This window comes from Galleria mellonella, unplaced genomic scaffold (genome assembly GCF_026898425.1).
Source record: "Galleria mellonella isolate WM207_F2 unplaced genomic scaffold, CSIRO_AGI_GalMel_v1 utg537, whole genome shotgun sequence".
Classification (NCBI taxonomy): Eukaryota; Metazoa; Arthropoda; class Insecta; order Lepidoptera; family Pyralidae; genus Galleria; species Galleria mellonella.
This window is the reverse complement of record NW_026442112.1, coordinates 496,568-640,746: the sequence shown is the minus strand read 5'-3', so window position 1 is coordinate 640,746 and position 144,179 is coordinate 496,568. Positions and strand designations below refer to the sequence as shown.

The 144,179-nt window shown below is 31.2% G+C and overlaps 3 protein-coding genes across 4 annotated transcripts in view; 1 reads left to right on the top strand and 2 right to left on the bottom strand.

Annotated features, from left to right (window-relative positions):
- The window catches only part of LOC128201524 (uncharacterized), a 20,123-nt gene extending 18,088 nt beyond the window's left edge, over positions 1–2,035 (bottom strand). The window contains exon 1 of one of the 2 annotated variants that reach the window (XM_052898754.1): positions 1,659–2,035. In XM_052898754.1, the coding sequence (XP_052754714.1) occupies positions 1,659–1,663 (5 nt within the window). In that variant the 5' untranslated portion in view covers positions 1,664–2,035. The remainder of the gene's footprint in view (positions 1–1,658) is intronic. The other variant, XM_052898753.1, reaches the window with a different exon arrangement.
- Positions 2,036–44,628: 42,593 nt separating this feature from the next.
- LOC128201519 (uncharacterized) lies at positions 44,629–46,991 on the top strand. Its single transcript, XM_052898728.1, has 2 exons — positions 44,629–44,854; positions 45,253–46,991. The coding sequence occupies exons 1-2, from the start codon at positions 44,629–44,631 to the stop codon at positions 46,989–46,991; spliced, it is 1,965 nt and encodes a 654-aa protein (XP_052754688.1).
- Positions 46,992–50,810: 3,819 nt separating this feature from the next.
- On the bottom strand, positions 50,811–142,934 carry LOC113512497 (uncharacterized). Its single transcript, XM_052898742.1, has 7 exons — positions 142,694–142,934; positions 109,482–109,687; positions 81,460–81,598; positions 77,313–77,446; positions 61,371–61,490; positions 60,291–60,435; positions 50,811–55,206 (listed from the first exon to the last, which is right to left on the bottom strand). The coding sequence occupies exons 1-7, from the start codon at positions 142,764–142,766 to the stop codon at positions 55,121–55,123; spliced, it is 903 nt and encodes a 300-aa protein (XP_052754702.1). The 5' UTR covers positions 142,767–142,934; the 3' UTR covers positions 50,811–55,120.
- Positions 142,935–144,179: the final 1,245 nt, after the last annotated feature.

Sequence of the window (144,179 nt, the reverse complement as noted above, 5' to 3'; positions counted from 1 at the left end):
GATGTTATAAAAGGAATGCTGCTGCCCATTCCTTCACCATAAACTCCCTGAGTAGCATCTTACGATACCCACGGGAGTGGCCCATTCTATGCTGGAGCCTACACAGCGCATTTAATTAGTAGTGCTATTTACAGTTATTGTTAGCATTAAAATTACCTGAAGAGGAAGAAAGTGTTGTATGAATTTTTTTTCTATCTGTCTATATGTTTGTTTCGTCATCACAGCAGAAACAACTGTATCAATTTGAATGCGGTTTTCGCAGTTGCGTTTCAGAAGACCTTATTTAAAATATGGTGTATGTTTTATCTAGATATGCCATATAGAAGTGATTACCTACTTTGAAAATCTATGCGTACGTAAGTTTAACGTACGTAAACCGTTTTGAAAATACTGTCTTTAAATCTGCTTTTATTAATTTTGAAAACTTGGTAAGTTTTTAAATTAAAATTTATAAAAAACTTATATTTGGAACATACATTATATGGGTGTGAAACATGGACAATGACGCAAAAGATGTTTGAGACATTCGAATTGTGGATATGGAAGAGAATGTAAAGGATAAGCTGGACAGAAAAACTAACGAATGAGGAAGTCCTAAAAAGAGTAAACGAGAAAAAAACATTAATTAAAATAATAGAGAATAGAAGAGACAAAATGCTGGGCCACCTTATACGACATGACGATTTTTAAGAGCACAGTAGAAGGAAAAATAGAAGGCAAAAGAGGAAGAGGAAGACCAAGAAATAACTACATGGGACAGATAAAAAGAAACACTAGATGTAATGTTGTATAGGGAGGTTAAGGATATGGCCTGGGATAGAACTGGCTGGAAGAAGATGCATGAATTTGTTGCACTGACAAGAGGAAATTTTTAAATGAAAAGATAAGGTAAGTTTTTGTAATTTTTAAGCAGTAACATGGTATTAAATTTAGCTAGAAATTGAATTTAATTACAGCACGCGAAATATATAGTTTCGTTATCTGTTAATTCATATATGTTAGCATCTATATGTAGTTATGTTATAATATTTTAATTTTTAAACATACGATAAGTTGCATTTTATAGGTAGACAATTTTTTTTTGTAAAATTCCCTATAAAGGCGCAATTTTAATATAACGTTTCGTAGTTTCGAATCATTACAAATAGTTGTTACAGGGTGCAAGCAATATTTTTACTTAATTCACTTTTGTTAGCTTATTTATCTTTAAAAAATATGTTACTACTGAGAATTTAATTTCAAACAACTTATTTAATAGAATAAACTTACTATCTGTAAGCAAAAACAAGCACTAAACATATAATTGAATGAAAAAAATTATAATTTATTTTACCATAATACAAAATTACGAATAACACCTATATTTCCTATTGAATTTTAGAATTAAATGATATTTTTTCTCTGATGAATTAATATTTATTTTAAGAGCATTTTCATTTTTTTTATAGATATTAGAAGATTCAACGTTTTCCTCATACACCCACAAACATAAATTTAAAGTAAAAAGACAAATTACAATAATCAAGTTAATGCCCATGATTTACGCTAACTGCGTGCGTATTGTTCGCTCAAGCATCAATCTTTTTCTGCAATAAGCGTGAAAACCGGAATAAAGCTAATTGAAAAAGTTTGACAAAGGAAAAAGAAAAAAGAAAAACCTCATTTTTTCCCAGGTAAGTATCAAAGATCACAGAGAGCATCCCTTAAGGAATGTTACACATCCATCAAAAGAATATTAACACAAATTCACTGACTCACTTGTATCCCATTTTTTGAAAGAATTTATCACGAAGAAATTAAAAAAAAAACACTGCCTTTAACTAATAAAAAAAAATATCTATTGGGTTACGTGGTTTGCTGACGGAATTGAATTTGGAATTGGCGCCTTTCTTTAAGCAAACATCTCGCCTACCGACCGTTTGATATTATCTTACTACGTGCAGAAGGCTTAGCGTGTTACCCACTCCAAAGACTTTGCGTACCTTTCAAATTCGTTTGTATTGTAATGCAGCGTGCAGACTGCGGTTAGAGGAAAGTGGTCGTTTCGTACCTCCACAACGAGTTTGTTATTTCATTTCCTCGAAAGATTATAGACGTAGATGGTTACTATTCTTGTTTGTGTTTGTCAGTGCATAATACTGTGGCGCAATTGAGAATTGCGACCTCTTGTACAATACGTTATATAATTTTTATTATAAGAGACCCGTACCTACATTTCATCAACTAGTTTATCTTAATACAAACCATTACTATTTATTTTTAAAACTTCTAAATGGAATCCGATATGCGATATTTGGTCAATTTGTAGGTATTGATAAGTCTTTTTGCAAACAATAGACGTTAATTATTTTTTTAGAAATATTTTTTTTTTATTATCGTGATCACGGCCAGTGACTTCATTTTTATCATTATTACCTTTTATTGTACATCTGACAAATCGTTATTAATCTATTTTCCCATCTTAGCATAATGAAATTATTCTAAAGATGATTACTTTTTAACCAAAATTATATTTCATTGTATATTTGAATACCTACGTCTATTTCAAGTCAAGATATTATATTATAGTCATCATTATTCGCTTTACATTTAGTCTGGAAGTATAAGTACCATTAATATTACAAATCTTAACGACCTGATTTTGAAAATTACTACTTACTTCATACTTTTAGTAATTCTTTATACTGTGCTTTTAGTTTAATTAATTTTGCATACATAGAAAATAAATTAAATAATGATAAATTAAATAAGTAATAAGCTATGATAACTAAATTATGTGCTATCTAAATTTAACACCTAAGTCTTTTGGAATGGCAACTTGAAAGGTTACCATAGGTGTCACAGTCTATTACTGTGAAGTCCATTTCGTTTGCCATTTTCAGTGTTTTGTTTTAATGGGTGAGAATGAGATGGTGACCCTGGCTGCCTATCGGTATACGCTGGCAGGTTACCATATATATATAGGTGAGGAGAAAAAAAGCAGGTCAGTTGGTCCATCGTGACGAATTCCACAAGAACCACAACGAAATAAGACTATTACTAACAATCCCTTTCCCCCGTTTCCAATTACGTATTTAAAAAATCTACATCCTTACTAATAATGTGAATGTTAAACTGAATTTATTTGTTTGTTACCTTTTAGCGTCTTAACGATTTAATCAATTACTATGAAATTTAGTACACACGTAGGCATGAAAAAGGTTTTAATATAATTTTTTATCCCGGTCAGTGTACATAAGAGTATCCTGGTCACGCGGACGAAGTCGCGGTTAAAAACTAGTAAGAAGTAACGGGGCATTGCTACTATATCTTTGTACCTCTATTAGGTTGCGAAGAAGAAAAAAAAAATAGGTTTTATAAAAGTGTAGAGGCTCAGTCTACTACATACTCGTAAAGTATATTTATTTCTGCAATGTCGCTAGGTTACCGAATTTTCCTCGAATTTTCCTTCTATCGCATTATTGTGTTGTGCTTTGTTCCCTTAGTTACTTCTTATAGACTGACCCTGAAAGGAAGAGGTGACATATTGACATATATACCTACATTATTCAATAGTTTACGTCAGGTCTTCGCAATTGGACTTTTCTACCATTTATGTAATTTCATTCATTTTTTAATTTATTGGTTTTTTTTTGCTCTTGATACATCTTAGTTGTATCGATCACATAATATGTGTATAACTAATACAAATATCTTACTAATATAATGAAATTATAACGAAATAATGTCTATAGTTAGGAGATATTTAAAAAAAAAATATGAAGGGTTTTAATAAAACAATAGGGTTTCTATGGGGGGAAGGAACTGTTAGTAATGGGGAAGCTAGTCTCCATTGCTATCAATATACTCTATCAGGTTAACCTCCACGCAGTTCCCCCTTGAAGCCATTGTGACTAATTTATCGTTGAATTCGTCACGATGGGCTAACTGGCCGGCATTTTCATACTCAACAATCCTCCCTCACTGTATATCGCAGGCGCAGGCGGAGATCACTATTTCATTATCATTCATAAAAAAATGGAGTATCTATTACCCTTATTAAGACCACCCCCCATTATTTTTTTAAATGATTAAAAAAAAACAATCATCATCATCATATCAGTCATTAACTATCCGTTGCTGAACACAGGCCTCCACTAAAAGGCGGGTTAATTACGAGTAAAATATATATATTCTTTTAATTTTGTCTACGTATGTTTGTTCCAGTATCGCACAAAAACTAATGCGTAAAATTAAACGCGATTTTAACACTTATACTCCTGAAAGTGTAACTTATAAATTGGTGTAAATGTTATTTTGATATGCCACCTAGATTATTGGTTTTCCTGCTTTTTAAATCTATGCATACAAAGAAATGAACTAAAAGCCAATCTTTAATAAAGACTAAATAATTTTATGTGATCGACACTATTTATACATTGACTAGTTTTGACCCTCAACCTTGTCCGTGTGACCAGGATATGCTCACTGGCTGGGATAAAAAACACACGGAGGGAGACTTTGTACAAAAGTCTATTGCTTGGGTACCTCTGCCCCATTCGTGTTTCTACCGTGAAGCAGTTGTGTTTGCATAGCTGTGTTTCGGTTTGAAAGGTGTGATATGGCGTGAATTTACTGGGTACAGAGGAATAACACCTGAGTCCTCAGGAATGGCAACGCATGGGGGGTATCATGGGCGAAACAGTATACTCCGTTATGTCCATGGTACTGCCCATGTCTATAGGCGATGGTTACCACTTTCCATCAGGTGGGCCGTCAGCTTGTTTGCTATTCTAAGTTGTATAAAAAAAAGTAGCCTATATCCATCTCCATCCCATTTAGTACGTGTATAATAATTTCATAGTGATTATTTAAGGCATTATAAAGTGACAAACAAACGAATTTACTTTCACATTTAATATATTAGTAAAGATTTACTTCTCAAATGATTATCGATCTAACGTTACAGATAATGTCATATAAAATTAAGAGCCCCCGGGAAAGACCTGCATGTATGAGATGAGTTATGCAAATGCATAAAGCAAGAGATATATTTAAGACCGTCAGTACTCGGATTTCTCTGTCTACCCTACAAGGACTTGTATAATAAATATATAATTATGAATTGATGTAAAAGAGAAAGTTTATTCTCTTACAAAGTAGAAGTCAAAATAATAACTTAAATAGGCTTATATAATACTTCTATTCATGATTTTTTTGTAGTTGCGCAGAATTGTTATCTATTGAGAAGATTCCTAATTAACATTATAAAGCTAAAAGCGAGTTTGTTTATTTGTTATAGTTTAACCAATCGTTATAATGTTTGCTACATACTATTTAGGACGGAGAAGAACATATTATGCATCCAAATCACGCGAATGAAGTCATGGGTAATAATAGATGAATTTACTATCGATTACTACGAAGTAGGTAGGTGACCTGTTCATATCCGACAAGCATAGTGTTCAACTCAAATGGTTATCTGGGTTAAATTTCATGCTTGTTAAATCATTGAGACTAAGACAGATATCATGAGAATAGCCTTATACTTACACCATTGATTTAATGGTGGACCGAACAATTTTACATTTTAGTACATTATTATAGATTTTTATCGCATGTAATTTAAACTGGGTTAACAATTCATTACGAATACATTTTAACATAAATTTAAAATTGATCTATTCAAGTCCTTTAAATTACTTAGTCCTTTTTTTAATTGCGAGTTTGACACCCGTACAGCTTCTGCTCATGAGCATAAATGAATGAATGAACGAAAACTCTTTATTGTTCCCTTCAAAGAATAATACAGATTATAAAGATAAACAATATGTACACAAACAAAATGATTACTTATTTACATAAACCTAATCACATAAAAGCGAGATAAAGATGCAACAATGGACGATAGTGATATGAATGGGTGATCTCTTCCAGGCAACTTTAGAATGAAGAGGAATAATTAAAATTGTGTTTCTTCATAATTGAGTATCCTCATAATGTATTTGTCTCGAAGTTTTCTGTGTATTATGGTATATATCTATGTATTGATAAAAAAAAAATTATAGTATTTCTGTCAATTATTATCAAACGCTTACAGTATATTATAAACTTTGTTTAGTTTAGGACTAGACAACGCTGTATAATATGCCCAGCGATATTTATTTATTTATTATTTTTTAATACATGAAAATGTTAGTATGTTAATTTACATGTGATGCACGATAGATGAAGTTAAAGTCGGGTCATTGGACCATACGTAACGAATTAAGTAATATTATTATTAAAGTTTGTTAATAACATTTATTTTTAATAGAATGCAAATTATAAATTTATAATAGTCAGTTATATGAATCAGAACCAAATATTTAACCTCAATACCTAGTAAAGAGATCACGAATTCACCAATAACACAGTTATGACATAACAAGCAAATTATTAACAAGCTTATTAAAGAGCTCCGTTTATCATTTCTCTTTACGTATTTTCCATTCTCTGAGTATTTATGGTACAAATATGAAAAAATTCATTAAAAACGGATAAAACATTTTAATTAAAATCGTGCAAACATAGAAACTTTATAGCAGTATTTATTTATTCCTTTTTTCCTGAGAACTGAGATATTAGACTTTTAAATATAATACTTAGTCATGATATATTACTTACTAACTTTTACCCGCGACTTTATCCGCGTGATTGAGTGATCCGAGTGATTTTGTTTACTAACCAGGATAAAAAGTAGCCTATAGACTGCAGTAGTAGCATAGTGACTGATTAAGCTGTAAATGTAGTAAAACTGATCTATCTGTCTAGAAGTGATCTATTCAATTAATTTTCTTATTTTTGAAATCCAGGCACACGAAGTAACAGACAAAATGTTAGTTTTTAAGAATAATAACTCTTTAATTCGGATGAAAATCCATGTTAGAAAATATGTTAGTAAAATAGTTTTTAATATTTGTATTTTATACCTAACCGTCGTTTCTTCGACAGTTGATCTTTGAGACTAGTTTAAACACTAACAGATAAATATATTACATAATTGCATGGTAGGGGAAACATTCAATACTGGATATGCTAGTAGTAACCAGGAAGAGACAAAGGATATGCTAATATCATACAAATGTTTACATAATATAAGATTTTGTTCCGCAAAAAAAAATCTGCGTAAAGAACTTTTTGGTAACAAAATTAGTACAGTATTCAATGCAAATAGGATTCATCAAAATTGATGCAGAATTGTCATAATTAGTACTACTTACAAGGTACATTGGAGGGAAAGGAATTAAAAGTAATATGGACTACCAGTCCCATAGCTAACAATAGGAAATATCAGATCAATCTCCCCGTGCTCGCTTGAAACCATCATGCTGAATTCCAGATGTATTCGTTATGATGGACTAACTGACCTGCTTTTTTATTCTCATTTATCATCCCTCACTGGTGCCCCGCCAGCCTATACAGTAAGTACAGGCGGGGTTACCATTACATTATCATTCATAAAAAAATATAAGGTACATAATTATACCGCCAATATGAGCAAAAGGTAACAGTTTATAATTAACAAATAATAGATAACAGCTATATTTACAATAAAGTTTATTTATGTTCTAAATAGTTTTTTATTAATTGATTGACCGAGATAAAAAGTATAATTCATCTTTTTCCGTTCCATATAAAACTTGTACGAATAAATTTTGTGACAACTAGTTGAGATATTAAAACAAAAAGAAGTATCAAACAAATAAACAAAGATATTGTCACGTTTATAATATTATTAGTGATCCGACCCAATTTCGTACTAGTAGATAGAATTTTCAAAAATAATATTTATTTTTATTTGGAAAATCAACGAAGTTCTCACAAGTAAATAGAACATATTTAAATAATCAAGATAAAAAGTAGCCTTATCTTTCTCCATCCCATATAGTAAGCGTATACCAAACTTTAAATTATTTACTATAAGTTAACAAAAAAAAATTCACTTTCATGTTTATACTATTAGTAAGAATCATCATCCACTGCTGAACATAGGCCTCCCCCATAGACTGCGATAAGGAACGGTCTTAAGTCACCTGCATCCACTGCAATGTATTTGAGGCTGTCACTCTGTCTAGTGGGATCGTCCTACACTGCGTTTTACGGAGTTACCATCCGAGGACGTTTATTTAAAGATTAGTAAGGACCTTAACTGTCTACCGTTGAACATAAGCCTCCTCCTATCGGGGTGTTTTGCCTGTAGTTGCCACGCTATACAGGCACATTGACAACCGCAGTTAAGCTTTGCAGATGTTTTAAGAGGGACACTGCTTCCGATCCCTTGCTCTCCCTTCGTTGCCTTATACAACACCTGCGGTAAAGGAAGGGATGACTTATTCTATGCCGGGCCTACACAGAAAGAAGATGAAAAGATTAGTAAGGATAATAAGATTAATAAAGATAACGTTATTTTTTTATTATTATAATATTTTAGCCGTTAACTATCCACTGCTGTACATAAACCTTCCCTATAAGGGGAATTTCGCCAGTAATTGCCACGCTTGACAGGCGGGTTGGTAACCGCAGTTAGGCTTTTAGAGATGTTTTAAGAGGGGCGTTGCTGCCCATCCCTCGTCCTTAACATTATAATTAAAGGTAAACTATGATAACTTACCTAAATGGTCGTGTTAATTCATGTTTCTTATAAAACATTATCAACGAGTAACATATTACTCGCTGATAATATAATATAGGTGAAACGATTTTTTAAATCGATCAAATAGTTTTTGAGGTTGTCTATTATAAACGAACAACCAAATCTTTTCTATATATAATATATATATATAGAAAAGATTTGGGTATAGATAAAGGATTAAATACCCCGCTTCAGAGAAGAATATTCTCAATTCAATACTTTAGACTAAAAAGGAAAGCGCGCACTCAAAGATTATCATCATCATGATCATGCAAATAAAGTCGCGGGCACAAGAACTGACATAACAACATAATGACGTGATGACTCAGAATTTATTACACTTGCGAATAATGTTACATAATATATGACATAAATACCGAGATCTAATGTTCTACTTGCTTGACCGACATTATCATAAAATTCCATTTTATGCATATTAATGTGAAGACAAATTTGTTACGGTATATCTAGTAACTTTTTTATTTTTATTTTTTACTTTTATTTATAAAGTAATTAACAGTATACTACAGTATAATTATGAGAACAGTTTTACATAGATGTTTAAATTTTGTAACAATATAAATCACTAAAATACTTATTAATTTACTTACATTTATATTTTATTATTATAAAGTTACATAATGCAAATATTATGAACATTAAAAAAAAATACAATGATAAAAAACCAAAGGCTTCAGACAGAAAATTTAGGCCAAAAAACAGAAATATATCAAGAACACAATCATACTTTAACGAAATAACTACCATTTTAAGTTAGGAGTAATTTAGCTGCAAGAAAAACAGCCGTTCAAGACTAAGGGTTCCGAATAGTATCAAAACTAGTCGAGCTTTCTTGACCAAATTACACGCAAGTTAAACCGGTAGTTATTACATTAAAATACAGGGTGTCCCGTAAGTAGTTGACCAATGGGTTATGGGGGGTAGTGAGAGTGTATTATTCCCTAACAAAAATACTAAAATTTATAGTCTAAGGTCTTGTAGTTATTAAGTTGTGCTTTATCTAATGCTTTGTTATCAAAATGTGGTAAAAATATCATCCATGTAAGCTAAATATTAATTTTATCATATATTTTTTTTATTATATTGTTGTTTTTTGTTCAAGGTAGTTTAGTAAATACATAAGTCTTCCTATCCCCCATAATGCGTTGGTTCACTACTTACGGGACACCTTGTATAATGTGGACTTATATATATATATATATATATATATATATATATATATATATATATATATATATATATACTATGCAACTATATTATGCAACTTAGAAACAACATACTATGCAACTATATTATGCAACTTAGAATGACTAACAAGCTGACGGCTCATCTAATAAAAAGTGGTAACCGCCTGTAAACATGAACTGTGGATATAACAGAGTAAACTGTGTCGCTCGTGATATCTTTCATGCTTTCTTATACCTAAGATGTTTTGCAATGGTTTTCTTCATGTATTTTATTTTGACAGACAGAATGAAAAATTTATTGAAACTGTCACAGAAACACACTCTAAATGAAATCAACAAAGCGAAACATTTAATCAACAATAGATTTTTAATTTGTACTACTATTGGGCATCTGGAAAGGAAAGGAAGGGCTTGCCCATTCGATGCCGGGGCACACACGGCAATTGTACTTTATATACATATATTAGCTAATTCTAAAAACGTTGTTTTGCCTCATACAGCTACTTATCGTGACCTGATGTACTTGGTAACCCAGGTATATTTTTTTACTGTATAAAAATTATTCTATCTTTCAGGTTGGAGCAAAGATTTATAAAATTTTATTAAAATCGGTTGAACGGTTTCCAAGATTAACGTGAAAAATGTCATAATACGAGATTTTTATATATTATCAGATAGCCACAGCCATAGATTTTTTGATCACACAACGTGTAAAGGTTTTCATTTAGTCTATGATTTTGTAACGTTACACAATAACTTTACTAATCCTGAACTGATTAGCATTATTATTTTTGCATTAAATTATATTTATTCTCTATACTAATTTTGTAAAAAAATACTTTCATATTAATTTTCAACTGACCTCAAAAAGAAAGAGATACTCAATTTGATTGTATTTTTTTTACCTCAAACCTCAGTTAAAATTCGGTTTCGAAAATACTTTTTTCATCTAAAAGGATAAACTTAAAGATAGAAATTTTATCAAAATCGGTTCAATGGTTTAATTTTTAAATCGATGTAACTGGTTTTGCCACAATTGAAGTCGTGTTTTTATGAAATTAAAATATACAATTCTGTGCTTTAAATACAAATATATCCAATCTAATATATTTAAAAATATCTTTCTGTTATTATTACAGGTATGCATAGTTTACGATTAGAGTCACTTGTTTTTCGGGGTAAAATGTATTTGTTGTATTCTATTAGTATCTATAGTATTGTACACTACAATACATAATTATTATTTATCTACACTACACTATACTACGTATACTACGTGTCTAGACAATGTTTATGAACTATTATATTAACAGATTATTAAAGAACTATCCATAAAACATATGTTATTTTCCGTCTTTTATGTTCTGTTAGGTGAGTCTTCTAAGCCAATTTGCCATTATTTAAAAAAGAATATGATTTATGATGATTTATTCCTATATTCAGACCCTTAAACTGTAAACGTAAATTTGTAAAATATGAAAAAATATACACGTATTCTCTGATGAAGCGTAATGGCGGATCCAAAGGAAAGAAGCGGAAACAATTCAACGAATACAAAACAAAAATAATGTGAAAATATATTGTAACTTTTGAAAATATTCGAGATATTTGGCAAAGGAAATAAAAATATTTTTATTAAGTTTTTCCGCACAATAATTTTAGGTTACCGAAGAGATATTATCAATTCGGAGCCTTTTATTTATATTTGAAAATAAACTAAATATGTAACTTGAAAAATTTCCTTTCCTATATTGGTCCAATGGGATTCAAACTCACATCTATCTGCTACCTGTATTAAGTTTGTTCTGATCACAAATAACAAAAATAAAACCAAAAAGTACAGTAACATTTTAGACAGTTTCCGTGTGGTCCTGACATACTCCTTCCTTTCCCATGAGTGTCGTAAGAGGCAACTAAAGGATTTCACTAGTCGAAAGAGATGAGCAGCAGCATCCCTCTTAAAATGTCACCAAGGCCTAACTGCGGTTGCCAATATTGCTGCTAAGCAAGGCAACTACGAGTAAAACTTCCAAGAGGAAGGACATTATATACAGTTGTCGTGTGATCTTGACATATCCCTTCCTTTCCAATGGGTCTTGTAAGAGGCGACTAAGGTATTTTGCTGATCAAGGTATGAGCAGCAGCGTCCTTCTTAAAATATCACCAAAGCCCAACTACGGTTACCTATTTGCTTGCCAAGCGTGGCAACTACTGACAAAACCCCGCAAGGGGGAGACCTATGTACAGTAGTGGCAGTTAATGACATATAATTTTCTATGATAAAGATAAAATATGTCATTATAGACAGTTATAGACAGAATTATGCATGCTTTGTAACTTCTTTGATTTGCCTCGATAAAAAGTAGCCTATGCCCTTCTTTATACCAAAATCTTTATAACAAAATCGGTATATATATATATATATATATATATATATATATATATATATATATATATATATATATATATATATATATATATATATATATATATATATATATATTTTACATGACAATACACCCTTTCACATTTATAATATTAATTAGGATTTCATATCTATATTTGTTGGATAATTTATCATAACTTTAATGTAAATGTTATAAATATGAAAGTATTATTATATTATTTGTTACTTTTTAGCTCATTAACAACTAAACTAACTGGCGTGAAATATAATAAAATGAAGAAAATCCTTATAGCAAGGTATGTAGGGAACTCAGAATACAAATTCATTTTAACATGCCTCATCGTATACAGCACACTCAGATGAAAAATGTCTTAATTTGATCTTTGATAAGACTTTGGACAAAATATGTTGGTATTCGTAATGAAAAGCTGTATTAATATTACAGAATAACGAATATTGTGTTTAATTCCGGTTAAGGTTAGATTTTTTTTCGCAGTAAAACTATATAGTAGCTATATAGATCAACTAATGAAACCAATTCAGCTGCGTAACATTCAGAAAACTACTACATCTTCTTATCCAAAATCACTTAGAGTTTAAAGACAAAGGTCTATCTATAATCACGTGTTGCCAGTGGTGACCTATAGGTCCTATAGGATATAGTTTGTTTTAGTCCTATAGGACTAAAACAAACTCCTAAATGGATTGACATATGCAGAAGTTGCTCAGAGAACCATTGAGAGTGTTATGCTCAGAGTTTCTTTGCGTGATATAATCCGAAATGACCAAAACGGCCTATGTAGTCAGAAGTAAAAGCAAGTTAAAGTGGCATTGGGGTGAGTATGTAGCTCGAAAAACCGACAACCGATGAGAAAGAGAAGTTTTTGAATGGCGACTACGTACAAACAAACGCTGTGCAGGACAACCCACTACTAGATGAAACGACAACCTCAAATGCATTGCTAGGAGTCAGTGAATGCAGGAAACTCGGGACTGTTCCTTATGACAGAATGACAGAGAGATGAAGCCTATGTATGTTCTATAGTAGGCAATTAACGGCTGATATGATAATGATGATAAAGTGTAATATATGAGTACGACGTAGATTAGAACTAAAACTTTATACCTTATTACTTTTAAAGGTACCAAACATTTTTTTTTAAAATATAGGATATATTATTTAAAATTTATATCTTTTAAAATAACAAATTTACAATAAAAATTATGGTTCTTATTATAAAAACCCATTAATCGGTTATTAAGTTATAATAGAGTCTAGACTATTGTTAATACGAGTATAGAATTGTAAAAAACAACTTAAAATAATAAATATTCTACCAGTGAAAATGAATATTTTCTTCAACAAATATGAAGTAAAAAAACTGTAATAAAATTAAAGGCACGTTAAAACATTACATCTTACAATGTAAATCAAATAGTCTTAAAACGTTGAAACTTTTAGCATACCATACATATTATTCCGTTCTTGTAGGTTTACTTCAGTTTTTATATGACACATATTAAAAAGAAAAAGGTGATGTCCGACTATATGGTACGAGTCACAGTTCTATTTTAAAGTCAAATAATTTAAAAAAGAATAATATATTTATTTGATTGTTCCATAATATTGCATTTAATTCGATACATATGTAAAGCGTAACTACGTTAAAATTTACATTTTTGTGGTTTTCGTTTTTCTTAATTTATGTTATATCCAGGAGCTAATTCCACTTCAAAACGCAAAAAGAATTAGAACTCGTTTTGTTCATACTCCCGCGAAATCAGCTTCCAGTTTGTTTATCTCGCTCATCATATAAGTTATTATATTTTTTTCTCTTTTATTTTACCAATCTATATAATTTATTATTTATATATTCAAACAGATCTCTTTCGATTCTTCCACATTCATAAATCTATTCATACAAGCTCTCCGATTGTAAGTATTTTTAATATAGTATATTTAATATATTTTTAAATATTAAACTTTCACGTTATTTACACATAGTTTAAATAAACAATCGGGGCTTAATATGATCAAAAATCTTTGCAGGTAAATTGTATCTACTAGTTTTTCATCGCATTAATTCCCGATTGTATTTAAAAAAAATTAATATGTTCATTTTTCAGCATGTCTTATACTATTTTATTATTATTAATAATCCCTTCACAAACAATTTGTCAAACTATAATTATATCTCGCATATCCTATGATATTATTAGGTTGTGTGAGGGTAATGTCCTTTGATTCTTCCAACTTGCTCTTGTTAGGTGCGAGGAGCAATTGCTTTGTAAGGGATGTTGTTAGGTAGTTATTTCTTGGTGATACATTGTCATCGAAATTCTGAGTATGTAACAAATGCCGAATCAACATTTTCCCTTAATAAGTAGGACTGTTGTTGTCATTAAGTGTAATACCGTGGTATTTATCTATCTTCACGTGAAGTCCTTATGAGGTTTGTCAGATAGAATATAATAGTATCTAGGTATACAAGTATTCACCAATCTTTAATTCAATATCTAATAAGCTCAGATTATATAGATAGAGCATCGAGCCTTAAAAATGGGTCAACTTTTTGATAACTAATTTTCCAATTAGCTAACTCGGTTTTTTATTAATGTTCTATATACTTACGCACACAATGTATCTAGACATATCTATATTTAATTGTTTAATAAATTAAATGACTTTATGCCCATTAAAAAGGAATTTATAAGACAAAATAAATGTAGAAGTTATAAAGAAATCATTCCTAACTATTTATCACACAAATTTCTATAAAAAGTTGACCCGCTTTTCTCTAAGCATTTGTATGGAGTTACTCTATCTATATAATCTAAGCTAATAAGATAATAATATTACTAACTGTATTAATATAATAAAATTCTAACTAGACTATATTTGTATATGGGGAATAAAAAAAAATAACATGGTCATAATGTGCAGTAGTTCTCCATTGTATATATTATATAATTTGTGAGTTAGTATGGATACGTCTGTAATTGTTTATCTACAAAAATATTCAATATTTTCAGTGCATTTCTGCTTTGTCAAAGGTTAACTGGGAGAGAATGCTATATAAAATGCAATATTAAACTTGCCATTTATACTGGACAGTTTTTGTAATGTAGTCAATAAAATATATATATAAAAAAAAAGAAATTAGAGGTCTTAATAAGAACAATATAGGCCAAAACAATAATTTTAGAACCTTCGCCTGTTCACACTATCTAGAATAGCAAACAAGCTGCCGGCCCACCTAATGGAAAGTGGTATCTGTCGCCTAGGTATATATACATACATATATATGTCTCACTATTGCTTATTTAAAATATTGTTTTATATGTAAATTTTGTAAATACTTATTGTTTTGATTTCTGTTTTACACTACTACTGCCCACTCATTACTTTCTACGCCACTGTGTTAGGTTGACTGGAAGAGGTATTTATTAAATAAGTTCATCTTTGCTAACATTGTTTTCATTTGTTATTGTTATTGCATATTTTTGTGCAATAAAGAATATTTATACAAGGACGTAACTTAAAAACTAATATATGTTTAAAGAGACCACTTGTAAATAGCATATAAGGATAAATTCTTATATGACATCTCGAAGTGATTTTGATTGGTCTTCTTATTTATAAAATCTACGCATACGCAGTAGCGAGCAAAAAGCTAGTAAAGGATAAATAAAATAATAACAATTAAATATCAATAATGACTAAATTATTAAATAATAATAATAATAATATTTTTTTCTACAAGATAATAATTATTTGAATTAACTGAGAATGATAAAATACGAACTTAACATATTCTTGATCATATTATTCTAATAGTATTGTAAGATGACAATTAGTAAAGATGTTACCAAATCAACTGAACGGATTTGTATAAAATATAGTGTATACATATATGAACTTATACGTAGAATCTGATTATCATGTCATTATCACCATAATTTTTACCCTTCATTGATAAATTTTTTGGTATAAGCTTGCTTCGACCTCTTATTCTCTATTTTAACCTATTTTGGGTAATTTAAGTTCACTTGTATCCCGCTACTTTCATGAGGTCATAATTTTACCTCATTTATGGTTAACATCCTTAATTTTTGACATAAGTAGGCACTGGAATTTATGGATAATTTATTCCTTATTTAGCTAAACTAAATATGTTAATAAATTTCGATTTACTATTCAAGTTATAAGTGAACGTGAAAATGCAATTACTAGGAAATTATATTTAGTGGTTTTCCGTCCATTAAAATATTCTGGAGATATTACCATAAGAATAAATATTAAACTAGAACAAATAGTTCTGTGAATTAAATAATAATAACTATAATCTATTCCCTCTAAGGGAATGAGAATGTAACAAAGTTTTGTTGAATTTATCATAGAAACACTCTCTTAATGAAATTAGTAACAAATGCAAAGATTCAATCAATAGATTTTTTATTTGTTCTAATTAAAAAGATTATCCTTTGGTTTGCCGACAGCCCGTGTCTTATTAAGTACCTAGTAGCAAAATCAGCCAGAGTATGCAAACGACAAATACAGCAGTGAATCATACGTCGTGCTCACACACATATATGTCAAATAATATAAAATTATTTGTTAACTTTCGTGTGGAAAAATGGTATAGTTTGCCGGTATTGCCATATTTACAAAGGATTGTATAAAACTGTCACTTCTACCCGGTCTATTTATTCTTATAATATTACATTAAACCAGACAATGAACATCTGGAGGCGTACTCTGGAATATCGTAATTTATCCAAAAAAAAGTATGCTCGTTGTCTGTGTAAATAGCGATAAAAATACAATGGCTATTTCAGTAAAATCAGCCAGGTGTGTATTGTTTTTTATCGGTGATACTTGTTTTTCTGTTTGCCCGCAGCGGATATTGAATTATTTATTTTTACTTTTCAAATAAATAGTTTTGAATAAAAAAATGTTTAAATCAATTCATTGCATTGAGAGTTCGATATTATAGACAAAGATAAAGGACTCAAACTTGTTTCACTCCTCTTTATGCGTCGCAAGTTTGTTTTCTTTCAAATAAAAAATAAATAAATCAGTATATCCGTGTGGAATCTACGAGTATGTTACAATAACAACAAAGGCTGACAGTATTTTTTTTATAACACAGATGACAAACTAGGGGGTTGCGCGGGTTATCTGATGGTATATGACTACTGCTGCCCGTGAGCACTCGAAATACCAGAGGCATTGCAATTATGCTGCCGGCCTTTTAAAAAGGAATATGTTCTTTTCTTGAAGGTTGTGATTTCGTATCGGTTCGAAAATACTACTACTGGAAGTTAATTCCAAAGCGTGGTTGTGTGTGAAAGAAAGTACCTTCAAAAACGCAAGGTGGAGAATCACCACTCATGGTTCGAATGTTTTTTCTTATTTGTCTGCAAAGAAAATATTAATATAATCATCACAAAATTAATATATGACCAACGAGAGATGTACCCTATTGATTTTAAAAGTAGTATTAAAAATCTGTACAGAATTAGTGAAGATATTATTCGACATAAATACATTATACATACAAAAAATACAAATGAATTAAAAACTTGCTCTTTAGAAGTCACTTAAAAGCCAAAAATAAAGTATTTTTTCAGCACTCAAAGTTTTGAAAGAGAGCAACATTACTTTGATTGGATAAAATATTTATATAAACTTCTTGTTCTTCTTGAAAATAGAAAGATATGGTCTGAGTACGAACAAGAAGTTTATCTAAATATTATTTATGTAATAGCGATCCGACCTGACTTCGCAAGGGTATTCTTATAGAATTTTGGAAAATAATATATATATGTTACTTATATTGTTACTTTCTACAGATGAGAGAATTTAAAAATAACTTTAGTAGTTATTGACTTTATTCATTACAATCAAAGAATTAAATCTTTCCTCTCTATAATTATAATATAGAAATGTAGATATTGTCGGTAAATACTTTCTATGTAGCCTTTATATTTATTAGTTTAGTTGTTTGATTCCATTATATTACTACTAGTTTTTACCCGCAATTTCCTTCACGTGATCCGGATATTTTAACAATTAGTAGCATGATTCAATTATAATCCTAAATAGTAAGTGTATATAAAATTTCATAACGATTGGTTGAGCCATTAAGAAGCCAAAAGGTAACAAACAAATTCACAATCACGTTTACATTACATAGTAGCTAGAATTAATCCAGAGGATAAATAATACTACAACTAGAAAGATTAGATGTGTTAATTGTTGATACGTTTTGACTGAGATTCTTAGATAAATATTAGAATAATAGTTCTAACTAGCACAGTTCTAGGAAATAGGAAAATATTTTAAAACTAATTTAATTATATTATATATTGTATACAGATTATTTTATGTGTAAAGTCCTCGGCATGTACCTAAATTTAATTTTCCCTCGACCGGTTTTTTTCATAGCAAAAATCTAAATATTCAAACATATGTGCAAACTTTTATATTTTGACAACGTATGTTTTAAACACGAATAACGAAAAAAAAAGGGTATTTTCAATACTAACTCGATGGGTTCAGCTATCATATTAATGGAAACTCAATATTTTTTTTGTGTTTTCACTGATAAAACACAAACAATCCCTAAAGGGATTGCACTGCCGTATATCGTAAAGTTATCCAACTTTTGTTTCATTTTGTTAATATACTCAGTCATTCATATGTTTCTGAAAAAAACTATTCGTATATAAAATTTACACCTTTTATAACCAATTCTTATTGATTCTATTTCATTAATAGTGATAGTGGAGTCGATTCAGAGGCGCCATTTATGTCTCTAAACGTATTAATTTGATAATTCCACAATTTTTTTTCTAATTTTATTATAATTTTTACTTTAGTCTATTAGAAATTTAGTTCATAGTTAATTTTAAACTTTCGCATTGTTTACACATATTTTAAATATACAATCGGAACTTAACGCAATGTATGTAAAAGCCTTTACAGATAAATAGTACCTACATACCTGCTTCTACACCACGACGTGATGCAATCCACGTCAAAACATACTATTAACTTGTAAAGGCTTTCAAGACCCGATTGTGGATTTAATTCATTCCATTTAGTTCATATTACTCCTTATAATGAAGACTTTGTTGTCATATTTATGCTGTGCGTAAATTTAAAATTTTAGAGATAGGTTTAGAGAATAACGCTTCAGAATCGAATTCGTTATGTTGAGTATGTAAAAAAATTAAACTATACCTACTGTAAACTTACCTTTAACTTTCTTTATAACATATTGCATAAGCATGAAACTTACATTTAAAATATGTTGTAGTCCAATAAAAAAATAAATATTTAAAAATAAAAATAAAAAAGAAATATACATAAATAAATAAACAGAAAAATGCTAAGTTCCAGATAACCATTATCGTATTATACAGCTACAGAGCTGCTTATTGTATGATGCGTCGAACTGTCAAGGTCATGGTAAAAAAGATGCTGTTGATTTCAACGTCATTCAGCAATGACTGCATATTTTAATAATCTTTTCACATATAGTTTTAATAATTATATGCAATTTGCAGGTATCTAATCGTAATAAATGTAAAGATGAATATTAGTGTCTACCTTATAAAATATTACCCAATTCTCCTCTCATTCGCAATTCCGTTAGACAATATAACCTTCCTAATCGTTTTGCGAATACAAATCATTCCACATACAGGCCAACGGGTCGTCTTCCTTCGGGTATTATGTTAATAAAGTAATCTATACATTTATAATGTATATGATGAAATTATTATGTAGATGCGTGTAAAATTGTTTCCTATATAATATTACATTGATATAAAAAATAACCAAGATCTATATTACCCTCGCATATATGAAATTGTCCCGTATTTAATAACAAAAAATAGTTATAGTAGAACATTAAAAAATACATATCGTAAATATAAAAATGTGCTTATAATTATATTTTTTAACATATTGTATAAATACTTTAATACGTTGGAGTACAAACGACACTGGATATGAAGAAATGAGTGCAAAATTGCACTCTATTTTCACTGACGTGATTTTTTTCTCAAATTCTGTATCTAGAGTTTTTTATTTATCGATGTAATATTCCTGTAGATTTTACGCCGACGAGGCGGTTATCTTATTTGCAATTTAAATGTTAGTCAGTGAGAGTTGTATAACTTTTTAATGTTCGAGGGTCGTAGGTATGTACGTAATGGATAAGTATACTGTTTAAGGAAATCTTAATTTGTTACCTCTTACGTAGTTGAACTACCTATTCATTATTAAGCAGCAAATATTTCACTAAGTTATATATAGAATTGAATGCAAATAATATTATAGAATCCGAAGTTGTGTCGAATAGATCTCTGTTATCTACTTAATATTATATCTATTAGTCATCAATATTCTGTATTTGGTACAATTTCTTGGTAAAACTAATGAAGGCATTAATTAATTGCAAAGTTCCTATGTTTATTACTATTATTAGTAAATACACTTAAATAATTGAGTTACAAATCAATATCATCATATCAACCGTTATCTGTCCACTGCTACACATAGCCCTCCCCCGTAGACTGCCATAGGAAACGGTCCTGAACCACCTGCATCCACTAATTTCCTGCAACAAGTTACAGTACAAAAAGTACATACATTTTTTTACAGCTTTTCTTTATTTACTCTTATTACTTTATTTTTTTATAACTTTTCTTTATTTACTCGGAAAGTCGGATATTATTTTTAAGACTGATTATTGTTGAATTATTTACAATGGATCAACTGACTTGCTTCGTCCTCACCTATCATCTTCCACGGGTACCCCAGCCAGTGTATAATAGCGCAGAAGAGGTTACAATTCCATTATCTTTCATTAAAAAAGCTTCAATTAATAGACAAGACAACCATTCTAAAAAAATCAACTGTATTTCTAATTCAAACTCAAACATCTTTACGAACTTCCACATTTATTTCGTAAAGGAAGCAGGATGAAAGAAAACTGTAATGGTGAAGCAACTACATTATGTTAGACAAACGAAAAAAAAACTTGTTTTGATGTCATTTGGAGCAGAAAAGCCTCACTATCAATAGCACGAGTACCTGCTCCTCGTTTAGTAAAGCAAAAACTCTCAATAACATGACATAATATAAATAATATCAAAGATACGTAAACATCCGCATGGATAAATATTCACTGGTTCTATAAATGATGTTGGTCCAAGGACATACTACATACATACATACTAGTAGTGCAGTAATTCGTATTCTGTTTATATTGATATCGATTTCTTCCTTATGTTACTAATATAATAAAATTGTAACTGGACAGTATCTGTGCATGGATGATATTTAAAAAAATATATATGTAAGAGGTTTTTATAGCAGCAGTAAAGCAAAATCATTTTTTTTTTTATGAATTTTGTCTATGTCTCTGTTTATCTGATTATCAAATTAAAGTATTTCAAAAAGTGTAACTTAAACACAGATGTATGTTTTATTTTGATGTACCATCTAGAAGTGGTTATCAATAGTAAAGAGATTTTGTGGCCTGCCAGTTCCACCTCCACGTAATACCCCTGGTAAATATTTTTGTTAATTATTGTTATTTCTTCATGGTGGTACATTTGATCTGACTTCATCCTCACATATTATCTCTCTCTGATACTCCACTAGAATACTAAATAAAAACCAGGTGCGGTTGGCAATATATTACCATTCTATTTTAATATAATAACTACCGGTTTAACTTACAAAAAATTAGGTTCAGAAAGCTCGACTAGATTCGGGACCTTTAGTCGTGAGCGACTGTGTCGCGAACATGAACCTAAATAATATCGAATGATCCCGAAGCTAAACGAAATTTCTCGATAATTACACATAAATTAAACTACTAGTTTTTACATTAAAATATAATGTGTACTTAAGAAACTTAACAATATTTCCATTTGATAGCAAAACCATATAAAAGACTCTGTATCAAATGTCCCCATGGTAAATTTAGTTTTATTTGTTGTAAATATTATATGTAAACACTGTATAAAATACAATTAAATATTTTGTTCGTAAACTATTCAAATTTATTGGGTGATATGAAAGAACCTTTATAGGTGTCACAAAAATTCAACGTACTTAATATAACAAGCACCTGAGCCCAATAATTATGAGCTTGTAACTTTAAATCTCATAACATTTATTAGGTATTAATGTGATTTGGAAGTTTAGACATTTGTTACTTAATAAGGCCTAAAATGGTTACACACTTTGAACGAATATTTGGTACACAGATGGGTTTTTCGAAGAAAAATATAATTTATCTTCACCGTTTCTTTTTATCGATAATGTTTTTTTTTCCTTTTTTTTTTCTTTTCTTCCATTGATAAAAGAAGGAAAGCATATTAAGAAGGAAAGTATATTATCCTTCGATAGAGAGTTCTCCTAAAAAAAACAAATTTGTGAATCAAATCATTCAAATAAAAAAATAACAATTGCGTTCAATTAATTTTTTTTTTATATTTTTTTTTTTGCGCTAGTTTAATGGTAACAATTCGATACCGGTTGCATCGCACGGCTTGAAGGTCGTTTTAACACGCGAGAGAGTGCTGTCGCCTCGCACCTGAGCGCAAATATGTTCGAATAGATGAAAAAAAAAAGCAATATGGCGTTGGCGCGAAAAGTGATCAAGGAATGTTAGCAGCATACGCTCTGTTTCGTGTATTTATTTTATAATAAACGACATCTAAGTGAAATTTATAGTTTGCTACGACTTAATTTTGTGTGCAATTTGCTAGATTTTCTTATAAAACTAAGTTTCTTATAATGAAAAAACTATTATGTGTTATGGACATGTGAGGTATCACGCCATCCTGATTCAATACAAGTTTTTGTGCATACTCCGGAGCCCGAGAGGATCCTTACCCGCTCCGTTAAGAAAGACAGCAGCTCAAGAAGGCAAGTGAACCAGCTCATCAAAAAGGTAGGACTAATTTATGTTGTTACAAATGGCATACCAATCTTACCAATCTAGGAAATCTCTGCCGACCCTGGACTTTCAGTTTTTCGCCCATACAATATTTGCCAATAATGTGGACTACCAGTTCCATTGCTAGCAATATACCCTATCAGGTCGACCTACATGTGGTTTCCCCTGGAAACCATCATACTGAATCCCAGGTGTATTCATCATTATGGGTTAACTGACCAGCCTTTTCATTCTCACTCGTCATCCCTCACTGGTGCCCCACCAATGTATGCCGTTAGCGCGGGCGAGATTGCCATTCCGTTATCATCCATAAAAAAGAAAAGCCTAGTGAGCTTAAAACTGTTTGTTTTAAAACAAAATTTATTCATAACCAGAATAACAATAGCGCTACATTGTGTGATCTGAAAAACAAGTTCTTATAGGGTATCTATGAAATTTCGCGTCATTTATAGCTACGTTCAATTCAATTTTTTCCAGAACAATATAGATTTGTGTCCTAATCAATTTTAAAGTAATATATAAAATAAAATATATTTAAAATACATCTTTTTTTCAACAACTTTCAGGACTCATCCTATTGAATTGCCACCAAAATAAATATAAACTCAACACAATACCTACCTACCTTCCTTTGTACTTCTTGAGTAATTTTCTGAGAAGCTAGATTTTTTGTGTCACAGTTGGAAGCTCTTTGAAATGATTAAAATATATCGTCTAATTTCAAATTAAAATTCGATACCTAATCATAGGATTAGGTATCGAATAAATAGATATTAATTACAAATATATAGTTATTTGTAAATTGTACGCTGTTGTATGTTACTATATTTAATGCATACAATTTATTTATTAATTCATTTATTACACATGTACGACATTGGGTAATACTCTAAAGATTTTATACATATGTAACTACAGTCATATATAATACATTTTTTTTATGGGTGTAAATGGAATGGTAATCCCGCCTGCGCTAACAGGATACGCTGGTGGAGCACCAGTGACGGGTGATCGATGAGAATGAAGACAGGCCAGTTAGCCCATCATGACGAATTCATCAGGAATTAACTATGATAGTTTCGAGGGGGAACCGCGAGGAGGTCGACCTGGTTGGGTATGTTGCTAGCAATGGGATTCTCAGTCTCCATTACTAACAATCCCTTTCCCCTTATATATAATACATTACAATTTGCTTTTTTTTATATGATTCGGAATGGCAAACAACCTGACGGCCCACCTGATGGAAAGTGGTAACCGTCGCCTATAGACATGAGCAGTACCATGGACATAACAGAGTATACTGTTTCACCCATGATACCCCCCATGCGTTGCCATTCCTGAGGACTTAGGTGTTATTCCTCTGTACCCTGTAAATTCACGCCATATCCCACACTTCAAACCGAAACACAGCTATGCAAACACAACTGCTTTACGGTTGAAACACAAATGGGACAGAGGTACCCAAGCAAACGACTTTTGTACAAAGTCTCCTTTGCTACAGTAAACTAGTAATATCATATAGTTTTATTATAGTTATCACCATCATTATCATATCGAATTTAACTGTACATTGTTGAACATAAGCCTCCCCTTTGGGATTTTTTTCAAGTAGTTGCCATGTTTAGTAGGCGGATTTTCAACCGCAGTTAAATTTAAGAGGGACGCCGCTGCCCATCCCTCGCCCTCCCTTAGTCGGCTCTTATGACACGCACGGTATACAAACATGTGTATATATGTAAATTTTATCTATTTATTAAAAATATTATTACTATTATATATTATTATCACAAATAATAAGATGAGATCGCTTTATACCTTAATGTATATATTTTATTCTGTTAAATTGTGCTTCTATATTTCACTTGAAATTTCTGATTGCCATTGTATATTTTGATGTTTTTGGTTCAACGAGTAGTTAAATAAATAAACAAACAAATAATAAATTTCCCACACACTTTGTTTATGTTTAATGTAGCCAAATAATTTATTGTAAATTAATATTGCACGATAGTATGATCCAGATTTATAAATTTTTAATTTTGCTTCAGGAAGTATAATGTTTTTAACATGGCGAAGGTTTATTTGGTAAGTGTTTACAGACAAAAATATTACAGTAGTTTTTAGTATCTATCTTAGAAGACAATAAAATACATTGTGCTTATCAATAAGTACTTAATGTTATACCACCTTTTTCTTTGATATTTATTTTAGTGCCAAAACTGTTAAACTAGAATACGTAAACATAGTATAAGTATCTTCATAAGTTTCCATTATGTTCTCAGATAATCTTGAAAAAGTTAGCTCGAGCGTAATACGAAACTGTTGGCAACACTGAACAATTCGATAACTTTCTTCTTACGATAAATAAAATATAATTATGTCCCAATTCGTAGTTATCTTTTTTTACTTAGCATTTTTTCTATATTTTATTCTAAATAATCTTTCTTAGTATACTAAAATTAGATTAAGTGAGGATTGGATTAATTTTGAGAAGCAAAAATAAGTCTTTGTCTTCATAATCAATTCTTACCTACACCTCCCTGGCGCGGTATATTCTTTCCACTATATATGGTTCTGGTAATCCATAATTGGAATTCTATTCTTCTTATTGTCCAGAATATTAATTCAATATAGACACCAATATAAAAAAAAAAAACTAACCGACGAACTGACAAATCGTTTATTGTGTGTATAAACTTATAATATTGTATAGAGTACATTTATTTCCAACAGAAGTAAGCGACCATTCTTCCAAGCTTTATTTTTCCATTATCATTTGTATCTTAAATTAATCCTATAGCTGTTTAAAATATCTTACTCAGAATTACTGGTTATTATTAAAAAAAAATCTTAAATTAAAAACAAAAGGCAACATGGAAATAACAGATTGTTCTATACTTATTTTTACTACCAACCAGGAAAATAACTCTTTTGCGTTTTTCGAAAACCAATTTATACTTACTCACTTTTCTATTATTATGAAGGTACCTAATATTAGTTATATTATCTTAATGAAAAAGTAGATACAGTATAATTTACTTCACCAAAGGCAAAAAAGTCGAAATGTCCAGATGAGGTCACAGTAACATTTATAAGAACGAACTGCATTATATCAGTAAAGAAGACGAAATTCAACGCATTTTAACATTTCCCCTTACTCCAACGCGTACTAGAGGGAGATAAAAATGTATATCCGTTCGACTAGAGCTCGAACGAATTTTGTTGTCATGGTATTCTGTATTGTTTGCTCATAGTTCAGACTATTACCACAGCTCAAATTACTTTGGTCTCGTCCCTGCAACGGAAGCTTGGGACTAGACGGCGCCAGTTTTGTGACTCAACTTTGCCGAATCACAAAACAGCTGCTTTATCGCTTTTCAGCTGAGTCACTATAATATATCATAAATTCGATATATTTTTCATGATGATGCCTAATTTACAAAAATAAATATACTTAATTTGTAAATACTGTATTCTAAAATGAGTTGTTATGTAGATATTTTATAAGGTAAATTAAATTCCAAATTATTTAGTTTCTTTTTGTTTTCTCATAATTCCGTCAATTTTAAACGGATTAGAAATTTTACTTACAGATTAGTCTCATAGAAATTTTATAAATATCGATTTGGTAGTTTAGTTTTTAAATCAAAATAACTGGTTTTGCCACAATTAATTTTTTTTTTATATATATGGAACATGATCTTATTATAAAAAAACGTTTATCACTGAAAATTTTGCCAAATACTAGTTTTAAAAAAAGACAAAAACAACAAAAGATTCTTTTTAACTAAACTAACATAAAAGGCACACATTTTTTTTTCTCCTTTATTTCTTTGAGGAAAAAGGTTTCACTAGTAAAGTACTTGTCCTTTAAAAAATAATAAGAAAAAACTAATGATATTGATTTTGCTCTATGGCATATATATATAATATTCACTCTTATTTTATCTTTGCAATCTTGCAGTTTGTATACTTCTGTGCTCTGGTTTGAAAGCAATGTTAAGGTTCTGACATTTCTGTCTACTATTATTTCAAATATTCATGCCATAATAGATTTTGTTATATATAAAAAAAAACCGACTTCAATCTTAGCGAAACTAGTTATTTTAATGGAAAAACCAAACTACTAAACCAATTTTGATGAAAATTGGAACCAATCTGAAAGTACATCCCTTCAAATAAAAAAAAGACTCAACTTGGTTTACAAATAAGGAAGTTAATAGATAAAAAACTTAAAAATACAAAAGAATTGAGAAACTCTTCCTTTTTATAAAGCCAGTTGATAAAGTAATTGTCTTTCTTCGTCCACAAAACTAATTCATATATGGTTGAGGTCACATAAGAAAAAATTGTAACAAAGAATAATCTATTTATGTATCCGTTAATTGACAGAGACTAACCGTTTTAATCTACGAGTACAACTAAACGCTTGTACTTGTGTCATTGTACAACAAATGCCATAAAACATATTAACTCGCATCACAGTATAAATAACAGCGTTACTAATCCATCAAGTATGCTCAATCCCTTCCCTTCTCTCGATCTGACCTCGTTCCACCTGTGTAACTCAAATTAGTCCAAAAAACGCATTGCGTCTGTCACGTACATACCTTGATGCGTGTAGAGACGTTACCTGTTTACGTAGTAATGAAAATCATGTATCGAGGCTAAAGGAATTGTTAGTAATGGGGTGTAATAAACTCATTACTAACAATATACTCTATGAGATCGACCTCCACGCGATCTCTCCTGGAAATTATGGTGTTCATTTCTTTAGAACTTCGCTACGAGGGAGTAACTTATTTATATTCGTACACACTGGTACTCACTGGACTTTATAAGGTCGATCTCCACGCAGTCTCTCCTAGAAATCATAACGTTTAATTCTTTAACTTCGCTATGATGGGGTAACTGATTTATATTCGTCCTCGCTGGTGCTTGTACCCTATGAGATCGACCTCCACCCGATATCTCCTAAAAATCAAGGTGTTTAATTTTTTATGACTTCGCCACGGTGGGGAAACTGATTTATATTCATCCTCACTGGTGCTTATACCCTATGAGGACAATCTCCACGCGGTCTCTCCTGGAAATCATGGTGTTTAATTCGTTATCACTCGGTTTTTTTAATGAGTGAAAATGGCATAGGAACTCTGCTTGCGCTATCGGTATACATCGGGGTACCAGTGAGAGGTGATAGGTGAGGATAAAAAGGCAGGTCAGTTAGTTCATCGTGACGAATACAATGATAAATTAGTTACGATAGTTTCACATGTAAGCCGGCCTGATAGGGTATATTAATAGCAATAGGGAACTAATCTCCCCATTACTAACAATCCCTATATTCATTCTCATTGGTGTTCAGTTATAGCGCATACCGATAACACTGTGGGATTGCTATTAAAAAAAAATATCATCCATTAAGAAAAAGATGTTCACGGATCATGCTATTTTTGTATGATGTATGAAAGATGTGCCTGCAGATTGTTGGTAATAATAAATTTAAAAGAAACTTACTCAGTTTCACGAGTATCGCTGGAGTTGTTATACCTCCCAGTTGCTCCTTGTGTAAAGGCTTTTGTAAACTGACTGAGTGACAGGAGATAACGGTTTGCGCTTACAAAATCCATTCTCCTTTTAAGCTAGTGAAAATATATTATAAATATATTTAAGAATAACACTCCGTCTTTAGTGAAAATAGCTTCAAAGAAATACATTTTTAATCAGGTAACGACTGAGTAAGTACGCTGAACTGATCCAAATAGGACCATTGTTTATAAATAAAACTGTATCTTTGTTATATTTACTCTACTACTAGAAAATGAGGTAATGTTTTTCATGTATATGTACGTTAGTATATCTTAGTTTTTTTTTTAATGGATTATCATAGAATAGTATCTCCGCCTGTGCTAACGGTGTACGCTGGCAGAGCATCAGTGGGGGATGATAGGTGAGAATGAAAAGGCAGGTTAGCTAGCCCACCGTAACGAATACACCTGGAAATCTGCACGATGGTTTCCAGGGAGGGGGTACGTAGAGATCAACCTGACAGGGTATGTTGCTAGCAATATGACTGATAGTCCGTATTACTAACAATCTTTTTCCTCCAGTATATCTTTGTTGTAATTTTAGTTTAAATTACTTAATGGGTATTTATAAAAGAAGTGTCTTTACAACAGTCTTAAAGATAATGTTCTACTAGCAAAAACCCTTTGTTAAAAATCATCTAGTGCAAACTATATTGCGATTCCACTATAAATGGTTTATAGATTCTACGTTACAGTGGGAATATATAATTTTAATAGTAATTTTAATCTTTAAATATAAATAACTATAAATCTAATTAATTAGTCATATCATCCTCATCATCATCATATATATATATATATATGGATGTCGTAAGAGGCAATGAAGAGAATTTAATGATCGAGGGATGGTCAGCAGCATCTTTCTTAAAACATCACCAAAGCCTAACTGTGGTTACTAATCCGCCTGCGAAGCGTTGCAACTACTGGCAAAATTCCTCATTTAACGGAGGTGTTTGTTCAGCACTGAACAATAGAAGGCTGATATGATGAATTACTTGTATAATACCACACAATCACACCAATCGCTTTATACTCAAATTAGAATAAATACCCTTTAAAATAATAATATCTCAGATATTAAAATTTATTCAAATAATTCTAAATATTTAAACTTATATTCTACGTAAATAATTTCTATACTCATTTCATTAAATCTATTATTTTAATTTCAGTAAAGTACCTTTCGTATCTTAGTTCAATAAGAATCCATCAAAACTTATTTAATTAAAATAGTTTTTGTTTTTTGTGATATTAAGATAGTAAAATTATTTACTTGTTTATTATAAATAAGCCCAGTAAATATCATGATAAGTACTGTAAATACTGTCACTATTAGCTTAATTTTATTATCTTTAGCTTAAAATGTTAATTAAGAAGAGTCCGAATAATTCTGGTACGTAGAAAATTCATTAATATTCCCAAAGTGCCGTCTTAATGTCGCTACTTACAAGACATCGACTATCGTTTGTGAACCATTTCTAAATAGTTCATCAAGATAAAACAAGTTAATCAAGAACACTACTGTGAAAACGGCATTCTATCTAGTATTAGAGTTCTTGCGAGATGCAGGAACAATAAATTAATACACGAAAGCAAAGCCACGGGGAATATCTATATTTTATAAAGTAACTGAAATATATCGTCATAATCGTAGAATACTGACGGATCTAATATAAATAAATAATATAAATATGTAATATTTGTCAGATCCGTCTGTATTCTACGACTATGACGATATGTGGGAATAGAAATAGAGACGGCTCGAAGTTTGTTTGCGCGATAGACTCCGAAACGAGGATATTCACAAAAGAACCAAAGTAACCGTTATAGCCCGAAAGATAAGCAACCTGAAGTGGCAATGGGCTGGTCACATAGCTCTAATAATCCATAACCGATAGGGTAGAAATATTCTTGAGTGCCGACCCCGTAAGGGCAAACGCAGTGTAGGACGACTCTCCGCTAGATGGATTGACGATCTCAAATGCATTGCAGGGAGTCAGTGGATACAGGTGGCTCAGAACTGCTCCTTATGGCAGTCCATGGGGGAGACCTATAACCAGCAGTGAACAAATAATGGCTGAAATTATAATAATAAATGATGAACTACTAATATTGATAAAAGAACATTATTTTCATTACATAATGATTTATTATAGATTAGATACAAGATAAAGTAACAATTGTACCATACATTGTACTGCAAACAATATATATGCATCTTGAAGGATATGAAATAAACAATTACTATTATTATTATTTTTATCCTATTAATATTCTAAATACAAAAGTTTGTAACGATAGATGCATGTATATTTGTAACTCTTTCATGAAAAACTAGTCAACAGTTTTGAATGAAAATTGGTACACGGTTACGTTACGAGTATATTCTAACTTAGCACATATGACTTTATATAGTAATTCATGCAGGTAAAACCACAGAATATAGCTAATAGAATCATAAATCCTCATTTATGCCAATATATAAAATAAATAAAATTAAAATAGCACCTAAAACTAACATAATTAAAAATATAATAAAATTCTTCTTTGGTATATTATTATATCTTCTACAGCAATTAGACTTTTTATAAATTTCAAAATGAGATATTACATTAAAATAATACGTCATATAAATCACACCAATTTCTCGGTCCTCAGGCTGGATTTTTTTAAGAATCTTTCTTTGGCCGGTTTTGCATAAGTAGGGAGTAAAAATACACAGCGAAAAGTTGGAAGCGCTACTCAAAATACCTAGACCATTACTCTAAGGACAATACTTTTTAATATATTAGTATGTCTCCTTATTTAGCATTGTACTAGGAAGCCAATCAAATTAATTTAATTAGGTAGTCGATTTATTCCTACATTATAACATTATTATTAAGTAGTTTTTCTACGTTATTATTCTTTCCTGAGTTATTGTATATGACGTGAAATGAGGAAACCGTACTTAATTTTCGTGATCTCCGTTTTTCATTTAGGACATATCTGATTTTTTGAGATTATGACATTTTTTATAGAAATTCAACTTAACTCGATTTTTGTATGACTTAGAAATAAATTGACTGATTACCTGATAAATAATATAATAATAATAGACACTTTATTGCTCACATAAATATGTATACAAGGAGTATTTATACAGAATGTGAATATAAAAAAGACGGCCTTATCGCAAAAAAAAAACAATCTCTTACAGACAACCTGGCATAAATAGTAAATAAAAGTAACCATGATTTATGGACATGACCAACTTCATGAATTTTATAAAGTACACTGTGTCACAAATGGTAGCCCTTATGCGTTATCATGCCTGAAAACTTAAGAAAGATGTTATGTGAGGCATACCTCCCGTTTTACTGTTATGCCAAGATCATCCACAGCAAAACACATGTGTGAAATACAAGCCGTAAACGGTTTTTGTATTATGCCTACAAACAAGATACAAAATAGATACGGTATTCTATTATTTCTTTTCGACTCTCCTTCATGATTATAGTTTTCTTTTACAATATACAATAGTTGCCAATCTTCTTGATTTCTTTTGTCGCCCACAACAACCTTGCAAGTACCTGTTTGATAAATGAAACATAAGTAACAAAACGCTACACATAGGTACAGACGACTTTCTGCACAGTTAATAATAAAGTCAAAATAACCGAAAAAAAAAAACATTAACTATCTGATGCCTGCGACTTTGTCCGCATGGCATTTATTATTCCTGTTTAGTATGTATCGATGTATGTACATACCTATTCATTGTGTCTTACAATACTGGACCAAAATCTACAAATGACGTGTCGTTGTCACTCCTTGCCTTAGGTTAAAATGACATTACTTAATAAGGTTGTGTATTAAGATGACTCATTACAGTTTTTAACTATTCCACGGTAACTCCGTTGACCAAAGATATAAGGTTCCACCATGCAAAATTTCATTTAAATCAGACCAACAGTTTCTTAGATTAGCCCATGCAGATGAATAGACAGAAAAACAAAAATTTTAAACAAATCTGAGTATACTTTATTTTCCTTCTAATATCCCCTTGACTCGGTTTTTAGCGTTTTTTTTTTCCTATGTACAGACATTCCACCTGTACGATTTTATTATATATATATATATATATATAGAGGATATTGATATTATAGAATGATAGATATTTGTGTAGCTTTATTGAAAATAACAATATTTACATAAATATGATTCTTTGTGTTGACTGTGACCTGATATAAATACATCTGAAGATGATGTATCAAAACTGTTTATCAAAACAAATAAAAAAGTACTATCATATAAGTCCAAGTAAGTCATAAGATTCATATATAGACGTTTTTACTAATATTATAAATGCAAAAGTCTGTTTGCTTGTTTATTTTTGTCACATAATTATTATACCTCTATATTATAAAAGAGAAAACAAGTTTGTTCGTTACCTAGCTTATTATGTGTTAGCACATTAATGGCTTAAACAATCGTCATAAAATTTGGCATATATACTATGTGAGATGAAGAAAGACATAGACTACTATTTTTTCAGTCAATCGACATACACCGGTCACCTGGAAGAAAAAGCGGGTAAATACTACTAATATCATGTATTACAGATATCAATAATAAACAGGGAAGAAGGGGATGTTTTAATAAAATAAAGTAGATGGTTATAAGGATAGACGCAGAAATAAAAAGAGACATTGATTATGTGATAGATGATATAATCAGATAGAGAGTGAATACTGATAGATTACTGCAAATCAAAATTAATGAAAGAGAAATATTACGTAGATACTAAATAGAAGTTGTTGATGTTATTTTTATCCTATCATCCTGTTAATTTTTTTAAATAAGCAATTGTACATTAGAAAAGTCTACATACATATGATTACAAATTCAAACAGATCAACACTGAAACAGTAATTGGAAATAAATCGTTTCGAATTGCCACTTGTAAGCACTCAGTATTATACAACTAGTCGTATATTGTCTTATTAATGAAGAGTACTCCGTATTTATATAGGGTTCCTTAATGTCAAACATAAAATGGTATGGCGATGGGAATTGTTATTAAAGTTGCCCCATTGCTAGTAATATTTCCACTTAAAACGATTTCGAATTCACAATAACATGAACTAGTCTAATTTTAACCTCACTATACCCTACAGTTAATCATTATGATTTTCCCTTAGATTATATAGAGTGTCTCCATAGAAATAGATCGAGAAAAACAAGTCAACTTTTTCAGGCAATTTGCGTGATAAATAGTTATAAGTGATTCCTTTATAAATTCTATATTTATTTTGTCTTATAATTTCTACATCTTTTTAATGTGTAAACATTAATTTTATTTATGAAATAATACGTCAAGATACATTTTATGCGTAATTATATAGAACACTGATAAAAAAAACTAGTCAGCTAATTGTCAAATTAACTGACAACCCGATTTTAAGGCTCAAGACTCTATATAATTTAAGGATTTTTTATTTTTACTTTTATAATTTTCCCTCATCTGTTCTTTATATACACTACTACTGCACACTAATTTAAAAAACGATACTTATTTAACTTTATAGATACATATGTATATAAAATTGTAAGTAGGGTAAAGAAGTATAAACTAAAAAGATTCCACATCGCGTCTTTTTCCTCAATAAAGGGCATTAAATGTTATGATACTGCACTATTAATTAATTAGAGATTGTTAGTTACATAACAGTTTGATATCATACTACAAATATAAAAGTGTGTCCTTTGACGTGAAAATATACATATTATTAATATAATAAAAAATTGTGTCCCACAAAAAGAACCGACTTCAATTGTGACAAAAAGTTATTTTAATTTAAAAACTAAACTATTAAATCGATTTAGAAAAAAAAATATTGGGACCAATCTGTAAGAATATCCTTTCAAATAAAAAAAAATTAATCGGTATAGAACTGGCGGAGTTATAAGGTAACAAAAAATACAACCGAATTGAGAACCTCCTCCTTTTTGAAGTCGGCTGAAAAAAAGATAATATGTTTCTTAGATATAGATACACTTCAAATATGTTGTAAAGAGATCGCCTCACAATATATACTTTTTTAATGGCTGAAAAACATAAACCATATTATACATCTAATTCAAATTATAATTACAATTAGGTATCGAATTTAAAAAACCTTCCAGAGTACGGCGAATCTTTGAAATAACTAAGGAACCCTGTTATTATGTATCCAATATACTTGTCCCTGTTTTTACAATACTGTAGCAAAAACATACAAGTAGTGATTGATTATTTTTATTTATATCATTCGACAACGGCCAGAGCGACATCTCTTAAATTTGAAATTTTTATTGGAAAATAAGTAGGTAGCATAAAATCTGACTAATTGCTAGTTGAATTTCACGTTACCTGAAATTATAAAAATTTATAAGATTTTTAATTATTATAGATATTTTGCATTTTCCTCCTACAATATTTTTTTTGTAACAGTTTTGTATTATTTTAATGTTTATTACAATATCCAATATACTCGGATAATAAATTATTAATCTTAGATTATATATGTAGATGTATGTATTATACAAGCTTTTCGCTAAAAAGAGATCAACTTTTTTATCGATGTGTGCATAAATAGGATTACCTATATACCTAGTACATTTATTACCCAATATATGGGAGAAATTATATTGTATGGTTAAATTAAAATATGCAAAATTCTTTTAACAACCGAACAAGATTAAACAATGCATAATGATGCGTAATGATATTTATCTTTACTGAATACATTGATTGATGTGTAAATATAAACTTAAAATATTTGTTATCTTTTTTAAAAATTAAATATTATATTGCGACCATTTTAATTAATGTACGTATATTAATTTCCAAGCAATACGTACATATGTACATCTGTACTATAATAAAAAAATATAGTCCAAAATTGAAATTTAAGAACTCTACGTAATCTGAGAAGATTTTATTTCAATTACCAGTAATATTAAAAGAAAAACACATTATGTTTTAATTAAAAAACAAATTGTAAGCCAAACGTCAAATTTGCTGACAAAATTTTTGCACATTTAATTAATTATTTTACTTTCAAAGGGAAACATACAATACCTGAGACATATAAAATAGTATACACATTTTTGACACCACTTCGTTAGTCAGACCACTTGTATAGTTTTATTTCATGTTTTCCTTCTCTTGCACTGTTGTTGTGTGTTATTCTCTTAGCCACCTCTTATGACACCCTGGGGATGGAAAACGGATAGTAACACAATGTATTCTTACTCTATTTTCACACAGATGACTATTACATATTTCTTTTAATATATATTATTACTTTGATTAAAATTACTGAATTCTGTAATTCGAGATTTTTATTATAGTATATTAATATTGCAGGCAATCATAAATCATAGAAATCCGCTTAATATCTTGAGAAAGCATATCTATCTATGTTGAAATAAATTCTAATAAACGAATTAGTTCCTGAAAATTGTAATTAAATTTTATACTTAATGAAACTTTAGAACTGAAAAGGGTGGCATTTATTAGAAATATATTTAAGTACCAGCACATTACAAATGCCGTTGAAACGTGGTTTTAGTTGCATCTCCACAACTGTATTTCGAACCCTGGCGTCTATTTTAACAAATGGGAATTTGTGCCGCTACATTATCCCTTTTCACATCTTAAAAGGGTGGACAACTCGCGGCTCAAAGAGAATCCACGCTAGAAATACGGGCGTAGAGTTGCAAAATAGACTTTTTATCTTTATTTTTGATTATGGATATCAGATTGTAACAGTGTAAGTTATCTGGGGGCTGGTTATCATCCCCTTGTATATTCAAACACCCCACCGTCGCATTGCGGGAGCATTCGGGGGTGGGCTATAAGCCGACTTATAAATTGCTTTAATTTAATATATCGTAACAGCGAAGCGGGCTCCCCGCATCGGTAACATTTTTCTTTTTAAGAGGGGCTTTGGCATCGAGTCATAAATATGTTGATGTTTACGACCTATGTGCTTGTTGCATATAGAACAAACGTTTATAGACATTCTGTGGCTTCTAAACACATAACGGTTAATGAAGTGTTTCTTGTGTTATCTATTTATATACAAGAAGAAAGTGGCTGATATACGGTATGGCAATACAGAGTCAAACATTGATGAAAATATGGTAAAATTTTAAGCACGTGGTTGACAATGATTACCACATTTTATGGATTTTTAAATGAGATACTAAAATATGAATACCAGCTTGAAATATGTTACTATAGTTGTCACTTTGCAAGCTTGCCGTTGAGTCGATCGACGGTAGATTGTTTGCAAATGTTGAAATGTGACATGTCATTAATTTATTAATATATAAGAAAGATGGGCGAGGAATGGGCAGCAGCGTCCCTCTTTAAACATCTTCAAAGCCTAATTGCGATTGCCAATCCGCCTGCGAAGCGTGGCAACTACTGGCAAAACTCTCCTTATAGAGAAGACTTATGTTTAGCAGTGGACAGTTAAAGGCCGATATGATGATGATATAAGAAAGAGTGATCGAGGGAGCGAGGTTCATTTTCTTTGTTAGAATTATGGGATGTTTTTCTTTAAAGAAACTACATCTATGATTTTCGTCCATACATTAACTCCACATATCAACTCCTTAAGTTAAGAATAATAACGATATTTTTATTTACTCACAAAATAGATATATAAATCAATTTTAAAAAATATATACTTTTTATAAGTTATAATATCTATAATATGATATTATTATAACTATTGATATCGTCATTTTATTTATTATTAACCATACATGTTATTTAACCATAAATAACTGTTTTTAACATTATTATTCAATTTTTAAAATCATACATTTCATCTCTTTTCTAACGCTCAACTAATTGCCAAGTTTTAAGTTTAAAAGTTCTGTAGAAGTTTCATTAATTTTTGACTATAACAAACTTCAATCTCGTATATTTTGTTATCTATAATGGGAAGAAACTTGTATTTTAGAAGCTCAGTTAAGTTTATTCTAATAATTTTACTAATAAAATAAGTATAACATGTTCTACCGTTAAGATTAGATCCTATAATAACAAGGATTGTTTGAAGAAAATTATACAAGGCTATGTTCATTGTACTATTACGGGTACTTGTTTGTTTGAATTGACCGCCATATTATCTTAACTTCCAGATGAAAAAATAGTAGACATATAGACAATACCATATTTTTAAACAGTGATTACCATAAATATATTCAAAAATGATCAGCTACCCGGTGATATTTAAAAACAAAATTTATTCGTACCATTGTACGTTAATCCTAATAATAATTTTATTAATTCGGTATCAGTATTCATTGATACACTGACTGATTCTGTGAGTTATGTGTTGTTTATGAGAGAGATTCACTTGCATAATCCTAAAGCAATTGCTATGTTTTCCCTATTTGTAGGCTCTCTGAAAATCATCGCAGTTAATTGCTGAATTTGGCATAATGGATCAATGATCTAATTTTATCCTCATCTGTCCATTCCTGTCACCCGAATAATAGATCAGGTGGAGTTACTGTTCCATTATTTCATAATTCTTATCCATGATCATTCATAAATAAAAAAAAACCTTTAACTGCTAAACGTAAATCCCCCCGATACCTACTTCAACCAAAATCGATCTGCATCCATTATTTATGGATATTGTTGTGGTTATCACTGTATCAGGTCACCCCTTACTGCAATGTGCATACGAAAACCGTTCTTCTATGTAATTATTGCTAATAATACAAATGTAAACAAAGTGTTGCGAAATTTGTCGTACATACTCGTATTATATTATTAATTTGATACAAAAAAGAGTTTAGCTACTTTTCAACCGACTGCAAAAAGAAACAGATTCTTAATTCCTTTATATTTTTGATTTGTAAATTCTTTTTTTATCTGAAAGGATAAAAAAAGAATTTTATTTTGATACTAACACAATTTTCCTACAGAAATTTTATCAAAATCGAATCAGCAGTTTAGTTTTTAAATCAAAATAATTAGTATTGCCACAATTGAAGTTTTTTTTTTGTGGAACACCATTTAAGTACTGATTTTTTATACACTATGAAATAATCATAAACACAAACTATTTAAAATAACCATTATAATGAAAGATTGTGTCCCACAAACTGAAAACGACTTCAATTATGTAAACATCTGTTATTTTGGTCCAAAATTTAAACGATTAAGATAAAAATTTTATGGGACAAATCTGTAAGTATATCTTTTCAGATAAAGATTTAATTAAATCGATTTAGGACTGACGGAGTAACAAATATAATAAAAAAATACAACCTAACTGAGAACTTCCTTCTTTTTGGAGCCGATTGAAAATACTATAGGAAAATGGAACAATATTGATTTAATTTTACTTTATTATTATACCTATTCACTTGTGCTTTGTCATGCGGCGGTTATTATAATCAAGAACATAATCATGTAAACGTCTATATTTAGTGGGTTATTTGAACAAACATCTACTATGCCAATCGACCAATATTGGGCTCATAAAATGGACTCACATAATATATTGTATACGAGATTAGGCTAACTGATCTTGTTGATTCAAGTTGGATTACTCTTTGTAATCGAAATTTATTACATCCAGAATATACTTTTTCTAGTGTATTAGGTATAGTGCTTATTTCTAGAGATAAGTGGATTTTGCTCTTAACCTAAGGTCCCGCCGCTGAGTTCTGTAACAATGAGACTTTTTAATGAACCTTGTTTTAATGAATAATGAGCGAAATTATAATAGAACTAGCGATTGCCCCGGTTTCGCACAGGTAGATTAATAAAAAGATGAATTAGTGTTTTATATTAACTTTCTATAGATTAAAAAATTTTTAAAAACGTTTTTTGATAGTTTTTTGGTAGTTTTTTGAGTTTATAAACAAACAAACATATGATAAATCAAATTTAGTGATACACGAATATGTAACATTATAAAATGAATTTATACAACAATTTCTTGTTTGTTGGTACTACTGCTATGTTTGCTAATTAAAAGGTATTATGAATTCTTAAATTTTAATAGACAATTATGTACACATTATAGAAACAGAATGTACTTATATATAATTACTAGTTTTACCCGCGACTTTGTCTATGTGACCGATATATGTTTACTGACTAGCATAAAAAATAACCTATGTCTTTCTCCAGCCTACATTATAGTGTGTATATACTAAATTTCATAGTAATTTCTTAGACTCTTAAGACTCTAAGAGATTTGGTACATCTACAAGCAAATAAACTGACTTTCACATTTATATGTACATATATATTGGTAAAAATGCAACCATGTGGTACCGGCATATAATTCCTTTCTCACAGGTATCATAAGAGACAACTAAGGGAACGTAATAGTTGAGGGCAAGGCAGCAGTGCCTCTCTTTAAAACATCACCAAAGCCTATCTGTGCTTACCAACTTACCCGCCAAGCGTGGCAACTACCAATAAAATTCTATAATAGAGGGAGACCTATGTTCGATAGTGAATATTTAACGGTTGATATCATCACCATATCATTGTTAGTAAGAATATTAATATCAGTTTATTCCTTTTTAAAAGGCGGCAGCACACATGCATTGCAATTGTGGGTGATCGTGGGTGGCGGTAGTCACTTACCATCAGGTGAACCACATGCTCGTTTGTTCCCTGTGTTGATAAAAAAAAGCTGATCTGGCATATTTAAATTTGCCATAAAAATAAAAAAAATTAAACAAAAGACAATATATAAATGACTATCTTATTTCGTATAACTCTTAAACATAACATAGACCTTTTATGAGTATCTTACATTTATCTATGTTATCAGTATACTTAATAAATTCAATCATCTAGTCTCTCAATTTCATACATTATTTACTGTAGGTATTTCTTCCATGTTTAACTCAATATAAAAAAAATTTCTTTTATCAACGTGAAGATTTTTAATATTTATTAGAGGACTAGCTAACACGCTAAACATTGTTTTGCCCATTACCGCTGTTTACCAAGTCAATTTTTTCTTATCGAGTTACGAATAAAAACAGTCCTATTCAATTAAAATTGGTGAGTGGTTTCGGAAATTGTCGTGAACGAACTTCGTGACACGGGATTTTTATTACATACTAAGACCCGCTTTGTCTCGTGGCTTTGCTCGTGCTTGTATGTTGTTATTATTGTTATATAATGAACTTTTCTCAAGAAATGAACTATTAAACGCAAAAAGAATTTTTCAAGTACTAATGATAATTTCAGAGATTATCGCAATCAAATAATGAATCTCTTCGACTTTATTATATTAGTATAGATTAACAAAGCCTTATGTAAAGATTCAGCCGTAAAATTTATAATTTAATTTAAGACCAACAATTGCATTTTAAATCTATATATGTGATCTGATGAGTAAGGTAAGGTAAGACAAATTTTCGATGCAAAATATATAAAATTAGTACCTTAATAAAGATATGTAAAATTCATAATACTGCATTTGGAATTAAAAAAATTAAAAAAAGTGAAGCATACTGATTTTTTAATTATTTATGTCGATTTTAGTCACGTTTTAAATTTGGGGATACCCGACTATTTTCGAACTCAATTAGAGCTCTATTCATGAGCGCCGTTTACAACTGTGTCACGAGTAGCACTGCGCAACTAGCGCGCTGTTTGTTTAAAACGTGAGTGAGTAAATCCAACATAAATAATTACAGTACAAACATTTGTGTTCATGATTACATTTGTCTGTATTGATGCCCGCATAATATATTTATAAACATAAATAGCATTTAAGTTTTTTTAGTTGCTTGCAATAGACAATTGATGGAAAAAATAAATACTATATATAATATTTACCTTAGTACAAGCTCTGATTACTTTGAGACTATATATCAATCACTGTATCACATATGAAAGAGTATATATATATTGTATATATATATATATATATATATATATATATATATATCGTTTGTCTTTTCGTATCGCTTTCTTAATCATATCACACATAACCAAGAGATTGAGACATTGCACTGCTGGTCGGTTCAAGGTATAGGTAACCTGGATCTGAGGGTAAGTTCGATGATACTGGGAAGCCTAAAGCCAGAACCGAATCCTGCTAACCACAAAGTTTCAGTTCAACATTATCCTCTTGTGTTTCTTATGTTAACTACCACCATTGTATTAAATTTCATACAGTCCACTAATAACTGTGACGATTAATTTCATTTTTTGTAAGATCTTATTTTAAACGGTTAACATTAGGTCGATCTTTGGATAATTTAGTGTAATTTCGAGTTTAAAAAACTAATTTTCGTAATTCTTTCGCATTATTAATTTTTTGTAAAAATAAGTGGGTACTTTTACATCATATTAGCAATCAGGATTTCTTCCATTTTGACGACATATTGCGTTTCGTTGTATTAATTTAATGAAACGTTTTGTTCCATCATTTTGAAGGAAATAACTTTTTGCAAAATAATAAAAACATTATTCATTGAATATAAATAAATATTTTCATTGTTAATATTGATAATTTAAAAATCGTAATTCTTTATCTAAAATATTTAAATTGATTTTGCGCTAATAAAACTTATCGTTTCAGAACGTATCTTAAAAGTGACTGTCAATGTAAAAATTGATTGTCATATTTTGTTTTCGTAATTTGGTTGTCAATTTCGTTTGTTTTGATTTTGTTGTTTGTTATTTTCCAAGTTATTTCATTTTATTTGGATATTGCGTTGTAATTAAAAAATAGTTATTTTGTTAAACAATGGAAACACACACACACACACACACACACACACACACACAGAGAGAGAGAGAGAGAGAGAGAGAGAGAGAGAGAGAGAGAGAGAGAGAGTGATACATCCAGTGAATTAAAATTGTCATTTCGTTTTGAGCAAATAGTAAAATCCACACACACATTTATATCGTCTATGGTAGTAGTAATATGAAATTACCCAGAATTATTATAAAACCCTTTGACATATTGAAAATTGGGTCTCTTTTATTCAGTTGTTCGACTCACTAATTCACTCTAAAGAGATAGCACCAGTAGAAAAACTTCATTACTTATTGTCAAATGTTCAAGGTGAAGCTTTAGATTTAATTAAAAATTATCCCCTTTGTGATGAAAACTATTTGTTAGCATATAACACCTGAAAATATGAACAAAAAAAGAGTCATCGCTACTGTCTTTTATGAAAGATTATATAAATGATCAAAGTTAAAAAACAGTTTGTCGCTTTAAAGATTTATCTTTCATTTACCTGATAGTGTTATTTAATTTGTTGTGGATAAATTGATGCAGTAACAAGTTTGAGTTACAACTGTGATGTTGATATACAGAGAATTAACTTCATAGAAAAAAGATTTTTCAAACACATCAAAGTCAAATATTATTACTAGAAAACAATTAGGTCAAAACCATCGCTTATTGTGCCTTCGGTTAACTGTATTGCTTGTTCTTCTTCCAGTCATAGTGTGGAGAAGTGTTCAAAATTCAATAGCTTGTCACCCTTTGAAAGATTCTCTTTAATAAAAGAAAATAAACTGTGTATTGGATGTTTTCGGCGTAAAGAATTGTAGAACATTTATTTGTTCTAAGTATTATCATTTACTTCATTTTGACAAAGGTGATAATACATTTCACAGCAGTTACCACCACCTTGGCTGTATTGGGCATTCAAGTTTTGTTTTCAACTGTATCAAATTAAATAAATGTATTCGTATTCTTTTGGATACGACACACACCTGTGCAAGTATTATGTTATTGTAAACACACTCGAAAATTATTCCATCAAATGGTGATGTCACTTGTAAATTTTCATTTGAAGCTTTTGTTTTGCTGTTAATCACAAATTGTGTCTCGAATAAACATATTCTGGATTTGGATCTTGCTGATCCTTCGTTCCACATACCTGGACCTATTGATATGTTAGTTAGTGTTAACATTTTGACATCAGCACTTCAAGAAGGCCTTGTCAAAGGCAATGTAGGTCAGCCCATTGCTGTTAGGTATTCTATTGTATAATTTTAAATTAAGATTGTCTTTTATTGGTCTTTGGACAGCAATATTAATCGTTTTTGGGAATTAGTATTGATCCCCCCAAATCTGACATAAAATCGGCTATATGAACCCATATTGTCGTAGTCCGTTGGTAGTACCATTAACTTTCGTTGACCCTCAGGTTTTGTAATTCTCGTAAAATTGCTCTCAAGGTTTTTAAATTTGGAGAGGAAATTTAAAACAAACCCTCTATTTCGACTGCTTATGTCAAATTCATGGATGACTATTTTCAAATTGGTCACATGGAGGAAGTTGAACCACCTTCATCGAATGATGGTAATTTTTATTACATTCCGCATCATGGAGTGATGCGGCCTGACCGCCTACGATGCAAGCCATGGAGAAATGATTCTTTATTACCGGGCAAAAAAGAACATTTTTGACTTGTTAGTCAGATTTCGTTGGCAATAACTGCAGACATCAAGCAGATGTATCGTCAATTTCTTGTTCATCTTCGAGACTGTGATTATCAACGCATTTTGTGGCGTCCTTCTCCTAATGATCCTGTTATTTTCGATTACTCACAGTGACTTATATCCTGTGCCCCATATCAGGCTCTTTGGTGCATTGCTGGTTGGCAAAGGAATTTTCGTCTCTTGCTTCAAGTGCAGTATTAGCTAGAGATACTTATGTTGATGACGTCGTATCAGGCGCCGATTCTGTAGAGAATGCTCTGCAAATTGTAATCTTCACTTGCGTAAATGGACTTCAAACTGTCCAAATTTCTAGAAAAGGTGTCAGATTCCGACTTGTACTCGGAGCAACTTCGTGATTTTGAAGATGTTCGTGATGTTTCGGTTAAAATATTGGGTCTTTCATGGTTTTCTGGGGATGATCTAAAAAGATCATTTAAGACATCTTCCAGTGATACTCGTTGTACCAAGCGATCCATTCTGTCGGACATCGCAAGAATCTTCGACCCATTGGGTTTGTTAGCACCAGTGGTATTTCTGGCAAAATATTTGATACAACTTTTGTGGTTATCGGGTGTCGATTGGGATAGTGATGCTTCACTATCAGTCAAGAGTGGTCTAAATTTAAATCATTGTCGTCGTTAAGTTCGTTTTCCATTCCTCGCAGAATGGTCGAGTCTTTCGAGTCATTACAACTCCATGGGTTCTGTGATGCCTCGAAAGAGGTTATACAGTCATATATTGTCGTGTCGTTAAGAATGATGGTTCTGTCGTCGTGCGCTTGTGTTGTGCAAAATCATAGCTCCTCTACGTAAGTGCTCAATTCCACGTTTGGAATACAGTACTTAATTTGCTCATTTGTCGATGCTTTAAAAGAGTTTTATCCCTTTAGTAATATTTATGCTTGGTCAGATTCAACTGTCGCTCTGACTTGGATTCGTGCTTGTCCATCTAAATGGAAAACTTTCGTGGCTAATAGAGTGGTAAATATTCAGGAGAAAGTCCCTCCGCAAAATTGGCATCACGTTTCTGTGTTTGAAAATCCAGCGGATTGTGGTTCTCGCGGCTTACTTCCTGTTGATTTAGTCCAGAATACGTTATGGTGGGCGGGAAACCCTGAAGTGTCGTGGCCACATTCAGAGATGTCGTTCGATCAAGCCGCTGCTGATGAACAAAAGATTTATAGTCTTTTCACAGCCTCTAATATGTCGTTTATAGATGATTTATTAAATAGATTCTCGTCGTTACAGCGCGCCTTGCGTATTTTGGCTTATTGTTTTAGATATATTCATAATTTGCAAAACCCTATGCTGAAAAATAATTGTAATTTGTCGGGTGCAGAGATAAATCAAGCGTTTCGTTTTCTAGTGAGGCATGTTCAAGCGTTGTTTTGCATCAGAATTTTGTATTTATCGAAGGAAGAATCGTCGCTTTCCATTTCCAAACCCATTCGAAAGTTGTCTCCATTCTTGGATGAACATGGTCTTTTGAGGGTGGGCGGTCGGCTTTCCATAACTTATGATGTCAAACATCCAATTTTATTGCCTCGTAATCATAGATTAACAACACTCATTATCAAAGAGTATCATCATCGGTTTATGCACCCTGGTATGCAAACTTTGAAAAACTTATTATCTCAAGAGTTTTGGATATTGTCTTCGAAGAGAGCTATTCATGCAGTAATATCCTCGTGTGTAAAATGCTTTCGTGCTCATCCTAGAGTTGCAGCGCCACCTATCATGGGTAATTTACCAGCGTGTCGTATCAATCAAATAAAGCCATTTTCGGTTTCGGCAGTCGACTATGCTGGTCCTTTCGATATTAGTTTGGGTCGTGGTCGTGGTACACGTACATTTAAATCGTACGTATGTGTTTTTGTATGCACTTTGCACCTTGAACTCGTGTCTGAGTTAACTACGGAAGCATACCTAGCAGCTTTAAGGCGCTTTATCGCTCGGCGCGGTCGTTGCTCTCGGTTGATTTCGGATCAAGGTAGAAATTTTATCGGTGCAGCAAATGTATTGCATGACTTGCTGCAAAATGCTACGCATGTAGAACAAATTGAATTTGTCTTTAATCCACCAGGTAGTCCGCATTTTTCCGGTTTAGCAGAAGCTGGTGTGAAGTCAATAAAGACTCATTTGTCTCGTGTAATAGGTATACAACGTCTTACTTTCGAAGAGTTTTATACCGTCTTAGCTCAAATAGAGGCCATGTTAAACTCAAGACCTCTATCGCCTATCAGTTCGGATCCCAATGACTTTTCGGTGTTGACTCCTGGTCATTTTCTCACCATGGAACCTCTCACTATATTACCTGAAAGTAATCTAGTTGATATAAAATTGGGACCGTTGCAGCGTTGGAAATTGCTACAAAAAATCCATCAGGATTTCTGGCGCAAGTGGCATTTAGAGTACTTGCATACCTTGCAGTCGCGTCTCAAATGGTACAACAAACAACAGGAGATTGATGTCGGCACTCTTGTTCTCATTGTCAATGAGCAATGCAGTCCAATGAAATGGAGGATTGGTCGAGTAGTCAAACTTCACCGTGGTACTGATGGAGTTTGTAGAGTCGTTACCATTCGAACCAATTCTGGTGAATGTAAGAGGCCAGTCGTTAAACTGTGCCCTCTACCGTTATCAAATTAAAGACCTTTGTTAACTTTTTGTCGTTTAACTTGTCGTTATTTATCGTTAAATTAATTGTGTCGTTTGAAAAGAAACCTATTGCTAATGTGTAATTAGGAAAATATGTTGTATTTTGGTGGGCGGAATGTTAAGAATTGTAGCTTAAATAAATTTCGCCTGGCAACATTTTCGCACAATAAAAAAAAAAAAAAAGTCTGTCGGTTGTTATCGAATGTGTCGGTAGAACGTACGTTCGTTGTCGTCGTTCTCGTTTAAAAAATATTATCGCACGCGTGCATATATTGCCGCGAATATCGTTTCTTTTCGTATCGCTTTCTTAATCATATCACAAATAACCAAGAGGCTGATTGAGAGGAGGGCATTGCACTTGGTCGGTTCAAGGCGGTGGATAGGTAACCTGGATCTGAGGGTAAGTTCGAACGAGCCAGAAGTACTGGGAAGCCTAAAGCCAGAACCGAATCCTGCAACCACAAAGTTTCAGGTCAGTGGTCTCCACTTTCATATATATATATATATATATATATATATATATATATATATATATATATATATATATATATCGATAGATGACGCCCACGGTAGAAGTAATGATATTTGAAAGTTTTGTTAACTGAAAGTTTTCCTTCTGTGATGTACTAAATTACATTAGGTCCTCATAGCAGAAATACATGAATTCTAATCCATTAGATCGAGCTGCCAGAAGGTATTTCAATCTATTATTTAAAATGTTACTGTGTGTAATATTTTAAATAATACATTTTAATGTATACCCCCACACACACACACAGAGAGAGAGAGAGAGAAAGAGAGAGAGAGAAAGAGAGAGAGAGACCCACACACACATTAATATGAATAAACGACATCTACTTATCTTTATCATTACAGAAGAAAATAAATGAAAAAAACGTACATGTTTCACATATAAATGATGTTAAAAAGTAGCTAATTTTCTTTCATTATGTTGAATAAGACTTCGTAGTGATTCTCAGAGAGAAAAGATTTAATTTCCGGAGAAAAAAATCATGTCCTTCGTTTCGGTGCTTTATTTTGTATTATATTGGGAGGAATTTCACAAGATTCAATTTACTGTATCAATGTACGAAACGACAATGAGTATTATGTTATTGTAAATGGAAAATATTATTACTTTCTCTGTTAATCACAAATTGTGTGAATAAAATTTATTTTTAGGCTATTGTATAATTTAAATTAAGATCTTATATTGCCATGTAGTCCCGACATAAAATAGGCTACCCCTTCCGTTCCCGTGGGTGTCGTAAAAGGCGACTAAGGGAATTAATGGTTAAGGGATGGGCAGCAACGTCCCTCTTAAAACGTCAATAAGTCTTAGCTGCGTTTGCCAACCCGCCCGCCAACCATGGAGAATACTGGCAAAACTCCCCAATAAGACGAGGCCTATGTTCAGCAGTGGACATTTAACAGTTGATATGATATGGTACTGAAATAAGCTGAAAAAGTAGATTAATACAATCTTACTACTATTGTAAATGTGAAAGTTTCTGAGGTTATTTGGATAGAATGTATGTTTGTTATTCTATGTTAAAACTATTTTGAAAATTAACAGATTTGAAGAATATGGAGAATGGGTATATTATATCCCTTCTTAACATATAGGATACATTATTTATTATACAGATTCACACGGACGAAGTTGCAACATACATATGATATAGTACCTTTCAGATGAAAAGGGTATTATTAGAGTTACGAGGGAACAAATATAAAAAATACAACCAAATTGAAAACCTCCTCCTTTTTTGAAGTCGATTAAAAAAATCCAAAGGAAAATTATATATTTTTCGGATGAACGTCGGAAAGTTCAACCACTATTTATAATTAAACTTTACATCTGCTCTAAGCCACCATATTCATAGCTTTTAGATCTAGTTATAATTAGTGAATCCCTCTATTTGTTACGGGTAAGCCGGTAGAAAGTTCTAGCAATTTTGAGTTAAAGCATAGACAGATTAAACGATAATTAGTAGTAGGTAGCTACTACGCAGGTGCCATTTATGGCTAAAGTTCCATGACCGCAGAGAAAACAGCCGGTGCCGCGTCCGCTGAACACGGTGTGATCTTCAATTCTTTTACAGAACGTTTGTCTATATAAATATATATGTTTAATAAATATAATACAATTACAATTAAATAATTAAATCGTAATAATAAAAAACAAAACGTAAACAAGCCTGTTAAAAATCATTTTTAAGAACAAGTATAATAATAATAAAAACAAGTAAATAAAATCTTGTACAAAAATCACTAGAGGGAGATCTAATAATCTACCTTAAGATGACTCGGTTAGAGGTAAAACACGTGTCGCAAAACGTCTGCGAACAAAATGAGAATCGGAGATTGATGGTAGTAATAGTGGTAGTCAGTCTTCAAATGTTCATAGTTACACACATACTAATTATAGCGGAATTAAAAAAAAATAATTCTAATCAAATAACCACAGGGAGAGTTTGTACAAAATTTAATTGGCATGAGTGGCTCAGTTCACTTGTATTTCTACTATGCAGCTACTACGTTGGCACAGTTTGCTATGTCTTTTTTTTAAAAGTGAGATATGATAGTGAAATTATAAGATACGGATTTATAACGACTTTATTTTTAAGAATAATAACACACAAGTAAATGACTCCGTGTACCCAATGACTTCTGTGGTACCATCAGTTTGTGTGCGACTGCCAACATTTAAAATTGACTACTATTATTACAAGTAGAAGTTCTACAACCTTCCATATGGTCATCAATCTCCGACAGATATTCAATCTACGCACATATTGCGACACGTGTTTCTCTAAACGTAGTTATAGAAACGCGAATGAAATAGAACTAGATAGCCATACATGTGACTTTATAAACTGATTCCTCTAATTAGTCATATCCAGCATTTTATATCTATTTTCAATGTTACCATTGGGTAAAAGAGAATATTAGTTGTTTGGTCTAACAGCCACATTACTACACCTTATCAAGTCGACCTCGCGGTTCCCTTTAAAAATTATCGTGGTTAATTATTGTTGAAGTCATCACGATAGGCTAACTGACCTGCTTCATCCTCGTCTATCATCCCTCACTAATGCCCCGCCGGTGTATTGATATAGCGCAGGTGGGGTCACCATTTTATTTTCACCCACAAAAAAAAATACCATTTCTGCTCAGCAACCAACTATCACGTGTACACAATGAAATCTAAATTATAAAAATCTCATTATAAGAATGTTTTACCAGAAAAACTCAATATTTTCTTCAAAGAAATAAAAAGAAAAAAGAAATAAATATTGGTCGAAAAATGACAGGAAACAACTAAGGAAGAACCTTTCATAAGCATTTCATAGTCGTATTTTTAATAATTATATATTTCCTAAAAATACTGATATTAATATTCTTTTTTTTATTTATAAATAAAAAATTAAGGTATTTGTTCCACAAAAAAATATTGAAATTTCAAATCGATAGTATGCATACGTAGTTTCTGATTTATTGTTGAAAATTTAATATGGAGTTGGCTAAAATACCACATAATATATGCACAAAAAAAGACAGTCGAAATGAACCCACCCCTTGTATTAAAAATTGATTGGGCAATTCATTTATAAATAAAATTTAAACAATATCACAACTAATTCAGAAATAAAACTATAGAATAATAATAAACAGTGCGGTTTATTTCGCTTTTACAACTTTGTCAACTCATTTTAAACTGTAACATTGAAGGGTGGTGGTGAAGAGGGGGTCACAATTACTAGTATAACGTCACCCGCCAGTAACAGGAAGTCAATAAAACGAAGATTACTTTTCGTGTATTCCATTTAATGAAATACATAAATTCGGGTTGGCACAACTACACAGTATCAACAGTGGAAATATAAGGAAGAAATATTTCTCAGTCATAGAAAAACTACGAATTTGGTTCTACATAGAGCAACAAAACAATAAAACACAGGCCACCACGAGGATACTTAAAGAATAAGATATTATAAGATAATATTACATAAAGGCTGTTTTTATGGGCATACCCATGAGACTAGGAAAATTACCGTTTCGTTTCATCTTCAATTCTCCATTGTACCATAACTTTATTAACCTATCGAAATAATGAAATAAAAATATAATTATGTTCTTAAAAATAAATATTTAAAGTCAGTTTTACAAGTTCCGGGTAATTAATATTATAATATTTCTACATTCTTCATAATTCAACTAATCAAGCGCTGTCAATTCATTAGGATGTTAACAGTAATCAGTAATTTACAAGTATGAAAAAAATTGTTTAATTTATACCTTCATTTTTATTATTTGTATAAGATAGCGGTAGATAATATTTCGACTAATTAGAATTTTTTTTCGCACCTTGGTAAGTAGACATAGAAGCATTTTAAATACTTTCTTAATTTATATCAATATAATTGAGTAACATATAAATTGTATACATTAATTTACGAAACGTTTTTATTTTTTACATTTTTCTGTTGAGTTACTTTCATTTCTTCTATAGATAAAATCATCGTAAAGTAAAATATCAATTAGCTTAATTTATTACCTTAAGAATATAAGTACATTTCAAGATTACCTTTCGATAAGTAAGTATCAAACTGAAAAGGAATAAATAAATCTGGGTACACCCACAGATATGTTACAGAATTGGGAATTTTTGATCTTATTAATTACATTTATATATTATACGCATATCTACAAATTACATTAAAATTATATAAGAATACTCGTATAATATACTAATAACATAAAAGTATTGAAGTCAAAGCCTTAATAATTTATATATAGACATTTTTTTTCTTTTGTACAATAACATCATATAATTTAATCGTAACTCCTTTAAGAACTTATAACAGATCTTTTTATAGACAAAACTTATAAATTTGATACCAGAGAATCCAATTTAGAGGTTCGATACTTTATATTATATACATCACAACACTAAATATAAAAGAAATTCTTTTATGACAGTTGATATCGGAGTTTCGCGTATCCAACAATAAACTTTCACGTTCAATTTGGATGATGTTTATAGTATAATGAATATACAATTATAGACATATATATTTAAAATTATTGGAGATTTTATATATTTTTTTTTTTACTCAATTTAATGGACGGTGTCGTAAAGACATTTATGTAAAATCAACAATATCAAAAAAATCCGGCGGGCAGGTTTTTGATCACAACTTAATTATACCTAACTTCATGTTCGAGATTAGATTTTTCTTTATAATCTCGTCATAAGAAATACACGGATACATCTTTTGTTTCTGATAGTGTTTCACCACACTTTTTTTTTATCAAATTATCAAATCAATTGAATAGACCTTCAAAATAAAATCAAAGATTTTCCACGACTTTTTGAATACTATCTTCGTGAGATACATACGAGTATATGCTTTCAAAGTGTCATAAAATAGAATATTTCTCTGTGTACAGCTACTCTATCGACATTCCTTTGTCATATTCGTGTCACTTAAATGGATCATTTGTAAATGACAGAATGAGGGTATTCGAATTCAGTCATAAAACCACAACAAGAAGATAGAGAGGAAGTCTGTCGTTTTTTGCAAGGAATGATTTTAAAAGAATGAATGCCTATGAAGATGACAGCTAAAATTCTAACAATAAACTATAGTTACCTAGTTCTCTATAACTTTTTTTTTAACAGTATCCTTCCATTAAGCACAACAAACTATATAACTCTCTCATCATATTTTTCTTATCATAATACAATTTCATACAATATCATATACAATATGTGTCCATGACATTATAGTATAGTTTTCAATATAAAATACATCCATAAATTATTCTGCTTTACAAATACCAACTGATTTTGAAACTAATTTCAGTATTTAATAAGCCGCGCTTACTATTTTGACGTATATCACTATTGGGTCCCGAAGAAAATTGTATTGTATTTAAAACTTGATTACACAACAAAGACCTCATGCTCAATTATATTTTATTTCATAATAAAACAAACAGAATTAATCAGTAAATCTAGGCTCAAAAAGGTGATGTTTTTGTCAATGTATAAATCATTTGGGAAACATACTCATATCTGTTACACCAAAGCATGTATTTTATATACCAAAACCCTCTATTTCATTCATTATCTCGTATGTAAATAATAAGAGAAAACGTATTTATTTAAAGGTACTAAAATAACACCGTCATCTGACTAAATAAAAAAGCTGTCTTCTTTTATAAATAATCCATTAGCGATGCCTTAATTGTTAATGTTATCTCATAAGCTACTTAAGTTATTATTTCGATAATTGATGAGACTGTATCTGATTACTCGATCATATTGAAGCAAATGAAAAGACAAAATACAGAAATATCATAAAATAAGTTAATTTTAAAATTGCGCGTTGTTTACTCATATTTTAAATTTATGATTAGAACTTAACGAGTACCTACATATCTAATAATTCCCGATGGTAAATTTAAAATATTATTGACTATGTACTTTACAATTTACTACACAATAGATAATGTTAATCGGGTAAAGACACTACTAATTAAGTAAATTGATCAATTTAATTTATGTGAAAAGACATTGATATCTAAATCGATCGTGAATTAAATCATTATTTTTGTGAACAGTTTAAAAAAAGGCAAGAAATAAGACGAGCGGCTCACAAACAACACACATAGATACTCTTGAACCAACCCAGTAAAGCGGTAAATACTGTTAAACTATAGAACAATAGAACACTTTAAAATAAAGCAGCCTTTATAATGAGAACAATGGTGTAGGCATTTAGGTACTTTTTGTGTTTGTTTATTCTAAAATTATATAAAGGATTATTACGTTGATTTAATTCTATCAAACAAATGTGCTATTCTCATGCATTGGCATTGTATTCGTAAGGTAAAATTTCCAACATTGATCGCCGAAGCTAAGAAAGTTTGAAACAAACATAATTTTCTTCTTCAGAGTTTCCATAATATTAAAAGTTCATTAGATAAAAACATTTTGTCAGCAAAATCTATACTTATAATAAATCTGTAGAAAGGTCAATATATTGGAAATATAATTCATGTACAGAATTCAGGGAGTGATTAGTGATCGATAATGATGCCAAAAATGCAATCAGTAAAATTTTTGTCTGTCTGTCTGTATGTTCATTATAGAAACAAAAACTATTCGACGGATTTTAACGACACTTGCTATAATTATTCTTCATGCTCCTAGGCAGGTTATAGTATACTTTTCAACACGTTACGATCAATAGGAGTAGAGCAGTGAAGGGAAATGTTGGGAAAACGGAAGAAGTTACTCCATTTTTAAGCTTCCGTCGCATGTGCAGGCTTAATGGCCACTTTTTAAAATGTCCACCCGTGCGAAGCCGGGACGGGCCGCTAGTGTATAAATAAAAATATAAAGTAATTAAAGTGTATTATATACTCGATGAAAAATTGAGTATTCAAAATACATTCAAATTATTTGGAATATAATGGATAGATATTTAATCAAAATCAATTAGATATTGGTAATATTATAGGATCAATGAAGTTTTACGTTAATTTATTACCAGGAATTATTTGTCTATAGGAAACTTTTAAAAATAAAAAATTTGAAACTTTCTTAATCTTTTGAAATAATTAAAAAATCTACTAGATAATGAATCATATTGTATGTAATATGCTGAATATTAACATAACATCCAATAAATAATCTATTATTGAAGTTAACATAAATAAAAAAATGCTCATATGCAGTGACTCCTGATCTTTACTTGACTTGCACATGGAAAAATGTGTGATTTGTTATATACATAATAATATGACAAACAAACAGTAACAATAATCTATAAGTAAACACATTATAACAAATATGGCTTATAATTGAAAAATATTATTAAATTATAGTTTATCAAATATAAAAAATATTTTTTTCCACTATGTCTAGCTGGATTATTGACCCAAATTAATTAAAAACAATTTAAATTTAGAATATACCCAACCTAATGTGCTTACCTCGCAAATGTGTTTTTTTGTTTTGTTACGCGATGTGTTAAACTATATCAGAACACATTTATTAATTTCGTCTACCTATATTTAATATATACTACACTACTTAGAAACATTTATCTTAATGCAGTCGACAGAAGGATGATTACTGAAAGCACTGTGATGGTCGATGTCACTGCTGGCCCGAGTTGTATACCAGCATCTGGAAAAAAAGACAGAAATTACACGTCTTCGCAAAACTCTGAAGACAATTGGCAATTGCTTATTCACAGTTACAAGATGATGAAGCAGAAGAAGCTTAGTTGGACAACGTTTCAATATTTTAATTTTTCAAATTAATGTTCTGATATTTTAAGACTGTTCATTACAAAGTATGGCAATGTGAAAATTTATCAGCGCATTTATCAAAACCAATTGAACATAGTTAATTTTTCTGATTGATTAAAAAATATTTTAAAGCAAAATATGAAGTAGGTGCAAAGTTTTTAGTAGTACATTTATATGCAACATATTTCATTAATGTTTAAATTCGCAATAAGAGAACCTTTTAAATATTCAATCAAAAACATTGAACTTTATGTTTTTGTTTTTAATTTGACGATAGTTGTGACGTTGTAATACTACGTCAAGCAAAGGTTATGAACGCTCTAAATTAGAACTGTCCAAACCATGGCACGGGGGCCACATGCGGCCCGCGGCTTAAATTGATACGGCTCGCCAAATCTTTTCTAGCTACTACCAATATTGATGTTGATGTTGACAGAATCGTAAAAGAAAAATTAATGAAAATGTAATACAATAACAAAATAAGGCTATTATAGCTGCATTTTGTTTTTACAAATATTTTGCAGCCCCCCAATGAATTTTGTCATTTTTATTGGCCCTAGATCCTATCTAGCTTGGACAGCCCTACTCTAAATAATGTTAGTCACTTGTTCCATGCTTCGGACGGCACATAATGACATCTTCCGGTAAGGCACCTTAGGGAAGGCAACGTAGAAACTCATAATACCTAAGAGTTACTATCCTCACAAGATTATTAGAAACATGATAAACTTTTTTTTTTTAATATTTAACCATTACTGTTTCTATTTCATATTTAAATAGGCTGAATGGATTAGAATGATTTTTTTATATATATCGTTGAAGCAGCGAACAAACGTATACAGTTCTGCTTATGGACGTAATACTAGGGTCATTACGTGTGCCATGTCGAAACATCGACAATAAAATTCAATATGTCGGCAATTTTATCTGAAATTGCGTCGCGTTGTGTCCCGAAAATAAAATTCGTATTTGTGATACTGTAGCGAACTAAAGGCTTAAATTTGTAATTGTTTTATTATTTTGTTTCTTGTAAATATATTTGTAATGTTACTAGTGACCCACTCCGACTTTGCACAGCTAGGTAGATAGATATAAATACGAATTAGTAAACTATAAAAAAAGAATAACAAAGGGAAAGTAAAACATTTTTTAAAGATATTTTAAAATTATTTAAGTTTTTTGAGTTTATCTATTACGAACAAAAAATACTTCCTCTTTATAATATTACTTTAGTTTTAGAAATGTCAATATAATATTCATGAGTAGGAAAAATTGAAGTAAAACCTTAGTTATCTTATTCGCGTGGTAATAATAGGCGATATGAGGTAGGTAATACAGGTATATCTGTTATAGATATACCCATAATATGATTAAATGGGTTGTTATCATAATAAATCAGACAAATGTATTAATGATGGCTTTAAATTTTGAAACATATGATTTATATCATAGATTTCATTAATACCTTCAGTAGATAAGTCGGATAATATATTACTGACCTCTATCCGTGTAAGACAAATTCATTACAAGCCTCCGAGTCTGTTAGAACAATCTATTAAAACTAACAGAACGATTAATTTAAAACGGGTCAGATTATAAAATGGGTTGTGCTAATAAAAGAGGATCGTCGTCTCCAACAATGCCATGCCAAATATTTATATATACTAATTTGTAATATAAAATATATTACTTTACAAATTAATGAACGAGTACACTATTTAAAAAAAAACAAAGATTAGTTGAGTCGGGTGAGTAATATATAGCAATAACTATAGATACACTGGTCCAATAACGAATATGTTAAAAGTATTTGAAAATAGATATTCGACTGATATGGGCAATATCGAAATGCCTGTTGACGTCTTTTGCGCCATCAATGTCCAGAGGAATCCAATATATAGATATCGGATCGGTATCCATTTTATCCATGTTTGCATATAGCATTCTCGACTAAAGTACACGTAAATTCATTCATTTATTCTTGAGTATTTTTGTTCATGAGTTAAGTGAGCTGAAACGAAAAACACAAAATCGATGTCAATGGGAGATCACTGTAGACGCTCTCTGCCCTATTCACAGCATGCAGAAAATTAAAGAAAATTTCAATTGTTCTTATATTAAAATTATATGTAAAATAATCGTACGTGTCAAAACTTATTGATTTAATTTAATTTGCTTAACCGCGCAAACTCATTATCGTAAGTGGGTATTTCAAGAAGCCCTTTCTTACTGCTAAGATACAACCTTAAGAATAAAGATTACATTATTTATTCCTATGGTACAACCCTACTACATTTGAGTTCTAATGCAATAGTCTATTATTTTTTCTTCGTTATAAATAATGTAAGTAAATGATATTATGCATAAATAAAATACAAAACACTCTTCATGCCAATTTTAATTACGATGTTATTGTAAAATTTATATGGTAGAACGTTTGTATCTACAAATATAAATTATACACAAAGGGAACTTTGCTTAAGTAATTTATGTAATTGTTTTTAGAAATGTAAATGTGACATAATAACACAACAGACTTAACATTAAATATTGCAATTTAAGATTGAAACGCTAATAAAATATATCTACGTCACAAATTACCATTTTGTATGGAGGTAAATGGTCATATATTTAACAGCCATTAAGCTTGTATCCCATTATATTCATCTACTATACAATGAGAGGAAATTAACCTAATTGCTACAAACTCCCTTACAGACCAAGTAGTTTCGTAGGTACCTTTAATAGTCGTGTTATTGAATTTCGTAAATTAAATATTTAATACAAAAATCTTAACATAGAATATTTATTGGTGATTATATTTCGAACTTTAACGTCAAATTTTCTTAAAAAAATTTTTAAACTTATTTTACTTGAATATTCCCACAGTTTAAAATTTTAGATATGAATTCCGATTATTTAGAATTTAAATTATCTTTCCTTGCACTAAGTTTATCCTAGTTACCCTAGTTGACTGTTAAATTAATTGGGATCGAATATAAATATTTTATTAAATATTTATATTGGCAAAGGCAAGTTTTTAAATGAAACTTAATATAATAACAAGCTGATTGATTGAAAATAATAAAAAAGTGTTCCGTGTGGTCCTGGCATAAAATAGGCCACACCTTCCTTTCCCGTGGATGTCGTAAGAGGCGACTAAGAGAGGGCGGGGAATGAGCAGCCGCTTCCCTCTTAAAACACCTTTAAAGCCTAACTGCGGTTGCAAACCCGCCTGCCAAACATGACAACTTCTGGCAAAACCCCCAAGGGGGAAGTTTATGTTCAGCAGTGGACAGTTAAAAACTAATATCATGATGATGATGAATAAAAAAGTGTAAGCACCTATCTGTAATTTTGATTCAATAATGTACTCAGTCTTGTTATCAAAGATTCTAAAATGTAACTTTAATCAACAAAGGTGATTCACAGGCGGGGTGGATGTACGACCGTACTTGTTTAATTTGGTAAAGGTAGGAAGCCGAAATTAATTAAAATGTTTTCTTCAAATTTTAGCTCCTGCCAAATGCAAAATATCAAGTCATGTGAAAGAAGAGAGCTACAAATTAATAATATCCATGAAAAGTGCTCGTTAAAATTAAAATACACAACTGAAGGGTTTCCCATAAAACTGACTACAATATTTATATATAACTGACTATATCCTGCAGTTTTGCCCACCTATCTGTGTACTAATATTCATTCAAACAATTCAAACATATGATAGAATATCAAATATTCAATAACGTTACAAAACTTTTATAATATTTTTATCACGTTATTAAGCATGTTTTAATACTTTAATATCAATAAAAACAATTACATTAATTTATTGTATTGTATACAAGGGAGATGAAAAGATATATGACAAAAAATCATCTTAATCATCAGTAAAATTAAAGAAATGGATGTCAATAAGAAATTCACTACAGTTGATATACATCCAATTAGCTACAACTGTTTAAAATTCGGAGATACGCGAAAAGTATATTTAAGTGGATTGGAATTTTGCATCAGTAAGAGAAAAAAAAAACGAATAATACCAGATGTGTCCTTATTGTTTTTATTATTTTTGTTATACCTACAATTGTTTAATAAATTCAATTGTCACATGCACTATTGTAAAATATAACTATCAGTCATTGACCAGTTTGTGAATTGGTCTTGCAAAAGTCAGCCATTGTATAGAGGCTGCCATCGCACGACATCATACGTCTCTATTGAAAACATCGTGATGTGATTTTAGTTTAATGAAAGTTTTAGTGGGTATTGTAAACAAGATACGAAGTTTGATTCAGTCTGTGGAACCTGTTGGATGTTCTAGCCCTGGAAGGTGAAGTTGAAGATGCTGGCAAAGAAGCAGCAAGAATCAGAAGAAGAATAAGACGCGTTTATCGCTCTCTATGAGAGAATCTGATGATTTCTCTTTGTGTACTGTGTCTGATGAACTGATTAAATATTTGCGTGACACAATTTGTGTATGTGTAATATTTTACATACAATTGTGTTCCGTATATGATCAATGACCGAGTTGACACACCAAATTTAGAATACAGTATTCTGGGAGTTCTGAGAATAAAGGTTTGAACTCGTATATATGCGACGCTATAATTACAGACTGAATAAAATAGACCTTCCCTAATTATAAGATATATTGTTAACACAAAAAATGTATTTATATTAGCTTCTCCGACAAACTGTGCTTTGTTCCTACAGTGTATATTTTTTTCCTATCGAAGTAGAGACTATCTTGTTTCTCAAGTTGGGGCAAACCATATGTATCTTATATTCATTAAAATAAAACACACACGAACATACACCTATGTGTGTATATAAATATATATGTATATACACACACTTAAATTATAATCTGTTGTAGTTACTGCTTTGTTTATATATATATATATATATGTTCTGATACATATTTCTGTATTTAAATATAAATAAAAAAAATCATACTTGTCTCTGGTTGTCGATATATCGAATAGACAACCGCATCATGTTCTTTCAGCTTACTGGACGCAGTTGTAGGTATTCGCACTTCTATTGAACTCTTTTCATGTGTTTTAATGTATATGGAGTATATAATCGCCGTACACCGAATCTGTAACAAAATAACCAAAAATCAATATATAGTATAAGTATTAAATTTAAGATTGTTCTGTTTATTTTTCATGTTTTAGACAAAATCTCCAACGAACTGTTATCAATTAGTCATTTATTTTATCAAACTACAGCAGCAAAGCGGAGGAATTTTTATGTCAAATGACCCTGAACAACAAATTGATCACTTGGGCCTATTAAAATAATAATAAACATCATTGGACATACATATATAACTATACATTACAACGCCATCTGTGGCCAAATTATGCAAAGCTTGTATCACTTATACTAGAAACCTTTTTTTTGTTAATACATACATATTATATATAAAAATCATCCAGGTGGTACAATCAGACATACTCGTATATATAATAATGTATTTTTGTATTACACAAAGATCGAACTCGCGATCATGAGGTGAGGTAGTAATAGACAAACCTCGATACATTAAATTACTAGAATTTTTAGTAGAAATGCGTTACTAAATAAATTAATTACTATCAATCTTGAGTATCTTGAGTATTGAATGAATTAATTAATGAGTATACTTTATTTGTATTATACAATGTATAAGAGAATAAAAAAACATATAATAGATAAATTTGTAACAGTATACAAGTCTTATTGCTGAAAACAATGTTATGTACTTCGATCGCGCGAATTAGTAAGTACATAAAGTATCCTATGTACTAAGTTACGATATAATCTACCCGTATATCGAAAATCATTCACATCCGTGTAGTGGTTTCTGCGTGAAAGAGTAACATACACAGGTACAAAATTTCGCATTTAATAAATTAATAAGATTACAAAATATAAAGCGTTTTCATGTTACCGAAATAACCATTTTAGACAGTTATAGGTAGACATATATATACATATATACACATACACATAATAGAATACACAGTATGGTAATAGAATTCCACTTACCCTTAATCTTCCTTCAACAAAATGGTGGTTTTGAACAACAAACTGGATAGTGCTGTAAGCTGTCATCAATCCGTCTGGTGTCTGACCATCCACTCTATGCATTACATGCTGTTTGTGAGCCTGACAAAATATACAACTGTATTAAAACATAATAGTAATAGTAATCTCCTTACAAATATAATACAATATGGGTTTTACCCGCGATTTCGTTGGCGTGATTGGAATCTGAGGGCCTACCATGAAATGTTTCCCGAAATTTCGGAGCCAAACGAAACACAAATGTAATGTTAAAATTACATAATACATGCCGTTTAGACATATTAAAAATGTTAAAATATTGTTCCTTTGGACTTTTATGATAGGATGTATGACAAAGGAAATGTTAAACTCCATTTATTGATCCGATTTTGGTATAAACAAAAACACGAAATTGAGTCCGAAATTTCGGAATTTCATTTCATGGTAGACCCGCTGTTTATTAACCGAGATAAAAAGTAACCTATAAGCTTCTCCATCCCCTATAGTACGAGTATACCTTAAAATATAGGGTTATACCAAATTTCATATTTATAATATTAATAAGGTATTATAGAAAATTATTACGAGGATCTTAATAAGAGTAATAGATGTCAAAATAATATATTATTATAAATTTTGTCTGTCTTTCTCTCTGTATCTTTATTTCGGTATCATGCAAAAACCACTGCACCAAATTAAATGCGGTTCTCACAGTTGTATTTTTGATAATCTAACTTAAAATTTGGTGTATGTTTTATATTAGTACCGTAATGAAAAATGTGCAAAATAATTGAGTTTTGTACTTCTGAAATTCACGCGTACAAAGTGACAGACAAAAAGCTTATGAAATATAATTTTAACTAATTTCAAGAAATAACGTTCAATCTTAATTTAATTACGATTATTTCCTAACGACTCTGTTTAGCGATATCTATTTTTAACAATAATCTTAGTAATATTATAACCATTTGTAAAGATTGTAAAGATGTTTAAAATTTGTTACCTAATCACGCTAAAAGGCTGAACTGATATGAATAAAATTTGGTACACGGGTAGATTAGATCCTAACTTAATACAGAATACTTCATATCTATTTTACTTTATATACTGATTTAAATGGATAAAGCCGCGGGAAAAAATTAGTAAACAATAAATACCTATCTTATATCCATAAATTACAGTAAGTTTAGTTTCATTCGTTTCTGTGAAAAGAAATGGTATCATTTGTATGAGATCTGGTGCGTCGCCTAAGCCGTAGATTCTACTTTGACACCAAACTCCCTTAGATTAAGAGTGTGCTGCTTGATTTATGTCTTAATTCGCTACAGAGATTAAGAATTTAAGAAACTATATTTCACTAATATTATAAATGTGTAAGTTGTGAAGACATTTTGATGTTTGTTTGTTGGTGGGTAACAAATTCATTTCAACGAAATATGATACTTTAATTACTGATTCACGCGGGCAAAGCTGCGTAAAAAATTTAGTTATTCATATAGCGAACATATTCATAACCTTTAATTTTTATAAACATTTAAATGGGCATTTAGAATTAAAAAAAATGTAGAAAAATGTAAAAATTTATTAATCTCTTGCACTAATTACCTAATACAATAAATGTCTATCTATCTTTACGTCAAGTCCCATGCGTAGGAGGTAGATGAAACCCCGTACGAAAGACTTACTATTTTATCTTTACTGTACTCGTATTATCTACTTATCATATCATCTAATTAATTATTATTATTTTAATTAAGTATCATTTTCATTTTAGGCCATAACTGCACCATATTTATAAACTATAGGTATATTCTGAAAATCCGTGATAGGTAAAAACATTGTTCTATAGTCCCTGTAATATCGTTTTAATTTATTAATAATAATAAATTTAATTACTTTCAGGGCACTATAAAAAGTCATCTAGGAATTCTGGGCATATATCTTGCGACGTCCAGTTTTGCGGTCATCTGGAGGAGAAGGCTAAGATAGCTTCCAAGAAGTTAGGAGTGCTCAATAGGGTGAGACGATATTTCATGCCAGAACACCGCCTGAAATTATATAAAGCCCAAGTCAGGCCGCATATGGAATACTGTTCTCACCTGTGGGCAGGAGCGCCACAGTACCAACTCCTTCCGTTAGACCGCATTCAAAGTCGGGCGGCTCGAATTATCGATAGTCAACGCCTTATATTGATCCACTGAAAGATCATCTCTGTGCATATCATGGGGAGTGTTCTGAGGAAATTGATACCTGCTGCTGATTTTCATTGTTTCATCCCAATCATCTGGACGAGTGGCGGTCTTCCACCGTGTTTTTCAATATTCTTTGTCAACTTCCAATTTTCCGATTAATAATAATAAACGTTTTGTTTTAATTTATTAATAATAATCATCAATCATATTGAAAATAATATTTAGGTATAAGCAGATATAAATTTCTGATTTATATAAATATAACTTAACATTGAATTAATTTTATTATAAAGATTTATTTCGTTATAACTTTGTAATGACTGTCGCATATCAGTAATGACAAAGTGTAGGAAACCAACTCTTGCAATAGTACCATATCACCTTATTGTACCATATTTTTAGCAATAAATTTCATTCGTTCATTCGTCCAATATTTTCACACTGTGGTAAACTTTTTACAATTAAAAATCACACTGATATTTATTACGTAAAAAGAAATAAAACAATAATACAGACTTGTAAATAGCAAATTAAGAAAAAACATGTACTAGATTTTAAGTTAGAACTCGCACACTAGGTACACGACTATGGAAGCCGCATCCAATTTAGTGTAATAGTTTTTGCGTAGTGGTTCTTTTGTATCCAATAATCTGAATGTTTCTTTGTACCTTAAAAATATAAACCTATAAAAGCGACTATATTGGTAAACCATTTTTTTTATTATTATTAAATTAAATTGGACGCCGAATATTTGTAAAAGCTTTTCAGACTCCTTAAATTATATCATACACGTGGAAGATGCTATAATATTTAAAGATAATATATTATAAAATAATCATCATCATCTCAGCCATTATCTGTCCACTGCTGAACATAACCCTTTCCCCATAGACTGCCAAAAGAAACGGTCCTGAGTCACCTGCAACCACTGACTCCATATAATGCATTTGAAGTCATCACTCCGTCTAGTGGTGGTCGTTCTACACTGCATTTGCTCGTACGGGATCGCCACACAAGAACCTTTCTTCCCCATTGGTTATCGATTTTTCAAGCATAATAAACAGCTCATCGCCACATTAGCTTGCTTATTTTTTGGGATATGTCAGTCATTTTGATTCTTTTGCAAATATCTTCATTCCAGATTCTATTACGCAAAGAAACTACGAGCATAGCCCTCTCCATAGTTCACTGAGTAATTTGAAGCTTTTGTATACAGGCAACGGTATAGAACCATTTTTCAGTTCCATAAGTCATTATGGGTAACACGCATTGCTTAAAGGCTTTCGTCTTCAAACTTTGAGGTATTTTGGATGAGAAGATGTGGTGTAGTTTTCCAAATGTTATTATATATATTCAGTTTTTATAACATTAATAATGGCTGCTATACCTCCGTGCCCTATAATTTTACTATTGTATCCTACCTTTCAAACCTAAACACAGTCATACAAGCGCAGCTGTTTCATAGCACAAACACGAGTGGGACAGTGGTACCCATGCAGACGAGTTTGTGTAGTCTTCCTCTGGTTTTAAGATATAACTACCTTACAGGTCAATATCTTAAAATACTATAGGAATAAATTATACATAATATTTGCAATATTATTACACTATATGGTTTATTTATGACCGTGTGGTCTCGGCACCCCTTCCACTCCGTAGGTGTCGTAAAAGCCGACTAAGGGAGGGCGAAAGATCGACAGCACCGTTTATCTTAAAACATCTCTAAAGTGTAACTGCGGTTGCCAATCCGCCTGCCAAGCGTGGCGACTACTGGCAAAAGGGGGGTTATCTGTTTGTTTGTTTTATCTTAAGATATAATATCTTCACCATATGTATCGCGCTTTATATAATAGTTTCTACATGTAGTGCTTGTAACAGACCGTTGTTGGAAAATGTTTTTATGGTAGTTATCAAAATGAAACAGATGCTGGCAAGACACTTTTTTAATCAATTTCCAAAACATTACAAACTAACAACAACTAACAACTCGTACACACGTGTCACAGGGCAATCGTTCGGCGCATGCGCGCCGGCATTAATTCAATCAAATGCTAACAGATGGCGCTAGTGGTTACAATTATAACATTTTACGAGGTGCGAGGTGCATCGCTTACATCCTCCCCCCTAGTGTCGGTGTCGCGACACTCATCAACTCGCGGAAACGGTGCCACTCGTGTCACCGGTCTCTTCATCACGCCCCGGTTGCTTCTCACGTCCACGACCCTCACTCTCCCGTCTTTTCCAGGATATACAGCTTCTACAATTCCTACAGGCCAGCTGTATCTAGGTAAGTTCGGGTCCACTATAAGAACCAAGTCTCCTACACGGACTGAATCTTCATCGTGGTACCACTTTTGACGTGGCAACAGCACAGGTAATATTTCTTTCAGCCATCGCTGCCAGAACATATCACTCAACCTTTGAGCTACTCTCCATTGACGGCGCAGGTAAAGGTCACTGTCGTCGAAGTCACCGAGCACAGGTAAGTTAGACGAGGAACCAAGCAAGAAGTGGTTAGGGGTCAGTGTCTCCTGGCTCCTAGGATCCACCGATACGTGAGTCAGTGGTCTACTATTCACCATATTCTCTACTTCTGCGAGAAAAGTAACAAGAACTTCCTCACGCGGCGCTCTTTCTTTCAGCACAACGCGAAGTGTAGATTTCACGCTGCGAATGAGGCGCTCCCAGGCTCCGCCCATATGTGGACTAGCCGGCGGTATGAAATGCCAGTCTACTCCTCTGTGTGCGAGTTCTGATTGGACTATATCATTGTTCATAATTTCAGCACAGGCTTTCTTCAATTCAGCATCTGCTCCTCTCATGTTGGTGCCGTTATCTGAATAAATGCATTGTGGCCACCCTCGTCGTGCAGCTGCTCTTCTGAGAGCCATGATGAGTGAATCCGTCGTCAGCGAAGGCACTACTTCAATATGTATCGCACGGACTGACAGACAGGTGAATATCACTCCATAACGTTTAGGTCTCTGTCGTCCTACTGTGACTTCAAGAGGACCGAACAAATCGATGCCACAATGAGTGAAGGGCCTTAGGTGATGGGCTAATCTGGCTTCAGGTAAGTCACCTAATCTAGATGGTTTAGGAGTAACCTTTTTTATACGACATAACAAACATCTGGAAGCAACGGTACGGACTGTAGGTCGCAAATTAATTATCCAGTATTTTTGTCTTACTTCATTCACCACCATCTCATTCCAGGAGTGAGCAGTACGTTCATGGTAATGCTTCACTATCAATCGTGCAACGTGATTTCGACCATCAAGAATTATAGGATTTTTTATTTGTATATCTATATTTTTTGCAGCACCTATACGGCCGTCTACGCGCATCAATCCTTCTTCATCAATAAAAGGAGTTAAGGTACGTAATCTACTATTTTTATTTATTTCTTTGTTCTGATTAATATCTTCTATTTCACAGGGAAAGGATTCAGCCTGTGAATACTTCAATAACAACACTTCGGCACGGTCCAGTAATCTACGGTCAATTTTTGTCCATATAATACTTTTCTTACATTTTTCAGTAAACAATAGTACAGCCGCAGTACTACGCAGCAAACGCAACCATCTGGAGAACCGACTGGGATCCGGTACAGGTAAGTCTACTCTTTCGTTTATATTACATACAGCATGTACATGTTCTACATCATTGTCACAATTTTTATTTAGATTTTCAGGCTCCAATGGCCACTGTTCGCGAGTGGAATACAAAAATTGAGGGCCAATAAACCATTCACATTCATTGTTTAATACATAATTATTTTGTTTAGTAGCTACGTCCGCGATATTCAAATGTGTAGGTACATAATGCCATTCATTTATCTTTGACAGTGAATCAATTTCACCTAGGCGATTCGCAACAAATATTTTGTAATTTCGTGTGTTATTTCGTATCCAATGTAACACTGTGGACGCATCGGTCCAAAAATATCGCTTGTCTATTTTAAATCTATGCTCGCGCTGTATAGTTTCAGCAAGGCGACATCCTAGAAGTGCTGCTTGCAACTCTAGTCTTGGCACGGAAATTGGTTTCACAGGTGCGACACGGCTTTTGCTAGCAACAAAGGATATTAATATGTTTCCGTCGCGCGATACTCTCCTGATATAGGCCAGGGCTGCGTAAGCAGCAGGCGAAGCATCGCAGAAGATGTGCAACTCAAGCTGGAACGGAATGGATTCGCATCGCGCGCGCGTCGGTAGGCAATCAGCGGGGACCGCGGTCACGTGACTTGAAGTGGCAGAGTTACGTCCGCTGTCACAGGAATTTGAACCATCGGTCGATGTACAAAAGTACCATCTCGGAACACGAATGCTTTCAATAGTTTGTAACTGAGTTAACCCATTGCAAAATAAATTGTATAAATCATCTGTGATGTTTTCATCCCATTTAATATTGGATTTCCATATTAATTGCATTAATATTTTTGCTTTAATTGTGAATGGAGCGAGCATACCGTGAATATCGAATATAGACATTACTATACTAAGTACTTCTCGTTTAGTAGGCCTGCGCACTAAATTCAAAATATCCTCCGAGATACGTTTCAATGATACGTCAAACGCTAGCGTATCACTAGAGGGATGCCACATTAATCCAAGTGTACGTTCTGGCTGATTCTCAATTTTGAACCTTACGGCTTTATCACCTAAGGCATGTTCCGGTATATTTTGCATGACCTCTTCGCAGTTACTTATCCAGTTATGTATATGAAAACCTCCATTTTTATGTATATATATGACTTCGTTTATTACTTTTATAGCAATCGCGATATTTTCAAAACTCTCAATGCAATCATCCATATAGTGACTTTGTAAAATAGTTTTTACAGCTTCCGGCATCGTGGATTCAAATCTAATAGCGTTTTTATTTTTTATATACTGTGCAATAAATGGTGAACAATTCGCGCCAAAAATAAGCGAAGTCATTATATATTCCTTAACTTCATCGCTAGGGTTATCACGCCATAAAAACCGTAGTGCGTGTCGATCCTCTGGTTTAATTTTAATGCGTAGAAACATATCTCTTATGTCTCCCGTTACCGCTACTGGGTTCTCACGAAATCGCATCATAATACCTAATAAAGATTGCAACAAATCTGGGCCTTGCAATAAATAATCGTTTAATGAATAACCTTTGCATGTGGCCGCTGCGTCAAAAACTAATCTCAACTTATTTTTGTTAGGATTGTCTACACCAAAGTGCGGTAGGTACCAAACTCGCGGTGCACTTTGATTACCGGGTACAAGTTCCTGAGCATAATCGTTCACGAGCAAATGGTTTACGCGTTCTCTGTATCGTAGCGCGTACTCATTATTCAAACTCATTTTTCGTTCGACAGACTTCAATCGGTTTAAGGCATTTGGATATGAATCCGGCATTGAGGTTTCGGATTTCCAAGGCAACCCTACCTCCCAATGTTCATTGATGAGGTTAGCAGTTTTATCTAATATTGAAATAGCTTTCAAATCGTTCGCATTCTGTCGTGGTATATTCGAAATACCTATTGTTTCTAACGAAAAGAAACGTTTCATTTCATTTTGAAATAAAATATCACTGTAGGTACAATAATCGACTGACCTTTGTCCCTGAGCGGTGATGGCGGCGACGGACGGGCTGAGCGAAGCGCGCACAGGGCCGCACTCGCGCGCTAACGAGTCACGGACACCAACACTAGGCGACGCACCCTCATACATACCTTCGCACCCACTTACACTACTCAGATCACATTTTATATTATTATACAATAATGAACAAACTGAGAAATTATTTACATCATTTTTACTATAGACAGATCCATGTACACACCAACCTAATTGTGTTTTTGTTACATAAGGCTCATTTTTACTACCATAACATTCGAGCGGTGCAATTAAATGATAATTATCTTGACCTATTAATAACTTAGGTTTAATATCACTAGAGTACTTAGGTATAAAATTATTTTCACTCACATGTTTATACTTTTGTACGTTAAGACCGGACACGCTATACACTGGGAGATTAAGTTCTCGCATTTTGCAAACATTTAAATTGAAACGAACACCATCACTATTTGACACACTACACTTCACATTCTCTACTGAACACGTAAGGTGCCCAGCATCCCATGCGCTGTCCACGCGCATAGTTGTAGTCTGCCCCTGGAGTCCGGCGCTGTCTGCAATATCGGCCGCTATCAGTGAAATGGTCGCGGCATCATCGAGTAGAGCGTACGTCTGTACACTCTGTTTCGGGCCGTGCACGGTTATAGGTACCACTTTCAGTAGCACTTTAGGTTTTAATAATGCATATGTATGTGCGACGGTCTCCACAGGTTTATCTTCCTCTTTTGTCTCATTTGCAGGTGGCGACTTCACGTAGTGCAGTAATTTATGGTGCGACTGCCGGCACCCGTCGATATCACAGTTGTCCGCTCTACACGTTTCACTGTGGTGGCCGGCCGCTAGGCATTTATAGCAAAGTTTGTTTACCTTAACGAAATTCCAGCGGTCGCGGCGCATCGCTCGCTTATAGCGAGTACATTCGTCTAATCGATGCTTACTCTTATTACAGAATTTACAAACATTCACTGGTGTCGAGGTGTTCATCACATGTTCGACTGTTGTATGCACTTTGTAATATTTATTCGGTTTTTTATATTCAGTCTCGTGTCTTCTTTTATTTTCAGAATGACTATATATGTTGCTCACACCGGCGGTTGCCGTTTTGGTCGCCTCGATGTGTAAAAACTCGGCAAATAATTCCAATTTGGTTCTATTTTCGTATGAATGACTAAATGAATAATCGACCCACTTGGTAATAAGAACACTAGGACACTTAGAGATCACGGTTGTCATTAATTCCGGGCTCCGTAGGTAATCGGACTGCTGTATCGCCTGCACTGCTGCTACATAGTTTCTCACTTTGGTGGAGAAGGTCACTATTTCATTGTGGTATGCAGGTGGTAGCGGTGCTATCTTTTTTAATTGGTTGACGATCTTTGTTATTATTACTTCTGGTCTTCCAAACTGAAGTGCCAAGGTCTCGATGATCACATCAGGTGAGGTGTTGCCAATGAGCATAGAGGACACGGCATCCTTCGCTTCTCCGCGAAGACACTTTCTCAAACGCCACAGATTCTCCGTGTTAGTGTAGTTACACAACTCTGTGGATTCTTGGTACGATTTATGGAACTGGAGCCACTCCAAGGGATCGCCGTAATACTGAGGTAAGTCTTTTGAAGTACTCAATAGGGACAGAAGTTGCCGGTTGCTCGTGTGGACTCCAGTGGTGATAGCGTCTCTGAGAGCGCAGGTCAACTGCTGGATGTCGGTTGGCGCGACCACTGCCGGCGCCTCCGTTAGCGACCCACCACAGTGCGGGCGCTCAGGTGCATCCAGATTACTGCGATCTAACCATTGTTCTATCTTGGTGTTGGAGTTCACCAACGAGTGTTGGCTTCTGGTACTTCTGAAACTTTCTACTTCCAGGGCGGCGATGTCAGCGGCCAGTTTCTTTTCAATGAGCTGCTTTACAATTTCAGCTTTAGCTCGAGCTGCTTCCCATTCCAGTTGCTTTTTACGCGCCAATGTGGAGCTGCTGGAAAGTTTACTGTGGGAAGTCATGGTGTCTGCATCCGTTTTAACACGTCGTACAACTTTTTCACTTTGTTCACGCGACTTCAAAATGGCGCTCCGCGTTTGCATTTTGCACGGAGTTCGCGTCGTAACGAACATTTTCTAACTTGCTTGTTCTTCAAAAGATCCGGCTCGATGGAACAGCGAATGTAACAGACCGTTGTTGGAAAATGTTTTTATGGTAGTTATCAAAATGAAACGGATGCTGGCAAGACACTTTTTTAATCAATTTCCAAAACATTACAAACTAACAACAACTAACAACTCGTACACACGTGTCACAGGGCAATCGTTCGGCGCATGCGCGCCGGCATTAATTCAATCAAATGCTAACAGATGGCGCTAGTGGTTACAATTATAACATTTTACGAGGTGCGAGGTGCATCGCTTACAGTGCTCATGACAGCTTTTATTCGACATCCAATTGTATGTATTCTCCAATAATTTAATCTACATAAAAGTATCGAACGAATTTAAAAAAATGTCTTTTAATAAAAAACCAATATTTGTGATACAACTTGGATATGAATTTTTAACTTAAACTTAATTAAATAGATCTCATAATTCAAATATTAGTAAATACGGTGATTTTGGTTATTATCAATGCTTTTAAATAAGCATTATTTATAAAAAATTTTAATCATTTTAATAGCTTTAAAAATTGCGAGTTAATTTGTCAAAATGAAATTAAGCTTCCCAGTGCCAATATACTTTGATTAACTGTTAACAATATTAAAACTTATTTATTTATTATTTATTTAGAAACACATGGGGGTTATGTATGGAGGGGAACTATAACCATACAGTAAATGGAGTTTTGTCGGGCTAGGCTAGGTTAGGTTAGGTTAAGTTAGGTTAGTTGTATTTTTTAATTAGAAAATAATTCTTTTATATGTAACTTAGAATGGCAAACAAACTGACGGCTCACCTCATGGAAAGTAGTAACCGTCGCCTATAGACATGAACAATATCATGGACATAACAGAGTATATTATCGTTAAAAAATGTTAGAGGTAAAAAGTTGATAACTATCAAATATCAATATGTTTGTTCACAATAATATAAGGATAATAAAAGGCTACTTCTAATCCCTTAGCATATAAGACAGAAGAGTAAAAGAAAATATTTTTTTTCAATTAACTCATGTATTGTTAAATTTTTATTACATCATCATTTCGTGTATGGAGAGTCTATTTTACTTCAAAGAGTTTCTATTTCCTTTGTGTCTTTTGTTGAATTTCTTAGAAATACTTCGATAATTGAATTTTATAAATTTTATACCTATCGCTGTTATTTTTAGGTTGTGTAGTCTAGTGATTGAAACCCTTACAATTTCATAACTTCTGTCTAGTTTATGTCCTTGTATTATAATATAGTTTCTACAGCTATGTCCGATTTTCTTCAAAGTTTCATAACTCAATCTTAGTAAAAGTAATTAATACAAAAACCATATCTTTTATTTACTTTATTTCAGTTATTATTTTATTTGTTTTTTTCTTTTTTTCATAATTTTGAAATTCGAACGCATTTGAACATAATTTCATTTGATGTTAAGAGATGATATGATCTAAGATGAAGCACACTAACTCAAATGTCTATTCACACTAAACTTCAAAGAAAAAATAAAATTATAAGATCTTAAGTAATGTTAAAAAGAGAAAAGATTTTATTTTCTTTGTTTATTTTTATATAAAAAATAAACTAAAAGAAGTATACGACCATTAAAAAAAATTCACCTATTGAAAGATGCATTTCAGCAAGTAATGTGGGCTTCTATTTTTTTTTTTTAAAAATTAGAGATATACTTATCTACCAATGTAAAGCCGGGGTAGATCGCTAGTATACTATGATATTTGATACTTTAAATATATTTGAAAGATTGTTCTATTCCATACATTTGTATCAATGTTTTTTGTCATCAAATTACGTCAAATGAGGTATCGTTGAACATAATTTCTTTAATACAATCAGAGCTGCTCCCAGAGTTTGGATTAAGTGCCACCTTAGTGAAATACAAGTCTCCAAAGTATCGTAAAATTAGAAAAGTTTTACCTCGCTTAGTTTTTTTCAGTACGTAAGTATGCATGTACAGAACTGAACCGAATTTATAGATTTTCTACTTAATGTTACTTCTTACGTCTTAAACTTTCCGTTCCTTATAATATACTGGCAGTTCCCCGCGACTCTGCACATAAGAATCTGTACATAAAGTATCATGTATTAAGTCAGATCATAACCAACCCGTTATATGATCGTTTTCCCGCTATTATATATATATATGTATATATATATGTATATATATATGTATATATATATATATATATATATGTATATATATATATATATATATATATATATATATATATATATATATATATATATATATATATATATATATATATATATATATATACGTACATTAAGATATACAAAGATAAAATTAAAAACTATATTATTTTAGTTTATTAACTAACGTTATTATATTGTTTGTGTTCGTGGTTATTGTGGTCGCGCTGGGTCACTTGTAAACCTGTTTACGAGCTGCGAATGGATTGATGACAATGCAATTCATTTATATTTTGTACAAGTTCAAATGTAAATCTACCCACGCAATTGCAACATTTTAATTTTTACCTATTTGTCGCTGGAAGAAGGTAGTATCTATGATACAGGCTCGGCCTAGTATAGATGCTACTGGTAAATCATATGTATGATGCGTATTTAACAAAAATGTAATAGTTTATAAGAAGAATAACTGTAACTACTTAAGTTGGTGTCAATAAAATATGTTATTATTTATATATATATATATATATATATACACTAGAGGCATCGCTTACTATAACTATATTGTTATGATTATATGACTAGACTATATTGCTGTTGGAAGTTGATTCCAAAGCACTCTTTGTACCTTGATAAACGCACAGTGGAGGACCGCCACTCATCCAGATGATTGAGATGGAACTTTAGTTTGTGCCTGGTTGTACGGTATATAAATGTATGATATGTATACAAATTCATGTCCGTTCAGATGTTTAAGCATAATGAAGTAACAAACAAAATTATCTCTATAAACTTTCACCTTTATAATATTAGTACGATCTTGATATCAGGACTAGGTATGACTTTACAAATTTTTGGAGTGACATGTTTAATAATTTTAATTAATCCCTTAAAACAATATATGTATTAAACCACACCTTTACTCATTTTATTATTTCCTGAATGTATTTGACTAATAATTTAATGACGTTCAGCAACTTTCCGGCATCTAAATTTGGACCATTTGCAGACATTCTCGAATGAATTCGCCAATTCATGAATTTTGGGAAACACCAAGCCCAATCATCAAATACCGCCAGATCCATTAATTCTCTATGTACTTCTTCAGGGGGTATTAGATTATCTTTGAAGTGATCATGTATGGAAATTTCATGGAGTAGCTAAGAGTCTCTTATACGTGACGGTTTATTTACTAATATTAATATATAAAAAATAGTATGTATAAAACCAATTAAATCTACACTCTAACCTCTGAACTGGTACACTCCATTATTGCTGCTGATAAACATATTTATATATCATGTCTTATGAGTAAATTTATTGTACTATAACAAAAATTAATCTAAAATAGCCACTTTGAGTAATTTATAATAAGCTCTAAGAAAATTATTGGTATATTTGCAATATATCTAATAGACATTTTTTATTTATGAGACTTGATAAAGTAGGCCAGTTTCTTTTCTAACTTTTATCTTAATTATAGCTAAGATCGGCTTTCTAGGCGATAAAATGGGCCATTTTATACTTAAAAATTAGTGATACCAACTAACATAAAATAAATAGAAATATAATTTTTAGATTTCAAGTGTAGTAGGTGATATAGCATAAAATTACAAATTACAAAGATCTTAGTCCTCAGGAATAGGTTTATTATTCAAAGATGCGTAAAAACAAAATTATATTTGATTCATGTAGCTTCTGCCTGTAACTTTGCCCTTGTGGATTTTGAAAGCAAATAACTACATTCAGGTGTTACAAAATAAGACATACCTACACTAAATTTGAAATTGGATATTTTGAAAAATAATTTTGAAAACCTCATTCAATTTGATTTTTGTGTAATAGTTTTAATCAGATAGACAAAAATTCCCAAAAATATTGTTATGTCTTCTATTGCTTTTATTAAGTACCCTCATATTTTTTTGTATATATCTCCCATATACAACTCTATTATATTCATAAAATTTTATCTATTTTCGTTCATAAAACTGTAAATATGAATTGAAAATGCCACGAATCGTTTAATATCCTGTTATAATTCAATAAAATAGACACACTATTTGATACTAGGTAATAGATGTCAGATGCCCAGATCGTATTTTAGATATACATTTTGTTTGCTTTTCTTTGTACCTACAAGTTATAATTATACGACTACACACTCTTGTCGTGTCCTTACAGCGATATCGATGGATAATCATTATATTAATCTGGATTTCTTATTAGATACGACTAATAAAGAACTAACAGTGAATTAATAGTGTATCTGCTAGTTTCTTATTTGAGGTTATTCACTAAGGTCTTGTCTTACGTCTTTAATTATCTAACAAAAGGAAAATATATAAAAGAGATACAGATATAAAGAGGTTAATATTGAGTGTGTGTTTATTTCTAAAATATTGTAGGCTATACAGAAAAGTTTCGATATTTCAATATTTTAATTTTAATTTGTCGCAGCGTTTAGAGCATAAACTTTTTATTAATACTATAAATTTTTAATTATGCCTATACAACTGAAGGGGTTTGAATAAAATAAGCTACTTTATATCACTTTTAATAATCGGTATTTTAAAAGTTGAGAAAACTAAGAATTATTAAGAAGGACAAAAAGAAGAAAAATAATATAACTATTTTATTTGATTCTGGCTATTCTAAAATTTACCTTTAATATTCATGAAATAGTAAATAAAAAGTTATTTTAATTTAAAAACTAAACTACTGAGTCCATTTTTTTATAACGCAGAAGGCAAACGAGCATGCGGCTAACCTGACTATAAGTGACTACCGCTGCCCATGATCACCGGCAACACCAGAGGCATTGCAGGTTTCGATAAAATTTCTGTGGAACCAATCTATAAATAAATCCTTTCAGGTAAAAAATCTGATGTTTCTGTTTACCCCAATGAATGACAGACTTGATAGATGTATATGTATATAGGTAGGTATGTATATAAAAAAAAATATTTTCTAAATCTGTTTATAACTGACGGAGTTTTGTGACGAGTTGTGTGAGTGAGATACCAAACATAAGACAACATACAAGCAAATTGAAAACCTCCTTCTTTTTGAAGTCAGTGGAAAGGAAATATAAACAAATATATAAAAACGGTCGTTTGTCCTATTTTCCAGCAACATCTTCCATAAATAGAAAGACGAAAGTGTGAATTATATTATATAATTTAGTGTAGTTTAATACAATAAACATATAAATGTTCAGTATAATTAAAAAAAATAACTATTCTTATATCTTTATATGTTTTAACGAACAATACAATCTCAGAAACAATAGGAGGTATTTAATTACTTTTCTATTTAAGTACCTCTTACAGATTAAGAGCAGATTAGGGGATAGATTAGGGTCAGGTACGGACCGATTATGTATGGGATGATGTGTATAATATGCGTCATATAAAATAGAAAATGATCCTAAGAAGCTTTCCCAGTACAGCATCGATATGTATTTTATATTATTCAAAGGACTGAATATATATATTTAAGTCTTCCACTAACAAAATAAAAATTGGAAACTGGAATTCTCTTTCTGGCCACATGTTTTTCTCTGCCTATAATCCTCAAGTGAATTTTTAAAGTACAATAAAAATTCGTGCTATGAACTTCATCTTTAACCTCATCATCACTTCCTATCAGATGAGATCGAGATTAAGGGCGAAACACCTTAATGGTACAAAGGGACTTAAATAGTCAAGTTATCACAGCCATGAACATAATTTTTAGACACTCTTGCTCCACCCAAGTGTGGTCAATTTGTCTATTAAAAACATTAAAATTTTGTGCGTGTTGTAATAACTTACCGGTTCATTGTTGACAAAAAAGGAGAGATTGGCAGCCGGCAGTGAGTCCCGGCTGATACATTCTGCTTTGAGCTTCATTCCTGCCTTATACCTCAATTTTATTCCGTGCAATTCTGGGCCAGATTTTGGTAGATCTGCCAAAAAGAAACATTATTTATATTATTCCATATAGAGTAGAGTTTGATTTAACTAGTGTGTAAATGTACTTGACATTTTTATATGACGAAGTTGATGTCTAAGTTGAATGGAAGTAGTAATTGTTGCTTAGAGATTGATGAGCTGTTCATATAGACATCATAACGCTTTACGTCTTCCTTCGTCCTATGTACGGCCAAGGAATGGAACTCACTCCCAGCTTATGTTTTTCCATTCAAATATAATCTGCACCAATTAAAGCAAATGTGAATAGGCTATTCGTGGACCCACGAGCTCCATTTTAGTCATGTCATTTTTTCACCATCTACATTCTGAAGTACCCAATATATAGACCTACCCAATACCTAGACATCGGATCTCATGGAACGACAGCGAAATAAGTTATGATCTTTTTCTTCGTTTCAGCATTTCAACAACAACAACGACAGTTGTATCATATATTTAATCATAATTATGATACCTATGTTAAAATCTAATATATAGTTGCGATTCGATATCGCACAAAATCGATATTACCTACACTAAAATTGGATTGATGAACTTAACTCTGAATAGTAGTTATTGAAATTGCTCCATTGTCTTTTGAATAACTGATTTAAGTAGAAGCTAAATTTACCAAATAACAAATAAGTAAACAGTTATAAGTTTTCCAATACCTTAAGTAAAGCTATCATATTTGAACGCACAAAGTCCCTTAAGTCTAGACAATTAATTACTAGATCACTCACACATTATGAGATGCGGGCGTTTACTTTAATTTGATGTGAAATGAAATTTGATACCACGGCTTTTCTCGTCTGTTTTATAATAAAAAGTATCCAATATGTATTAATAGGATTATGATCTTTTTACTTATGTACTTTAAAATGACATATAAGCTTTCCTAACCATTATATAAATAATGCATTAGATTAAACCATATATATATTTTTTATAACACCAATGTATTAAAAAAGCATACAGCCCGTCAGACGATAAACGGTCACTGTAGCTAATGGGCGCCTGCAATACTAGAGGTATCACGTATGCGTTGACGACCCGGAAAGACCTTAATATACACTTTTTGATAAATCTTATACTGTAGTCTCTAGGAAAAACCTCGACAGGGACCTCATTCCACAGCTTGAGTGTTCGCGGAAGAAAATTCATTTGAGACCGTTTCGTTCAAAGTAATCAGTATAATTCATCCCAATTATCGTAATGTTATAAAATGTAAAGTAAATATAAGTATGTAAATGTAAGACTAAACCAATCAAATAAACCGTAAATATACGATTACGCTTATTGTCACGTTAACAAAGTGTGATTAGCTGCAAACAAACTCCCATATTTACTCGTACAATATTAATAGAAAGTTGGATGTTGTTTTAAAAATGTTTTTAAAAATACTTTAGTTTGTGGGCGGTTTAATATTCTCAATTCGCAAAGAAAACCATTGTGATTTTAAATTTAGAATTACGATATCATAGGCAGATATTTATACGTCTGCCTATATAGGTATAGCCAAGTTAATTTTACTTGTATATAAACAAGAAAAATGTTAGAAAATACTATTTTTATTCTTTTAGTTATAAAAAACTACTGTAATAACTTAATAACTTTGACTAAACTATAACCTAACCTATATTCTTGACCACGATTACGAGCGCCATGCATGGTCGTAATCGTGGTCATGAAGTCAACGTCTCTGATGTAAATATAGAAAATTTTAAAAATGTCTGGTACAAAAGGCGAACTTCATATTATATAGGATTCTCTCCCAGTTGACTAATATAATATGTATATTATAAATAAATAATACTAAATTAATTTAGTACGTGGTATTCGTATTTATAGTAAAAAGTAGGTTAGGTGAGATTTGTTTTGTGAAATCCCAAAACTTTTTTTTTTATAATATCCTTACATTTACCAACTCATATTGGTAAATATTAAGATTTACTAACTAATTAAAATTTACCAATCTACGAGCATTTACAGTAACACTAAATATTGCTTATATTAGATTTTAGTGAACGCTAAAATACGAGCTAAGAACGAATCCTAAACTTTCAAAAGGAGAAGAATTTCAATTAGTCTTTATTTTTTGCATAGATATATATTACGCAATGATGCAGCCAATTTTAAATCGATATTGATAATTTGCCTAGTACTAATTCCATTAGGGGCTATACTAGAGTAAAGAGGGCTATGCTCGGAGTTTCTATGCTGACAGAATTCGAAACGAGGATATCCACAAAAGAACCAGAGTAACCGACATAGCCGGAAGGATAAGCAAGCTGAAGTTGCAATGGGCTGGTCACATAGTTCGAACAACCAATGAGGAAGAAAGGTTTTTGAGTGGCGACCCTGTACGGATAAGCGCAGTGTAGAACGTGGTGGCTCAGGATCGTTCCTTATGACAGTCTATGAGGGACGCCTATATGTAGCAGTTAATGGACTATGGCTAAAATTATGAAATAATGATGACTAATACCATTATTATTTTGTAACGATTCAATGAGAATAAAACCAATATGGCCGATTTTCATTACAGAGCATAATAAAGACTACTTATTTGAAGAATCTATTTAAAAAATCTATTTGTGAATATACAATTACGTGGACTAATTTTAAATATTTTTAATATAATATTTCTACGAAGGACCTTGTCACTATCAATTCGTTTTATTTGTTTTAAAATAAAAATAACGAGAGAGAAAAGAGAGAATTAGAATCGCTGTTGTTTTTTGCAATGCAGATTTTATACATGGTAACACCATAACTGCGGATCTATTGTAATATGCTCCCTATTATACATTGCCGTGTGGTCCTGATATAGAATGGCCACCCCTTTCTTTCCCGTGAGTGGAATGAGAGCTTAACGGTCGAAGGATAGGCAGCAGTGTTCCTTTTAAAACATCACAAAATTCTAACTGCGGTTGCCAACCCGCCTGTCAAACATGACAAATATTGGCCTTGGATAAGCATATATTAGCAGTTAACGGCTGATATGATGATGATAATGATGATGATGACTATAATACAGTTCTCAGTACACTCTCAACTTGCTCTTAGTCCGATCTCATCCTGGTAAAATATTATTACGTAAGAAATACTTGAATTCAAACTACAATCCAGGCCCATTCCGATCAATTTCGAACTGTTTCTACCGACTGACGTTCTACTCCAAGAGCGAAGTGAGTACGAACCGAGAGCGACACTGCACTAGGGATCTAGTCTAATTCTTCCAAACTTAGAGTACGGGATATCCACGAAAACGTAGCGTGCATAGAAAACGTAGCATCTATCGGTCAGGATTTTTTTGAACCACTAAACTATACAAACCAAAATTGTTTTCATTTTTGGTCCATATTACTTAGGAAATAATGTCTATTTTCTCTAACAAAACTTATACTTAAAGGGCTATTAATGATTTCAAATTCACCCTATATATTTTAGTACTACCTACTATCGTATAGTGGTATACGATCTCCATATTTATCAACTTCTATCACATGCGAATTGCTTTGTAAAAAATAAGATCCCAAATTAATTCTTAGACGAGCTATATAGAAGTAAGGGATAAAATTTTTAGAATTGACTTGATTCTGGGTATTTTCAATAGCGTTGTCTGTGGGCTGTCTGATTTCTCACAACAAGTTTGAAACCCAAGAAATTGGTAATCACACCAATTGGTGTAGATTTTTTTATTATTCTAACCGTTATTATAATATTATGAATGTAAAAGTAAATTAGTTTTTGTTTCCTCATTGATATAATAATTCTGTGGAAATGCTTTAACGACTTAACTATTCATCATAAAGTTTGATGTGTATGTAGTATTTAATATGAAGGACCAAAGTCCCGGTTACAATTAGTAAATATAGTAAATATGTAATTGCATTAAGATTTCGCATACAGTAATTATATGTATATTGAACATAGACTATTTTTATCTTGCTCAACCAGTATGATACGCACAACAAGCAGACTAGTTGTAATATAAACTTACCCACAACGTACATGAAGGCATGAACTTGTGCCGTTTGGAAGGATGGTGCCTCTGCAGACACCTCGCATGTGTACCGGCCCTCAGCCGTTGCTGACATCGCAGCTACTATTGTTAGCCGTTCCGCACCAGTTGCATCTTCCTTTCAACAAATTACAAACAAAATTATAATCAAAAACATAAAATTATCATCATATATTATATGTAATGGCATGTTGTATATACCAGGCCAGTCCATATCACACATCATATTATATTGTACATAATTAGGATCTAAGAAAAATATTACGGCAATACGAAGTTCACTGAAATTAACGACCTCCGTGGTATAACAGTAGGCAGTAGCTGCGTTAATAAGATCCCGGGTTCAATGTCGGTCTGTTTATAAAACTTATATTCGTAATTAGTTCGGGTACTTATATATGTTATGATCAGGGGGGTTACCATCAAATATCCGAAATTTCGGGGTTAAATGAAACGCAAATTTGATGTTAAAATTACATAATTAACATTGTTTAAAAATAATAAAAATGTTAAAATATCCTTTCTCTGGACTTTTATCGAAGAATTTATGTATAGCAAAATATTAAGCTCCATTTACTGGGTCGATTTCGGTATGAAAGAAAATATCCTATATATAATATATAATAATAAGTAGATCTCCAGATAATGGGGCCTTTTCTAAGATGCCATTTCTCGAAACTTATCATCTCTAAAATTAAAATTTCAAGTTGATATCACAGCGAAATCTTTATTCTGAGAACTAATGTGAACTAAATTTCTAATTTAAGTAGGGGGAAAAAAGATTGTTAATAATGGAGATTCGTAACCCTATTACTAGCAATATACCCTATCAAGTCGGCATCTTTGCGGTTCCCCCTGGAAACCATCGTAATGAAATCATCAGTGAATTTGTTACGATGGGCTAACTGGCCTGCTTCATTTTCACCTATCATTCCTCACTGCTGCTCCGCCAATGTATACCAATAGCGCAGGCGGGGTAACCATTCTATTATCATCCATTAAAAAAATAGATTTAAGTCCAAATGATTATAAATTTAGTATATTATCATTATCACTACATAGTATAAAACAAAATCGCTGTCGCTGTCTGTCCGTCCCTATGTATGTTTAAATCTTTAAAACTACGCAACGGATTTTAAAGCGGTTTTTTTTTTATAGAGTGATTCAAGAGGAAGGTTTATATTTATAATACATGCATAATATTGTAGTGAAACATTGATAAATTTAGACATTACACATTTTGTAGTAAGTAGGTATATTTAGTATCAGCATTGCAGCCATGCAAAGCCGGGGCAGGTCGCTAGTAGTCTATGAAAGAAAATTTTTGCGAAACTCTCATCACCATCATCAGATAAGTTCTTTAAATTAATAAGTTTAGAAAAAGGACGCAGAATCGATCTCATTTTATCCCAAAGATGAGCTAGTTATTATGGGACTTTACTGATTTATTATTTAATTGGCATAGTTTAGTTATATTAATTTTTATTTATTTTTTTCTATAGAAATGTTGAAGGAAGAAATGTAATGTTACTTTGCCTGTATGTCCATATCATAAAAGCTTTTTTTATAGTTTGTGATACAGTATGTAAGGCATCTCGTCCTCGCTATTGGATACGGGTGACGGGATGCTTATAGTAGTGATACATTGTGTGTTAATTAGAAATTTAAGCGCGATATTTGAGGAACATGAGGAAGAACGGCCGAAGACGGCAATAAGGTTAGGATATTTGGCACAACATTATTAACAAATATGTACACCTAAACAACTTTATAGGTTTTTGAAAAATGAGGTGTGGTTAAATCAGCGATCCCTAAAGTGGAATTCGCGGAACCTGGGGGTAAATTATTTATACAGTGAAATATGTTTATTCTTCACATTAAAATTTAAAGAAAACTATAAAGCCTCACAACATAACATTACCTAGTTGCCACGCTTGGCAGGCGAATTGGCAACCTAAAAGTTTAGAGTTTAATTTTTTTTATTGTCAAAATCATACAAATTTCAGTGTTGTATAACATTGTCACATCCACTTATTTGTGTGCAGCTCACATTTATTGATGGCAAATAAAAACACGTACAAGCATTGGCAGTAAGTGCTGGCACTTACGGTACTTGAATCAATTTACATGTATTGTGTATGTGTATATATTGCGACTAAGTGTCGTCTGCAACTTCGTTCATGTGAAATATGAGTAGATACTTTGTATAACTTTATATAAAACTCCACGAAAGGATTTTAATATAATATGCGACTTTTTTAGCTATTTATTGGCCATAAACTGCTTTAATAATTTATAGAAACTAATCACTGATATTGACAGCTCAGTGATTAGTTATAATTATTATATAAATGTTTACTTTTATTAACAACAACAACAAATAATAATCACAAAAAAGCTCGTCTGATAAATTAACAGTATTAAAAAAGTACAATGAAAAATAAAAAAAAAATCTAAGCAAAATTAAAAAAAATAACAGATATGTTTTCATAATTATCCACACCATGTTATTTTATATATAGTCATCATATAGTTTATTTTATAAAGTATTGTTGTGAAATCTAATCAAATATATTACATACACTCGAAAAGCATTACTCCCCTTTCATTGGTAGTCGGGTAATGTTATTGAAGAGATTGGAAAATATAGTGACATATTAGATTTATAATACTGATAATATCAGTAAATATTCCTAAGTTTATTTATTATTTATAACACATAACAAAATCAGAAAGCAGTCAACTGATTTTGATAAAAATTGAAGCATGGGGTCTGGGGAATTGACATGGCGTGTGAGGTCACGATAAATTTAATTTGACGGCTATTCGAAATATCAAATCTAAAATATTAAGTGTGTAAGCCTGTGAAGAGAATGGATAATTTATCTAAAAATGGTAATGGCAGGAAAGAAGCCACATTGTATATTTGATAAAAGAAAAAGAATTATTTGAATTTTTTCATACCATTCTTGTATCTCTTGATGTAATATTTAATAGCTATAATTTTAATATGTAAATAAATATAAAAACACTTGTGGAATTATAGAAATGGTATCATTTTGGAGTACGTCGTCTAAAAAATATTATGTTTATTCGTCTTTCTAGGCATTTTAGTGCAACAAGAGAACAACTTTTCCATTACAATGAAATTCCAAAAATTGTATAGAGGACAGAAAAAATATGTAAGCCATTTTATTGCATAACACATACATATATATAACAATATGGCTTACGTAATTTTTCCGCTGACAAAAAATCACTAATATGAGTGTCTACGTAGTAGTAGAATACTCTGCAGAATTAAAAAATCCTATTTATTTAATACAAGTATCCTCTTATAAAAATTAATTAAAAAAATATACTCAATGATTTCCTATCTTGACTTGATTATACCTAATTATGTTGTGTCTAGACACGATACACTACATATTTACATAAAAAATAAACTTACATATAAAACATAATTTTAATTATACTGCTTTCTGTTTCTCTTAAAATTATTAATTTTGAATAATTTATTAACATTGAAGAGTAAATTTGTAATACAATTGATTATATTACCTACTCTAACTTATATTTGCGTAATAATAAAATAATAACAGTATTACTGCTTACCTACTTAATAAATTATTTATTGTTTGTATATGATTTGTAAAATATTATAACTTACAGTAATCGTTTTTTTTTTTATAACACAGGGAGTAAACAAATATACGGCTCACCTGATAGTAAGTGATTACCGCCACCCATATGCACCCACAATACCAGAGGCATTACAGGTATGCTACCGGTTTTTAAAAAGGAAAATGCTCTTTTTTTTTAAGGTTATGATGTCGTATCGATCCGGGAATACTGCTGCTCGAAGTTGATTTTTAAAGCGTTATTGTGCGCGGAAGAAAGTGCCTTGAAAAACATACGCTACTCATGCAGATGGTTAGGCTGGAACTTTAGTTCGTGGCGGGTTATATGGTGGTGTAAATCAGCAACAGACATCAATTCAAACAATTCCTCAGAATAATTTATAAGTTATACTAATAGTTTCGAATAATAAGTCTCATGTACTATATCGAGCCAAGTTCAAATCCTACTTATTTGTAATATTAAAGCTGTTTTTAGTATTTAAATATTTGCATTATAGTTTGAATGAAACTAAAGAGGTAACGAGGTTTCCAAAAACTGATTTATAGGGAATGCTACTAGCATTAAGTCCGCCTTTTGTACTATATATTTTTTTTTGGTTAATAAAATTATTTAAATAAATATAAAAAATCAATCATATAATATTTTTTTTTTTATTTTTACAACTATCGGAACTGTTTTATGGTCGGGACAATTGTTTTCTTTTTTATCATTAAAATAGGTTATATATAAGGTACTAACTTTAAAAACGTTAAAATGAACGAAATAATTTTAATAAGTTATGATGTACATAATAGAGCACATACTATATTAATTGTTGGAATATTTTAATCATAAAACGGGGTAACAAAATGTTATGATTAAATGCTTAAAAATGTTATTTATTATAAATTATTATGAATTATTACCTTGATGCTCCTTTGCACTTTAGATTTGCTGGAAGAGAACTCTTTTAGAGAAAAGTTTGCCTTGTACATTTGCTTACCTCTGTCTTATACACTGTGTACAATAAAGTATAAATAAAGAAAGAGATTATTATTTTTATATGTGTAGTAGCTATAACCTTTGTATTAACCCCTTTTTATTCCATATTTGTTCTCGCCCACTTTTATTTAATAGTTAAATACATGAATAATACATTAAAGGCACTTGATTTAGAAATACAATCCATTTAAATACAAATGTCCACTTGAAATTTGATGGTTTGGAGAATAGTAAACATAACTATGCAAATAAAGGTGAAGGAGGATTAGAAAGGGTTAATTATTGTGAGTCGTTGGATAATCAATAATGTATCTAGGTTGTTCTATAAATTTGTTGTATTGTATTGTATTGTAAAATCTTTGAACACTGATAAATGATTTAATATACAATGGCGGACTTATCCCATAAAGGGATCTCTTACAGTCAACCTTTGTTATTGATGGACACAGAAAAAAAGCTTGACTTTTTTTGTATTATTATATGTATATAAATATAAATTGTTTGTATACATACATAATTTGTATATATATATATAATATTGTTCATTTGTTTTATAACGTTGACTTTCCTAGACATACACGTTTTACAAGAAATGTAACTGCTTGTATTGAATGGAAACCTTTCAACCGCTATAAAAAAGAAAGGCAGATTTGGTCTCATTTTCATAATTTGTATTCTTGTATGGAACCGAGATAAGCAGCTTATCTATATTAATTATATTATAAAGAGGAAGTTTTGATTGATTGTTTGTTTTTTTTTTGTAATGAATCAACTCAAAAACTATTTAATCGATTTTAAAAATTCTTGCACCTAGAGAAAACTTCATTATCAGCTATTCAGTACTCGTATTATGCGCTATATATTATTTTCAAAAATTCTACCTGTACGAAACCAAACTGGATCACTAGTAATACGAAAATAATGCGAAAGTTTGGATAGAAGTTTGTTAGTCTTGTACGCAAAAATTACTGAGCTATATAAATTAAATTTTATATAGTTCAGTAATTTTTGCGTAATATTATATCGTAATTTAACATAGGAGGCGCTTTATGTATTCAGTGATTCTCGCGGGCGAATCCGCGGGGTACAGCCAGTAAATAATAATTCCACCAAATGCTGAAATATCTGTCATCAACAGAATATTCTATAAATTACATACAAGTATTAATTAATGTCATGAAAATAGTAAAATAATACAATCTTACCTGTAGATTTAATTTTATTTCTTTGTTTAAATAACTTTATTAACCAAAAGAAAATATGGTACAAAAGGCGGACTTAATTCTAATAGCATTCTCTACCAGTCAACTAGTTAAGATATGTAAATAAAAATATTTTTTAAGGAACATTCAGAAGAAGAAGGGTTTCGATCGAATTATTCCATTTCGGTACTGTATTTGTGATGATTATAATCGCCATTTATCCTTACAAATCAGAAAAAAGCCTATTGTGATACTATTGTAAAGAAATTTACTTGTAGATTTAAATAAATAAATAAATAATTAGGCAATCATAGCTCACAATGTTTACAAACACCTTATGTTATCATTTATCGATATATTTTACACATTTTAAAGTAATAATTAAATATATTTATAAAATATAATCTGTAGATACTTTCTATAAATGGATAGAGAATGTATAATGATTATATAAGAAAACTTATCTGGACCCCCAAATTTAACATGCTGATGATGTTGCCACTAATTATACATTCTAACAATCCGCACCGAGCCTGCATAGTAAATTAAATCTAACTTCAAACTAAGGAAAGGCCGACCTCAATCCGTGTCAGATACCATTGTGGAAAGTATACATTTCTTCTGTTCTAAACATTATAAATGCAAAAGCGAGTTTATTTTATCTAAAGCATCATTAAATGTTATTCTCACAAATGTATGGACCCTCTAACCAGTCAATGTACACTATCCCACTACTATTATGAATGATACACTGTCCACGCTTTTACAAATAATCTGATGTCGAAGATAAAGCTAGATATTTTTTAATAATTCTATGCATATTAGAATTTCTTCTTATAATTTAGTTTTGTATCCTAGCTTTTACAAAATGTTTAAATTGAAATTAATTTCAATTTTACAAAAAAAACAAAAATACTGCATATTGAAAGATAATCCGTAAAAGAAATAGACAAACTAGCCTGTGAACAGGTCTTATCCACACTACTTATTTATTTATGGTTTAGCTGCCCTTTTCCCCCACAAATCAGTATCAGTACTGATACATGAGCTCTGCTACACTGATAAGCTCACTTTTATTAAAGGAATAATATAAAACTACTACCCCTTTCAATCTCTTTGGGTCGACTGTCAAACAGAATTAAAAAAGTCCATGTAAACGATGTCATCTCTATACGGTCATTCTTAGAAAGGGTCTATACCTCAGATGTTCTTATATAATATTAATGATCTCACTTATTCTATCTATAATAAAGTACACATTGTATATAACATAGTATTAATTATTTAAAAGACAATGTATTTTTATAACTCATTGCTACAATTTCTTGTATAACTGTTATATATTCGTGTATAGTGCAGTACGTAGTGGCCATTGGGTGCAGTTTCACATACATAACATATAATATCTCGTTGCTAGTTTTCTGTAAGGCTTTTTATTGAAAACTTAGTTTAAATGAAAGATAAGCAGATATAAAGTAAATATATATGTAAAGAGCCGTAATGAAAACGTGTCTATTGAAGAATTCTTTTGTCTCTTGTCAAGTGGACTAATCAAGTGAGCCAATAATAGCGTCGATAGACTGATACTGGGTATGTATATTAACATTGCCACCACCGTTCACCCGACGATAATCTCATGAAGGAAAGAAAAAGAAAAAAACTCTATAAGTAGCTCGACCTGGCTCACGAGATTACCACCATGCGGGATGTTAACTCGACGATCTTGGTGATCGGATCATTGTCTTGAATTTCCGATAGTCCTAGCAGCTAACGGGCTCATGAGCCTAACCCTATGCTTCAATCGATTGACGCTAGGAATTTATATCAAATGAAGATGCAACAGAAAAAATGTACATTTAACGAATATTAATCGCAGATATTGCTAAACAAACATTACTATTTATATTTGTTTATTATTTTATTTGAATTTTCATTAATTTAACATGTAACTTTTAATATATGATATCTACATAGACTTTTTTGTTCTATTTAAAAAAAAAACTTTTTTTTTGCGACAAGAAATGGCAATCTCGCTGATGGCTCACCTACTGGAAAGTGATAACCGTCGCCTATAGACATGAACAAGCCAATGGATATAACAGAGTATATTTTGTCACTACTGATACCCGTCGTGTATTGCCATTCTTGAGAACTAAATTGTTATGCCTCTATACTCTGTAATTTCATTGCCATTAAAAAATCAAAACTTACTTAAAACTCAGAAAAAAAAGCCCAATATCTATCTAATTACATACAACAACTGATACATAAAAACTGTTACTATACGCCCAAAATTTTAATTGCGCTTTCATAGATATATATGTAGGTAGTAAGGGCGGTACGGTTCTTTTAGCGTTATTTTGACAGCTGCTTATTGAGTTAATATTGCTTTGCGATCGGAAAACAATAACAAAAGTAAAACTTTTTATATATTTTGTTTGATTTAATATTATGTTTTCTTGTTTATAAAATTAAGTTTGGTAGAAATCATGGCAAGTTTAGATCATCCTTTGTTATTTTACGAATTTCACATGAAATTGAAAGGAACGAGCGTCGTTCGGCATATATCAACAAAATATTTTCTTTGAATGAAAAGGAATTTATATATTTATCTATTGTTCAACAGGAAATACTTTTACTGTGGTACTGTATTAAAAAGATAATATTACAAAAAAGATTTGACATTTGAAAAAAAATTAATATAGTCGATTCATAGTTTTTTTTATACAAATACAATCTAACATAAAATTAATAAATCTTCTAGTTCGCTATACTAGTTAATTAGTGAACTATACGTATATATATATATATATATATATATATATATATATATATATATAGTATAATTAAATCAACTAATTTAACATATATATAATAAAGGGAAATTTTCAATCCAATTATTATTATATATATATATATATAACAAATATATATATGTAATTTTAGTATGTATGTATATCAATAATAAGTAGTACCGCATTCGTGTATTCTGACACTTCCCTATGGTTGACTGGGGAAGAATGCTTTTAGCATTAAGTCGGCCATGTACACATATTTGTACTAATGAATAAATAAATAAATAAAAATACATAAGTACACATATATACATGTACACATTAATTCGTAATATATACGGTACGCTATATGCACTATTAAGTAATATTAAAGAACAGCACTAAAGCGAAAATTTATCAAATAGGTAACTATCATAGTTTTGGAATAGAGACACATTCGAAATAACACGAGTGAGATTTCAGTAACATAACAGTATTCCTGCGATATACATTCGTTAGTATTAATCTGAATCAACAGTGGGGAAGGAATACGTTACGAACATTGTTAGAGCAAGATATATTGATGTTTGATAGAATTTGAAATTTCTGGAATAACTCGATTCCTGAAATTAATCGAATGCATTACTTATATCATCGTCATTTCCTTAACTTTTTCTCGTTATTTTGAGTCGGCGCAGTATATTTTTATCTCCAACTGACCCTTATCAGCCGTCATTCCTGAGCTCACTCATTTTTTATGCATATCATATTTCACACACTCTATCCATCTCTTCTTTGATTATCTCCTCCCTTTGCAACCATTCATGTTGATCTTCAATATCTTCAAAAAAAAATACTACGCATTACCCGAATGCATTTCTATCACCAAAATATAAAATATTAATATAACATTAAAACTGAACATACTGAACTGAACACATTTTATAAGTGAATACTGGCTTTTACTTACGATTTCATCCAAGTGACCAAGATATATTAATAAAAAACCTATATCCTTCTTCGACCCATATAATACACGTATATTCAATTTTATAGTTATCGGTTAAGTGGTTAAGATGCTAAAAATAACAAAGAAATAAAAAAAACAAACTCACTTTTACATTTAAAATATTAGTAAGAGACTCTTTCAATTGGTATCTTTTAGTTGTAATTTTATTTATTTAGTAAATATTTTATTTTCAGTTAATATATACCGTTTAATAATAGAAGGGCATATAGCTTGTCTGATAGTAAACTTGTAAAGATATAAAGCTTATTATTATAAAGAAAAGGCCTTACAAAAGTCAATCCTTTTAATTCAAGAGATTTCTTTTATATTCTATGAAAAATGTGCCATTCTAGTATTTCTTCACATATTTCACAGTCAGCTGTGTTACGGTTTGAAGAAATATAAGGAAAATGGAAGAAAAATAAGGAATATGCTCTTTTCTTGAAGGTTATGTTGTCGTATCGGTTCGGAAATACTGCTGCTGGAATTTGATTCCAAAGAGTGGTTGTGCGTGGGAGAAAGTGCCTTGAAAAATGCACGGTGGAGGACCGCCTCTCGTCCAGATAGTTGGGATGAAATTTTAGTTTATGGCGGATTGTACGATGGTGAAAATCAGCAGCAGGTATCAATCCGAACAATTCTTCAGAGCACTCCCCATAATAAATTCGGTAGAAGATGCACAGAGATGCAACATCTCTACGCAGTTTCAATAGGTCGAGTCGGACAGTAAGACGCCGATCGTCAACAATTCGAGCTTCCCGACTTTGAATGCGGTCTAACGGAAGGAGTTAGTACTGTGGCACTCCTGCCCACAGGTAAGAACAGTATTCCATATGTGGCCTTACTTGAGCTTTATATAGTTTTAGGCGGTGTTCCGACGTGAAATACCGTCTCACTCTATTGAGCACCCCCAACTTTTTGGAAGCTATCTTAGCTTTTTCCTCCAGATGACCACAAAATTGTACGTCGCTAGATATATCGACGCCAAGAATCCCCAGACTCGACTTATTATCGAGGGAAGTGCCCTGAAAGTGAGGAGATACGACAAACGGCATCTTTTTTGCGGTGAACGCGCAGACTTGTGTCTTCTTAGGGTTGAAGTGTACTAAATTGCGTTCGCCCCATATCGAAACTTAATCGAGTGAAGTTTCGATTTCAGACACAAGTCTTTTCCGGAACTCATCAGTATGTGCCCGCGAAATCTTTGCATGACCGATGTATAATGCATCTCCTGTACTGTCGTCTGCATAGCAATGAATATTACTGATCTGTAACATATCTTTACTAACATTATAAATGTAAAATTATAGTACTTGTTCGATATCCTCTTTGCTTCTTAATGGCTCAACCAGTCGACATAAAACATGATACGAGTATATACTCGTAAGTAGCATTTAAGATGAAGAAGAGCATAAGCTATTATTTTTCTCGGTTAATCTATATATCCTAGTCATGCGGAAGATAGAAGAAAACTTTGTATCTAATTACATCCAAATCCATTCAGTAGTTTTTGCGTGAAAGAGTAACAAACATCAATCCATTCCAATGTCTTCACAACCTTTTGCATTTATAATAATATGTAGTCGGATTGATATTTATATTTAATAAGAATAAAATTTAAGAAATTCGCAGCAGATTATGGTATTACTGCATACAATATGTACTCAAATGTAAATATTACAAACAGAATAGATGTGCTCCACATATTGCTTACAAATTATCCTTTTGAATAATTATTATTATTTTATAAATTATTTCATAAACAGTTTAAAACGTATAACTATATTATTTATTAGCTTTCTGGCCTGGCTTTGCGTGGGTAGATAGAATTCGAAAATGACATAGAACCTATGTTACTTGCTGATAATTTAAGAATTATTAAAATCGGCTGAGGACTTAACAAACGATTAAATCTTTTTTGTTCATAATATTAATATTGAAGTACTAGTATAGCGAAATGAAGATTGAAATTGGAATTATTATGACTATCCTATTATTAAAACTGAACATTATTTTTAATAGTATAGGTTATAAAACGACAATAAATATCGATCGTTCCAATAGATATATCCAACCAAGTATCAAGTAAATACTGACTACATTAGTTAGATATTAAGCAGGTACTAACTTTAATGCACCATATTGGCGAGTCTTAAATTATAATATCATTTTTTCAGCCGTATTTCTTTGAGAAAATTATACAGATTCCCTGATAAAAGATTGACTTAAAAGGTTGCCATAGCATTCTTTAAAATGAGTCTTTCAGTATTTCTATAAGTACCTTTAAATTCTTATATTAATAATTTTCTATGAAGTGTTCTTTTAAGATAATCATTAAAATACAAAACAATTACGAGTTCAGTATAAATAAGTTTGAATTTGTATACTAGTAGATACAACTGGATTGCCATCTTCACTTTCAAAAAACCACCCTAAAATAATATAATAAATATAATTCCTTGATGCTTTTTTGATACGGAGTCCTACAAATATTACACTAAGGTTACAGATGATAACCGAAACGTTAACTTTCTTTAGTTTTAATAGACACTAAATAGAAGGCGATGCATTATTTTTCAGGTTTTGTTATGTTTCAAAATATTTTCTAGTTTAATTATAAACATCTTAAATTTTTATTTTTATTAATTTAAGGAATTTAAAGTTTTCTTCCTACAAATTTTGTTAAGATATATATATTTTTTTATACAATACATATAATTTAATTAACATCCAATGTTTTATTTTTCTAGTAATTTAATAATGGCGTGAGTTGTCACGTTTTTAATAATATTTTAACTTTATGAGAGTATGATGTACAAGTAACAAAAATGAGGTCAAAAGTGGAGAAAGCCTAATACCATTTGAAACAATATTACAAGTTGACACGCATTTGAAAATTACGTTGTTCCAGGAGTTTTGTTGTGTGAAGTTAATTTCACGTCTTCTAATTGCGTCTTTGTCAGTTTCAAATCAAGCAACATACTCGTGTTATATGATTCGGCGTTGAATGTTACATAAATGTGACATAAAAGCCACCGAAGAACTACCATAGAAAGGAGGTTCTCAGCACGACGGAATATATTCTCATATATATTTTTGGCAACTAATGCCACAATAAATTCGCCAATTTTTTTTTTCTTGTCTTTGCCTCTGCAAATATTATAAATAGTACCTAGTGTCTATTAACATCTAGTCAAAATAAAGTGTACTTTGTTTGCAACTTTTTAGGATGTTTACTTTTAATTTAAATATGGTCTGTAGTGAATGAAATAGTGAAAATAAGTCATAATAAATTCTTACTCATTCTTCCTCTTTATACTCCAAATCCTTTTCCGTGCAAGCAGTTCATTTGTGGAACTCACTCTCTACCTCTATACAGTGTGCTCAATCTTTATTTATATTTAAAAAAACCTAGTTAAATCTTACTATCTATCTTTATAATCACTTAGTCCTCCTTATTTCCTACCCGATTTATGTGTGTTATTATATATATGTATGTTAGTTTTGTATATTTGTAAGTACTTATGTTTGTATGTGTGTACATGAATATATATTTATATATATATTTATTTATATATGTATATAATTGTACTTACACAGATATTTATTATTTTTATATTATTTTTACAGATCTATTTTTTTAACGCGCCATCTACCTATTTATCCATTGATTCTTTATTCTTTTATGTATTATATCCAAAAGTTTGTCTGGAAAAAATTGCTTAGTAAAAACACCGCCTTTTGTACTACACTATACTTTTCAAAAATAGTTCAACAAATCCTGTAATGTTGGTGCAATAAAGTGTTAAATAAATAAAAATAAATAAATAAATTTAAGAACCATTTCATTTTTATCTGTCTCCGCCAAGACTATGAAGTTGACAATATGTCGGACAACGATGACATTATGCCAGCAGCTGAGGCTGACAGCCGCATCTTTTATTACTTTAACAAAAAGAAACGAAAACATAAATATTGAATATGATCAAGCCTTAAAGGGTTTATTATATTGTCTAATATACTTGTACATTATTAACTGATAGATAAGTATAGAACAAAAATGAAAGGGGTCTCACTAGACAATAGACTATATACACATATATATAAAGTATCTCGGGAATAGAGAAATTTTTAAAATATAAAATTATTGTTGAATAATAACTATCGTAAGTCGTACTATGCTGTATTTATTTATGTCTGCTTCACTCACGTTATTCGGTCATCCTCGAATTTAAACCGTGAGTAAAGCCGATATAAATAATTACAGATTAAAATTATTTAAAAAAATGCATTAATAGCTTTATGTATCAATAATTCATTCGTGATAATATAATGTCCTATTCAGAAAAGAAGCATTAAAGAGAGGATAAATTAATATAATGCTAGAAGATTACTTATTAGTAGACGTATTGAAAATAATAAATAGAAAAAAGCTTTTTTCCTATAACTGACTATGATTTTGGATGATCGAAAATAAATAAGAGGAAAATTTTTAGACGTGTTTGTTTCGAAATAAATATATTAACCGAACAGGCCGCTAACAGATACCTACAACACGAGATTTTTTAGTTGTCTATTGTCAATATTTATTATAACTGATTATTTCTCGTGACTCTTCTAAATGATCAAGATATGCTGTAAAAATCATCCTTATGTCCTTTTCTACCTCACCGCATATACCAAATTTCATGACGACTGACTCAACTACTAAAACACCAAGAGATAACAAACAATTTCTATTCCACGTTTATAACATTAGTAGTGATTTGTTCACAACTTCTGACAATTGAACCGTGAATAACAGAAACTTTACTAACACGTGTTGTCAACATAAAGGTTTGCAATTACTCTTTGAGGGGGATTCAGTTTAATATTAAGCTATTATTATCCTGCAAAGTTTAATCTAAAACCTCATAAATTCCTATAAGTTTAGATGAAATAGAAATAAAAGATGAGAGAATGAATAATGGAGTATATTCTATTTGCATTATACAATATAGAAATTATTCTCTGTATATTGTCTTCCATATACAGGGAATAATCTCTAGAATGGACAACAAATGTATCGATACAGTTGTATAAGTACAGTAAGGCGATCTTATTGCTAAAAGCAATCTTTTCAAGACAACCTCAAAATAATGGACTAATAATTAATATAATACTGATTTTTTTAGAAAATTGGTTTTTACAAACCCTACACAAGAAGTTATGAAATTGCACGAAGCAAGAGATATATGTAAGTTTAGAGTCTTTTATTTAGCACATAATTTTATGTGCTTGCTTTAAAAAGAACATCAAGGTACAGTGAAATCTACAATGGAGAATAAAAGATTTATGAAAGCTACATACTTGTTCATATGCTTATGATAGACTCCATAATTTATGATATTTAAATAGAAATTATTTAAAATATCCATTAATTTATTCTATCTATAATTTCTTCCATTAATTTATTCTAGCCTACTCCATCAATCCACTCAAGCGCTCTCAAGATTCTAAAAGCATTAAGTATTTAAATGGCTGCATGATTAATAACTGACTAATATAATCCAAAAGATAAATAATATGAAGTGGCAGTCATCCGCTCATACAGGTCAAAGAATCGACAATCGATAGAGAAAAAATAATTTTGAGTGGGGACCACAAATAATTTAATTAAAATCAATAAGAATTGAATCTAGCTTATAAAACAATCTAGTACTACTACGCAAAATATAAATAAAAAGTCATCGATAAAATAAAAAATCTTCATAAAAATAAATTTACCTTTTAGCTACAATGAAAGACCATCGTATTCATAGCAAAAGGTAAAAACCAATAAGATCACTCAAGATTGGAGTATTTGCTGTTCTTCAGAATTGTCATTGATATTGCTGCGTCCCAGGATAAGTGGACGATTCGAATAAACAATAACTTTTTATCATATATTTCTGCTTTAAATAACTCTTTAAAATTCTGAAGTGTAAAATAAAGAAAAAAATATTTATGTATATGTACAGAACAGGGAAGTCTCAAAAAGGGACCACTTCCAGTCAATCTTTGAAACCTGACAGGAATCCGTGGATCGTGAACCATTATATGAATTTACTGTGCAATATGCTTTGTAGAAATGGCTTTGCGAAAAACATATTTCCGCGCCAGCCAAGTGGAATTTTCGTTTGTATAATAATAGTGACGTAACAGACTTTGAGAGTTTAGAGAAGTATGAATTCAGTGCAAATTCAAGGCATTTTTTATGCAAACAAGTTAATGACCCGCTTAACGGATAATCGTAATCACAGCTTGTAGATACGGATAATAATGTTGACTTTAAAATACGCTGTAATGCCCATGATATTTGTCAATTTGTTTATATTTTTAAGAATTAAGCTTCAAACCCAGACAGCCATGTAAACAGCTATTTGGCAGTAAAAAACAGAAAGGTACAAAACTTTCCTTCTGATTAATGTTAATTCACCTTACCAGAGGGAGACTTTGTACAAAAGACGTTTGTTTGGACAACTCTGTCCCACCGTGTTTCTACCGTGAAGCAGTTGTGTTTGCATAGCTGTGCTTCGGTTTGAAGGGTGGGATATAGCGTGAATTTACTGGGTACAGAGAAATAACACCTGAGTCCTCAGGGATGGTAACGCATGGGGGGTATCATGGGCTAAACAGTATACTCTGTTATGTTCCTGATACTGCTCATATCTATAGGTGACTGTTACTACTTTCCACCAGGTGGGCTGTCAGCTTGTTAGCCATTCTATATTGTATAAAAAAAATTAATTTCATAATTGCGTCATACCTATGTCTACGCACATAAGGAAAACTAACGTTCTCCACCTAGCAACACCGTTCAAAAAAAACATTGGTGATCGAACAGCAAAAGTAATCTGTAGATAACAGTGTTAGTTTTACAATAATTAATATATTTGTATATACTTCATATGATCTATCAATAATTATAAAATTATTTGTTGTCCCAAATAAGTAAATAAATATCATGTTATCATGTTTGTTAATTAACAACAAGATTAAATAAGAACTTCCAACACCTATGAAAATTTAACGACTTATTCCATACTCTGATCTAATTTCAGTCCAGACATGCGATTCAATTTAAAATAAATTTTATCAATTTACGAATATGCTGTTATATTTTTCAGCATTACTAATCACCACGTCGTCATTAGAAAGGTCTTTTATTATTGAAATAACTCTAACCAGTGGCTTTGCTCACGTGAATTAAGACATAAACAAACATGCAAACATCTTGTCTAATTTATTAGGGACCTATGTCATTCATGCTAAAGCAAAAAAAGCAAGTAAACTAAACATTAACGGTTGCAATAAGGAATACTTATCGGTTCTGAATTAAATTGGACAATATTAAAAAGGTCAGGTGCAAGTTGAACTTTCATGCTAAGAGTGCAACTTAGAATGGCAAACAAGCTGACTGCCCACCTGATGGAACCGTCGTCTATATACATGAGCAGTACCATGAACATAACAGAGTATACTGTTCCGCCCATGATACACCCCATGCGTTGTTATTCCTGAAGACTAAGGTGTTATTTCTCTGTGCCCTGTAATTTCATTGCCATATCAAACGAAGGCGCTTAAAGAATAAGTTACTATAAAATATGCGTAAATAGGCATATGCGTTGCCATTCCTGAGGACTCAAAGAACATTCCTATGTGCCCTGTAAATTATATATATGACATAAAGTGGCCTTTATTTCATTTCTAATACTAAATAGACACCAATAATATGTATTTAGTGGTTTATTGATAATTTCTCACTCAGTGTGACTAGTTACTCCGTTTACTATCCGATGAGCTGTACACTTGTTTGCTATCTCCATGGTATAAAATAGAAACATTGTTTTATTTTTCCTTTGACATTTACATAGTAATTATCTTATATTTTCGCTTCGAAAACTTCAAAGATAAGGCGAAGAATGTTTTTTTTTTGTTCTCACATTTTCGACCATAACTAAAAACTACGTAACATAAAAATAATTGAAACCTAGTTTTAAAATGTACAAATAAATTGCTTATATAAGATACCCTACTTAGACTTATGGTCAATTTTGAAAATTTAATTATCCGTTTTACCAACACCCTAGTAAAGGAAATAAAAATATTTATTCAATTATTTTCATATAGACATGTAAAACTAATCCAAATTTCAAATTAATAGCATTAGTAGTTTCTGAGATACAATCCTCTGTGATAGACGCGCAGACAAAGTCACATCATAAGAGTTCCCTTGTACTATTTTGGTATGGAAGCCCAAAACGTCATTCAATCTAACAGAAAACCTTTTATAATTAACTAAGAAAATACTCATGCTGCTATTATAACTTAATAACAGCTACTTATGACGTTGAGTTACACTAAATTAGCTGACGTATATATAAAATAAAGTAATTTTACTACAGAACAGAAATTGTTATATAATTGAGGAAAAAAATAGTAGAAATAAATTATAAGTCTCCCTTTATAATTACATTGATTGAATACAAGGAATTACATAAAAGTTTTCTTCATTATGAAGTAGGTACTTATTTAATACCATACGCTTTACCGAAATGAAATGACATTCAATTGTATGTTTAAAAACGGATTAATTAAATAATACATATATATGTTAATATGAATTACAAAAGTTGAACAATAACTTATCTAACATTACATAAAATGTAATATTTGGATAATTAAATAGAAAATTGGACGGCACCCTGCATATTATTTCCGATTTTATTTTAAAGGTCCTATTGCAGAGTGAATAATAAAATAATGAATAACTAATACTAACTACAACAACGCATTTGAGGAACATAATTAAATTATATATAGTCTATATAATAAGATATAGTTGCTAAGACAATAATCCGTTCAAACTGTAATTACAGGTCTATTGATAGGGTGGAACTCTAGCCATCTATGTAGCCGCTGGAATGGCGCTTTAGTACGTAACTTTATTATACATACATATTATGATGCTTACATTACCTATGCAACTATTATAATTATATTATATGTAAATTATATATAAATATTATGATTATTATCGTCATCATACCCAACCTTAACAGTCCATTGCTGAACATAGACCTTTCCCTTGGGAGAGGGGTTGCCAGTAGTTGCCTTGCTTGACAGGCGAGTTGTCAACCGCAGTTAAAGAGGGATGCTATACTGCCCATCCCTCAACCATTAAATTCCCTTAGCTCCTCTTACGACACCCACGGGAAGGAAGGCTAAATATATAATGTATTATTTCATTTTATGCTTTTATTGTTATTAATAATACAAATTTGAACTAGTCAGTGACCCTAGTGGGTCTTACAACTAAAATTATATCTTATACATTTAATAAATTCAGCAATCGTATATAATTTTTTTGGACTAAATTGACTAAATTAGATCCTAAACAAAGTCTAACTTGCTAACTAAATTTCAAATTGAAAAATTTTATATTTTTAGCAACATTACATAGACAGTATTTTTCAGAAGTAGTCGTTATTCAAATAAAATTCTTGCATTGTATAGGTTTGGAATTTTGATTAACAGGAAGTTTATTTATGAGAGTACCTACGACCGTTTCTTATGTCAATTTATGTGGGAGGGCTAAGTTCTAGAATGGATATTGATGATTACAAATTCTAGATTATAGACGTAAATTCCGTTAATTATAAATCTTCAAGCGGATATCACTAAGAGTAACAAATTGCCTAATTAGTTAATTCTACAAAATATTTTGTATAAGCTTTTACCCGTGACTTCATCCGCTTGACCGGGATATATTTACTGACTAGGGCTAAAAACTAGCTTATATCCTTCTTCATCGTATATAGTGTGTATATATCAAATTTTATAGTGATTAGTCAAGCCGTTAAGGCGATATAAGTTATCAAATAAAGTCACTTTCACGTTTATTAGTAAGAATTGAAGTCTGTTAAATAGACGCTGAAACTATGCATTTGAATTCTTATATCACTCTTATATTTTGACATCAATATCACATTTTTTCTAGATTGACTTAGTGAATAAAGAAACCTAGATACGAAGTAATGAAAGAAAAATACTCACTGAACTAACTATAGTTAATGAGAAGTAGACGAGATCGTTCTCACAGGCTCTGTGTGGATATTGAAATTGAGAAATTGTTTAACTAGCAGTCCTAGAATAAGTGAATAATAGTGAGTTGATTTTTTTTTTAAATCTTTCAATATACTTATTTGATACACAGTACATTTATGTATCAACGAGTTACATATGCAATATTAACTGTATTTATAAATATAATTTAATGTTAGTATATATCAAAATTACTAAGTGAATTAACATATTGTGTACCTTCAATAAAGTGTTTAAATATATTTAAAGAAATACTTTTTAAATTTAAACATCAATTACTTCTTCTACATGATTCATACAACTATATTATTAACTTTTATATGTTGAAAGTTATTAAGTTAATAAGTACCCCGACTTATAAACCCCAAAGCTCATGTATTCTATATTGACTGGTATCAAAATCTTTGTGTCAATTTAAATTTCTTATGAACTCGCTGATGATGGGAAACACCGATATTAAAATTAATTTAAGTGACGGTGATTATATTTCTCTGCTACGTTAGAATCTAATATGCTCAGCGAATTATGGACATGACGACTCTTTATGCTCACAAGTACGACAACAGGCGACAAATGCCTCTGACTTACCTATCCTAATAGGTATAACCTATCCTAATAGATTATAATCGTAAGTATATTTTTTATCTTTCCTTGAAATTTATACCACTATCATATTATTAAAGTTATTAATAATAATAAGGACATTAATTTCTACCTAAACATCAACATTAAAGTTTTAGACAGCAAAATGTAATATACTAAAAAATAAGAGATTAAATATTCATATATTATTAAAAAGTATTAGAAAAGAGTAACGATACATCATAAACAGAGAATACCTAATAGTAGTTGCTACATCACATATAAGAATCTCGTGGGACGCGCCATAGGCACTTTACTCTTATATTACGAGTAAATGACGAAGGTAACTTGTCGTAACTAATTATGTTAGTATTGGAATTATCGAATATATCTGAAGACATGGTTGTGTACTATATATATATCAAGTAGAAATAATCCTTATTAATCCATAATTGCTAAATAATGAACCAAATTAATCCATATGATAGCGGCGGTATGGTTGACTCATATGAAATTTAATTCGAATATCAGTCTTCCATATTAATAACCAGCTAGACAAGGGTGACTCTGAATAAGAGAATGATTCTGCCTATTAGTACCCTCATTACATGAAATTAAGATAGGTGAAAAGATTAAAAAACAAAAGATGTGTAAATTACACAAAAATAACAAATTATAATCAGAAAGAAGCATGCTTGTATGTAAATAAACTTATTAGTAATCAGTATTTAATTGTTTTGGAAAACGCCACATTTTATCCTTACAAATTTCACATTTACAATACTAGTTTATCGGAGTGTTTGTAGAAAATATTAAATTTCCGCATAAATAATTAATGTTAATGGTTATCCATTCCCGTGGGTGTTTTAAGAGGCGACTCAGGGAGTTCATCGTGGAGGGATGAGTAGCAGCATCCCTCTTAAAACATCACCAAAAGCCATACTGCGGTCGCCAACCCGCCTATCAAACGTGGCAACTACTGGCAAACATCTCGTAGGTATAGGAGACGCTATGTTAAGCAGCGGACGTGGAATAACGCTTGATACAACATAATAAATATCTACTCTTAAAGGTTTGTATTAGATCTTTACATATGAAATTAGCGTTTTGTCGTACTGACCACTTTGATCTGAAATATCTCCTCTTGGGTTAAGAATTCCAAATTCAAATTTATAAATTCATTTAGCTGATACATTTCAGTTTTTACAATAGTTATTAATTTGATTTTTTCCTCAGTATTTTTTTCCTTGGCATCGCTTATTACCGCACAATGGAAAACATGAAATATCGGTATATTTACGAGTACGAGTTCTACTGTGGCACCAGTGCTGCAGAAATAGCTCGAAGGATTAATGATATGTACGGCGCTGGTATCGCAAAAGAAACCAAAAAAGTACCTTTTTTTAGTTTTAACGTTTTCGTTCTGGAAATTTTGACCTTCAGAACCAACCTCGTGGACGGCCAAAAACTAAAGTGGAAAATGAAGAATTAAAGGCTATTGTGGAAGCAGATCCATCTTAAAGCACTTCAGAGATATCCGCAGGTTTCGGGGTAAGTAATAAAACTGTATTAATCCACTTGAAGCAAATAGGAAAAGTAAAAGAAACTTGAACGATGGGTACCTCATGAAGGGATTTCGGTGTCGTTAACCACAGCTTTCTAAAATCGAATCAAATAATTACGACAGATATCTATTGTCAGCAACTGCAAACCATGAAGAAAGAACTAGTCGCTAAACAACCGAGATTGGTCAATCGCTCTAGGCTACTGCTGCTTCACGACAACGCAAGACCACACACTGCACAACAAACAACTACTAAGTTAGATGAGCTACAATTGGAATGTCTGCTAAATCCACCGTATTCCTCGGACCTTGCTCCAACAGACTATTATTTTTTCCGAAATTTGGACAACTTCTTACAAAGAAAAAACTTCAACTCGGATGCGGCAGTCCGAACCGCCTACAAAGAGTTTACTGATAATCGCCCCCATGGTTTTTTTAGTAAAGGGATCAATGAACTATCTGTGAGATGGAAAAAGTGCATAGATAACAACGGTGCATACTTTGATTAATTAAATATATTTTACAAAAAAAATCGCTTTATATTTTTCCCGTACAAAACGCCAATTTCATAAGTAAGGACCTAATATATACCCTTTCCAAGAACTCTCTCTCTTTCTCTCTCTCTTTGTCCACTTCATTACTTAAGGTCGTGTCCTAGAAAGTGTCTGTTGCGTCTTTTATGATATTACTCCATTTCGCACGGTCTTCAGTTTCTCGCAGGGCAGCTGCAATTGACAGTCCCGTAACGGCGATTACTTGGTCCGAGCATCGAGGTGATCGTCCGCGTGATCTTTTTCCCTTTATCTTGCCTACAACCATTAGCTTATCCAGATTGATGGACTACCAACGAGCAATATGACCGAAGTATCCAAGAATCTTCCGATAGCAGATTGTCGAGAACCTATCTTTAATGCGGAATTGTGCCAGGATAGATATGTTCGTGCGCTTTGCTGTTCAAGGAATTCGTAGCATCCTTCGCCAGCACCACATCTCGAGAGCATCAATCTTTCCAAGAACAATATACCTAATATAAGTCCTAAATTTATTATTCTTAGAAATAATATTACTAGCTGTTCCCCGTGGCTTTGTCCAGGTAAATCAGTATACAAAGTATTTTATGTGTTTAGATATAGTATAGTACTTGTATACTAATATTGAAACAAATTCGTTCAGTTATTTAAACGTGATTATATAACAATCATACAAACACCAAGACAAGCTTTCACTTTTATAATATCAGTAAAATTTTAAAGCTGAAATATAGCATAATATTCAACTGTCATAATGTTAGACAGTATACTATATACATAATATAACTGTTTAATCTTCAACATAAAATATCTTACATTATAACATACAAAGTGTATGCAATTAGGCATGCTAAGCAATTACCATATTTTTAAGAATGTAGGATTTAACCGCTTGACAAGTGCGGTGGTTGCTCGGTAGAATTTTTCAGCAAAATAAAAATATGCATAAAACATAATAAGTAATAAGTTGAAAACTTGCTTTGGCTATGATGAAGATACGGCTAAGTGAGTTAGGTAACTACTACATAAATTACACAAAAATTCTATTATCCGCATTTATTCCGTAATTTAGATAAACGGTACAAAATTTGCTTTCACGATTTTTCTACGATATTTTAATTGGATATAGTATTTCTGTTTACCCCAGGAAGATTGAGAAAATTGTTAATAACCGATCAAGTCGATTTGAACAAAGGGAATCCGAACTTAAAATAATAATATATAAACCTTTTTTGTTGTTTTCTTCAGATTTTTTTTTATTTATTAATCTAAGATAAAATTACCTTTATATAAATGTGTTTTTTGTGTTCTATAATTATATGAAACAGATACCTAATACATAGATAGTTAGATACTTTTTTGTATCTTTTATTGAAAACGTATTATTAACGCAAACAATTACAACCAAAGATCACACCTAATTATTGCTATTATTTTTTAATAAAATTCACATGAGATGGAGATGGCAAAATTACCTCTGGCAGAAACACAGTCGGCCGGAGTTCAGAGCAGCAGGGAGAGGAACCGGCAAACAATACGGGCAGTACCTAAGAGCGCCGCATTTTGCCTTTTTCTCGGGAGTGAGCCACCTCGAAATCCCAACTATCTGACATGTTGTTCTAGACTAATTGGGATAAGACCGTTCACCAACAGAACGATTGGAATGATTTCGGTGTACGTCACCCCCTACCATTTGGTCACCTCGTGAGCCAAGTCTATAAAAATATTCTTTAGTTATTTCTTTTGTAGCGAGATAGTACAGTCTTTTTCAACAAATAGAAAAAAAATACATCCCAATATAATTGGGTACGTTACATAGAAATAAATACTCACACTACTTAGATACTACTAACATATACTGCGCCCGTTGTATCCATTGAATAAGTTACTGTACTTCCATTAGATATTATGTGATATTGTACCGAAAAGACTGCCTTAAGGGCTCATTCATACAATACAACGATGCCGTCATTATTAACTGTTGCGAAGTTGATTGTTAAGGTGCAGTCACACCAAATTAACAAAGGTCATACAGCATGATCTAAAGCAATCTTATAGCTACTTACTTGAAATGTATAATCTAATCTAATCTAAAAACACTTACTTGTACTGCAATAATATAACTATCTAATATTCCCGTTTGCTTGAGAAAGTGAACAAAAAATATGTAGAATTTGTAGTTGCCGATTGCTTTCAAGTATGTTCGCAAAAAGTTTGTATACAACGAAAAACGAAAAAATGAACTTAATATGCAATATTAAATGCAGCACTTTAATCGATAATTATAATATAATAATGTAATGGTAATTATTGTAACAAATAAATTAAAAATAATAATTTTACTTGACGTTATTACTAAAAACACATTAAAATACCGAATCTCTCTTCTGTGTATTAGTTAAGTAGAGATAAAAAATACAAGACCTATCTTGCAGATTATAGAACTACTCTTGTTCTGTTCTTACACTTGTTAGTCCTAAAGTACTTTAGTTCTAAATCTACGAATTCTATATTCTCGTCTAAGATAGTTCTTACTTTTACTCTATACTTTTTGTGCTTTAGTGTAACTACACCTTTGCATGAAGCGGAGGCAGATTTAATAATACTTACCAGAGGCAGACCTTGTACAAAAGTTGTCTACTTGGATGTTCCTCTATCCTAATCATGTTTCTGATCTGAAGCATCTGCGCTTGCATGGTTATGTTGCGGCAAAGTTTTAGTTTAAATAGATATGACAATGAAATAACAAGCTATGGAAGTTATAATAATAATATCTAATTATCATTTTTATTTCTGACTACAATTTATTCCATTTTTTAATAGCAATTTCCTTACAAACTATGTTAGTAAAAAAAGTGAACGTACAACTAAAGCAATTCACTCAGATATGACCCAGCCGACTATCAAAAACTGAATGAAATACTTAATTATAGGCAAATTATATTTAGCGCCTATTACTTTCAAAATACTGTTGGTGCTTTGTTCTAACTCTGGGTAGCAATGATGCAATTTTCTTTCTCCTTATAACATCATAGTTCTTAGGAATGGCATTGCTGTTATGTGCATTTTGCTGTTTCTATCTATAACAATGGTTAACACTTCCCATCAACAACAACTTGTGATTATCTAAAATGCGTACCTAAATGACTTGAATTATCATATTCAGGACGGAATGCATCCTTAAGTACAATAATACAATATAATGGATAATATTCCATTTTGTATTCAAACGTAGAAAATTCCTCAAATATATTATTATCTGGGTTTCGGATCGACAGAACTCTTGATACATTCGCCGCGTACCCAGTAGACCCGCAAAAATATATTGTTAAAATTGCCTTTTATACCTAAGAGACGATTTCAATTTGATGTTATATATGTTTTAGAATCTAAATATTACTGAGTAAATTTTTGTAAATGGTAAGGTGTAAAATAAATAAATAGATAATATTTTCTAGATATTAGATATTATATATAGATTTAATACAATTAACATATAGTATTTTCACACAAAATACTATATTTGTAACGTAAGCAAAATTTTTATTCTATACAAAAAACAACAATTTTAATTATAATTTATATAGGTATAAACACAGAAATAAATTCTAGTATATAGTATGCATAAACACTTTCATGAAAAATGGACTAATTAATAATTAAGTTTTAGAACTGACAAAGGTTTTGTATAAACTACAGTGTACTCGTATGGAGGAATAACATCATCGTCATCAACATATTAACATATTAGCTGTCAACTGTCCAATGCTGAACATAGGGCTCCCCGTAGTGGAGGGTTTCGATAATAGTCGCTACGCTTGGAAGGCGGATTGAAGGCGGATCCCATCTCTCGACCATTAAGTTCCCTTAGTCACCTCTTACGACACCCATGGAAAAGAAAGGGATGGCCTAGTCTATACCAGGATCACGAGGCAACACCATAGTCCTCAGGAATGGCAACACATGAATATCTTAGGGTATTCTGTGATATCCATTTTGCTATTCATGTCTATAGGCAACAGTTACCACTTTTATCACGTGGGCCAACAATTTGTTTACCAATCTAAGAATAATCAAAAATACATAAAAAACATACGAATTTAGAAACTTTAATTTTTTTATACATCTTAGAATGGCAAACAAGCTGATGGCTCACCTGATGGAAACTGGTAACCGTCGCCTATAGACATGAGCAGTACCATGGACATAACAGAGTATACTTTTTCGCCCAATATACCCCCCATGCGTTGCCATTCCTGAGGACTCAAGTGTTATTCCTCTGTACCCTGTAAATTCACGTCATATCCCACCCTTCAAACCGAAACATAGCCATGCAAACACAATTGCTTTACGGTTGAAACACGAATGGGACAGAGGTACCCAAGCAATCGACTTTTGTACAAAATCTCCCTCTTTAAAAATTTATTTACAATGTTACACAAATATACAAAGATTCCATCAGATATAGTTTTAGAGATGATAATAGTTACTGAATAGTTCATTAGTGATGAATGAATGAATAGATTCACAAGTATTCAGTCTCATCATATTGTCTTTGAGACATAATTAGAATTGCGTAAAAATAGATCAGACCACAAAATAATTTACCGTCAATGATTTCCATTCAAGCGAATAACTAGAAATCTATTATTAATACATGTGACCGAAATAGATAAGGCAAGTAAATACCCCTACATTTATACGATTATTGTTAATTTTTTTACTGAACAACTTGCCTTGATGTTGTAACAGACAGATTGAAGTAAACACCCACCGACTCTAAATATTTTTGAAAATAAATATCTTATTAATATACAAGAACCTAAATAATTAGAAACTAAAATTAAGCCAGATTAAATTGGACTCAATCAATAGAGCATAAATTAGAGCAAATATTAATATTATTATTATTTTAGTACACATACAGTATGGTATTTATTATATTATGAGAGAACAATAAACTGTAACGAATGGTTGTGTTTCAGATTGATTGACTGCTGAATGTAAGCCTCCCTCATAGACTGCCATCAGGAAGCCATTGCCTGAGCCATTTGCATCCACTGACTCTCTAAAATGCATTTGAGGTCGTCACTCCATCTAGTAAGGGTCGTCTCACACTGCGTTCGTCTGTACAGGGTCGCCACTCTATAAACTTCCATAGTTGTATGATGGGTAAAATATGTATGGAATAAGTAAAATATCTGGATACAGAAGCCTACAATTAATCTTTAGGGCCATTTCTCAGAACTGACATTGCCATACACACAAGAGATACAATAGGTATTATGGTACATTCTGTGATGTTCATGGTACTATCCATGTCTATAGGTAACAAACAGTAAGTAAGACTTAAATTGTGACAAAATTTATATGAACCTAACGTGGGAATAAATTATATTGATTGAAAAAAATTATCCATATCAGTTCTCATTTGATGAAGACATTGCGTAATTTACACGTGGGACGTCAAGCAAATTGTAAAATTCCTTCTTTAAAAATTCGCAAAAGATTTAGTATAGTATAGTGTAGTATAGTATAGCATAATATAGTGTAAAATAGTAAAGTGTAGTGTAGTATAATGTAGAAACTTACTTGGACCTCTATTCCCGGTATAGGAAATATCTTCAGTGGAGGTACATCTCTTGGAGAATACCTGCAGAACTCACGATCTCCTCGGTACCACTTCACTGAATATAGTGTTTCGCCTTCTAGTTCGTAGAGGCACTTCATTTCAACTGTGGACCCTCGCTCCGCCGCTTCCGGGACTATTAAGTGTACATTTTTTAAACTTAGCGTTTCTGAAACAAAAATATTATAAGTCAATGTTGCACTATTTCGTAACAGCTAAAGCTCTCTCTAGAACTGCAGTATTAAATGCCAAAATATACAATATGTTCATTTTTCTCTGACTAAATCCCAATATATAGTTAAATTAGATAATAGTAATGTTGATTTTATTTATTACATTGTTTTTCTTCGAATCACTTTTCACTTTATGACACATTACCAGCTTATGCCGTTCGTAGAGTTGCTTAATGCACTAATGTGAATACTGTAAGATTAGTATTTTATTTAATTTCCTCATTAGTATATGGAATATTATTATGAGATAAAGCAGTCGATACACACAATATATTAGTAATATTATTATTATAGCGCTATTTACAGTATAGAAAGTCATGTCTTGTTAAGAGATAAATTTTAAAGACCAAATATTCTCATTGCAATTTCACAATATAAATGCACACACATTATGTACTTACGCTTCTAAAAACAACGATCTTAATAACCTTTATACTAAATATAAATACAAATATGCTGTTCCAAAGTGTAGTTTAGATAAAGATTCTTATTTTTCGACTATGGACGAAGGTAATTCTGTACCACCTGCCATTTTGTGTTGCGGAAGCTCTATGCCAGAAATTACCATAATACAATGTAAAGTGCATCTCAGTAGTATAAAAATTCTTCTTGGAAATAGGTATTAAATGATACAATAATATTTTTTTTAAGTTTTATTAAAAAGTATTTATTTCAATTTATTTATTCGCAACAATACCACATTGTGTTGTTATATTTTTTAAAGCGTAACTCTCTAAATAATTACTTAGAAAACAAACGTATTTGAGGTTCGATCTCGCAAGAATATTTAAATATACAATATAATATTAAGAGATTTTAAAAGACATACATCTGTTTTTTCTCGTCACTATATTTCCAAAACATTCAACAACAAACAACATCGACGGGACAATAAGTACATTCTGAGTCAATAAACTACTTTACTTGAACACTAACTATGCTCGCGATATCATGCGCGAAACTGGTACATTTGAGACTTAGATTAAACAACCGTTTACTTCATAGTATATTGATGATGATCGATTTAGTAGTTAAATAATAACAAAGAAATAAACTCGCATTCATGTTTATAATATTAGTAAGCATTAAAATAATATCAATCACTCATTTGAACTAATTTTGCTTCGTTTATGCTCCTACATGAACTTTGGTCCTTCATGTAACTAACGTAACGTAACTCTTGATCAATTATATGTACTTTCATACATATCTATCACACCTGTCTCCCATTATACGTATACAATATTAATTATTATTATAATATTATTATGTAACTATGACTTCTCTAATAACGTTCAGATCAAATTAATTCTACCTAATTATGGCAACAAAGAACCCTCAAAATGTAATAGGTATCTTTATATTACCATTTAATATTAATAACTTGCGATGATACTGACTAATATTTAAACAATAATGCAATTAAATATTTCCAAAAATGAGTTCAATCTTGTACGATTAATATAGAATCACCAGTATAGAGATATATAATCTGTGAAGGACCAAATACAAAAGAAATTAGAATAACATAAAAGTGTTTGCCTGTTTGTTTTTATAATGTTTAAAGTAATTTCCATGAAATTTAACACTTTCATTATTTATTCAGTTACATTTAATAATATTTGGTCTGGAAAAAGAAACAAGGAATATTTACATGAGTGTTCTTTGATTTTTCCTGTACAATCTTGATATTTACATATTGCCTGTTTCGCATTACTAAATCATCTGAATACGACATACAAGTGACGTGCTCTAATTGGGCTATGATACGAGTCTTTTCTAAATGGTAGCTTCCAAGTAACTCACTTCAGTAGAAATTCTTAAAGTACTCATATTTACATACTACGAAAGTACATCAAGTGTTTTAATAATTTAAATATACAGACTTTGCCTTATTGCACTACTATAGAATGGGCCACTCCTTCCTTTCCTTTGTGTGTCGTAAGAGGCAATTAAGGTAACTTAATGGTTGAGGGATGATCAGCAGCAGCCGAATTAAAACAACCAAAACCTAACTGCAGTTACCAACCAGCCTACTAAACATGGAAACTACTAGCAAAATTCCCATTATAAAGAAGGCTTTTATTCAGCAGTGGGCAGTTAACGGCTGATATAATAATAATACTAATTTGTATTCTATTATATTATGGCCATGTAATCCCGGCATAGAATAAACCACCCCTTTCTTTCACATAAGTGTCCTAAGAGGCGACTAAGGGAGAGCGAGGGATGAGCAGCAGCGTCCCTCTTAAAACATCTCTATAGCCTAACTGCGGTTGCCAATCTGCCTGCCAAGCATGGCAACTACTGGCAAAATCCCCCCAAGGGGAGGCTCGTATTCCGCAATGGACCGTTAAAGGCTGATAATAATGATGATGAAAATACTGTTATAAAACGGAAAGGTATTTGTACACTCTAATTTCTGAAAATATCCATCGGAATTGAAAAGTTATTTTTGCGTTTGTCAACTCATTTCTTGATGAATTATAAGTTATAAACTATTCAATATATGTCGATGCATAAATTAATCAGTTCCCACCAAAATATGACATTTGCATGCTATTCTGTAAATGGCTAAATAGGTTCGAAACTTTGTGTAATATAAGATCACCAATATCTACCTTATTTAATGCAAATAAATTTATTATTAGTTATACGAATACGGGCGAAGTCGCGGGATATAGCTAATATATTTATAAGTAGGCCATGTATAGCCATCAATCAATATAATTTCGATAAACTCATCAACTTTTATAAGTTTATCGACATCTGTCTGTTAGGTCGGTCTATGTAATAACCCAAATCGATTTCATGAAATATAAATAACATTAAAAACTTGTAAATACCTTTACTAACAACATCAGACATTACGTACTATCAAAAGGGTAATGAATAAAGAAGGTAAATTCCGAAGTAAAATAGACATTAAAACAATCTTACAGATAAATTCTTAGAAATACAAATACAAAGCCTTCGCGAAGAAAGCCGTGAGGTTATAACTCGCAAAAGAATTTTTACTTATATTATAAACTGTCTGCGTTGGCTTCATAGGTATACCAATAAAGAAAATGAAACCAAATCTTCCTTTTCATTCACTCACTCACTTTTTTAAATGTATAAATATTTTTTCATTTTTCCGTTCGATCTTTCAAATAAAAAAAATATTTCAAATCGTTTATAACTGACGCAGTTATGAGGTAACTAAAATAAAAAAAATAACTGAAACTGAAAATCGAACCTCTTTCTTTTTGAAGTCAATTAAAAAATATAAAAGAATTAGCCACTCTGAATGGATGCACTTACATACATTCGGCAATTGATTCTTATTTGTATAGATGTGAAGTGTAGTTTTTGGCACCATAACGACTCAAACTAATGTGGGTGTCGTTAGAGGCGACTAAGAAAATTTAATGGTCGGAGGATGGGCAACAGCGTCCCTCTTAAAACACTACCAAAGCCTAACTGCGGTTGCCAATCTGCCTGCTAAGTGTGGCAACTACTGGCTAAACCCCCCATATAAGGGAAGAACTGTATTCAACAGTAGACAGATAATGGATATGATCATGATGATATAAATGCTAGTAATAAAATAGAATTATTTTCTTCATGTACCAATAAAAAACCTCACTCGTACAAATGATGTCAGTAAAACTATCATGCAAGTCATCTAACGTGACCAGTCAGCCAACCCACATGCTCCCACATACAACGTGTAATTCAACAATTCTCCAGGTGAGTAGTAAAAGTTTAACACAGATTTATTGCGTCTCTATTTATGTCGACTATTTACACGCGTGAATTTCAAAAGTAAGAAAACCAATACAATATAACGTTTCTAGATTGCCTATCCAGATAAAAAGTCCACAAAATATTAAGTTAGCTTTCAGCAACAGAATTACGAAAATTTCCTTTAATTACATCTAGTACTTAAACATACAGACAGATAGTTTGTAAAATATATTGTTTTAATATTTATTAGTCTAATTAATCCCTTCTGAATTTTTCTCAAATATCTCCCATGCTCAGACTTCGTCTAGTTACAATTTTTATATCTAGTATAGTCTATCTATCTCTAGTTAATAGTTTCCAAAACTATTAACTAGATGTATTATTAAATTCAAAAGAAATATAAACTTATTTAAATTAAAGTAAATCCGTATCAGCTGTAAAGATTTAGAAGACTGTCGCATCCATTTCTGCTATCGTTTCATAATCTTATTTCTGATTTATCTCCCTTGATCGCTAATGACGTAGAAATACCATATGGTGGTGGTAATTATATACATTGTCAAAAACAGACTTGTCTCCTAAAAGAAGAGTATCATGTTATAATGAGAATATGAAACACGAGAAAAACAATGTCTCAAACAGATGTGCATAATGGAATATGGAAATACACAAATTACGAGTGGAAACACATTTAGGAATGCAGACAATAAAAATACAGTATTTCTTTAGGTGTATTAAAATTCTCATTTACTCACTTGTTACTTTAACGTTGTTTCAACTTTGATGTTTAATTCAAAACAAGAAGGTAATTCGGTTTATAAAAAATAAATGTTATACATTGGTAAGCGTGTTATTTGAGAACGGTTCAATCGTTTTTTTTTTAATGTTCTTAATAGTCCAATTAAGGTTATTAAAGAAAAAAATATTTAAAGTTTGAACAAAATAATTGGCAGGTTAGTCAGTTTTGAATTGATAAAAAGTCCGTAATTATGTTGCGCATAATCTATCCACTTTTACCTACTTTGCGTCATGTATAACTTATATGAAAAAACTTTTTTAAAAAGATAAGTAGCTATATAGGCAATCAACCTTTTTACACTACATACTCGTTCAATAAAAAACAAAAAAAATGGATATACGCATTTCTGGTATTATATTTAACTTCATTTAAGGATAGTACCTACTCGTTTGTATAACAATATCATTTATATGTATTCAAACTTGTTTAAATTAGCCCGGTTAATAAATAACCTCATCTAACTATATCAACGTATAATCAACTTGATCTATAACTGCCAAAGTTTACTTAGAGTTGAAAAACATTTTTTAACAATAATAAATTAAATAAATGCGGCAATGCTATATAAATATAACTAAATAACAGTAGTAATTGGGAGTAATTGAATATTTTCAATATTCAATACAAGTAATTAAAATTTATATTGAATTACTTCGAATGTTTGTTACTTTAGCGAATTCCGAACATTAATATTTGCGAAGCAAACTGGTGTTTCGGAATTACTGATGAAACGAGACCTACTCGATTAATAAAATAAATAAACAAATTACGTACCCAGCAATAAATGAGTACTGGGTTATTAAAATAAGGTAAAGAGAATTCTGTAGTAATAAATATTAAGATTTTGTTCCACAAAAAAACCGATTTCAATTGTGGCAACACTATTTATTTTGGTTTAAAAAATAAACTACTGAACCAATTTTAACAATATTTCTATGAGAACAATCTGTAAGTATATCCTTTTAGATAAAAAAAATCAAACAGTTATACGACATATTATGATAACAATTTTACACACAGACACACACACACATATATATATATATATGTACATAAACATACTAACGGTAGATTTTCCTTCAAATTCAGCTGTAAAGTATCTTTATCTCACCTATTTCTGCCACCTAGTGATATATATATATATATATATGATTAATTGATTATGAGGTAATAAACAAAAAAATACAACCGAATTGAGAACTTCCTTGCTTTTGAAGTCTGATTAAAAGATTAATTTTGAAAAATAATGTTTAGAACATACTAATAATAGATTATTATTAATAATGAAGTACCTAATAAGTTTGCAAATTTTTACATCGATTTTTTTTTTATTTTAATATATTGAATAGTTTGCACATTTTTGCATTAGACAATAATAGCTATGGTAATACTAAATATAAGTTTATACCCCATCGTACTGTACAAATATCATCATGGTATAGTGGGACGTTATGGAAACAATTGCACAAAATTGATTATCAATTAAACAATGTGACCAGTTAAAAAAAAACTTTATTATTTTGCCATGACCGTTCATAAATTTGGCATACAAAGAGTAATTAAAAATACTGCTTCGTAAAACTATATATATCACAACAAAATTATTATGAAACTGGTATGGCAATAAATTTTAAAAATTGTGAAAATATGCGGGTAACAAATTTTATGTAAGTATTAATATAATACGTAACATACATTTAAAAAATATGTAGGCAAATTGAGTAATTAAATACATAAATCGCTTTAATATTATTTATATTTCTTTCTTTCTTTTCAATATATTGATTGTACTTCCATTTTGGGCTATTATACATGAAATCCTATTGCCGATACTCTACTTTCTATAGACATAAAACAGATTAAAAATGATAGGGCTATATTTTGTCTATGTTTATTCGTCGGTATCTCGGGAATCTTTCATTTGAATATTTTTTATGGAATGTTTATGCAAAACTGAAGATAATTTGAAAAATTAATATAAAAAGTTATTATCAGATAGACCGTCGGTTCTAAGAGAGGCGTACAGAATATACAATACCTACTCGTATTTGAAAACGAGAAAAGAAATCAAAGTATTCATTTACTTTGTAAGGAGGAAGGATTGTTAGTAATGAAATTTAATGACCCTATTGCTAGCAATATGTTCCCTGTCATGGCAACCTCCTCCTCTAAAACCACCATGGTTAATTCCTAATAAATTTGTCATGATGGGCCAATTGAATTGACCTACTTGACACGGTTCCATAGATCCGCTAGTAGTATACATTACGTTACGCCTCTCTCCCATTGGGTTTCATTGAGGAAATAATAGGGCACAAATGAGACAATATCAAGTGGTATAATTTAAACAGACATGACCGACAATAATGGTAGGTACAAAAACAGTATAACAAAATAAACATTCGATTATTCTACGCAAATAAACCGCAGTCATCTTTTATAAATACACAGTTCAGATACCCTTTAGCATTCATATCGCTAAGTTATCAATTTAATATTATACAAGCAAATGTTATTTGCAACATGACTGACTGGCTAACTTTTGTAGGTAAATAGATATTTAATGAATCTTAATTTATTATATAAATACTAGCTGACTCGGCAAACGTTGTTTTACCATATACAATATTTTTAGAACTGTACATGAAAATTTATCCTACTACAATTATTATATTGGATTACCATCTTGCAACCCTATTGCAGGATATAAAAATCGCGATTAAAAAACAGGAATTGATCGTAAAACGGTGAAAATTTGAGGTTGTATGTATTTTTCAATGCTAAATCATATTAAAATAAAAATGGAAAAATTTGTCAAAAAAATAAAAAAAAATTTTTTGGGGAGAGTCCCTTATCATTGAGGGGTATGAAAAATAGATGTTGGCCGATTCTCAGACCTACCCAATATGCACACAAAATTTCATAAAAATCGGTAAAGCCGTTTCGGAGGAGTTTGGTAACAAACACCGTGACACGAGAATTTTATATATAAGATTATATTCGCTGATCTTTAAATTGTATTCATACCTGCAGAAGTCACCTACTGGCTCTTAAACTATAACAATCCGAATAATATTGACTAGTATCCTCCTAGGAAACGGTAAATTAGAATTAAGATTGGAATATTGCAAATTCTGACAAATCCTTATCCTATATGATATTATGATTTATCGAAAATGGCTATTTTTCAGTGACTTTCTGAAATACTTCTCAATTCTGGGTTTTCTCGATTATAGGTCTAAGTAGAAAGACTCACAAATTATTGTCGTTTTAAAATTTTTGATTCTCACAATTACGGGTTATTAATCCTCACTGATATTATAAATATTAAAGTGTGTTGGGTTATTTGTTCTTATTGCACTTTAACCAATCGCTATAAAATTTAATATACACGGAATGTATGGGATAGAGATGGCTATATGGGCTACTTGTTATTCCGATTAGTAAACATATCCCGGTCACGCGGACGAAGCTGTAAGTAAAAGCTAGTATATAATATATGATAGCCTTTTCCACCTGATGTTAACTGTTTTTTTTTTGCGTACCAATACTTACTCTATGGCTTATGGTAGGCAAAAGTATACAATTTTTTTCATATAGAGTAAACGAGCATTCGGCTCATCTTATGGTAAGTAACTATCGCCGCCTATAAAAACCCACAACACCAGAAGCATTGCAGGTGTGCTGCCGGCCATTTATTGTGTATTTATTTTCGTTTCGTTTATCTATATCAAACACTGTATATAATATTATATTTCAAAATTTCTTTCTTTATCCCTATAATTTTAAAGCTATTATTTAGAACATATTTTTTTACATTAAAGTCCAGTACTATTAAATACAAGTTAAATAATAATACGAGTAAGTAATTTATCAATTGTATTTCTTATTGCGAGGGTGACTTAAAAAGTGCAGATAAGATAAAAATAGGGTGGCAAAACTGCCTTAGGGTTAATCCCTACCCTCCTATCATAAGGGAGACACAGTAGGGGCGGACTTTCCTTATTCTTAACTGACATGGATTATTCCATAACTTTCTTCGAATCTATGTTTATAAGGAAAAAAAATAACATGTACTACAGATAATAATAAAATTTGAAAAGTTTGTTTAGTTTCAATTATTTATTTATTTGTTTCAACAACAACAAAATAATTAAATTCTCACACCCAAACTTAGGATCTTTATTAATATTATAAGCTGATTTTTAACCGCGATATTATCTGTATAACTGAAACACATTAAATGAACAAAAAATGGTTTATATCCTTCTCGGTCATAAATATTACATGTATACCAATTTTATGACGATTTACGGAATCGTTAAAGTACCAAGAAGTATAAATCAATAAGTTCACTTTCACATTTATAACATTAGTAAGGACGAAAAAAATGTATGACGCCTTAATAGCTACACAGATAAAGTCGCGTATAAAAAATGGTATCAAATAAATGAACCTAGCATAAAATACAACTACTAATCTTATCGATGAGCAACACCTTGACACCTTGAAATTATTTATTACTAGTCCACTGATTTAAATATTAAACTACTGCTTTTAAGGGTAGCGCACCCTGCAGTAAAATGTTTCTAAACCATCTGCGTTGTACATGAAACCCCATCATACACAATCACCTCCCACCTAATTGTAACATTTCACGTAGTAATTTAAAACAATGTTCCATAAAAGCGACATATAGATCAGGACAAAAATAAGGTAAATAAGGCGCTGAAGTAAAGTCCAGAAATTTTGTCATGATTGTATATTCAAATTTGTTTCTTTGTTATAAATAAATGATTTTCATTTACATGTAAAAATTAATCAATATTATTTAAAAAACTTACAAATAAAAATCTAAGAGTCTAAATGAAAACATTACAATTGTTACTTAACATATGGTTGACAACCCTAATCGCTCCGCTTGAAAAACATTATTTAATTTCAGCATGAACTTCATTGACCTGTACAATGGAATATTAAATAAGCTGGTATTTGGATAAAAAAATAAACGTTTCCGGATAAATTAGTAAGAGTCTATTCAGTCTTGAAAACCTTAAAGTAACTGCCAACTATATTGTATACTTTTTTTATAAATTATATTTGTGTGTGTGTGTATGTGTGTGTGTGTGTGTGTGTGTGTGTGTGTGTATGTGTGTGCGCGTGCGTGCGTGCGTGCGTGTGTGTGTGCGTGCGTGTGCGTGTGCGTGTGCATTTGCGTGTGCGAGTGCGTGTGCGTGTGCGTGTGCGTGTGCGTGTGCGTGTGCATGTGCGTGTGTGTGTGCGTGCGTGTGCGTGTGCGTATACGTGTGCATGTGCGTGTGTGTGTGTATGTGTGTATGTGTGTTCAACAATTCAACATTATAGAAATATAAATATTTAAAAGAAAATATTACTCCTGTTATTGCAGGCGTTCATAGGTTACGGCAAACTTCTTACCATCAGATAGGCCGTATACTCGTTTGCCACCTCAGTGGTAAAAAAAATATATTCAATCTTCAACTAAATTTGTAAGTAACAATAACAAAAATTATAATTAAGTAAATTCGAATTAAAAAGATTAAATGAATTTATTTGATTTAAATAAATAAAAAGAAAAAGTAAAATCACAAAATAGAATTTATGAAGATATCACATAACGTACATAAAAAATACAGTATAATTTATAACCTTTTCCTGTTTGAAGTCGTTTCAAAAATGTATAATGGTGTGTACATGTATAGATAAAAGAATATTTTTTTATGGTTTTCATCTATGCATTGTATTGTACTATAATGACACCAATTTAAATTATGGCCAGTATTTCATGTGTATGGACACGAAAATAATGGTAATATTGGGTGTTTATTTTTACACAAAAAATATAATAGCGTGACGAAAAATATAAGAAGCTTAAATGTTTTGTGTGCCCTATCATATTAGAAAATTATATAATAAAAGCCCCGGGCTAAGTAGAAAGTTATAATCAACTGGAAGTTATTTTAATTTAAGTTCGCCTAAGGGTGTTATCACGTGTGTCTATAGAAATTATAAAAAATATTTCAATATTGAATAATTAAATATAATATATAAATTAAAAAAGTATTTTTTTCTAACGCAAACCGACAAAAAATATCAAAGAAAACTAAACAAGGTTAATAATATAATTATAATATAATATAATATATAATAATATAATTATACGTCATGTTTATAGAAAATCCTTTATCTATGAATATTATTTTAATTATGATGTAGATAGTATAAGACCATATAAGAAATAACTAAGGAAAATAAAATGTACATTAAAAAAATAAGTACAGTATTTAAAAAAAATTTATATAATGTAATCCGTCATCATTTATTTTATAGTAATTTATTCTTTAAGCGCCTTCGTTAGATATGGCAGTGAAATTACAGGGTACAGAGAAATAACACCTTAGTCTTCAGGAATGGCAACGCATGGGGTGTATCATGGGCGAAACAGAAAAACATTATTTAATTTCAGCATGAACTTCATTGACCTGTACAATGGAATATTCATGATACTGGTCATGTCTATAGGCGACATTACCATTTTTTCTCAGGTGGACCGTCAGTTGAAAAAATATACATCTTCCGTCATCTTAAAACGGCAGTCATAATCCTTAAAAGATTATAATCAAAATTACAGATATGTGCAAAGATTCAGCAATATCGATTAACAGAATCTAGTTCTAATTCAGCTTCCAAGGTTTGACCTAAACAAACATTTATTTAGCTTTTAAAACACCAATAGTCACAGACTAAAGGACTGATAAATAACTAGCCAGAAAACTATTACGCTATGGAACTTAAATCCGAAACCTTTATTGATTTAATAATTTACTAGCCTCTGCTCGCGATTTGATACATATGGACTTTTATCACACTGTTAAAAAGAATAACCAATAAACTAATGCCAGGTGGCGTATTAAAATGATACACTACTAGTGTATACTAGTATATACTAGATTTTAAGTTTTCTTTCAAGATAAATGTAAAAAGTGTATCCAATTTTTTACAGTAGTCTTCGCGTGATGCTAACCATTCTAAAACATACAAAAATTCTTAAAAAAAATTGTTTTGACTTCTATTGCTTTATTGATCTACAATATGTACTCATCCTTACTGCCAATATGACTTAGAATATATTAATTTGATAAATCTCAGATTAAAAGTTTAACTTTGAACACTTAATGTATTTTTTATTATTATTATTTTCAGTAAATAAAATAGAATACCAATACAGAAACGAAAAAATTATAATACAAATAAAAAAAATACAACTCCGCATTAAAAACCAGTTATACGAAAAACAAATATAAACATTACTAAGCTCACGATTGTAATCTTTAATGAGATAGTCAGAAGCATATTGCCGCATGTTACTGCTGTGGTGAATGTAACATGAAACATGCCCACATATCTATATAAATAAAAATCAATTGCCGTGTTTATGTAAGTGCATCACTTCAGAACGACTGCACCTACAATATTTAATACTAATAGCTATTTTTTTTTGTTGTATTTCGAATTATGAGAATAATGATTGTTTGAATTAAAATGTATGACACGTTGTGGTTTCAATATCTTCATTAGTATACTCTTGTGATATGGGCTGGGCAGCTAGAAGAAAATAAAAATAAATTGAAATACATGCGAGCACAATAACTAACTAGACTGCATTTTACCATTTTACCATACCATATCAGCCGTTAACTATCCACTGCTTAAAATAGGTGTCTCCCATAAGGGGGAGTTTTGTCAGTAGTTGCCATGCTTAGTAGGAGGATTGGCAAAAGCAATTAGGCTTTGCTGGTAATTCAAGGGGGAGCTGCTGCCCATCGCTAGACTATTAAATACCCTTAATCGCCTCTTACTACACCCACTGGAAAGAAAGGGGTATCCCACTTTATGTCAGGACCATACGACGATTTACTATTTTATTGCTACCTAATTAGCCCTATCTGACTCAGTGTACAATGTAACAGTTAACATTAACCAAGGAGACCGTCACTTTGTTTACCATTTCGAATTGTATAAAAAATCTTTATACAAGACTGTATACGTACATATCAAGACAGTCTCAATGGTACGGGTCAACGGGGTCATTTCGCAAGACTTCAAGCCGGAGAAGGGAGTAAGACAGGGATGTATACTCTCTCCTATTCTCTTTAACATATATGGCGAATACATAATGAGAAAAGCCTTAGAAGATTGGGAGGGAGGCGTCTCTGTCGGGGGTGTAAAGATCAGTAACCTCCGATATGCTGATGACACCACACTTTTCGCGTCGTCAGAGACGGAACTCGCCGCATTATACAACAGAGTGGGATATGAGTGTAGAATGGTTGGACTTGATATCAACAAATCAAAGACAAAAGTCATGCTCGTCGATAGAACCAGCCAACTATCTAGGACTGGTGAACTCTCTGATCTGGAGTTTGTGAGTGAGTTCGTCTACCTGGGATCTCTCCTGACCAACGAAGGAGGAAGCGAGCGAGAAATTAGAAGAAGGACTCAAATAGCAAAGACCGTAATGAACAAATTAACTTGCATTTGGCAGAACAGAAAAATCTCAAATGCCACCAAAATAAGACTAGTCCGTACTTTGATTTTCCCGATATTTTTGTATGGAGTCGAGTCATGGACAATAAGAGCAAAGGAGCGAAAAAAGATTGATGCTCTCGAGATGTGGTGCTGGCGAAGGATGCTGAGAATTCCCTGGACAGCAAAGCGCACAAATATATCTATCCTGACGCGACTCCGCATAAAAGATAGGCTCTCGACAGTCTGCTATCGGAGGATTCTTGGATACTTCGGTCATATTGCTCGACGACAGTCCGACAATCTGGACAAACTAATGATTGTAGGCAAGATAGAGGGAAAAAGACCACGCGGACGATCGCCTAATCGATGGTCGGACCAGATAACCGCCGTTACGGGACTGTCGATTGCAGCTGCCCTGCGAGAAGCTGAAGACCGTGTAAAATGGAATAACATCATCAAGAGAGGCAACAGACACCTTTCAAGGACACGACCATCAGTAATGAAGAGGACGAAGAGAGAGAGAGTATACGTATTAGTTACCGTTTACACTAAATGTATTAGTTAACTCTATGTCATACTCATTTCATTATTCAAAAGTTATATCATTAATAACTATTTTCCGCGAATTTGCACGCGAGTATTTAGTATACAAAATATCCAATATGTTAAGTTAGGATATAACTTACCGATGTAGCAAACTTTAATCAAATATGTTCCACCGTTAAAATGTCATTAGGTAACATACATCCAAATATCTCTACAAATATTCACTTTTATAATATTAATAGGATTACCTTATACTTTTAATTAACTCAGTTAACATTTTTTCTTTTATTATATAAACGAAATAGGGTTCAAAGGGCTTTACTGTAAGATTTTAAATCTCCACTCAATTCATCTGACGATTGATTTATTACTTTATGCTTCTTGCAGCGATTTGTAAGAAATTAAATTATATTAACAATTAATATAACTTATATTTAATATTTATGAATAAAATTTTTAAATTAATTAATAATAACTATAACAGTAATTATAATATACTATTAATTACATTGCTTAAATAATATTAAAATAAAATATTATTAACAAATATTACTAAAAAGAAGATATTGATTAATAAATATAAGTATAAATTATTATTATTATAAGTATTTTAATCTGTAAAACTGGCAAATTTTAAGCGCTGTATTAAAAAAGGAAAATTTTTATTTTTTATTTGCAATGGGTAAGTGTAAAATGACTTAACTGATTTAAAAAATCTCACTCATAGATAGCTAATAAATTATGAGTTTCATCCGCGGCTTTATTTTTTAAATAAAATAGTGCCTATGTTAGGCACTATTTTATTTAAAAAATAAAGCCGCGGATGGGCGCTAATATTATAGCTAATAATAATATAACAGAATGGTAATATATCTGCCATCACTACTATTTGCATAATCAAGATTTACAGCATCTCCAATTTCGTCATTAACTCAACCTATCAACTGATACTGTATATAACATTATACTTAACTAGTTTCGAGTCATTTTACATCTACTGACTTCAATATTTCCTATGTCGTCAAGAATAAATATTTTCTGAGTAAACCCGCTCCATCCTAGACCTTATCAAACAGTTTGTTAGTAACTAGTTAGTAATTGAGTCTAACTGCCCCATTGTTAGCAATAAGGTTAATTTTTATGGAGTTCCCTGAAAACCATCGTGATTAATATTTTTTTTATTAATCACAATGGGCTCACAGCTGCTGCATGCTCATTTATCATCATAGCACAGGCGGGGATACTATTTTATTTTCACTCATTAAAAATATGTTAGTAACACTGTTAACATTTGCCTTTATGTAAGATAAAATCAAGTCTAGACATACGTTGTTTCGTTTATCAGTAAATTACTATACATGTACAAAGCAAGACAATATATCTTAACCTACACATTAACTATTGAAAATTCTAAATAATCTAACCAAATTTGGCTTCCCAGTAATCCTCACTAATATTGTAAATGTGAGTGAGTTTGTTTTTTTATTACCTCTTGGCACATTAACAGCTTATAAAATTTTGTATACACGTAGATAGAGAAGAACATGGATTACTTTCATCCCAGTCATCAACACATTCTGTACATATGCACAAAACCATGTATAATTTAGAATGAGATGAAAATGGAATAGCAATCCCGACTACGCTATCAATATATATTTGTAATTACTAGTTTGTTTATATATAAAACCATCTATAATACTAACTACATATACGTATTTGATTAACTGTGTGCTTATTTCGCAAAGTTCCAAATTCCAGTTCCATTTGCAACATGTGTATTCCGGCCAATGTTAATGGCTTTAAATTACGCGGAACATAGTCGAATACGTACCACAATTTTTCCGCCAATATTCAATTTAGTCCATTCTAGACAAGTCTGTGGACACAGGTGAGTCAGAACTGTTCCTTAAAGCAATCTATGGGACAGGCCTATGTTGATGATAGACAAGTGACAAACTAATTCATGCATAGTAACATTTTTGCTACCACGTGCATAAGACGAGACGTGACACCAAAATCCAACATTTTAGTCTTTTTTTATATATACTCCAAAAATAACGTGAATAAGTAAAAGTGATAAAAGAATGTACCGATAGACCGGTACATGCTTTTATCACTTATCTAAGGAAGCTAGTTCGAAATACGTGATCTACTGCCAAAGAATATATGCGTATACCTTCGGAATTTGACGTATTTTTTTGATTGAATGGACACGATCAAATGCATTTGAACGATCCCTTCTACTCCTACGCTCTACGACACGTAGAACTGGTTTGTAATATGTTCCGTGACTCTTCGTTCCGTCCTCTACTATAAAAATAAAAAATGTTACTTTCTTATTATTTCTTATAGTACATGCCATGATAAAAATAAATCCTTACTCTTATGTCACTCACTACAGTATTTATTTCAAATTGAAATTCATATAATCTTCAATAAAATAAACATGTTTACGAGCTCTTTTAAATCCTCATTTTTTATGAGTCTACTGCCGAAATCGGAATGTTGTTATTTGCTGAGAAAAACTAGAAGAAATTCAACAATTACTTTTAAATCTTTATTAAAATTATGTGTATTTGTTTAAATGTACTATATCTAAAATTACATGGATATTAAAAGCCAATGCATGAAATTAATCACATCATGCACATTTGTTATTCAAAGAAATTTGGATGGGACTTGGAGACACATCCTTTTCGTGTTTCTCACTTGCGCTGGTTTTGTCTACAATTACCACGAGCTATACGGATTGCCAACCATATTTATTATCATTCCCGGGAATAATGCTACCCATCTCTCGGCCATTTATGTTCCGTTTGTCATCTCTTATTACACCCACGGGTAGAAACTCGTGAATATCTTGAGAGGTGACTAGGGGGTGATAATTTTATGTCGAGGTCCATACTGCCGGCAAATATTTTCCATAATAAAAGTAACTTTCATACATACACATAATAGAAAACGTATGTCTTTTTAAAACTTTGAACTTTGATAAGTATCATTTAAAACCAAATTTCCTATGTATATACATAATAACCATTTTCCTTCATTGTTCCGTATTTCTAGACTAGATATAATAATGTGTCTCTAGAATAGAACTGACTCAGAAAATGTTATTTCATCTCGTACAAAACGTTATATCGACACCTACTGGGTCCATGTTTTTTCTTATAAATACAAATCTGTCTCTCAAATCGGAGTATAGATATATATTTACAAAATGTTACTTAAAACAATTGAGCAGCCGACGAGTATAGTGACATCGGATTTTTATATACTACAACATTCAATGAAAGCTCATTCTTGCTTACTCATGATTCATTTCAAGTAAGTCTTCTTTTTTGAGTTCTAGCGCTAACGGAGGTTTTTTTAATAGGTGATAACTCATGGTGTAATAATAACCCCGCCCGCGCTATCGGTATACGCTGCCAGGGCACCAGTGAGGGATGATAGGTGACGATGAATGACGTAGGTCAGTTAGTCCATCGTGACGAATTTTATTAGAATTAACCACGATAATTTCCAGGGGGAGCCGCGTGGAGGTCGACCTGATAGGTTGTATTGCTAGCAATGAGTCAATTAAACCTTATAACTAATAACCCCTTTCCCCCGCTATCGGAGGTTGGACAATATAAAGGCAATCTTAATTTTTAATGCAACCACTGTAGAGCGAAGTAGTGCTATAGTGGGAGTTGTTTAGCTATATATATGCTATATATATAGCTAAACAACTCCCACAGAGGGGCACACTCCACAGCCAGCACTCGTTTTACCAGTAACAAGTCATTAGTTTTCAATCGAATGGAACATAGTTGAATTGAGAAGTTTATCCGCTTAACACACAATTTTGTTGTAAAAATGAATAAAAACGTTTATTATTTTATGGCACAGCCTTTATTTGAACACGACCTTACATCATTGTTTGACTTGGGCGCCTGTACACATACGTGACTATTTCAAATTCAAATCTTTCGTTTACCATTTCGTATTACCTCTGCATAATATTATCACAGTATAAAGAAGAACCAGTTATCCAACGCTTCTGGCATGTCCTGAACAATTAACTGACAATTTATGACGCACTGTTCTAGAAATCCTCAGCTGAATTACTGAGACAGTATAAGTAACAGTACTATAGTACAGTATGGACACTCCCTTCCGCTCTTTTTAACTAACCTTACCCCCTATTAATAAGCTTTCGCCACCTGTTAGGCATCAATATTAATAACTAAATCGTTACAAAGTATGTATAAAATATATTCATTTAAAAATAGTATAACAAAAATTAGTAATGTGTAAACTAAAGGCCTTAGTTTACTTTAACCCACATTCTGAATCATGTGTCTCTAAAAACACCAGTAACTTTTCTGTTACAATATGATCCACGTATTTATGGATTCAAATGGAATAATACTTATTCCTATACCTTTTCGAACCACACATCTCATGATACATGTATGTTTTTCTCAAAGGTTATCTATTTGTGGATTAAAAAAGAATAAAAATTATTCCTACATAAACATCTAGATCCGGGAACATTTTTTCTGGATAAACTTTAACAACAACTTTTACATCTTTAAATCCTCATTAATCCGCAATATAAATTACAAGAATTGTCAACATTGTAATCGTTCTTAGCACATATAAAGTGTTAGAAGATCGATTGACTGATTATGAACCAAGGTAATTGAAATGCATACATACATTCACACCTGTCACGTCTGTCTCCCATTAAGGTACGCAGAAACAATGGAATGCCAAATACTTCGATTCAAGTCTCTTTCGCTTCCTCCACATTCATAAATTTTTCATACACACTTGCTAGGTATTGTTGCCATACATACTTTTAATGTGGCCTTTCTTTAACACGCCGCTTATTTGGACGACATATGTTCATCTAGGGCAGTCCCTACCGACATAACCATTCATTGCAAATGAAATGCACTTCCCTTTTTTAGATGAATATATAGATCTATAATGTATTTGGAATACTTAGATCCAGCACACAAATAACAACAGACATATATAGACCTACACAAAAAAGAGATAAAAGAATACATATACAAAAAGAAAAAAGGAAAATACATAATGGAAGTAACACAATTTTCCTTTCGTGAGTGTACCACAGCAACACAAAATGATAACAACTCAGTTTATTGCGTTGCCCTTAAAAGAGCAAAATACTGATACTACTCATTAATTAATAATTACTTATTTTGTCAATTAAAGTCGACTTTTCTTTTGTTGGGACAAAATCTATTATTCTTGGTTTGCTCTATTATGTTGAATTTTACCCTGAGTCAACTTTTACATCATTCTAGAGAAGAAAAAGAGTTATGTGACATTATATATTTACTTTGTCACTGATCGAATTACGATAATACTCGTAATATCATTACTCAAAATTACGTAGTACCTATCGCTTGCTTTCCCACCAAATCAGCTGCAGTTAGTGAAAAGCAGTAAATAATGCCCAGTACACACAGTTTCGTCTATGATCGATGGCGATTTAAGAACGATTTACATAATTAGAGGTTAATAATGCAATTTCTATTAGATGCTTTAATAAATTCGTAAAGACCAAAGACTATACATCTATAGTCATTTTCAATAAAATATAATTAAAATGTAACAAAGATTTGTTGACATTATTAAGAAACAGATTCCAAATTGTCCTTGTGATCTAGACATAGAAAAGGCCACCCTTTCCTATGCCGTGGGTATCGTAAGAAGCATCTGAAGGAACTTGATGGTCGAAGGATGGGCAGCATCAGCGTCTTCAACACTACCAAAGCCTAATTGCAGTTGCCAACCAGCCTGTCATGCGTGACAACTAATAGTAATATCCCATGGACAGTTAAAGCATATATAATAAATAAATGAATACAAACACTAAATAAAACTAGTAACACATCGAAATAATCAATTACTTAATCGATTTTGATTTTTACTATTTATAAATCAATACTTTATTGAAGATCAGCAGACTGTCTTATGTTTGGGTTAATTATTAAATTGTTTACATCTTAAGTTCTGCTAATATCTAACAGTTTATAACATCAATATAAAAATGGTTGTTTAGATTGCATCAAAATTTTATAATCGAGTAACCTGACATTTGTTTTACTGAAATCGGTCGGGCGATTAATATTTTTAAGATAGAACTCACTGTACTGCAATATTGGATTAACACATAAGATACGGGTGAAACCAACTGATTAAGAGTATATATATTAGTATATGTGTTATTATAAAAATATTATAATGTTCGTTCACGCTCCAAAACCGTTCAATCGATTTTAATGAGATTTTCAACAAACTACAAAAAAGGGGGTTCTCAATTCCTTTGTATTTGTTTATATCTGTTACCTTAAAATTTCCGTTTGTATTAAACCAATTTAGAAAATTATTTTTTTATCTGAAAAGATATACTTACAGATTAGGCCCTTAGAAATTTTATCAAAATCAGTTTACAAAACTGATTCCACAAAAAAAACCGACTTCAACTGTGGCAAAACTAGTTATTTTAATTTAAAAACTAAACTTCTGTACCGTTTTTGATAAAATCTCTGAAAGAGCAATCTGTAAGTATATGCTTTAAAATAAAAAAAAAAACATAAAAAAATACAATCGAATTGAGGACCTCCTTTTTGAATTCCGTTGAAAATACTCACACATAGTACCGTTAACGGGTAAGTACTGGACCGTTTTGTGTAATTTTTGCTACATTTGCCGGCTCGTAACATTTACCCGCATCTGGTTACACACATTCATCATTTAACATGGGAATTTTCGTGCTCAATTTGATTAGTTCGTTCCTTGGTAATCGTTTCGAATACCCTTTTTATATTTACTGAATCGTACGTTTGTTTGTGACTTCCAAATTGTTGGGGTTCAAAAAAATGCAGGAAAAGAATAATTTTGTTTTTAAGCATCCGTCTTAATTGCCAATTTCGAATCGATTTGATTAGTTACGATTACAGTCTACTACATCTAAAAACTAAATCGAACTAGATTTAGTTATACTAGTATTGATTCTATATAAACATAAAACAAACAAAAAATAAATCGGCATTTTTCTTTGTGAACCAAAACCCGAATTAATTCTATATATCAAGAATAAAATTTATTTATAACATATGTATATGCGGTAAAAATTTTAAAATGTTTAAATTTGTATGATATTCCCTATATTATAGCGGCTGTTATTATGCCGTTTTTATGCAAAACGAATGATAAAAAAAAATAATTAGATTCCATGTTCTCTTCTTATAATATTCGGTGTGTAAATTATTAAAATTTTTGTATTAATTAATGGAGTAGTCTTTACTAAAATATGTTGCTCTGTTATTTAATCATTCATTCATCTATTCTACATAAATAAAACAGAAAATGTATTATAGTTTGTATTAGTTATCATTAAAAACTCGTGAACTGGAAAGTATTTTACTGATAAACCCCTTTCGAGCAACGGTGTTATAAAATTAATAGATATTATTCTATACTTCCTTTAGATATTTTATAAGAGAAGGAATTAGGTAAAACCCTAGAGATTACTTTTTTTTATCAGCTTCTCTTAACATAAATAACTTAAAAAAGTTTAAATGACTTCATGTATTTTTTTCTTCTTTTTTACGTAGACTTTCTCATATCCACTTGGTATAAATGAGAGTTGTGTGCTTGTTGCGGGAGAATAATAATACTACGATGTTTGTAATGTAGTATATTAATCAACTGCGTATTACTGATATTGTAAATGCAGGTATATTTGTTTGTTACCACTTGGTGCATTAACGGCACAAACCGTCATAAAATTTGCTCTTCTGATTTAAAGCGATAACCGTTCCCTATAGACATTAACAGCATCATGGGCTTCGTTAAATAAATAGAAATGCCCATCGTCGAACGTTTTCTTTTTTTTTTTCTAAAAACATAACTGTAGTGTAAATAAGTTACAGTACTAATGTTAATATTATAATTTTAAATAGGTACAATAGTATATATTTTTAATATATTTTTAAAATAATAATCTTAGTTACTATTGTAATAAAATTGCAAATAAACAATGTGCGGTTGTAGAATATACTAAAAAATATTTCATTTCAATAAATCTCTTAATAAGAAAAAAGAAGCCAAAACACGTAGTTTTAGAATATTTGTCTGTCTGTCACTATGTTTATTTCGGCATAACGCAAATTACTACACCAATTTGGATGCGATTTTCTGTATTCATAAGAGTCTTACTATAAATCTGGTATGTTGTATTTTTATATTCATATACATACTTCCAAAATCCATATGCACGAATTTGCGGGCGAAATCTAGTAATTAATAACTAAATATTATTTATAACTTATAAAGTTAACGCTATTATTAGATTTGTCTTAAAATTATAATCCTTATGAGAGTCTAAAATCTACTCTAGATCAAATATTATTGTAGTACACGTATTTTAGTATACATGTCTAAATGTATTTATAAAAACTATTTATTATAAAATTATCTTTACTTATAATATAAATGTAGACCGGAATAAATTCACTGTTAAAAGCTAGTTGGTTATAGTATTTTGTTTTAGAGACGAATGTGACCAAAAATGGAATAGAACTAGCTGAGATAAAATGCATGAATTAGTTGCACCGACAAGAGAAAACTCTTAAATGAAAAGAGTGACCAAAAATAAGAAGAGGTAAACGATCGAAGAGTATTTCTAGACCGTAGTATTCTTGACGATACATAATCGCATTTATATCTGGAAGTTTTACCCATTTCATTATCTTAAAATAAATTTACAATTATTGATAAATATGTAATTTAATTTCTTATCAATCACATAATAATCCTTGAAATACGACTATCAAATTGTCAAGAATCTTATCATAAATATTGAATAAGATACTTATTTAATAAACTTACACAACGTAATTACGCAAAAATTGCACATTTTCACGTAATTACGTTTTAAACTTTATCTCTTTAAATCCATTATTATAGAACCATCAATACAAAATCAATTTTATATAAGAATCAGTAGAAAAAATTTGCAATTGTAATTTTTACAACTTCAATTCCATAAAAGTTCAGGTCTGACATATGCATACATTTACAAAACACGCATACTAGTAACAATTTTCTTGTCTCGTTTCTCTAATTACTTTGTCAGTCTGTCAGTACGCGAGTACGTTTATGTGGTAGATAGTTTTGTTACTCGATCAGTATGAAATATATTCGCATTTATATCCGTCTATCCGAGTTCAGTGATTTGTAACCTTAATCTTCCAATTCGTTGGTAAACAATTTGGGGGGCAGGATGTCCCCCTGTTTCGTTCCTCTACAGGGGTTGGTTTAAATTGGTTTTGTCTTATAGTTTCGAGTTTGGACAGTTATTGTTATGGCCTTGAACAGTTATACTAGCGACACAATATTTGAAATTGAAACAATTTAGAATGTTGCTTCACAAAAAAAAAAATACTTCGGCCACCCTGAAATTAATATAAGACCAGTATAGCAACGAACCCTGTCGTTTACACAACCAACATATTTACGTGAAGTAAATAAATGTTCGCCTATGTTTTGCCTATTCGCCTATTGATTAAACTCAGATTAGATCACTCCGTGTATGTAGTGCTTTGGCTTTTCGTTTATTGAGACCAAGGGATTATAAAACACAGAAGAACGTGCAACTTTAAGAAGTGCTATGAAATTGTACAAACATTATTTTACTGATTTAAATATATTTACTTCTTTTTTTAAAAAGAAAGTAATGAAACTGCTGGCATAAAGTACTAATAGATTCTTTGTACTATTTTATCTATTTATACAACCGTGCTTTTGTTTTTTATAATTGGTAATTAGAGGATAATTTATTTTCGTTCTTTTTTTATGAGAGATTATCCTCTAATTCAAAATGAAATGAATTATAGGATGGTAGAGGATAGATGGAATTAATGGTATTGATTGTACAAATATTTATGTCATCATCATCATATCAGCCTTTAACTGTCCACTGCTGAATATAAGCCTCACTTTTGGGGGGTTTTTCCAGTAATTGCCATGTTTGGGAGGCGGATTGGCAATCAAGCTCTAGAGATATTTTAAGAGAGACGCTGCTATCCATCCCTCGCCCTCCCTTAGTCGCCTCCTACTATGACACCCACGGGAAAAGAATGCGTAGCCTATTCTATAATATACTGTACAACTGTTTATTATTCCAAATAAAGTAAAAAACAAAACTGTTAACTAAGAAGTCACAAACCAACAAGCTCGCTTTCACCTTTGAAATATTGGTAAGGATTAGATACATCAAAATTTCAAAAATATTTTGTCGTACTTAATAAAATGACGATAACGATTTCCTACTCAACAAGCCTAAGTGATTCTAAGAACCAATTCGATTTCCAAAGGACTGACGTTTTATCAAATATCTAAATGTATTCCAAAAAAATATCCAACGATGAATAAAAATGTAAACTTCAAATAAATGTTAATACTATTGATATTATAGCAAGACAACATTTGACTGCTAATTTACTTACTGATTTCTTTTTTTTTCGTTTTAATTATAAAAGGACCTGGAAGTATGAGCATTTTTTATTAATTTTGTTCAAACTAAAGTTATAAGAGAAACACGAATTGCATTACGTGAAAAAAGTTACTGGTCACTTGTTTGAAGAAAAATGACATCAGTAAGTTAAACTACACGTAGATAATAGAATAGGGATACTTTAAAAAGTACGCTGAAAATATAATACCCGTGACTACACCAATGCCAAAATAATGAAATTTGAAAAAAAATTCATATCATAAAATCCGAATATTTTAGACAAGATAAAAGTAAATAAAAGTCTGTATATACATACATATTTTATTTATATATAGTTTATTAAGGTCGTGGAAAATTCATCCAAAATTTATACATAACAAAAGACCCTTGTTTCAGATATGTCTAGAAAAATACGAGTTCATAATAACCATATAGATAGTTTCTTAGGTAGTAGTGGAGAAACACAATCACTGTTCTAAAAATACTTTTAGTAGTTACCTACATAGTAATATTGATAGCAGCCAGTAAACACGGTGACATAGTAACTAATAGAACCTACTTTACAAAATATTAAAAAAAGAAACAGAAAATTAAAAAAACTAAGAGATTATTCATGTTACTATTTAATAGTCTTAATAATATTAAACGTATAAGAATATCAAATTGAATAGAATAATTTGAATGTTTGATACTCGTATTCAGATAAATAATAGATGTTATGAACACATAACACTAAGAAGTTACAGTTAGCATTATAAGTTTAAAGTTAAGTAAAAAGCGTGATAAAATTAAGCGGAAAATGATATTGAAATTGAATAAAAATTGGTAGAGTCTGTTTTAATAAAACTTAATGAGAAACAAACGAATAATTAACATGGCTGTAGACAGTTTACTGATGTCCAATATTAGTACAAATAAAGAATCGAATAATTATTAAATGTTTCAAACTATGACTAATTTCATTTTAGCAGTAACATGTTTTTGCGAGAGCGTAATCAAAATTTGATTATCTTTTTATTAAGTCCCATTGAAACCAGTTATACATAACACATAGTTATTTTTTACCTAAACTAGTCTTGAAAAAGTTATGAGTTATGGCAATAATTAATGGTAAATCATATAAAAGTAAGTAGTTCTTGCAACTCCACTTAAGGGCGGCATTAGATTATACTACTCAGATTAAGTGCTCATGAAAATAATTTAATTTTTTTCTGCTAAGACATAAAATCAGTAGTATTACGCTTTAAATATATATTAGCTAATATTAAAGGTATTTAACTTTTTATTCCATAATAAAATGACTAGATTTCCACCACCTTGATTACCATTACAAGCTGCATAAAATAAACAAAAAAAATCATATAACAAATAACAACACTGAAAGTAAATTAGCCGTTGGTTGGGAATTGGCTGTTATATAGCCCGATATACGCACAAAATGAGATTATCTATTGAAAACCAACCATAGTGATTGTATTATTTATGCTCCTTTTGTATGTTTACTAGTATATCGTATTGTCCCGGCATAGAATTGGCCACCCCTTCCTTCCCCGTGGATGTCATAAGAGGCGAGTAAGAGAGGGCGAGGGATGAGCAGCAGCGACATCTTAAAACATCTCCAAAGCATGGTCATAAATCTGCCCGCCAAGTATGACAAAAACTAGCAAAACCCAAGAAGGATGTTTAAATTCTACAATGGACAATATGGGAAATAAATTAATTCAAAATGAAATACATGCAATATAGCAATCTGTAACATTATTCCATGTAACCATTTATTTGAAAGGTTTAACAATTATAATATTACTTTATTTTCATTTGAGTAATGTCTTTAATAAACATTGTCATTAGGAAATTGCGTGATGAAGACTGTCATGGAACAGAGGAAGCCTTTGCACAAAAGACGGCTGTATGGGTACCTCAGTCCCACTGTGTACCAGGGCCACGGGCTTAACAGTATATTTATTATATACTTATGATCACACAACAGTATAAGTATATAACATAACATATAGTATTTGGTTATACGTTAGTGCTATTCTTGCCCTTATTGCATTTCGCTTGAGATAAATTTGCTACTTTGAAATAAAACGTTGTTATACTCTTATAGAACATTGGCACATTTCCAATATAACGAGGTACTATGGCACAATGTTACAAACGGTCGTTGACCCATTAGAATAAACCCAGAATCCTTAAGAAAACTTATGTTATTACACATGAAATATACAAAATATGAACTTTAGACCGTGTAACCCATTAACAAACGTAACACCCAAAGTGTCATCAAACGTCTCGTTTGTAATTACGTTTGTCCCGTACACACTCTTAGGTTTGCCATATTCAGACGAATTTGCCGTCAAATTGCGTCCTGGTAAACATTAGTAAATACATCATAAACACGTCCTTTATAATACAGTTGTTGATTCGCTTTCCTATAAAATTATGCGGAACTGTTATTCACTGTTTTATATATATTTTACATCAGTTGTCTAGTAAGTATCTACAAACTGTGCTTAGTTTAGTCTTAAAATCGCTTAGGCATACCAAAACTATTTATTTACTATTAATTTACATAGAAACATTGATGTAAAATAATATATTTAATGTTATAATCAGTCTTTTTTATTATTACAAATATTTAAAATAAATTTATATCCACAAATTATACTTTAACAGATTAGGTACGCTTTGTCCCTTATTTCCATGTACGGTACGAATTCTTAAAAAAATTTAAATATTTAAACCTTTATAATACCCCTTTCCTTTCTTACCCCTTCAGTACTTTATTTTTTTCCTTTCTTATTTATTTTCGTTACTTATTCCTGACTAGATGTATCTCGTAACTTCGCCTGCATGAATCCTTATTAATATTACAAATGTGAAAGTAAATTTATTTGTTACATTGTAGCACCTTAACGGTTGAACCAATTACTATTAAGTTTGGTATACACGTACTAAATGGGATTGAGGATATAAGCTAATTTTTCTCCCGGTTAGTAAACGTATTCCCGTCACGTGAACTAAGTCGCGAGTAAAAGCTAATCAGTGTATAAAGTAGGCTAGGTCTTAAGATAGAATATATCCTACCCACTATTTCATTCCAATTCATTCAGTCATTTAAGCGCGATTAAGTTACAAATATACAAATATTGAAACATATAATATTAGTAAAATTAAGTCGCAGTATTAGGTGCATATTAGGCATAGAATAAGCCACACCTTTCTTTCCCTGGAAATCGTAAGAGGCGACTAAGAGTGAGTGAGGATTGGGCAGGAGCGTCCCTCTTAAAACATCTCCAAAGCCTGACTACAATTGCTAATCTGCCTACCAAACGTGGCAATTATTGGCAAAATCCCCCAAGAGGGAGACTTATATTCAGCAGTGGACAGTTAAACTGTAAAAGTCTGATATGGTGTTTAAGTAAATGATAATGTAATTGTTTATGTTTATAAAAAGTTTAAAGGAAACAATAAAGAGGATCTATCTATCTATCTAGTACATACTACATAAATAGGTATATATAAATCTTAAATCTCTATTTACTTTCATTTATAAGCGAAATATCCATAACAAACAGACAAGACATAATTGTCACAATAGTAGCTTTTCTACGATACTTTAAAAATATATTTTAAGCAAATAATAGCTGAAAAGAATAGCTTTCCTTAACTTTCGAGAACTAACATTAAAGGTAAAATAATCAATCAGAATGGTAAGTTGACTAAAATATGACTATTACTTTTGAAATTTAGAAATCTAAATAACTCGTTTACATAGAAAATCCTACATAATAACAACAACTCGTAGCCATAACAAAAAAAAAAATTAAATAATCACACAACATTATTAAACTATAAATTAACAAATAATCGAATTGGCGGATTTCGTATTTTTAAAAGGATATAGACTCCACTCAATAGTTTAAAAAATAAAGCAAAATGAAAAATGTTACAAAATTAGCCTATTACTGCAAACAGATCTCCTTTTTGGATTACATATTTTCGAGACAACAGTTTCGTTTAAACACAAGAGTTTCGTTTATGTATTCCAAAACTATTTTTTAATTATTTTTATGCCTTGTAGTTTTAAAATTATGATAAAAAATGAAAAAAGGTCATCATTTACTTTATCTACGATGTTTCAAAAGCAAAATATCTGAAATAATTGCAGTTTTTAAACATTACGAATATATTACAAGAAAAATAGAACGATATTTCTAACTTGCAATATGAATTTTGAGAATTTGCTAAAATTTTGCTGATAATATTTTGAGAAATTCTCGACAAATTTTAATAAATGATAAGTTCATTTATTAAAATTATATTTCAGTTACGCGGTCCTGTTTTTAAACACCTTTATGGCCCAACATAAGGAAATCCGAATTGCAATAAAGATAATTATTGCACGTCTACTTCGTATAAGAAACACATTAAACATATTTCTACATAAAGCCATTTTATGTCATATCTGCATACTTAAATATTTTTTGTCTAAAGAAAACAGATACAGATTTATTTGTATACGGAATCCATAACGTATAGATTCAATTCGCACTTGACTTGGTTTTTATTGAACTACAGAAATATATGTATTAAAAAGTAACGATGTATTTGCAGGTGGGCAGCAAGAAATATTTATAATAAAAACCACATATAGAATTGATCAGAGTGCACCTATGCAGTAGACTGCAACAAACGGGTCACGCCGCAGTTACCATTCAAAAACGTAATACACTTCACGTAAAGTATTCATACAGTTGAATCATGCACCAACAGGTTTAAAATAGCGATTTTATTTAAAATATACGTAGGTATAGTTACAATGTAAACTGAAACTATGTATTTCACATATTATTTATAACTAGCATATTGCTTTAATCGATAGAAATTCAAAAACTACTCAGCGAATTTTAAAATTTCTTTCAGCCATAGAAAGCTATATTATCGGAGAGTAACATAGACTATATATATGATTTTCGAAAATTTTATCTAGTTGTGCGATGCTGAGCTGAATCATTAGTCTACTATTAAATAAAATGTATGTTTCGAATTCATAATTCCGTCTCATTAATAATTCTCTTTTTTCTTGATAAAAATAATATTATACTTACCAACTTATTTTCAACTTACATTTCTTTTATCATTCAATAACAACGAATTTTAGGAAATTATTTCAATTTCTTGTAATTAGATATTTGATAATTTACTAATTACAAATTGTTATAGAATTATCATTAACTATAAAAATCACATTTCAATGACCATTATGTGACTGAATCTTTTTTTAATTCTATATTTCTTGTTTTGTTGCATCAATGTGCACAGTATAATTGTTAAAATGTATGGTTACAATATAATATATGATTTCATCTATTATGAAAGTCGATAGTTATTATGTAAATTGCGGTACCCCTAGGGGGTACCATATGTGTTATGTACTTACCTTTTATATTATAATTACTAATTTGTACCATGTGGCATGCAAATTAATTAAATGTAATCGGTTAAAAAGTGAGTAGTCAAAGCTTGTTAAGCTAATGTTGTGAATCCACTTTATTTTCCTTTAACGTTTTTCACTTTCTTCATATTTCATCAATATTAATCTGTCAATAAAAATTTCATCAAACTTTATCACAAATTTCAGTATATACATCGGTATTGTTCGATTTAACATCGCTTATTTTTCTATGTGAATTTATGTACGATACCTAAAAAATCGTTCCTTTCGCGTGATCGATTTTTCAACTTAGATAAATGTAATGCGATCACCATGATTGTAAGTAACATACAAATAAAATTTAAAATACCTATATTAATGAATACTACCCTAAGGTTAACTAGGGGAAAAAATTTTTAGCAATAAGTTCGCCTTGTACTTATATCTTGTACGGATATTAAAGAATAAATAAATAACGGAACAACCTAAGTCCTAATACTGGAACATGACAGAATACATCTAGATCATCGTGCCTCATAACAAAGTCACGTTACAATGTATTTAAAGGTACTGCGAGTTTAAGAAAAGGAACTACCCTTAGGAGTCGAGAACCGGAACCTATAGTGCCATTATATCGTATGAATGACTGAATTTGCATGCTTTAAGTAAGACATGTGCACTAATCAACATAATTATAACATTATTGTATACCATGTTTTATGCAAATAAAGATTTATTATTATGTTATTATTATTACTCGTTCCCCATAGTGAAATATGGTTGATTCTTGTTTATTTACAAACAAGACCAAACGACTATATAACAAAAAATGAAATGGCAGCGCAGGGAGCAGCTAAACTATAGAGGTAATTCCGGTAGCATTTAATAAACTTCCATGTAGCCTTCTTAAACTAAACGAGAGTGACATCAGACAACTGATGCGCGTTCTATAGATTGTATATAAAACCTTCCTATTTACACAGATAGGATCGGACAGGAAGTTATCCGAATTCGTAGGCGTCATTTACGTTTATATGCGTTTGTTAAATTACACATTTATAACGCTACGGCGCTTTAACCGCTTGCCATCAAGCTTGCTTTATAACACATGAGCAGTACCATGGACATAACAGAGTATACTGTTTCGCCCATGATACCCCCCATGCGTTGCCATTCCTGAGGACTCGGGTGTTATTCCTCTGTACCCTGTAAATTCACGCCATATCCCATCCTTCAAACCGAAACACAGCCATGCAAACACAACTGCTTCACGGTTGAAACACGAATGAGACAGAGGTACCCAAGCAATCGACTTTTGTACAAAGTCTCCCTCTGGTTACGTGCTGCAATATTACCTACTTCTAGGCCAAGAAATCTTTTCATCGTATTATTTTTATTACGCCATCAAATTTATTTATTAGAATGTGGTTTTCACATTTCAGTAATACTTCTATTAACAATTAATAAAATACCAAAGATACTTAAATTTCCCTATTTTTGAGCAGTCAGGTAAAAGGACATAATGTTTCATTAACGTTCATTTATTTATATTTAATATTTGATTATTTAACATTTTTACACAACAAATTACTTATTCGTTTCGTTCTAATCAGTAAATCTCATTAAATCCTATTATAACACGCAACGGCGATGAAACACAAGTAATTAAATAACGTGACTATAAGAAATAATAGTTAAAATATGATTTAATATTGTAAACTTACTAAATATATTGTAAGTTTACAATATAAAATTTCAGTTGATGTTGGTATTTAATAACACTCTTATTAACATCTACTTGTTCAGTACATTAAATATAAAAAGTAATTTATTATTTAATGTACATATATTATTAGAAGAACAAAAATATGAATATGCTCTCTTCCACAAATTGTTGTTAATAAATATCTGACCAATTTATTTCTCTACTTTTTTTTAATAGCAACAAGTAAAAATATTATTTTTAAAACTTACATTCATTTTATAATTATATCATAAAATGAAAATAATTAAAATTGCGTTAATTGTAAAAGAGTATATATGTATAAAGGGAATCTTATGAATTTACTCTGTACGTCATTGTATGAGGCGAAATGATGTAACGCAAAGTATGTACGCATCCTGGCTTCCGAATGAAGTCATTTGTTGGAAATGAAAAACCTAGTAAGTTCATAAAATTTTCGTTACATATATATAATTGTATATATATGCAACGAGTAAAAACCTTTATTACAAGACTAGCCTGAGAACAAGTCAGTTGGTATGATCACAATCACACCTACTGACTAGTTCCCAAACCAGAGTGTACTTGTATTATCTACTATGATATGGGCACTCCATTTATTAATTTATATTCAAGAGCTGCGCTCTTGTCGATGAAGCTCTTGCCACTTACTATGATTTTCAGCAATTCTCTTGATACGACACTAACTTTTTCCTTGATCTGCCTGATGTAACTAAGTCTCGGTATCCCCCTTCCAGTCCTTCCCTTTTTTATAATGTTCATAAATTCGGCGTGTCGCATCAAGTATCCCAATTATTTCCCTTCTGACCTCAATCGTTTTTATAATTTGTCTCTTTTCCTTAACTCTAAGTTATAGCTACTTTTGAAAAAATTAAAATAATTACAATATATAATAAATTAAAATCATCTAGGTAGACAGAAAAACGAATTCTTTAATTCAAAAATAAATTAGAAAATTTAATTTAATTCATGAATGAGACCTTCGTCTACAGGAAGTATGTGGTACTTATTCAGTTCAATGACTTAAATCGAAGAGATTTTAAGAGCTTATCAGCCTTTTAACATTTAAAACAAATTTATTTTTATAGCTATATACGCGTAATTACAAATACACTGTCATAAACACATCGCTTTAGATTAACTATATTTAGCTAAATTCTTTTTTTTTTATATTGATGTGTCCATTAATGTCAAAATAAGGTTTGTATGAAAGAAAATGCTCGAATAATTTTATGGAAAAGTAAAAACTTTGAATTAAAATATTTTATACAAAACTTGAGTGAATGAAAAAAACTGTGTTCTCATTTTCTTCACTATTATACTAGTGCAAATCCAAAATGAATAGCTGATAGAATAAATTTCTAAATATAAAAAAATTTTAAGTAATTACAAAGAAATAAGTTTTAAAAAACACCATTTAAAATTTAAACAACTTTATATAAAAGAAGAAGCCTATGAACAACAGCATTATATTTTTTATTAAAATTCCATAAAAGCATTATTAATTTATTATATTAAGCTAAATATTAATTTATAAAAACATAAATATATTAAAGTACAGTCAGTACTTCAGAAATAAATTCATACGTACCTCGAAACATTAAAATTACTAATGATATCCAAATTCCAACTTTTAAACTGATCATATTTATTTTAACTTTCATACAATCTCTTTTATAACTTTTCAATAATAATATCACAACACTGTTTTTTAATCACTATAGATTAATTTATCCATAATAACAACACGGCGTAGATAGTCGTAGCGCGTAGCCGCAGACAAGCGTAGCACGTGCTCCCTGCTCACCGAATCGTAGCGACTGCTTGAATACTTGAAGTTCACACAATCCCCTCCCCGTCCGAACTAAATTATTCATTTACTTGTTCTTTTCAAAATAACTCCACTAAGTCCGTGGTTGAACCGGTGGAATTCGTTTGTTTTTGTAGCATACCTTCTGACTTGACTTTAATAAAAGTTATTACATTACTGTACGAGACTTTTGTAAGTAGATTTAATAAAACAAAGATTATATTAGTCATTAAATTTGTCAACATAAATCCATAAATTCTCTCGACTGATAAATTTTCCACACGTTTCTTTATCCCATATATTTGACAGAGAACAAACACGATTTGTGAACGGCGATTTTTCACCGCGCGTGGCTTTTTCAGCACGGTTCTACAATAAAATATTATGGAAATTGTATGAGGCATTCGCATTCGTGGAAAATATGCGAATTAGATCCACGAGGTTTTTTCCCACGAATTTTAATTAACTTAGTGTAAACCATAGAACTTAAAGAGATAGCTGCAGGCTTCGGGGTAAGTGATAAAACTCTATTAATCCACTTAAAGCAAATCGCGAAAGTAAAAAAATACTTGAACGATGGGTACCTCATGAATTGAGTGAATCGATCTTGCCGACTGCTGTGTTACTTTGCTCAACTGACACAATAATGAAGGGATTTTAAATCGAATCATTACTTGTGATGAAAAGTGGATACTGTACGATAATTGGAAGTACTCGTCACAGTGGCTAAACCCTGGAGACCCAGCCAAATCCTGCCCTAAACAAAAAATGACTCAGAAAAAGTTACTTGTGAGTATTTGGTGAACTAGCGCCAGTGTCGTTCACTACAGTTTTCTAAAATCTGTCCAAACAATTACAGCAGATATCTTTTGTGAACAACTGCAAACCATGAAGGAAGAACTAGTTGCTAAACAACCGAGATTTGTCAATCTCTTTAGGCCACTCAGCAGTGGCCTAAAGCAGCCCTGAAGCAGCTTCACGACAACGCAAGACCACATACTGCACAACCAACAACCACTAAGTTAGATGAGCAACAATTGGAATGTCTGCGATATCCACCGTACATCTCGGACCTTGCTCCAACAGATTACCATTTTTACCAGAATTTAGACAACTTCTTACAAGGAAAAAATTCAACTCCGATGCGGCAGTGCAAACCGCCTTCAAAGTGTTTATTGATTCTCGCCCCCATGGTTTTGAGATGGCGAAAGTGCATAGATGACTACGGTGCATACTTTGATTAATTAAATATATTTTACAAAAAATA

Coding starts and splice junctions, on each gene's coding strand:
- LOC128201519 (XM_052898728.1), top strand. CDS start 44,629: ATGGACTTCAAACTGTCCAAATTTCTAGAAAAGGTGTCAGATTCCGAC. Junction 44,855..45,252: donor AAGAATCTTCGACCCATTGG/GTTTGTTAGCAC, acceptor ATGCTTGGTCAG/ATTCAACTGTCGCTCTGACT.
- LOC113512497 (XM_052898742.1), bottom strand. CDS start 142,766: ATGAAAGTTAAAATAAATATGATCAGTTTAAAAGTTGGAATTTGGATA. Junction 109,688..142,693: donor AGTAATTTTAATGTTTCGAG/GTACGTATGAAT, acceptor TTTTTGTTTCAG/AAACGCTAAGTTTAAAAAAT. Junction 55,207..60,290: donor ATATCGACAACCAGAGACAA/GTATGATTTTTT, acceptor CTTTTTTTCCAG/ATGCTGGTATACAACTCGGG.